This window comes from Aptenodytes patagonicus, chromosome 25, assembly GCF_965638725.1.
Source record: "Aptenodytes patagonicus chromosome 25, bAptPat1.pri.cur, whole genome shotgun sequence".
NCBI lineage: Eukaryota > Metazoa > Chordata > Aves > Sphenisciformes > Spheniscidae > Aptenodytes > Aptenodytes patagonicus.
In genome coordinates this window covers 5,814,995-5,936,890 of record NC_134973.1, presented here as the reverse complement: position 1 = coordinate 5,936,890, position 121,896 = coordinate 5,814,995, and the positions used below count along the sequence as shown (strand labels likewise).

At 53.5% G+C, this 121,896-nt stretch overlaps 7 protein-coding genes and 1 non-coding gene across 13 annotated transcripts; 4 read left to right on the top strand and 4 right to left on the bottom strand.

Moving 5' to 3' along the window:
- Positions 1–219: 219 nt before the first annotated feature.
- Positions 220–26,068, bottom strand: LOC143170975 (uncharacterized protein KIAA1958-like). Its single transcript, XM_076359696.1, has 6 exons — positions 25,884–26,068; positions 25,623–25,714; positions 25,425–25,581; positions 14,717–14,816; positions 5,096–6,287; positions 220–1,870 (listed from the first exon to the last, which is right to left on the bottom strand). Exons 1-6 carry the CDS (start codon positions 26,066–26,068, stop codon positions 1,023–1,025), a joined length of 2,574 nt encoding a protein of 857 aa, XP_076215811.1. The 3' UTR covers positions 220–1,022.
- PTBP1 (polypyrimidine tract binding protein 1) lies at positions 26,064–57,583 on the top strand. Of its 3 annotated transcripts, none has more exons than XM_076359649.1 (15): positions 26,064–26,164; positions 30,456–30,486; positions 42,307–42,382; positions 43,361–43,533; positions 44,591–44,737; positions 45,987–46,157; positions 46,946–47,056; positions 47,437–47,611; positions 48,223–48,300; positions 49,619–49,758; positions 52,475–52,508; positions 53,007–53,099; positions 53,474–53,690; positions 53,940–54,017; positions 54,421–57,583. In XM_076359649.1, the coding sequence occupies exons 1-15, from the start codon at positions 26,157–26,159 to the stop codon at positions 54,551–54,553; spliced, it is 1,665 nt and encodes a 554-aa protein (XP_076215764.1). In that variant the 5' UTR covers positions 26,064–26,156; the 3' UTR covers positions 54,554–57,583. The 3 variants fall into 3 exon arrangements, with proteins under 3 accessions (XP_076215764.1, XP_076215763.1, XP_076215765.1); XM_076359648.1 differs by having other exon boundaries at positions 48,223–48,312; XM_076359650.1 differs by lacking the exon at positions 30,456–30,486 and having other exon boundaries at positions 48,223–48,312.
- A 5,633-nt stretch (positions 57,584–63,216) lies between these two features.
- Positions 63,217–67,640, bottom strand: PLPPR3 (phospholipid phosphatase related 3). Its single transcript, XM_076359183.1, has 8 exons — positions 67,608–67,640; positions 66,793–66,912; positions 66,432–66,617; positions 66,089–66,218; positions 65,649–65,844; positions 65,478–65,535; positions 64,939–65,112; positions 63,217–64,827 (listed from the first exon to the last, which is right to left on the bottom strand). Exons 2-8 carry the CDS (start codon positions 66,865–66,867, stop codon positions 63,565–63,567), a joined length of 2,082 nt encoding a protein of 693 aa, XP_076215298.1. The 5' UTR covers positions 66,868–66,912; positions 67,608–67,640; the 3' UTR covers positions 63,217–63,564.
- Positions 67,641–70,233: 2,593 nt separating this feature from the next.
- Positions 70,234–73,037, top strand: LOC143170868 (complement factor D-like). Its single transcript, XM_076359499.1, has 5 exons — positions 70,234–70,374; positions 70,618–70,771; positions 71,081–71,225; positions 71,659–71,916; positions 72,511–73,037. Exons 1-5 carry the CDS (start codon positions 70,308–70,310, stop codon positions 72,682–72,684), a joined length of 798 nt encoding a protein of 265 aa, XP_076215614.1. The 5' UTR covers positions 70,234–70,307; the 3' UTR covers positions 72,685–73,037.
- Positions 73,038–75,140: 2,103 nt separating this feature from the next.
- MED16 (mediator complex subunit 16) lies at positions 75,141–85,937 on the bottom strand. Of its 2 annotated transcripts, none has more exons than XM_076359289.1 (15): positions 85,894–85,937; positions 85,239–85,448; positions 84,722–84,829; positions 84,334–84,503; positions 83,002–83,433; positions 81,989–82,094; positions 81,159–81,314; positions 80,589–80,800; positions 80,114–80,320; positions 79,512–79,722; positions 79,167–79,300; positions 78,572–78,764; positions 78,101–78,317; positions 77,606–77,689; positions 75,141–76,480 (listed from the first exon to the last, which is right to left on the bottom strand). In XM_076359289.1, the coding sequence occupies exons 2-15, from the start codon at positions 85,372–85,374 to the stop codon at positions 76,354–76,356; spliced, it is 2,493 nt and encodes an 830-aa protein (XP_076215404.1). In that variant the 5' UTR covers positions 85,375–85,448; positions 85,894–85,937; the 3' UTR covers positions 75,141–76,353. The 2 variants fall into 2 exon arrangements, with proteins under 2 accessions (XP_076215404.1, XP_076215403.1); XM_076359288.1 differs by lacking the exon at positions 85,894–85,937 and adding an exon at positions 85,548–85,753.
- A 363-nt stretch (positions 85,938–86,300) lies between these two features.
- Positions 86,301–86,407, top strand: LOC143170977 (U6 spliceosomal RNA). Its single transcript, XR_012997119.1, has one exon. It is a non-coding gene; the product is annotated as a U6 spliceosomal RNA (small nuclear RNA).
- Positions 86,408–87,036: 629 nt separating this feature from the next.
- R3HDM4 (R3H domain containing 4) lies at positions 87,037–96,548 on the bottom strand. 3 transcript variants are annotated; one of them, XM_076359518.1, is made up of 8 exons: positions 96,473–96,548; positions 92,783–92,937; positions 92,499–92,617; positions 91,270–91,393; positions 90,679–90,764; positions 89,280–89,365; positions 88,778–88,833; positions 87,818–88,009 (listed from the first exon to the last, which is right to left on the bottom strand). In XM_076359518.1, the coding sequence occupies exons 1-8, from the start codon at positions 96,514–96,516 to the stop codon at positions 87,906–87,908; spliced, it is 774 nt and encodes a 257-aa protein (XP_076215633.1). In that variant the 5' UTR covers positions 96,517–96,548; the 3' UTR covers positions 87,818–87,905. The 3 variants fall into 3 exon arrangements, with proteins under 3 accessions (XP_076215632.1, XP_076215634.1, XP_076215633.1); XM_076359517.1 differs by lacking the exon at positions 88,778–88,833 and having other exon boundaries at positions 87,037–88,009; XM_076359519.1 differs by lacking the exons at positions 88,778–88,833; positions 90,679–90,764; positions 91,270–91,393 and having other exon boundaries at positions 87,037–88,009.
- A 4,144-nt stretch (positions 96,549–100,692) lies between these two features.
- On the top strand, positions 100,693–120,878 carry ARID3A (AT-rich interaction domain 3A). Its single transcript, XM_076359128.1, is given in 9 exon segments — positions 100,693–101,108; positions 101,795–102,119; positions 116,984–117,056; positions 118,134–118,317; positions 118,537–118,784; positions 119,111–119,407; positions 119,496–119,552; positions 119,555–119,572; positions 119,773–120,878. Coding segments are annotated over 9 exon segments (1,845 nt in total). The 3' UTR covers positions 120,000–120,878.
- The last annotated feature ends 1,018 nt before the right edge of the window (positions 120,879–121,896 follow it).

The window sequence follows — 121,896 nt, the reverse complement described above, 5'->3', positions numbered from 1 at the left end:
CCTTGTTAAGAAACCACGAATGTGGGCTCTGTGGGATTTCAAACAGCCCAAATCCTCCTCGGGGTCAGCTCCGTAATGCTGAATAACAACAGGCTCAGAGCAGGAGAAACCTGAGCACGAGAAGTGAACGCGCTGGCCTTCCAGGAAACCACTACCTGCTAGTTTGGGGTTACTGGCTTCATCTTTGCAGAACAGACAAACAGACCAGTCAAACGGGACTGAGTAAAATGTTCTTTTATTGGGTTATGTCAACAATTCAACCCAACAACTTGACTGGACTGTAAGACAATATATTGACTGCATAGTACTTGAACAGCTGGAAAAAAGTTGACTACGTCTACCAAAGTGTATTTATGTAGCTATATTTAGCACTCTGGGGAAAACACTTACCATAAAACCTTTCAACGCTGTCAGCCATTTTAAGCAACTTTTTAAAACACAGTCACAAGTTCTTACATCTACAAATCTTTCACTAAGAAAAATGACATAGACCTTGTTGGAAGCGTTCCTGTGAGATATGGATCAGCAGTTGGCAAACGTGGCATTTCATCATTCTCCTTCCACCCCAGAACTAACTCGTGTTACTTATCTTTTTACGATAGGCTTATACTACAGACTAAATACTGTTCACAAGTGTCAGCTCCCCTAAATATGAGTGCAGCTTAAACTCCTAGCCAAGCTATTCAGCTACTGAGCCCTCTCCATGTTAACATTAGCTATTTTATCATGTCATTAATAATACAGAATAGTAAATTGTTTTGCAAACGTGAAACCTAAGATTCTCCTATTTATTTAACTTACTGAATTATCAATTCCATTAATAGAAAGAACAATAGAAGTTCTTCACTTAACCTGGAAGCTAAGGTGATGCAAATTTGTAGATTACTTATGTTCTAAGGTGAAACTGAGGAGAAGGATGTTCTCCTCAACCTATACTAAATATTGCCACTTAAACCTTTCAAAGGCTACTTTGAAACGTACTCCTATCAAAAAGTGGCACAGCAGAAACTAAACAGGTACCTTTATTTCTTGGACTTCTTTACAGGTCCTTTGACTTGCTGGATAATCACTTTCAAGATCTTTTCCATTTTGGCTTTTGTCAGTGACTTTCTACAGTACCATATTTGGTCCCATATGGAGCACAGAGGCTTGGGAGCTAGATAAAGTGGATCGTAGTCATGAAGCATATCCAGTGGCCTCCTCTTTGCATACTCCTTATAATCTGCGACTGGACAGCTACCTGGATTGTCAGGCTTGGCAAAGAGACGTGGACCCGACTCCCCTGTACGTACCTCTGCACTCAGATCATCCTTCCACTCCAAGTACTCTAGCTCTCCCTCATTCTTTTTTAGCACAAGCTGTCCCCAGTACACATTATGGCTCCGACTATGTGTACTTGCCCCAAACCCCCTAATGATATTTGTGAACATGAGGTGCAAAAAGCCGTGAGGGTGCGTCTTACTTAAAAGTCCCTTCTTACGAAGACTTTCCACATCTTCATCTGTCAGGTTCTCCAAAATATTCCACTCTCCCTCTCTCTCTTTTTGAGATAGGTGCTGATGTTTTAGTTTCAAGGCTTCCTGAGACGCTCTGAATTCCAACCCTTTAACCACACTGTACTCATAGTTGTGATCCTTGAGGTATCTCTCTATGCTGCTCTGAAAGAAGTGCAAAGAACTGGCAGAAAAATCTGTGCCGTTCTGTCTCTTTGCAGAACTGTAGAACGAGGCCAGGTAATTATCGAGGTCTTTGGGTGGCAGCTTATAGATCTCGCGCATTTCAGAAGGGCAATGTAAAACCAGCCAGTCTTTGAAAATTTTTATATCGCCAGCGTTGCGGTTTCTCTTCTTCTCCCACTTCTTCGACACATCTAAAAGATAAGACACAGCTTTGTGGACAGCAAGAACTTACAAGGAGATCAGTGAAATATAAGGAGATGCAGAATAATGTTCACCTTCCTTCTAAAAGTAATTCAGAGATTATGGGACTTTGGTAACTCCCTTCCTTTAAAGCTTTGGTTTAGATCCATGTCCTCAACAAGCCAGCCAGCACCATTTGACAGCGCTAGCCTAGACAGGGAAAGGACTGCCTCCTTTCTTGTTCTTTCTCACCTGGCTGGTGAATCTGCATACTACCATGTAGATAAACTTAAGATATTCTTTCTTTTTGGATTATGTTTAAGTGGGAGAGAATGAGTTCCTAATGAGATTTAATCACTGAATGCCACTGTGGGGTAGAAAGCATTGGTGCAAGTTCTATGGGCCTTCTCAGACAGCAATATAGGACTGGAGACCAGACCTGTCACTGATGGCTTGGCTTGACATTGAACTTCACTCTGGCTGATTTTTGGAGTTGACTCCAAGTGTGCTCGTAGGCCCACACCCGTGGGACCAGCCGTGTAACCAGTGGCTGCAGTCCTGAGCCTGCAGTGCTGGCTATGAAGCCCAAGCAACCCAAAATGGACTGGATGTACTTTCATCAATTTGCAACTACTCTGGTGTGTATTTTATGGTGACTGCAGGGGCCAAACTCTGCTCTGTTAAAATAGATGGGAGTTGGCCTGTACGTGGATCTTGTGATCTGCCTCGGGACTAAGTAGCATCCACTTCATATGTTCAAAGTGTTGTATGATACAGTTTGTATTATGCAAAATACACTTCAAAGCATTCTTCTTTACAAAAATCTCTTCAGGCAGGAGAACTCTCATTGTGAAATAAAAACATTAACTAAAGTTAGGGGTAGACAGTGAGGGAGAACAAAAAGATGAGTAAAAGTGTAATTTTTTTTTTTTTTTAAAGGATTGCCAGGATTCCAGTTGGGTTCTCTCTCAAGTTGCTATGGCAATACCACATCTACCTAGTTTGATGTAGCATGAGAAATTAATTCTTTGGATTGCTGAAAAGCTCCATCTGCTCGCCTGTGACTCTTCCAGGGCTGAAGAGGGGTAGGTTGAAAAGGATTCTAGAGCCAACATCTAGAGATTCCCCTTCTTGCACCAAGTTATTTTATACACGCTTAGCTGTTATCTTAAAATGCTGCGGCTGGACTGAGGTGGATTCTACTGATCCCTGTGCTGCCGTTTTGGTTTTTTTTGCTTGTTTTGTTACTGACTGCTCTATGTGAAGAGATGAATGGCTTCTAAACCAATACATGCAGAGGCCTCACTTGAGCCATAAGCCATTTATCTTGGCAGAAACGGCTACTACACAGACATTCCCAGATGAATTCCCAGTCCCTTCTGATGATATATGTTGCCAATTACAAAAATAGTCAAATAGTGTTCACAAAGAACAACTGTGCCAGTTTGTACGGTTGTGGCTCCATAAGGAACACGAATGTCTGTAACCCTGAGTCTATTCAGGAATACTAATGGTGCTTTAAGTGTCCACCCATTGTGTTACAGACAAACCCCAAAATACTATTTCAGTAATCTCTCTTCTTCTGAAGGACGCTGTCTAGTCCCCTGCGCTGCAGAAACCTGCAGTAGACTGTTGCTCTTTAATGTTACAGCTAGTTGAGATAGATAGGTTATTATTTCAGCAGAGAAATAGGTATAAATGTCTGGTGCAGTGGGACAGGTGTATTTGGGGTGGGAGGGGGGGCAGCGTAGTTACAGCCCTGCCCTCCTGCTAGGGAGGAGTTTTGGAGATGCGGTCAGTCGGGAAGCATCCTGCGTGGCCACAGGGCAGTGCCACAGCAGCTCTGCCAGGCTGGGCACCTGGCGTGCCACGGACAAGGCCACGGGGCTGGACTGTGACTGTGGGAACAGAACAGGTTTTGGGGAATATGAAATGGGATTCTCATACTGAGCATGTGGAAGTGAGACACACACTGTTGGGGGCTGCTTCTCAGTTAGATGGAGCCAAGGCATTAAGCCACTGGATGGAAAACATATACTCTTACTCTTTGAGGCAGATTTTTAAAATATAATTCAATGTTACACCTAGATACTAGCAGATAAAACCACAGAACTGACTAGTCGGCAGTTTACTTGGTATTAATGTGAAATAGCACCTGCAGGCACTCAAATCATTACAGATGCAAATTTTGTGGCTTTACTATAACATCTTTAAAAACCTGGACATTTGCATTCTATGTGAGGTGTTTAATCATTAGGTTAAATAACATATATGTACCTGGCATTAAGGCTCCAGTGTATTATACACACCTATCCTAAAATATGATCATTGTATTAAATGAATTAAATCAATTCCATTGATGGCTTCCCCACTACTTGCAAGAAACTAGCATAGTTTTGATAATGTCCAAACACTGCACATCAGCTGTTCCTTCTTGTGCAGATGGTATCTGTTTTATAGCAGGATTAAAACAGCCGCAAGCTAGGCTTCTAAAATCTTCGTCAAACAGTATATTCTTATGATATGCAAACATTTAAAATGCACTCTCTGCACGGCTTAACCTTGGTACTGAAAGTTCCCTAGTAAGCAGTGTATCTTGCAAGTTAATGTTCGAGCAATTATAACCCTCCCCACTCCAGCAGGATTCCAAGGACAGCGTGTATGAAAATCTTAAAATTCTTAAAAGCACTAAAGCAATTTGTTTAGCTCATGTAATTTAATATGCAGGACTGAAACTTTGCTCCCATTGCAATCTCTGGGATTTTTGCCATTGACTTTGGTGCAGCCAGAGTTTCAGCCACAATTTCTCTGTTTCACTGCTTTAAAAGTTACTTCCTCTTGTTTTCTTCTCTTGATAGCCAAGTTCCCATCTCTGGCTCCAGTTTCTCACAGGGACTCTTTTAAGTACAGCCAACATACTACGTGGTGATAGTAAAATGAAAGACCAAAGTATTCAAACTGGGTAGTTATGGCTGGGCTACAGTCAAGTACACATTTGGGTACCTCAGTGAATGGCATTATCTGTTGAAGTGCTGATTCAAGGGAGGAACCTTTTCCATCCCTTTTAGTAGAAACAGAGTGCCCCAAATCAGAGGCGTTTACTTAGATGCTACAATACAGATTTTGGCAGCTATATGAACTCACCTTCCTTTAAATTAATTTTGGGAAAGTTGATTAGTAGAATGCACCCACACACCCACAAACCCCTCCAGGAATAAAACTCCAGACTCTCTTACTTTTGTTTGAAGATGCAGGTGAATGGTCTGCATTCTTGCTCTCTGGACTCAATGAGGCTGAAAGATGAGGTGCATGCCCAGATCCTGATGGTTCACTCTCCTCAACAGGGTTTTCAGTAATGTTCCCACTTAAGCCTATACCTGGTATGCTATGCTCAGGAGGGCTCAGCTGGAGTTGCTGCTGGACATCTACAGTGGCTTCAAACTCAAAGAATGTGACGGAGGCAGGTGACTCGAGTTGGGCCTTTGCTTCAATGTTGGAGACGGGAACAGATTTTAAATGTTCTTTTGGTATTGCTGATCCAGCGGAATTTCTTGCTCTAGAAGTTTCGGTTATGGACCCTGCAGGATTAAGAGGACCTAACCTCAAGAAGCTTCTGTCCAGGCTCTCTTGATTGCTGACAGGGGACTTTAGAATGCAGGCAAGAGTTAGGGGTGGCTTTCCTATGGGTGCGAAGCCAGATGTTTGGGTGGCTGTCAGCTTGTTAAATGCCATCTGATTGCGATGCATTTGCAAATCTACCTCAGCAGTCACACCTTTAATTGGTGATTCTGACAGAATATTCTGGTTGATTCTGTCTCCTTGGTGGTCTTCATCCGATATACACTGTTCTTCATCAGATATGATTTGTAGATCTTCGTTACTTTCTAGCTTCACCTTATGTCTGTCAGTTTTGACCTCACCACCAGATATTGACAAATGCTGCTCCGCTGCAAAGCATGCTATTTTGCTACTTTTCCGATTTTCTCTGGGTGATGGTTCATTATGTATTATGTAGACTGTGTCGTCTTTCTGCTGAGTGACCCCTGGAGATCTGCTACATGACCCTGTGCTAACAGCATCTGCTTTAGCCCTCTCAAAAGATGGGGTCATCCTGAACCTCTTTTCATCTAAATTAGCTTCCCTTGATGACACCTCAGAAGATACTAACCTCTTTCTCTTTTCTACAGCTTCAGTCTCTTCTCTGCTTCTGACATATAATTTTCCACACTGCCAGTGATACGCATGTCCAACTCCACATATCCACAGAACAGAATTGTCCTTGGTAGGATGACCCATGTTCTGCACAATTTCCAAGGCTGGGATTTGATTGCATATGGTCCCATGAGTGTGTGCCCAGGTCACAAGATTGGAGAGATCCATGCGAAGTGAACTGGCATCACTGCACCTTCCATCACCGACACTCTCATTCTGTAAAAATGTGTTGGAGATAAGTGAAAGCTGATGTGCATAAAATAGCAGTCCTGGGGCCTGTTTCTAGCCCTGTCCCAACAGAGCAATAATTGTAGATCAGTGACTCCTCTCATGATTCTTTTTAAAAAACAATTTGTTCATTCTTTAAAATAAGTAAATGTGTCCACTTTGAAGACCTGGAGGGTAGCTTGTGGGCATGGTCCTGGAATGATGAATTTATTATAGATATAACTTACGCGTACCTATGGGCTCTGAGTCCTGATCAAGTAGCTCAGCTTAAGAAATTATCATACCTCAGCTGAGCCACAGTAGCTGTTCATGTGCATGTTCTAAACCCACAGCATAACAGAGATTAACACTCTCACTGAACCACCCCAGCAGCAACCTTAGCTCAGCTAATGGAAGGGTAACTTGCTGAAGTGTAGTGCTCTGCTTGCAAGCCTGAGTTCTGTGATCCGAGCAAGCTCGTACCCATGGCCAATTCTGTACTCACTTATGGAAAATAATAAGGGAAAGTGTCAGGAATCAGCTCCTCAGTCTCCCGCCTCCCCATGGCCAACAGGGCTCATACTACTTTCGTTTGTCAAAATGGTAGCACTACTTGCATCAAAGGGAAATTGGATATACGAAGAAGTTGTTTGTGGGATGCTTTTCAGAAACTAAAAAATGGACCTTGCATCCACATATCTAAAACTTGTTCTTAAAAAATCTACAATTTTTAATGCCATAATTGATTTTGTTTAGAAACAATTGTCTATGGTATCATTTATGCTATAAAAGAATACTTACCATGCTGCTGTTTTCTATCTCACTGAGCCTTCTCTCAAGTGGAGATCAGTAAGTGACTGTTTGAATATTCTTTCTTTCTCTCAGAACCTAAAATAATCATCATAGGGGTGTGTGTGTGTCTGTGTGTGTGTATATACATATATATTAAAAAAATCTGGCTAGCAGATGCAACTAAATTTTTTCAATGCTCAGTCCAAAATAAATGCTACTGCGGAACATGTGCCTTCATTAAGGTGAGCTCCCATTGAGCTCAAATGAACTATATATAGAAAGCTTGACTTGTGTAAATATTTGCAGGATTAGCCTCTACAGTGTACCAATCAAAATTGAAACAAAATATAAATATTGAAAATAGAATTTTAAAAACCAGACTCTGCAAGATGTTCCTTTCAGCCCTGGCATTTTGAACGCAGGCTGTGGTTAGCAATCTTTACTTCTCCAAATAGTGAACTGCAGAAACAGAAGTACCAGAAATAGTGAAGCTAGTTCAGATTCTGACATTATCTGACTTTTCAAATAGTAAAAAGAAGAGGAAGTTTCCTAACTAAAGAGTTATTTGCATATGTAACTCATATTTACTAGAGACTAAATCTGAAATTCTCCCATCTGTTTTGAAACGTTCTGTGCGGTAGTCTAGAAAGTCATCGTCATTTCTGTGTAACAGGTTAGAGAAGAACAATCAGTCACATAACTTACCGTCAACATACATATTGCAAGAGAGCCAAGAAGCCTTATGATGCTATGTGACTGATACCGCGTGCATTTACAGTTCATAATGGCAGTCTTTGCTCCAGGCATCTTAGTCTATTATTAATTAAAAGCTTTGCATTTAGTGGTGGTAAAAGATGCCAGACTGAAAACACTGGATGCAGGAATCTTGTCTAAACTGGTTCTTTGAGCAACTCTGGCCTAAATGTGACGCGGCTTCCTGGTGAGAACAGGCGCTTGTTGGCTTTGAAGGTGAGCATGCACGTGCAGACAGCCCAGCACACTGTGAGTACATGTCCTCACCGGGTGCGTGAGCTCAAGCCTCTGGGTCTCCTGCTCTGCATGCTCCTATTCTCCGAGCAAGCTGCAGAAGATGGGAGAAGCCCATCCCAGCTGACAGATATAGGGCTGCTCTGTAATCCGTGAATGCGGTGTTTGTCTGCAGGGATTTATTTCACAGTGTGCTAGTCAAACTGAGGGAAAGCCTGTCAGTGCACAGGCAGGAAACTGCCAAACTGCAGAAGCCCTTTTGTGCACCAGCATCTGAGGCAGAGGCTACGCCCAGTGCCTTTAGTGCCCTTCCTCCACTGGCCGTACTTACCAGCTCCGCATGAGGTGGCAGGGCGAGGAGGGACCTGGGTGAGGCTGAGGAGCTTTGCCTGAGGAAGGGATGTAAGAGTGTGACTGGCCGGGCTGCCCAGGGGCGGCTGCCGCCAGCCCCATGTGCAGGGCGAAGCGTGGTGGCTGCTGCAGAGCTTGGCCAGCATCAGTGACATGAGGTGGGGATGTGGAAACCATGCAGTGGAAGGCCCTTACCCTCTCCCTCTCCAGCCTGGCACCAGGATGGGGTCACCTGGGGTTCCCCAAGGCCACTAACCCAAACCCCCTCACTGTCAGCAGGGCTGGTCTGAGGGGGCCTGGGGCACCCAAAGATGCCTGGCTGGCTGTGGGAGGGGGCAGCTGCCTTCGCCCTTCCCATCCTCACCATCCAGCAGCAGGGGCTTCCAGAGCAGGGTTGAGACCAACAAAACCCAGTGATGTGAGACTGCCTCTTGGCCAAGCTCCTGCACTGAGGAGGAGCCCTCTGGAAGGGTGTTTACAGGTGCCCTGCTCTGTCAGTTCCAAACTTGCAGAAACTAAGGGGCAGCAGAGTAACAGGCTGCTGAGCTCCAAGGCTGCAGGTGGCTGGGCACTTACCCACATGCTTAATCTTAAGTGAATGCTTCGATCCACTGGTGCCAAAGCTAAACATGTTTTGCTGGATGCGAAGCCTAAGTGAGTAAGCATGCAAAATCTTTGGGCAAAAGTTTAATTGTTCCAAGCAGGAAGGGGAAGGGAAAAAAAAAAAAGCCATGAAAGTGGTGTGGGCTTCCACGCTGCCCAGCACAAGGGAGCCTGTCTGCTGCCTGAGCGAAGCAGGGGTAATGACTAAAATGACAAATACCTGTATAACAATTAACGAGTGTTTGGTAGTTAGGCAAAGTCAGGAAAGGAAACAAACAAAAGCAAAGCATACAAGAACAGCCCTCTCTAACCTCAGGAGATAGGGCAGGGAACTACATGTCCCTTTCAAAGAGAAAAGCACAGGTCAAATCTCTCGCAGCACATCAGTTATACTTCCCCATGGGGAATGAACAGTAGGCATCGGAACCGCTCCTGTTTGGGGGTGAAACTGCTGCACGGCAGCACAGCTCTGGAAGGCCCTTCTGCACTTATGCTAGTATCAATCCATATGTTCCTTCTTATGGCTTTCTAATAATAGTACAGATAATTTTAGCCTAGAATGCTTTGCTGTTTGCATATGCTAGCTTGTGAAACATGCAGAGCTAGGATTTTCAAAGAATTTTCGAACTGAAATCCGCTGCTTGCTTTAAACAAAAAACAGACCAAAAAAACCTATTTTAAAGCAGCAAATGCATTTTGAGCTCTTGACCTCTGTTAATCTAGGTGTTGTATAGGATCTACTGTCACCGTGATCTCACTCCTAATGAATCAGAAAACAGGGTTGGAAGTCACCTCAAATGGCCATTTCAGCTGTCCTCATTCCTCACAGAAAAATGAGCTCTGCCCAAACTTCTCCTGAGAGGTGTTCGTCTAACCTGTCTTCAAACCTTCCAAGGACAGAGAATTCACAGCCTATTCCTGGGCCTCGCTGTGCCTCAAAGCTGAATGTAAACTTAGGGGAGAACTGTTTTTCCCCTTCTGAAGTCAAAGAGAGTTTTATCTTCAAGTTCAGCCTGTGTAATTCCTCCCTAACGGGCTGAGCTGCTTGGACAAACTAAACTTTCATGCCAATAAGTTGGTGCTTACAGTTAGTGTGGGAAAAGGTAATAGAAACGGAAGCTCTGCATGGTCATAAGGCCATGAAATTACTGACTTGGCAGATGAACATCTTGATTTCTATCACAGGCATCTTTAAATGGAATGCTTTTATCTCTCCTTATCTCCAAGCACATGTTTTCCTTTTCCTGATCTCTTTGAGAGGAAAAAAAAAAAGCCTTTTTTCTCTTGATATTTAGTTCCAAATAAAGGCTCTGGTAACCAACTAAGGATACTTCTTCAGCCCACTCCTGCTCTCATATTTACATCAGTTGAGAGCACCTCCAAAGAAACTGTCAAGCAGAATGAGTCTGAATTTACAGTTACAACTGAGTGGGGGGGAAAAAAATGAAATATGTATTTACCCACAAAGGCTGAACTGACATATTTTTCATCTCTTCAATTAATAAAAATCCATCTTGACCATTGCCACAATTTTTACCTGCTTCCAACAAAACCAGGATCCCTGTGGGGGAGGGTTCTGGGGTTGGGGTTTGGGGGCTGAGTTTTGTTTTGAAACCTTGTGTCTGGTTCTGTATCTGCATGGCTGTGAGTGATGCAGCATTTTAATTATCTTCCCAGTAGAGGCTCCCATCTGATAATGGACACTGTGTATGCAGGACCCACACCTTTGTGCAGAAAAACAGGACATTCCAAAGCTGTACGGTAAATGTTTTCTTTTAATTTTTTTAACCCATAGGGAGTTAGTGCACTAATATAACCTATAGTTAAGTGAATTCATGGTCATTAGAGGGGGAAAAAAGTTTAAAAAAAAAAATCTGCAAGATTTTGCTTTTTCATGAGTCTGATCTACACAGTAAGCTTTTAAGATGTCAGCACAGCATATGCTTATTTTACCTCTGTATTCAAGAAAACGTGGCCAAGTAATTTCAAAGAAGTCTACAGCATTTCAGTGGAGCTCTTAAAACTCAAGGCTGACTGAAAGCATTGAAATGCTTATTCCCTTTTAAGACTTTCTGTGTCTAGTTTCAGCCCTTGGGGGGGGGAAACCATACTCAGCACTTCCTGAAAGTGATTCTCTTGTAAGGTCTGTTGAACACAGGTACCTGGAATCACCTGAGAATGTAAACATCTGAATCTTACTCTTTTTACATTTCAGTGGACTCTGTGCAGCATTATGGTATGCTGAGGTTCTCTGAAACCCTCTGTGACATACACAGGCTTATGCAAGCAGGATAACTAAATAAAGAAACTAATTGTATAGGCACTGAAAGCCCTTTAACCACTTTGTTCCTGTCCCTCCACCCTGTAGTAGTCCTAGCTATGTTTCTCTTAAGTCTTATAATGTCTATTTCACAGATTAGAAACCTGAGGCACACACAAAGCAAGTAAATATGAGTGCTTTGGCTTTTCAGCTCCAGATAAGACAGTGCAGGAAACGGGAACAATCCTGGTAGGAAAACAACAGGATACAGAACACCAGTTCTTAAACTTGACACCCGCCCCCTTCCCCCGGCATGGATTGTGTGCTCCTGCTCACTTGAGAAACACTTACTGGAGGTGGAGGGACATGGGACAGCTGTAAAATACACATATGGGAGGGGGCATATTGCCAGAGAGCTGCCAGAAATGGAGTGAAGGACACTGACGGGGGGATGTGATGTCTGGGGCAGGAATGGGATGAAGCTGTACTTAAACACATCTGGTTGCAAGACGGGAGTTGAGAGGAGAGCAGAAGTAGCTCATGGCTGCCAAAAATCATTGAGCTTGTCCCACCACTTCTTAGCAAGGGCCTTTGGGTGGATTAATCATTTCCCAGCACATCGTTTTTCCTGTTCTCTGCAATGTTTGTTTCTCTCCTCCCCCTCCCCTGTACAAGAGCCTTCTCAGCACCTCTTCAGCTCTTTTCCTCTTCACCATGTCCTTCCACCAGTACCTCTTGCCCTACTTCCAGAAATACAATTCTCAAGGTATATTCTGTACTTGCTACAGGGTGGCCTTCCTCCATTTTGAGAGATGCTCCCAGAAAATAATATCCAGTATATCTGATGGAGGGCAGGGTCTAATTGCATGTACCAGCTCTGAGCGAGAGAAGAAAGACTGCTGTTAAATATTAGCCTACAGCACCACATTCTTTAAACAAGAGCGGTTTTTGTTCAAAGAATCGGACACAATTTTTTTCATGAGGCCTAATTATCTCTCCTCTTGAGGGGTCTGCATTACAGAGCTGCTGTCCTTGTAATGTAACTGTGAGCTCTAAATCAAGTCTTCTTAAAAGAGCTAATAAAAGCCACAGCCAGCTGGCAAAGGATCACCTGGTCCAACAAACAGTAATCAACCACTAAAAACAGCTGTAGTAAAGGAAAAAATTAATTTAAAACCATGAACTTCTATAAATAGGTCCTAATATTTTATTTCCCCAGGAAGAAGTGGGAAAGCTGAAATTAGTGAAGGGCAAATCTGTTACTTGGGCAGGAAATGCTATGTCAATAATAGTGTTAGTTACCCTGTTAACGCTGCCATTTGTGAGCAGCGTCACACTTAGGGTTAGTGCTGTCAGGGGAGAGTGGGCCATTATTTTCCGTAACAATTTATATGCAGGCTGGTTTACTTTTTCCTTGGATTTTTTATTTTCAGTCCTGCACTATAGATGAGTATATAATTGTATCAGCATAGAACTGACTGTGGCAACTTGCTTTGTTCCCCAGCAGCCATTTGTACTAAAATGATCTTCTTTCACTTAATAAATGGAAGATGATGTCTGTTGGCAAGAAGGCACTTGTAGGAGTGTTTGCTACTCTTTTAATTGCTTCTCTTGCTATTTGTGGTATTTTTCATAAAGCACAAGCTTTGCCAAACGTGGGATAACATCATCATCTCCTACTATAAAAATCACTTTTAATCCTCACAGTTTCGTGGAGTTTGACTGCAACAGGCTCAAAAAGAAGACGGGAATGATGTAAAACTTGGATTCTTTTCTGTTTCTTTTCTCTACAACCTGGCCCTGGGGATGGATCTGGCTGCCTCTGGCAGCCGGAGCCAGCTGCCCGCCGCTCGGTCCCCGGCAGAGGGTGCTCGGCCACCGGCCACGCGTGGCCGCCCCGCCTGGGCCCCCGCAGCCGGCAGCCCTTGCCGTGGGCCGGGGATGGCCGACAGCAGTGTTCGCTTGCCGTTCCCACCTCTGCTTTCCTTGCCGGGCCCACACCAAAGCCCTGCCCCTGACCCAGGCTCCGATGCTGAATACATACTGCTATTACTGCAGGGGTCAAGGTCCTCTTACATTTGTATTTAGGGTGAAGGCACTATCCCAATGCACTTCCTTATTCCTGCCAAAGAACCTTTGCACCTGGAGCTCCAGAGAAAGAAAACAGCAAAAATGTCGTGCAAAACTCTCAACATAGATTTACTGACCTCTCAATGTGCCAACTTTATAGGAAACTCGCTATCTTACTGCTAAAAATACAGCACAAAAATGCTGACCGGTAATGTTGCCTTAGCCAAGTACAGAAACTTCTCCATTTGCAGTCCTTGGAGCAGGGATAAGGGTGTTACTGTATCTTTGGTTCTTTCAATGTCTGTTCTGTTGATGGAATTCTTTTTATATCAAACGGCAAAAATCAACATCCCGTTTGGGAGTTTGCTAAGGGGAAGTTGCAGATCTTATTTGTTTAATTTTATTGTCGAAGTGTTTATTGCAGTTTTATGTATTTCTGAGCAGCCTTTTGAAGTTTAACTAGAGTCATAGTGTGGCGCACACCATTTTTTTTCTACTATCTGCTAAACTGAAATGAAATAACCAGTGCTGTAAGCTGGAGGACACGTCACCCAAAGTTTCAAAGACTGAACTGTGAGTTGGGGCCTAGCATCCATTCCTCTTTGTTTGATCTAAGCCAAAACACTCTTTCCTTCTGTTCTGCATCACACATTACCTATCCGCGAACCAGAGGTAATGTGTTACTTCATAACACGCTCTGGATGAAGTGTGGTAGAAATTTGTTATTAAATAGTATTTGTGGTGAATCTGTGACTTGTAATTAGACGTAATTGTTCACAATGAGACGTAGTAACCTACTTTTTTACGATACAGAACAATTTTAACGACTGACACCTCAACTCATTCCCAGGCTGGAGGATTTCACCTTTTTAGAAGCACTTTAAATCCGTGGTGACTCAGTCTGGGGGTGTATGTGGAAGTCAGTTTCGCTAGCAACAGGCAAAGAGCTAGCTCTCATTTTTACATCTCAAGTGTTTATGAAGGTTTGCTGAGGATGTGCTGGGAAAAGGCTCCTGGAGGTAGAAGACATAACTTCGATGGTAAACAAAGAGGAGGGAAAGTTCCCTCTGTGTGGGATTACTTTTTACAATCTCCGCTGGGGTCTCTCAGGTAGATGCCCACAGCTGGCACAGGGAAAGCACAGGAAAACCCAGGGTGCGGTGCCCGTGTAAAGGAAAGGCGCTTGTCTCTCACAAAACACATCTTACAAAGCAGTACCCAAGCTTTCTGGCCACAGGCAAATTCATTAGTTCATGATATCTGGCCACGCTGATAAGATATTTGGGAGCCTTGCAGGCTTCCTACCTGTGGAGCCTGTGTTCCTATTCAATTTTCTACTACTGTCCTTGTTTTGAAGTGCTGCCCTCTCCCTTACCTCCTCCAAGGTCACGCAAAATGCTTCAGGAAGCCTCCCATGGAGCACAGCAGTCTGTAGAAGGACAAGAATCTCACTGGCACCTAGAGGACAGGAAAGCCTAGGAAATAAGGGAGAGAGAAGGCATTAGTTATTTAGAAAAGTGATCTTAAAGCAACCTGAAGATCCCTTGTGTGGGATGGAAGCAATAAGCAAAAGGCTCTGCCCTGAGTGCTGAGTCTGCACTCCATTTTATAGGTTCTGAACGGCATGCTTGAGGCAGGAGCTGGGATCGGCAGTATCTGGAGAGGCACCAGTAAGAGGCAGTGGCTCCCCGTTTCTGTCTCCCACTTTGAGTGCTGCATTCAGCAGGAGCTGAGAGCCTCGTAGATGAAAAATACCACAGATGGATGGCATCTTGCCTCTTGGGAGAGGCAGCAAAACCCAGCATTGGCACACCTAGCTGCTACTTTGGAAAAGAAAAATACACTCTGGCATAGTATCCACAAGAGGTTGCCAACCCTTGTCCTACAGCAGTGATAACAAGCAAGAGCAAACAATTAAGCCCACTCTACAGATTCAAGCAAAACTTGAGCCAACAGTGGGTTTGGATCTAGAGTTCTCTGCTGAAATTGCCCTGAGTGCACAAAAGGCACTTCTGAAAATACACTTTGGAAACTTTGTCCAAGCCTGCACCACAAACCCAGCTGTCTCTTACTGGATCTTCTAGCAGACACTCTCAGATGACTAAGGCATCAGTGAATGCTTCTTAGAAAATCACCTAGGCTGCTGGCTCCCTGAAGCCTAAACGGGTACCTCAAAATAGCTATCTGTGCCTGGCCAAGCTCTCTGGAACACAGGCCTGGCTATTAGAGGACTGGGTCACTGCCACAGCCATGATGCTCTGTTTACATAAAATCCTTTTTGTTCCTTTGGTGACCACATGTGTACTTAAGTCCTCACGACAAAACTTAGGAGGGAAGAATCTTGCTAGCTGACTTCTAGTTGTTGCAGAAGTAACTGGTCAACTCGCAGTATGAAATTAAGTCTTTTCTCAATAAATGAAGTATCATTTATATTTTTGTAAGCCCTGACCTTAAAGCAAGAAAATTTGGCTGAAGGTGCCCGTCTGAATTAAACTTAGCTCTGTAAGACTGTTTCAGTTCATGAAAATCATCCTGTTGGCTTTAGGTGCTTGCAGTACATGAACAGCAGGGAGTCAGTCAGCGACAGATCTCCAGCACTTAAGATGTGCCACTGGTTCTCTCCTTTCTAACTAGCCCAATCATTAGGAGTGTCTTTTGTACAATGTTGATGATGTGCTTTTAACAAGAACACGTATGAATTAAATGGCGTTTAGAAAACGCACGGTGTGCGTGCAGACCAGGTAGCTGCACATAAAATTGACAGTTCTGCAAACAAGGAGCCTTTTGTGCCTCTGTGTTTTGGCTACCCATTAAGGCCCTGTGGCTGACGGGGCTGACATAAAGCACCCCTTGCACAGTGCTCTCTGTCATCACCCTCTGCATTTGCTGCCCCAGTATCTGAGCATCTTACCAAATTAAATATTAAACGTTCTAAAGGATATTGTTTCTTTTGTTCCTTTGGCAACTGAGATCTTGAGTGCTCTCAATTCTCCCTGACTTCCCATTTTGCAGGTTCATGTCTCAATGTTCTTTTAATGCTTAATTTAATACTCTGGAGTTCTTACTACACACTCATGTCTGTTACACAGAAAATTTGGTGTACAGTCTACTAGACAAGGAGATAGCTATTTAACGAGCAGCCATCTCTCATCAGCATCCAGACCCTAACCTACAAAGATGAAAAGTGCTGTGGGGAAGAGGTGGACGGGCTGTGCAGCGGTGGCTGGCTGGACAAGAAGCCGTGTTTATTCTTAGCACCAAGGGTCACACCAAACCCTGCCACTGATCACAGTGACAGCTCCTTACATTAGCCGCGGGGAGCGCTCACTTTCAGAGACCTGCTGTAACTATATAAATAATATTTAAAAGTGGTCGGTCTCTGTATTAAAACACCAGTTCTAGGATACTGGATGTAGGTCACTGTTTCTTTTCATACACTTCCAACTAGTTTGATCAAATAAGAGCAACTCCGTTTTTAAGCCTGAAATCAGAATGTGAGATTTCTTAACATTTTCACCATCTGAAACACAAGCAAGTCTTCATGCCACAAAAGCAAAAACCCCTTAGCTTCGGGAGCAAGGCTTCCCTGCACTGTTTCCATTGCGTAACATCCTTCACGAACATATGGGCCAGCAAACAGAAGACGTCCGCTGCATAGTTACAGCACTGACAAACCAATTGAACCTCAGCAGCTGCCACTGGGGAGATTTCATTCATTCCCAGTATTGCCTTTTAAACTTAAGTGGCACTGGAACAAACACATCTTTGATCCAAGTAGGAAATCATTTGGAGCTTTGTGTTTAATAGAGCTGAAGCCCTGGGAAAATGATGTCTTTATTAGCCTGTATGACAATGCGGGCCTCATGGCAGGCACACAGCGGTTTGACATGACAGTCCTCTTACTTTCTCAGATGTATTTGGACATATTTGTTCTTGAATCAATGTAGAAACAAGGACTTCAATTCAGCTGCGCTGCTGAAGCGCCTATAAACGGCATGCATGACATCAAAAAGTATTCAGGAAGGGGAAGAGGGAGCACAATTTTGCCAGTTCCAAAGTAGAGCTGGTATGTCTCTGTATTTCTGTCCTTGTGCTACTTCATGCCCTTTTTGGGGTCACTTGTTTCTCCCTCATCTCCAGGGGAATTACTGCACTAATCAGGGTGTTGCATACTCAAATACAGAGGAATATACATGGCCAATACTGTGCTATATACACTTATGTACTTAGGTATGCCTCTGTGTGTGCATATACCTTTAGATAATAGGACACCTCTTCAAATGTTGCTGAAATTTCTACCAGTACATTCGCTGATATAATTTAATGAAAAATACTAAAAAGCCATGTGAAGAATCTGGTAAGGATATATTTTGGTGTGTTCCAGGCATGCATATTATAACCTGCAAGATTAGAATAAATCGTGCTCTGACTGGAAGCCTAGTGAGGAGGAGGTAGTGGTATGTTGCCAGCTGCATGTTCAATGTGAGGTTTTTCTCTCCTGCTATATATTAGTTGTGATGCTACTGTATGAGCTAATCAGTGCAAGGCCTAATTATAATTATGCTCCTCTTCCTGAATAGAGCAATGTCTATTTAGACCCGAGTACATACCCGGGCATGTTATGGGGATATTCTTAAAGGACACCAGCCCTTTGCTGTGCATCACGGTAAAGAAGAAAAAGATTGACACCTTATACTGAGGCAAAGGTAAATATATCTTCGCAAACTTTGCAACAGTAAGCTTACTAAGACAGCAGTAAGATCTATAAAATATTCAGTAACGATTCATGGAAAGTAGTCACTAAAAATTCCTAATTCATTCACTTGCAGTAGTTCATTGACTTTGGTTTGGCAATATAGTTAAAGAAGCTGTCTGTGTTTTCTTCCTAAAAAGATAGTGTTGGGACTATATTCTAAAATATTGTCTTGCTGTTATTTTTTTAAAAAACTATTCCCCTGGATCCTTCAGAAACTACTTAAATGCTTCATTTCTTAGAAGGTTGCTTTAGAAATGCAAGCAAGAGAGTTCCCAACAAAACCACTTTATCTTATTCGCTGGTGGAGGTAATCGTAAATACTATAAATCTAAATATTACTCTTAGCTACAAACAATTATATCAACTGAGAAATGAAAGCTGGCTCACACACAGCAAAATCCGACATGCTTACAGTAAGACAGCAAGCAGCTTGCAGATATACACATCTAATGGAGAATTTCTAGATGCTCTGCATGTGTATCCCTATCTCTTTTAGGGCCCCTTTTTTCATTTAAATGAACTGTGCTCAGACTATGAAATTCCCCTGTCTGGAGTCATCTAGCGTCTGTGTAATATCCATTTAAATGGCAGATGCAATGGAAGACAACCTGACGACAGAGGACATAGGTGATGAGCTAGCATTTCAGTGAACAATACCTCAGCCTGACAGGTGAGTGATGGAGAAGCTTCAGAAATAATGCATGAGCTTCAGGCTCCCTGTCCACGTTAGTCTGTTACAGTGCTGCTCACCTGGTAGCTGCCATTTCATTTACCATTGATCTCTCTTACAATGTCAGCTGCGCTGCTGGAAGAACTAGTATAACACAGCAGCCTGATAATGGACTTGGGAAAACCAGGTTACTGGTGTGCTTTTGAGAGAAACAGGCTTTCCGGTTCTGTGAGTTACGCAGAGCCCTCAAGGTTGCAGCATGAGTGAGACCTCTTTGAAAACCTGCTTGCTGAGCCATCAAGACCCCCTACGTGGTTTATTAGGAAACTGGCACCATCATTAGAGGGTAATAAAATAAAATCATTGTAAGGAAATGAAAAAGCATTCCAGTCCATTTCTGAGCAGATTTGTAGCATAGGAAAGCAACTGAACTGCACTAATCTTTCATTGCAAAAAATGCCCCTGAATAAAGAAAAAAGAAATGTAGAACTGCAGCTACAGAAGAGAACAGAAATTATGTTTATCTCCCTGTCCTAGGATAGCACGGGGAGATGTGCTTGTAAGGATGGTTGTTTGTATAAATAAATGTTCATTCTTGGCAGTGGAATGCAAACTATGCTGAAGGGCTGGAAACAGACCACTTTGTAAAGCTGAGGCCAGAGTAAGGGAAAGATGAAGCGAGGTTGTGGGGAGGAAATTCACATTCATTTTTAGCAACTTGGAGAGTTTCTCAAGCATGTTTGACATTTTTAATTATGCTGATGCAGAGCCTATTCCAAGGACAAAAGAAGTCAGGATTACAGGATAAACAATTAGGAAATTTCATACCAGCCGGCTAGGGGTAGTGTTGCCTGTGGGTCTGGAGACTTTGCTGAAACAGAGAATCATCTTTCATACTTTCTAGACAGATGGAATTTGAATGTCTTGCAAAATCTTCACCTAGGTCAGGAGACTCAGGTCGTGGTCTTACAAACTTTTATCAAAGGCGTGCTTTTTGATAGCCCACATTAGACAGGAAAGAGATTAGTCTGAACTGCTGCTATTTGTCCAGGCTTTCCTGCAAGGTTTCCTGAGAGGGTAGGAAACAATCTTGCTCTGTTTCTATCAATTGTCTCAGAATCTGTAACTTTACAATGGAAAATAAAACTGAAATTTCTTGTGGAGAATAAGATCAGCTCTATGGTATCAAATCACAGAGTCATGGCCTGTTTGTCCGTTTTCCATGCTCAGAACATCCTGCATCGTGACCGCAGCATCTCACTTTACGTGTGAACCGGTGGTAAAGAGCTTAACATGCTTGCTCGCCCACCTTCCTTTCTGAAGAATTTGCACAAAAATGTACCTACATTTTAGTTTCTGTGTCAAGGGTGATAGGTATATGGCATTGGAATGGCAAGAGTTTCCCATTTGTTGTTGAGCAGAAATGTTTCAGAAACATCATACGGGAGTGGTTTCTAGTGCACACCTGCTCTATTTGCCTCAGACACCCTGCCTCGTGTGCCCATACAGGGGCTGCTACTGGCACTCCTAAGATGAGTATAGTTGAATAGGAACCTGCATTCTCTTTGAGATAATGGAAAGTCACAGAGGAGGTATCCAGCTTTTAGGCATGAATAAATCATTAAGGGTATGAATCATTCAGTGATCATCCCTACAACATGTGCTACATTCAGACTCAAGAGGCAGTATCCCTATTGTGTGGATTTTCTTCCAAAATATTACAGATGTATGACAGGCTAATGAATCTAAATATTCAAATGAAATGATGGGAAATAAGATTAAAAGAATAATTTTAAAAATAGCAGGAGTTGTGATACCTCAAGCTGGCATTACAATGGCCAGACACTCTTTTAACTTGGTGGCGTTGTTGAAGCAAGCTGTCCACAACAGTTAGAATCATGATGTGAAGTATGAATAAATAGTGGCTCGGGAAATTGGAAACACAGGTTGGAGGAAAGAGCTGGAATTATGGGCACAGAATCAATACAGAAACTGATTCAGTCTTCTAGTAACCTGTGTCTAACACAAAAAACCAATATGGGCATTACCTGGGTTTCTCAAATGCCAATATGCAATCTTGGTACCACTTATTAGATAATGCAAATTTTCTGGGCTTAGATATGTGTGGTAAGATCAGTACCTTTGCCCTATGGTGCTTTTTTTAACATTCCATTTATCATGAGCTGAAGTGGGTTGAATTAAGAGAAGAATTGGGTTGCAATGACTGCAAGGATGGCACTGTTAAATCTGTATCGCTGTAATTATTTTAATTCCACACCCCAAAATCACAGAACCTATGGCCCAGGTAAGCAGGGGCAAGCCACGATGCCTAAGCAACCCAATGCTGACAGTTTATTATCTTAGAAGGCTGCAGTGAAGAGTTGCAGTTCTGGTGTAAGTTGCTGGCGGTATAATCAAACCATAGATTAATCCACACCACTCCAACACAGAGTGGAAGAAAAAAAAAAGTCCTGTGTTGAATAGCCAGGAAATGGCTGGTTCATCCTTCACAGGAAATGAGTCACCCAAAAGCATCCACGAGGAGCAGCGAAGACAGGGAAGCTCTGAAATAACATGGACTGATAACAGAAAAACGCATGCAGATAAGTCTCTCATTTTGTCACAGATTAGAAAGAGGGAAAGAAACGTAAAATGTGAGCTCTTGTGATTATACTTGAAATTTTAAGTTGATATAACTACTCGCAGCACAAAAAAATACCTGTAGATATAGTCTGGCAGTCCTGTTAAAAGGTGAAATCAGAATGTGCAATGGCAACGCTAATAAAAGTTCCAAGTGCAGATATACTTGCCTGCAAAGTGCTTTTCAACTTTGTCACTGGAAGGGAGGCCTCAAATTGCTGTGGTGGCACAGCTGTCAAAAATCCAGCTTAGGGAACTTGTAAGTTGGTTAGAAACATTTACTTCTATTTAATACTGAAAGTATATTAAGCTCAATTCCAAACCAATTTATTTATCAATTACCGATTGGTACACTTTTTGATAATACTTCATGCTGCCAAACTCTTAGGATCATCATAGTATCAAAAATACTCCCCTTGCTAACGATATATACTGCTTGTAAAACCACAAATCTGCAGTTAAGAAATGAACTTTCCGCAAGCACTGTAACTAACTTAGCCAGCTCTCCAGCAATCCTCCGTGTACCCACACCTCTTCCTCCAGTAACCCCAGCTTTCTGCCTGTGTGGCTTATGACTTCCACCTATGATACTTCTGGTCCCTCTCCTTTCCCTTCCCTTAGGTATGAGCTGAGTGAGAAGATACCGGTGCTCTCAGTGGTTTTGAGCCATGTGTGAACTGGCTGGCTGATCAGAAGCCATACGTGTCTTTTTGTTGGACTGATAAATGCAGCAGTGAGTTTGCTCCTTCTCTGCTAGCTCTAGACTAACCATTTCCAGAGCTGTGATGTGGCATCATGAATGATGCACAAAAGAATGTTCTGGCATCCTAAGATGTTGCTAAAGCTGCAAATACTCTTTTAAACAAAACAGCCATGTTAATTGAAAGGGGTTTAAAATAAATGAAAGCAACAAAAAGAAACAAAAGTATTTGAAACAGCCCCTGCCCCCCCAAGTTTCATTGGGACTATATTAGTAGCGAAGTTATATATGAAAGAGTTTCCTGGCTTAGGACCTTGCAGGGTACTGTGAATAATGGGGGAGGAGGGGAACTTGCAGGAAAACAACTGTCATTAAAAACAGTATCTAGGATATACCATTATGCACAGTAGTTTGGGTTCCTGAACAGAGACCATATTTTAGGAGGGTTCTTATTTTCAAGTCACTGATAGAAACGTTGAGTGGAAGAGGAAGGAGAAGGGGAAAAAAACTGCTAGTTTGCAAAGGAACATAGTTACGGAGAGAAGTGTCCTGTGAACGAGGTACAGGCTTCAGAGCTATTTTAAAAATACAAAAGAAAAAAGGCAGGAAAAGGGTCTTTTTTGTTTCAGAGGGTTTTTCTTCCCTGCCTGGTAAATTAAATTCAAAGAGATAACATAGGCAGGAAGGGCTTAAAAAGAGAAAAACCTGGGTGTGTCCCGCCAAGGCCTTTCTAGCAAGTGAGTAACCAGAGCCTGGGGGAGGGTGGGACCATTTTGCTGGATTGTACAAAAGAAGCTGATTCATATTTTTTCCCTTCTCCGTCCTCTTTTTTTTTCACATGGCCATTTTCATGTGGGTTTCTTTTTCAAAACAAACAAAAAGATATACAGAGGCAGGTCTTTCTCCCAGCTGTTTTTTTTTTTTATAAAGTATTATTTTGTTCTTAAATACATTTTCCTGTTTGGCCCAGAGAAAGACTGTGCATTACCTAATAGTAAGTATCGTTAGTCAGTTTGCTACCATAGTATCCAAAAAGACGCTGTCTAAAAAAATCTGTTAATGTTACAGGAAAATGTCTGATAAAATGTTGCATAATCATCATTTCTGCTAGGACTGTGGAAAATCCGAGTGAGCTTGCACGAACCTTAAAAGAGTCTTTTAAGTTAGACCACAATTGCACAGGAGAGGTCTTTGAAAAGTAGTAATTCTTTGATGACATCCACCTGTGTTTGCTTTTCCAAAGATACCTGAAAAGCAGCTGGGATATCTGCACATGCAATAAACTAATGTCAAAAGCCACTAGAAAATCATATAATGTTCTTACGAGTGATCAGTATCTAGCATTAATGATTTTTTCCAGTGTCTTTGCATCATGTTCAGGGTACCCTTCTTTAGGGTACACTTCTTTACAAGTGGACAGAAATATCCCATATCAAAAAAAAAAAGGAGTGATTCTGTCTCCATACCATCCTCTACTATGGAGGGATTTCTTACTTACAGTATATAAAAGAGATTATTCTGAAGGGAAGATGAAGTGAAACACCTCCACGGGAAATACAGCTTAAAACAGGCATAGTTCAAGAAAGTGCATTGTGGCTTGTGAGATGGGAGTTAAATTCCTGCTCTGCTTTGATCAAATCACTTTATCTCTCTGGCTCTCAGCTCAGCAACTCTAAAGTGGATCACATAATCACATCATTTTCCCATTCTTTGCCTCATCTAAGTTGTAAATCTCTTATCTGTGGCAGAAGCTGAGCCTTTCATATGTAGTACCTAGTAAAATAACTTCAGTTTCAGATGAGGCCTGTAGTCGCCTGTAGCAATAGGTAAGAACATACTTCTTCTCCATTTTAAACTTCACTGCTGGAACAAGGGCCAAATGGCTGAGGAGCCCAATAAACCAAAGATACGGAAATTAGAGTTACAGCTCTTGGTTAAGATCCAAGCTCAATGGAAGCTCTTGCGTTTCACAAATGGTGACAAGAGTGAGGCATTAAGTTGATGTCTGGTCCTGGCCACCAAAATATCTGAGCGTTGCCCTTCTCTCTGAGAAAAGGCGGCATCTGGCCATAGGAACCAAGACAGTAATACATGTTTGGGAGAAAATAATAGACGGTTTCACTTTTTTTCCCCCCCATATTCATGTGTCTAGTGTACACTTCAGAAAGAAATGAGAGTATAAAATGCATGTCTGTACCTGCCAAAGTTACGTGACGTTAAGCAGAAACACTGCCTAAGGATAAGACTCCGAATTTCATTTGCAGTATTTTTTAAAAATCTTTTTCTGAACCTTCACGTATGTACCACTGACACGGCTGTGTTACAGCTCAGGTGCTTCCATCAGTGGCACTGATCTATATTAGTGTTTTACTGTTTACCACTGACAATAGAGGCGGATTGGCAGAATCGTACAAATGTTTTCACAAAAATGTCAAAAGTGGGTGTGCTGGTGAGGTACGAAGGATCCCTTCTACAGTAAGACCAGTATTATGTTGCCTAGAAACTCTCAAAACAGGGTTGCAGCTAATGAAGCCAAGATCAATGTGAACTGGACATTTGATATTTGATTCAGTGCTACACAAGGGACTTGTAGCAAGGTCTGGGACAATTAATTCTTGTGCTGCAGTCAACAGATAGGGTTATGACAAGTGAGGCAAAGAAAATGAGTAATTGCTAGTAGAATTCCCAGTGAGCAAATATTGTCTATATTTAAACAGAGACACGTAGCATTTTATCTGTGGAAGCAAACTGCTTTACAGAATGATGTTAATGGAGAGGAACCAGCAATGTCCTGGTGGATGGGAGGAAGATCCTCAGACCTGCTCGGCCTCCATCAGGATCCCAGTCCTCGAGTGCCTGTTGCTGCACAGGAACAAAGTAAATGCACTGGCACCGTCTACAGCAGGAACTAGACAGACACGTGCTTCTCCCTTATTTTTTTTAGGGGCCTTCATCTTGTGGCACATGAACAAGCTCGACAATCATTTTTAAGGGACTACAGAAAATATCTAACACAAGTAAGTCTGTTGTAGTAGGCTTAAATTTACTATAGATGGCCCAGCACCTGAAAAGGAAATCTTCTAGACGCTTGAAAATCCCCAAAGATAGGAAATCTGTGGATTTTACCTGAATCTCTGCAGAAGTAAGACCTACAGGCAATGACACACATTAAGACTGAAACAAGCTTATCTAATTAACCACTGAGGTCCACCTGACTGGAAGAAGAGCTGTTTTGGTCAGCAAACGGTGTCAGGACTGTACCTTAGGAAAAATATTATCCTGATGCCTGAGCAGAGCAGGTAGGTGTTATGTCTTACCTCACAAGTTCTCTCTCTCTCTCTCTCTCTCTCTCTTTCTGGGTAATCTTTATCCTCAAGACATTAACTGCAATTAAACAGACTTTATCCTGTATCTTAAATAAAACTTCTAAGTGCTGTCTAGCGCCATTAAAAGTCCCCAGACTGGCAGTGCTAAATAATTAACCTAATTTCGGCGAGGAGCCCGCTTTCCCGTACTCGAGATGGCAACGGACGGGAGCGCGCGGCTTCTCTGCCCATAGCCAACATGGCGGCGGCGATTGGGCCGCTCCCGCAGGCCCCGGCCCGCGCTGCGGATGACAACACAATGTGCACGTTGGAGCCCTTGCCCGTATTCAAGATGGCGCCCAACGCAGTTATCCCATGCCCTGCCCCCAATCAAGATGGTGGATCCGTGTGGCATTTCGGCATCCTTCCCGCTCTCAAGATGGCTCCTCCCAGCCGTCTCCCTTCGCCTACCGAATCGCGCCGCGCACCGGCGCTTTGCTCCGCCCCTCATCCCGCCTGCAGCCAATAGGCTTCGCGAGGGGCGCCAGGGCGCCAACCCTCGGAGGCGGGCGATCCCCGCCCCTGCTATCAAGATGACATCTCTGATAGCCAATGGGGCGTTGGCGCGGGTGAGGCGGGCCGGGCGGCGCCGCCATTTTGTGAGTCTATAACACGGAGCGGTTGGGTTCGTTCCTGCTATTCCGGCGCCTCCACTCCGTTCCCGACGGGTCTCCTCCGTGTGCAATGGACGGGTGAGTCCCCGCCGGCCCGGGCCGCGGCACGGGCGGCACCGTGCCGGGGGCCGGGGAGCACCGTTGCCGGACCCTTCCCGGGGTGCGGAGGAGGGGGAGAAGGCGGCCGAGGTTCGGGACCCGCGCCGGGGGCTGGGGCGTTACCTGAGGGGGGGCGCCGAGGGTGCGGCCGGGCCGCCCGGCGGAGGCGAGGCGGGAAGGGGAGGGGGCGGTCGCCGGCGCTGCGGGAGGGGGTCTCCTGCGCGGGCCGTCCCCCCCCCCCCGGAGCCGCTCGCCGCGGGGGAGGGAGCGGGCCCGGGGGCGGGGGCCGCCGCCCCGACGCGGCGCCTCGTGCGGACCGTCCGCCGCGCGCGCTCCCGACGCCGCCCTCCCTCCCGCCTCGTGCTCGCGCCCGCTGGGGGGAGCCGCTCTGTGCCGGGGGGGGGGGTCCCGCCCGGGGGAGGCCGCCCCGTTCCCGCCGGGGCTGGGCGGGGGGGGGGGCCGAGGGGCCCGGCCGGCTGCGAGCGCCGCGTGGGCGTGCGGCTGCGGGGGGGGAGCCGAGCACGGCGCGCCTCCGTGGCGGCCCGGCCCTGCGGGGGAGGGGGGCGCGGGGTGCCGGGAGCGGGCGCACCTGGCGGGGGGGGGGGGGGGCGCGCACCCGGGGCTGGCAGCTGATTCACGGCGGGGCCTTGCTCCTATTGTCTGGCGCTTTCGCAAGCCGGGGGGGGGGTTTTCTCGCTGGATTTTCTTTTGTGAGCCGTTTTTCCATCAGCACAAGTTTTGCATCAGTTTCCAAGGAGCTGTAACGCTTTCGGGCGCGCCAGGAGGCTCGCTAGAAGTAAGGTGTTCCACTGCAGTGTTACCTGAGATCCGTAGGTAAAGCTGCAGCGGTAGAGCAGAGCTGTTCTCGTGCTCCCTCCTCTTTCTATTGTCCAGACCCGAACTCCTTCGAGATAAAACTTTCCTCCGTGACTGTTTGACTCGTGTAGTTTTTTCTAGAGCGCAACTCTTTTATCTTGGGTAGCATTGATTTCTCTTTAATCACCACCTCATCCGGTGTCTCGCTTCAGAAGTGTTTGCTTTATAACTGCTTTATCAAGGCAACTCTGTCAGAAATGAGGTCTCCATATTTCTCGTCTTGTATGGCCTATTTTTTTAGTGATCTGATTTTTGTTTCTTCTAGAGCAGAGTAGTTAAAATACTTCTAAAGGCCTCCGATTAAGCAGTTTGTTTTCTCAGAGCCTTAAGTACGGGAAGCCCAAATTAGTGCCTCCTCGCTTCTTGCCTCAGAACACTAGTCTGGTGAGAATTAGGCGTAGTCACATGTCTGTTTTTTTTTTTACACTCTGAAAAGGTGGTGTCTCAGTGTTGTTTTCATGTTAAAAAAAAAAATCGTGTCTTATTAATTTTTACAGTCCAGGGTACAGTTCAGGTTGCTCTGCTTGTTTTAACAAGTTGCTCATCATGTTGAATGATATGAAAAAAAAATCTTCAGCATGTGAGATCATATATTCTAATGGCAAAAATCAGTTTGTTATCAGCTGTCTTCACCGTAGTTACTAGGAAAGCTGGTTTACTTATAGTTGTTATTTTACTGTAGAAATTTCAGTATAACATATGAGTCTCAATTACCCATTGTCTTCTGAAGATCTTGGTGCATGTTCTGTTTACCCTGTGAAAGCTGTCTCCTGTTGAAACTTTGAAAGCTGCTTCTGAAAATGGTTTTACATTTTTGCCTAGCTGGCAGTGAGTGGCCTCTCTGGCTGCAGACTACTTCTGTCTGCTTCTTGCACCTAAAATGATAGGTAGCTGTGCTTTTCAAATGATCCCATTTGATTAAGTTGCTTTGTTAAAGTATGCAAAGAGTTCATATGGGAAATGCTGCTTTGGAAAATGACCTAGAGGTTTTACTGGTGCTGCTTAATTTTTCCCCTTATTGCGTAGGAATTATCCCATTCCATGTAAAAAGTAATTTTTATGAAAGGCTTTATTGCCTGTTCTTTTGGAAATGAGAAGAGTTTTGATCCCCTACTTAAGGTTGACATAGGACAAGAGAATGAAGCTTAAGACATGATAATGTATTGAAGGGGTGTGTGTGTGAAGTGGAAGTGTATTGCGCATTTCTTGAATAAAAATTCTTTAATACTGTTGGTGCTTGTTTCATGTGGTATTTGTTATGAAATGAGTTACAATATTCCAGGAATCGATAATTCTTAGCAAATAAAAGGCTCTTCCTGTTGGATAATTTTAAATACTATCCCCTGTTAAGGCTACTTTGTGTAAAACATTTCCTGTGTGTGAGGCCCACAGGAGGAACAGGAAGTAAGAGAAATTGCTCTGGGGTAAGTTTGAAAGTTTTGGAAACTTGGGAGATTCCCTGTTAGGAGATTCCCTGTTACTATGCTTTGCTGGAAATATTTTTTAAGGTTATGAAAGTCGCTGGGTTAATGTATGTATTTTAGCTGAAGAAATGTGTGCTCATATTTAGTAATTCTAATAGAATGATTATGATTCTTTAAACTGATATGTGCAGATGGGTTTAATTAGTTCATTACTGCTGGCCCTCAAAGTGCAGCAAAACCCATCTGTCTTCGTTGGTGACCAGACACCAGGGGATTGCAAAGCCTGGCATTCTCATACAGAGTGTTCTTTAAGTAGTTCAGTTGAAAAAAAAAAAGAAACTATCGCGTGGCTTCCTGGCAGCAGCCATTGGATCAGGCTGTAACTCCAGCTGTAAATTGCTGGGTTATGATGACATGGCAGGTTGGTTTTGAAGAGGAAGTATGAGGAGCTGAGCTGGCTTATACTTGTGTTACGGCTTATTTGTGGAGCTGGTAAAACATGAATGACTTAATAAGATCGAGCAGTATTTAATTCCCTGAAAAGTTATGAATTGTTGCAGGAGGGTAGGGAAGGAAGAACTAGTAAATGCAAGTTCTCTAGCATTAAATCATTTTGTAGAATTGTTCTTGAGTACTTCAGATTTCGTATTGCTGTTTTAAGAATGACTGCCCTGCCTTCTGCTTCTCTGCCATGTTTCCTTAAAGTTGCTGCAGGTCTGTTAGCCAGCCACTTTTGGATCCTTTACACTGAAATCATGGTCAGCTATTTGAAAGATAGAGTTGAAGCAGGCAGTGCTGCATATATGTCAGTCTAAAATGGTAGTTTCTGCTCTGTTTTATGTTGCTGCTTTACAGTGGTTTGGCATTCATTAAAAAAAAAAAATACTCTTCAGTGCAAGGGTATAACTGAAATCCTTAGACTGTCTTGAGCATTCTCACAAAAGAGAGTAACATGTAGGTACTGTAATACTCCGGAAGATTACCCAGGTACAATAAGCCAAGCCGTAGACAAGTCATTCTGATTCCATCAATGAAAGAAGTTGCTCTAAGTAGATGTATGTTGTGATAGACAATGTTCACTGCTGACAAGAGCTAGCACGAGTTGCTTGAGGTACAGCTAACACTATTTTTCATGCTAGTTAATCAGGAAGTCTCATTTTAGGAGGTTTAAGCATATATTGTAGAGTTTAATAACTGTTTTTTCGTTCAGATCAGTGTTAGGGAAAACTACTATTTGTTTTCCCAAGTAGAAAAGAATTGATAGAGAAATCTTGTGTGCAGGCATACCCCAATCTGGGAGCTGCCTGGACCTCTTCACTGCTCTTTCTAATTGCGCTCTGTTAGTCTGGCACTGGTCTGGCTCCAGCGGTGTTAGCGTGGCTGGAGGGCTGCTTTAAGCCTGGCACAGACTCTTAGCTTGGCTGAGAGAACAGCCCAAACTCGGTGTGGTGTGTGCTGTCTGTCTGTAGTGCTGCTGGAGCTCTAGCATTAGTAGTCTTCACTATTGACTCGATAATTTCACTAGAGATAGCATCTTTACAGCCTAGCAGAGGCTCCTTTGTATATAAGGTTGTTAAGAATTGCAGAAGTGAATATTGGTGATGGAGTTGACTCTTGACACTCTTGCTCTTGTTTTAGTCGGAGGTGGTGTTCTAATCGCATTGCTTTCCTGTGAAGAATGCTAGGCTGTATTAACTGTGGGTTTTTGGTCTTAGTCCCCCGTGGTACCCTTGCAAAAGGAGCAAGCTCCACTATAGGAAGTGGAAGAGCTGCAGTTTTCTAGCACTGCTGGGTCTTGGGTCTCCACCATCACCATCTAATAATTTTTCTTTGTATAAACTGTCCTTGGCTCACTTGCAAAGACAACTGTGCACTTTGACTTGCTTTTTTTCTTACTACTGTAAACTATGCTGGATATTTGTGGCAAACCTATCTAACTTTTTTAATCCTTTTCTTTCTTTTTTCTACAGCATTGTCCAAGATATAACAGTTGGTACAAAGGTAGGCACTTCTCACTTTTTCTCTCTTTTTACACTGCTCAGCATCTGACCTAGTTTTAGCCTCACCAAATGTAGATCTTTGGCTTTAAAGGGTTATTCCTGGTACCATGTAAATTGGTTTTAACCAGAAGATAATTTAGTTTCATGTGCATTTAAAACTTTTATTATGGCTCAGCATTTAGCTCTTGGCATTTGGACATTGATTATCAACTGTCAGAACTTTATTGCATTTAGAAACAGCCCTTTCCCCTACTAAAATGTCAAGCCATGCTTGTATTTGTGTGCTAGACAATGCTTCTCAATGGAGAAATTGGTCCTTTTTCTTTTGAGAACTTTATTTCCTTTGTTTATGTGAATTCCTGTTCAGTTATATGTCAAAAATCCTCTGCCACAAAAAATTGAGTGTTTAGCTGTTGATTTTTCTCTTGCAAGTACAGTAAATATGACCTTTACCCTTCTAGTCTCAGGTTTTGAAAGTGCAGACTTAGCCCTGAAACTCAAAGTGCTGACAGGAGCCTCCTTATCTGCTGCGCGTGGTAATAGGCTGTTGTGTTCACAGGATAAAAGCTCATTCCTGTGAAACGTTAAACTGGAATGTGCAGGATAGACTGGCACTCCTTCATGTATTAAAGGTTTTTCATTTTACTTTGTGAACATTGTAGCTAATGCTCTGGGATCAGGATTACAGTAAGTTCAGCCCTGCGAGTTCTTTTTATTAGATAGTATGTGTGTGAATGTTGGCCCTCAAAGTTGTAATCTGACAGCTTTTTTTAATGGCCCGAATTGTGTGTTGTTAGTCTTCATTATTAACTAAGAAAGAGTTGCGTGTGGCAACTTGAATAGGCTGGTGAAGTGATGCAGTGTGTGACAGGGCTAATTTGAAGTAGAGCTGAGCTTGTGTAGTGTGAGCTCTGTTAGGTCTACAGAAGTGAAGTAGGAGCATTAGAGAGAATTTGCTCCTAGACAGCAAATAGATTTTGTATTGAAAGTACAAAATTAGATGTGACTGCTGTTAAGCGTAGGCATGTTTGTTAGTGCTTTAGGGTTTCTGAGAAGCATTACACATGTGAAGGGGCTCTAATGGCTGTAGGGGAAACGTTATTCTAACTCTTCCTCGTATGAGAATCTGAAATTTGAATTAATCATAGTGCCATGATAGTGTCTGGTTCTGTTCGAGAACGCTATCTGCTGCAAGGAGTTGAGTTTGCCATCAGAGGAGGAGGAAAGGCTTAGGCCTGGACAACAGCCATTGTAAAAGGTGGACTAAGTCATCCCTTGACCACTGTAGAGCAGTTTGATAATCTTCTAGTAACAACATCTTCTGGTAAACTGATTAATCTAGGTAGAAGTGCCCTCAGTTGGTTTTATAATGTGTAATTTGCAGCTTTAGGTTTCTGCAGCTTTAAGAAGTGGTTTTACATAACTAAACTTGACCAGGACACTTCTGAAACTGTAATTGTAGTCCTCAGTGAATCTTGAAAAGCTTCAGTATGTGGTATTGTCTGCCTCATCACTCATCTGTGGGGGCGATTTCGGTCCCTAGTGCAGTACAGTCAGATGTCTAAAACGAGGACTGGGAGAGATCCCATCCAAGTGCTTTCACTCCTAGCACAGGACAGAACTGTAACCACGATTATGCCAGTTGCACAGTGGGGTGGGGAGTGGTGAGAAAAAAGTGTGCATCAAAAATGAGGTTTCTTGTCAAGTCAGACAAGGCAGGTTTTGAGAAAGTTGAATCAAAATCTAAAAAGCGGCAGAAGCAAAAAGGAAAGTTGAATCATCTTGATAAAGGTAAGTTTTAAAATTATTTTTGACATAGCCATGTTATCTGATTATGTTTAAATAAGACACTGAATATGCCAGTGTAGATCATGTAGAAGTACATTCTTTAATGTTATGGTGTAACATGTTATGCATGTCATGGATTTGCTTAGGTAAGTTAGAATCCTGTTTGTGCACAGCTAGGAACAAAGTGAAGGCTTCTCTTATGCCTGCATCCTCTATGTGGCTGTGTGCAGGTCACTATGTCCAGACAGTTTCCCCGTACTCTTCTTCTGTACTACTAAAGATCCTCTGACCGCAGGACTGTTGCACAGAGAGAGGTACAGGCATCTCTGTTTGAAAAAGCTGTGTAATCAATTCATTTATCAGTTGCTGCTTAAAAATACTTATCTCTGTGGTAAGCATAAAACCTCATTGGCTGCGGCTCTTCTGAAATTTTTCTGTTTTGCTTTTGTGTCACTTCCACTTCAGTCTGCCATCCTTTGGTTTGCCAATAAGTAGTTTGAAGGGACTGCAGAAGATTTCTGTAATATCACAGAAGCATTTCAGTGTTGTCTTTGAAATAACTATGATTGTAGAGCTCTGTTCATCCATCAGCATTTGTTTGATCCCTGGGGCATCACTGAAATCACTTCAAGGGCTAACTGATTTCCCCCCTTCAGAAGCACATGTTCTTTAACTGCTTGATAACTTAAAATAATGCTGTGGAACTGTAGTTTTCTGATCTACTGACTTTATAAAACATTCATAGAAATGCGATTCAGGTGGAGATAGAACTACTTTGTTAGTGTCTGTTCTGAAAGCTGTGCCCACAAGAGAGCTTGCTGGCTGAGCTAAATTAGAGCTGGAAAACTTGTTCTTAATCTGAGATGTAAACTTACTCCTTCTTGCCATGTATGTACAAAGAAGGTGGGAATGGTACTCCATCCAGTTTGTTAAGGTATTAGAAGATTACAGTCCCCAAAAACTGTCAGCTCTTGTCATACTTTAGGCAGTATGTTACTGAGACACCAGTAGACCTTTTCAATGTTCTGTTATTGACTGGAATGTCCCAAAGTTGGAGAATTCTCAGACAAGTAGGAAAAGTGCCTTTAACTTAAAACACTGCTGAGCAAATTGTCAAGGATAACTTAGTGGCCTCTTGGTTGTCTTCCTGCTGTAAGTGTTCCTGGTTGCTAAGTCTCACTTTGAAATTGAGGACTTTGTGAAAGTATGTATCAGTTTGCTCTACTTTATTGTTTTAAAAGGCAGGGTGCTGGCACCTTTTTTTAGGATTTTATCACATCCTTAATTTACATATTAAGGGTACTCACACCCACTTCTATTAATTGTTCTGAAGTCTTTGTTATATTTAGGTTCTGTAACTTAAGAAGTCCCCAGATGTTCTCATGGCTTACTACTTGAGCACTCTACTGCCTGATGGTCTTGTTTTTAATCAGGATGGTAGTTGCAGTAGCCATTCCTGGGCTTCACATTTAGCCTAGTCTGCAGGCTCTTCAGTTTAAAGTGTGTGAATTTGTTTAGGAAGCTCATTACAATTCTGGTACGGGGCTCTTGATGCACAGCCTTCTGGAATGTCCTGCAGATTAGAAACACATGATTTAAGACTTATTTCTTCCCATAACTTCATTGCTGTCTGAAAAGGAAGGAAGTATGGCCTTAAGATGGAGGCACTGTATTTGAACTCTAAGATACTGGGTCTGACCCTGCAGTTGCCTCTTCTAAGTAATTTGATCAAGGTCACTCTGTATCTCCTTTCCCTTTAATTTGCCTAGATATTACTCTCTCTTCAGGCTGTAATGGTCTCTGAGCAGGACTGACTTACTAGAAAGAGTATTAACTATGATATGTCATTATTCTTTAAGTAAAGTTGCATTTCAGTGATTGAAAAAGTCTCAGAATAGTTTAGGTGCTGAATAATCTTGTAGTTTCTTGGTTAAGTTGGTCTCTTTTTGAAAGATGATCCTTCCAGGGGAAAAAAGTACACTTCTGTGTCATTTGAGAAGTTAATTTTTGAAATAGGGTTTGCTAGAGTGTGATACAGACTGACTGCATAGAAGTGATTTGTGATCAAGCCAGGATCTTTGCCATGGGAACAGTAATTATGGCTTCAGGCAGCAAGCCAAGAATGTTGTGAGGAAATTCCAGTCCCCTCCTATGGCTTTAGTCGGAGGCTGCAACAAGCTGGCTCTTGTGGCCTCTGTAACAGGCATGATCACACATGTAAGCCACATGTTGGTAGCAAGGTACATAGATGTCTTTTGGCAAGCATTGTGTCAGCTGGATTTGGTAAATAGCTCGATCTAATCTGTGTTAGTGTTGCACACAGGTTTTATGCACCTGTGTCTTCAATTTATAGATAACTGTCCTTTGCAGAACAATTGGCAAGACCTCTGGTTGGATTATGAAAGCTGCTTAAATCTGTATTAAGTTTAACAGGAATTTAAGCTATTGGGTGAAGCACAGATGCTAAGCAAGATTGCTACCGCAGCCTTATCAGCTATTAGGTCTGTTTAAAGCAGTTTTTCCATCAGATCTAAACCAATTTTTTTATGTGGAACCGAGCTCAAATTACTTGCACTTGGAAGGTAAACAAGCTGTGATTCCTGTTGTAGATGAAATTGTGTGAGACTTTATAGAAAATGATCAGTTAATGAAATGGTTGTAGAAAATATTCTATTTTAACCTCAGGCCTACTTTGCCCTCAATCTGTGATTTAAAAAAATTTAACACGCATGAATTCATTCAACTTTATCTTTTTAATCCCACAAGTGTAGGGATAGACTCTGGTCTCTGAGTCACTGATATCTGTTTCAAGTATTGTCAAACTAGAAAATGTAGATGTGCTGGTGCCACATTTGTTGTCATCTCACACTAGCAAGAAGAGTAAGTATTATTTAATTTCAAATTCTGCGTGATTCTGGTATAGTTGTCTTTCAAGCTTCATATGAAAACTTGTTGAATACTGTGCTTAGTTCAGCAAGTGTGTTTTGGTAATCCCAGTGTAATGGTTGCTCAGTGTTTGCCAAAGCAGACTGTAGTTATTACACAACTGCAATTTAGATGAGTTTGAATTAGCATGGAGCTCCTTCTAAACCTGCATGTCCAATTTGCCATTTTACAGATTTGGGCCTAAAATATTCTTTCATAGGTTCCATTTTCCCAAAGTGACTCATTCAGCAGTATTTCTTTCTGATAGTATCTGTATTAAGCTTTACCAAGGACCTGTCTGCTCCACTGCAATGATTTAAAAAGCTCAAGGTTGACTACTAGTTAAGTTACAACTTGGGAACAGTATATCATAAAGCTTGGGTGTGTGCTACCCTACAAAGCCAGAATGACTGCATTACTGCAGTACTTGGAGTTTAGGAATTTTGGGCTATTTAAAATGGCCACACCTTTTATTTGCTCAAAGGGCAGGTTTGTTTCACAGGGTGTCTCCATAGTAGCAAAGACTGAGAAAGAAAGTCAGGGAGGGGCTGATGAGGTGAGTGGGTTGAGGATCCGGCTTGGCTCTAAAGCTAGTGTGTGCTTGAGCTCATAATGCATCTTATTGCAAAATCTCGTCAGGTTGTGTGAGCAATTGCTTTAATGTAATGCTTAAGTTTCTAGTGTCTTTTAGGAACCCCAAAATCTATCTGTATACTATAGAAATAGTAGCAGCTATTGTGGCAGTATGCATGGGAAGAAACTAATTTTCCAATGCACTAAATTCTTTGCAATGCTCTGACCAACTAACCTAGTTTCAAAGATGCTGAAAGTGTGTGTGTACCCAGTATGCTACTGTGAATCTTAGTGGGAAGTTTACTGTGCTGGCTCTTTTGTAAAGGTATTAGACTAAATCTTGTCCAGACAAGAGTGAGGTTATAACAATTTAAAAAGCATTAAGTGGTAGGTGACAGGTGTTTGCTGGCCCCAGCTGAACAGAGCATAGTTTAAAAAAAAGTATGTACTCTAAGCCTGCCAGATAGGCTAATGCCTCCACCACGGGTTCATTATTTCAATGTAATATGCTGACTACTGGGTTGGATTTAATTTGATAAATCATATAGGGGTGCAGTGAGCAATTTGAACTAAAATGATTTCTCCCCCCCACCTCTTGCTATTGGTTCTGGTTGGCTTGTAAATAGTGTGTCTTAAACAGGGCACAGCAGAGGGGTGAGTGACACTGAGCTTGTAGCTGCTGCTTACAGACCGGTGGGACAGCAGTATCATGCTTTGCTTAGCAGCCATCTCAGAGGCTGCAGTCTTCAGGATCTTGAAGTTATTTTGTGTTGATCTTAACTTTACTAGGGCTGAAGGAGGATGCAGTTGTATTGTGTGTTCTTCACAATGTTTTCACAAAAAAGTTGACTCACTTTCTGTTTGTGACCCAAATTGGAATGTTTTTCACACTGCTCTACCTTTAGATGACTAAAGAGTGTTGGAGGCGGGGGGGAAGAGGGGCATATGGGGGTAACATAAGGGAGCCTTGCTGGAATTGAGTCTTCTGTGGAAGACAAGGAAAACTGGCATCCTTCTTCCTAGTAGTTTAAATTTAGTTCCATTCCCAGCTCTTGAATCTCTCAGCAAAAAATGTTGGAATACAACATGAGTGTGAATGATGATGTCATCAGACTGGATTTCTCTTATTAGTTTCTTCACAAAGTGATCTGAGCTGTGAACTGAAGTATCAAAGTACACTCTTCCATTCCTCTGAGATTGAACTCATACAGATCTCTTGAAGGATACTTCAGAGGTGCTCAATTCTTTCTGTGCTCCAATAATTTTTTTGCTTCTTTCATCAGAGCAAAGAGTTTTTGTGAGCTTCTCAGTGATTTGTGTGTCTTTTTGTGTGTAAAATATTACAGTGGTCTTTTACTGGGTCCAAAATTTTTTTACAAACGTAGGGAAAGTGAAGTAGAAGAATGATGCTTGCATGCTCTGGCCAGGCAGAGTTACAAGACTTCCAACAGAGGGTTTTTTAATCTGAACTTAAGAAAAGCAGACCAAGGACTTCTAACAGTACAGATTTTTCTTGGTTTATTTTCAGATTTTCCAGGTGCAGCTGTGTTACCTGCTTTGCTTATTGTAAGTGCATGTTAGCTGATGGCCTGTATGCCTCCTAAATCTATCTTTTCCCTCACAAGAAGGAGGGATACTGCTATCCTTAGTCTGTTTAAAAACTGTTAGAGCAGTGTAAGGTGCTCCATGTCCAAAGGTAGAGAATGCTGCTGCTGCGTAGAATTTCCTCAGCAAGCCAGGGAAATAAATAGTTTTTCATAGATCTTAGACTTGGCTAGCCTGTAGCTTGCTGGCCTTCCTAGTCACTGTCCTTTTCCTTCCCATATGCCCTGTCTTTTTGCCACTGCTTTAATTTTGCTTTCTGCCTGTAACTTGTTGATTTCTGAAAGTTGATTAATATCACCTGTTTGTCTTGAAATTAATATTTTTATGGTTGTTTGTATTTGTTTCTAGCCTTTTGCACAGGCAGAATGCAGTTGATTTATTGTAATCCATGTAAAATAAGTGACTGGATCTTAAGCAGATAAAGGATTATGTAGGGCAGCTGAGAATTTCTGTAGTACTACTAGATGTGCTGGTAGAAGCTGAGACAATCTCTGGCTTCATTCCAAACTATGGTAAAGTTCAGGTAAAATCCTGGTGAAAATGAGACAATTTATAGTTTTCATATGAATTAGAATTTGCTTTTTAAGCTGTGAAAGCCTAGACTAATTCAAAATTCTTAGAAGTTATTTGTTAGAACTTTAAAGCAAAAAAAGGCTTGGAGTTTGGGGGGTGGTCAAAAAGATAACTTGGAAAAAATATGAAATATTAGAATTCTATCTTGTGGCAGACTCTCTAATTCAGAAAAGGGAACTAAAGTATTGATAGCAAGACTACAAGGAGCATGGGTGTGTTATTAAATTAATGCAGCTTGAGCAGTAGACCTTTTGTAGCCACGAGTGTGGCAGACAAGAGGGGACTGCTGTCATAGAAATGCTCCCAGGCAGTGTTTCACCTGGTAGTAGTATGCGTGCTGACTGGTGATTTTGGTGGTAAAGCAGCCTTACCCTGGTCTAGTGTGCTGGTTTTGGGCCCCCCCCCCCCCCATCCCACCGGGGGGAGTGAGTGAGTGGCTGTGTGGTGCTTAGTTGCCGGCTGGGGTTAAACCATGACATCTAGGTAAGATCTGTCAGTGTAACTTCAAAAGTGGTATTTGTTTTCTGTAAACAGGAAGAGGAGATTTGTTAGTTCAAATGAAGAATTTTATGTAGAGCAGTGTTGCTGCTAGCACACTGTTGCTTCTGTTAATCTTGTCATAAAAATACCAGCTGCAAAAGAGTTAGCTAAACAGAAATGTCAATATAAATTAATGCCTCTTGTGAGCAGGGATGTGAACTTCAGAATCTGAAGAACTGTGTCTTGAACGAAGCACTGCACAGCTGGGCCTCCCTGTGGTGGTTGGAGAATAAAAAAGGTAGAAAAGTAGTGTTGTGGGTTGATACTGGTGAGCAGCCGAGCACCCACGCAGCTGTTTGTTCACCTCCTCCTCCCCTTCCCTGGGTTTGCATAGTTTTAAACTTAAAACAATATAATACTTCAGAATCAATAGTTTTTGTACTGGCTTTTCTAATATCATTCAAAATACCCAATGGATATGTTGTTGGTGAGAAACTCTTTTAAACCTTTTAAAACAACCAGGCTTGCTTTGGTTCCTATGACTCTACTGAATTAGGATACTTGTTATGGAGCATTTGAATTTATAACATGGTTTTAAACCTTATTCATAGCTTCTAACAAGTACAGAAAGAAAAGACATTAGAGTCTAGAAAGACATTATGGCAATCACTGCAAGTGTAAAGACAGGGGATTGATACGGGCTCCTGCTGAAGTTCCCAATACCAAGTGCAGATTAATAGTGCTTGATTTTCAATTTGCCTCAGGTTAGGTCATTCCAAAAAGCAACTGTCAATAGAGATTTCTTCTGGTTATTAGAGATCAGCTCCAACAGTAACAGAGGAAGAACAAGCACTGATGAAAAGTCGTAGTCGATATAACTTCCTTCTGTTGTGGGAAGCTTGCCAGCACTGGTCTGTACCCGTGTGAGGATGGCAGCACCGTGTAACTCCTTGGTGCGTTGGGTATGCTCCTCTTAGGTTTGCACTTTAAAAGCCTTTCTTTTAAAGGGAGTCTGTGTGGAATAATTTTGGTATAACTGCACGGTACTATGTATGTACTGTCTGTAAACTTCCTTGTGTAGAGAAAATACCATGGAATAATTGTAGTTTTCCAACTGCTGCAGTCTTCCCTCTTCATTTGCATGTACTTCCAGCTGGGAAGCTTACAAATTGACTGCTGCTTCTTTTGGTGTTGAACAATCATCCCCCTCTGCCTCCTGGCTCTGGTCACAGCAGGCAGTGTAGACAGTCTCCAAGATAAGAGGGGAGTGGATTTGAAATTGTGCTTTCATTAAAGAAACATCGACATGTGGAAACCAGCAGCAATGAGCATTCCTTGTCAAAGTGCCCTGCAAGTAAATTTGCAAATACGTGAGAAAATGTTTATTTTAAATAAGCCATTAGGAAAGTTAAATTCAGGGAATTTAAATTCTTTCCATAATAGTATAAATGTTTGTTTTTCCAGTTTATAGTTTCCTAGTGTTGCCTCCATGAGAGCCAAGTATGTGGCTTGTTCTCCTGGTGTTTCCATGATGGATTGCAAGGGCTGCTGCCTGAGTATGCTTGCACAGATCCATTGATTCATACTGGGAGTGCTGGAGTTCTGTATGTTCAGAAATTTACAGGTTGCTATTTAAGAACAGTTTTTTACAAGTTCAAGGCCCATTAGGGCCTGATGCGAGGGGTTTCATGAGGGCAGTAAACACTTGTCTGCATTGGTAGGGCTTTTGTTTGCTGGTGGGTGGTTCTTGTAAATAGCTGCCAGTTGTATCCTGGGCCACGGAAAGTAAAGCTGTACCTGCAGTGGTTGCAGCGTTTCAGACACAAGAGTGTTTTTACAGTAAACTCGTGGGGTTTTTTTAGCCTTGGAATTATGCATTAGAGTCATCAAAAGGATGGGATCACAGTCTAATAGCCTCCCAGACTAGCTTGCCTCTCACTGTACTCAGGAATCCAAGTGCTAATTAGAACAGCTGTTAAAAGGCCTATTCCTAATTACTACACCCTGTTAGAAGAAGGAGACCTTGCTCAGTGCCCATAGCCTTTGTGGAACCTGGTCAGTGCTTGCAGGTGACCAGCAGCAGCACATGAACCGCAGTTTTGGAACCTGGCCTAATTTCTCGTATTCAGGACATCAAAGTCCTTGAGCCTGTCTTTGAAGAGCTAGCAGTGAGTAGTCAAACAAGAAATTCAAGATTTGAGGGGGGGGAAACAAAACCTGTGTCTGTAATTCAGTGTTCTGGGGCTTCTGGTATGACCTACTTTTCCAACCTGTTTGCTGGGGAAGTTGAGTGGAGAGCTTTTGTTGTTGTGCAGATACTGTTACTGCAGGTGCCACCAGATATAGGGCATGGTGGAAGATAGAGTTTCTGGTGGCCACAGTGTGAAGCAGGGTTTGTTTCCATTGAGATGGGTGGGAGTTGGCCAAGGCAGGGACGAGCTCTGTTCTTTTTTTCTGTTGATGAAAGCCTTTTAGTGTGGCATTTCTGTGTAAGAGTAATGTAGAAAATTATGAGAAAATGCTTTTATATGTTAAATTTATATTACCATGTTTGCTCACAGTTTACAATGGGATTTGAAGTCTTCTATATAACTTGTTTGAAATTAAGCCATACTGATTTTAAGCTGTGTTATGTATATAAGTATAGATTGTGCTAAGAAGTAATTTGTAGTCTTGTCTGCTTTTGTCTTAGTAGTGTTTTTCATACCTCTTACTTGGGTTAGACTAGACTTGGTCAGTTGAGGTAATTTGGGTGACTTTACAGGGAATGCTGTAATGAATTGAAACACATAATTGCGTACAGTAATCTGTTCCATAGATCTGTAGCTTTATTTGCAGGGAATGGAGTTGAAATGCACAGTGCTGTGGTAAGAAAAATCAAAGAATCGAGATGTTGGGATACGCTGTGCTACTCACAGCTTTGTTTTGCAAGTAGCTATGTTGACTTTAAGGTAGAATAGTGTGAAAGGCAATGGAGGATGGGATTACAAAGATTTTGTACCTGTGGTACTTGGGTTTCTCTGCTTCAGAATGTTAGTCTGTCTTTTTAGTTAAATGGATTTACTGAGACTTTATGGTACTGTTGTCCTAGAAGTTGTTGCTGCTGTTCTGGGGATTATGGCTAGAAAACAAACCAGTGATCAGACTATTTTGTGCTAGAATCCAAATTATTATATGTGGACCTATTTCTGCTGTAAAATTTGAAAAGTAGCTTTTTGCTAGTAGCTTTACTTTCCTGATCTGCCCTTTCTTGGGGTAGGGAGGGGAAGAGATCCTTTTCTTTCAGGTCTCAGTTTCTCCAAGTTGCATCTTCTGCTTGTAACTGGAAACACATCTTTTGGTTCATAATTGCCAAGTCATACACTAACGGTTTTGGCCAGCTTCTGATAACTTGTCTTTTGCTTAAGACTTCCTTATTCCTGGTAACCCACAGTAAAATAATCTGTCCTCTTAATGACTGCCAGGAGGCCTATCTGTTTTGCTCTTCCTGATCAACTGCAGTGGTGTTCTAGCTTAACCTAAAAGAATGAAAATCTTGTCTGAGTAGTCAGAAATCTGTTTTGTTAGATACAATAGGAGAATGTGAATATCAATGCACAACGCTGCATTTAGTGGCCTCAGACAATTCAGCAATGCTTCAGATTGCTAATGCGTGGCTGAAAAGAGATATTGGATAGTGACACTCAATTACTAAATTGGATCTTATTTATATTTAATTTATGATGGAGGTGAGGTTCACTGCCCACTGTCAGTATATTTTCACTTACACTTCTGTTCAGCTTCTCTACACCTTAATCTCAGTCATTCTGCTTTAGGAGTACCTGAATAGAATTTAGTAAAAATGCTGTCAGTTTACCTTTTGTCTTTTCTTTTCCAGCGGGGATCTGACGAGCTTTTCTCTACTTGTGTTACTAACGGACCCTTTATCATGAGCAGCAACTCTTCTTCTGCAGGTAATATTCCCTATAAAAAAGAATAGCAATTGATAAGTATTGCAAATACTATAAGGATGTCTGTTTTTTCCCCACTTAATCTTAATTATAAAATCTCTTCATTTTTAGTACTTATTAGGCCTTTTGTAGGACAGTGCTGAATAATAATAAACTTCTGCCCTATACCCATAAAAGGTTAGCAGACTGAATAAAATTGTTGCAGGACAGTTGCTAAAATGATTTTACAGAATTAGAACATGCAGGTTTTGCTGTAAACTGTTATACTTAAAGCACAGTTGAATTTCATGTAGGGTTATTTTGGCTGTATGTAGTAGTTTGCTGCTGTTTGGGGGAGTCTTAAACCATCTAGAGGTTAGTATTCGCACCCAAGACAGTATCCTTGGGTGCTCAGTCCAGAATTTCGCCCTCTGTGCTTGTCAGTGCCTTGAATTGTCTTACTTTGAGCTACCGTTGTCTTTTGAGTCCCTTCATGTTCTGCCTGTGGCCTCCCTGCCAGACTGTATCAGCTCATGTCTTTGGTGTTGTGCTGCTGACAGTCTTTACCACGTGTATAATCCATCTGATCTAAAATTACATTTTGGTTCATATTTGTTTTAATATTGCTTGCTTTAAGATGTCCCCTTCAGACTGCTTCATTGCCAAGAATACCAGTCAAAGTGAAAAAGAATAAAGCAGCAATCTAGAATTAGTGGCTCAGACCTACACAAAGTAGAAATGTGGGTGTGTGTGTGCTGTAAACAAGCTGTAAAATGGCCACTGGAGAGTTGATTGCATTGCAGTGGCATTCAGCTATGTCACTCGCATCGTGTAACTTGAAAAATGAGTAAAACCATGTGTCTTCAGACTCTAGTTAAATTAGACTATGGTATTTCTCTGTAATAGAGAGTAATAACTGGATGGGGAGCACAAACTGTGTCAGAAGTGGTGTGTGCGTATTCTTTCAAACTGACTCTAAGCAGAAACTCTTGCTTTTTACAGCTAATGGAAATGACAGCAAAAAATTCAAAGGTGATAGTAGAAGTGCTGGGGTCCCATCCCGAGTAATCCACGTCCGTAAACTCCCCAGTGACGTCACGGAGGCAGAGGTCATTTCTTTGGGCTTACCTTTTGGCAAGGTCACCAATCTTCTAATGTTGAAAGGAAAAAATCAGGTATTGTCTGCATAATTGAAAGCAGGGTTTATGTCAAAGACTTGATGAGTTTGTAATCAGTAAACCAGATCCAAGTTGTTTAAACAACTGTCATGTATGTAAGTTATTGACTCCTAATACTATTATTGCGTACTATTATTTTACTTTTCCATGATTATCCCATGAGCTGTAGAAAATACTATTTTCAGACTGTACAAGGAGCTAAGTCCATAATTATAGGTTGTCATTTATAATTAGCATTATGCCTGGTTTTTAAATTACAGACCAGGTAAATTATTTGGACAGCAGTGACATGAGTTGGCCTTTTTCACTCAAGCCAGCTTGACAGTTGAGTAACCACCAGTGTAACTTCGCATATTAAGGACACCTTTACAGATACAATAAATTAGCTGGGTAAAGCTAAAACACTCTTGGGTAATGCAGAAGGTGTGCACTAATTTGGTAACTAAAATTCTTACAAATTAAGGAGTAAAAAAGCAAGCCAACTTTAATCATTGCTTAAAATACTGTGTCTTTAATCTTAATTATGAAAATGTGCCTCTGATATATTGCATGGTGTGATTATATGTAAGTATTTAATGTAATGACTTGCTACAATCCCTTACGTTTTTGTTTTGAAGTAGAGGAGACCATAAAGGTATGGAACAGTGAGTGGGCTTACTGCTCTGTAGAGAAGTATGGAAAGTTGCTTAATATGATTGTGTTAAGAGTCTGGATTATTGCTGTATTCTTGTGTTCTTGCAGACACTTCTGTCACTGCCAGTTTCCTAAATATATGTAGGATGGAGATCTTAGGATGAGACTGAAACATTACATACATCAAGTCAGTCTGGACAGTGAAGATCCTCATTTGTTCTATGTACAGTTGGTTCTTAAACAATTCTGTGTACAAAAACTTGCATGTAAATGCAGTTGTAAAAATCAAATACAGTTACAGTTCAACTGGAAATTCCTCCTAAGGTTATCAATCGCATAATGCTGTTGTCAAGTGTTAATGCTGTCTCCTAGCGTGAGCCGCTTTGATAATATGTCAATGTTGGATTTGACTTCTGCGCAGGCTTTCATAGAAATGAATACGGAGGAGGCAGCCAACACCATGGTAAACTACTACACCACAGTCACTCCAGTCCTTCGAAGCCAGCCCATCTATATTCAGTTCTCCAACCACAAGGAGCTTAAGACAGACAACTCTCCAAATCAAGCGGTTAGTTTTTGTTCTTTACATTGTCATGCTGGTGGGAGGGACAGACAGTTCTCTGCCGCTGTTTTGATTTGTGCTGCTGGTGTAGGCCTGGGAGGGTTTTGAGATTTGGTTTGACTATCAAAATGCTAAACGGAGCATACTAGCTTCTAGCTTATGGAATAAGGACTCCTATAATAGCTTTTATCCAAAGTCTTCAGCAGACTGTTAAATGAGCTGCTAAAACTGCCTTAATGTCAGGGGAAGAAAATGCATAGTGAATATGAGATCATGAGAAGTGGTGTTTTAGCATTCTTTAGTTAGAAACAGTACCTGAATACCTATCTAAAGACTTGATTAATGTTTAGTGCTTTAGGACGTTTGTTTCTAATATTTGAAAGATTTATATAAAATTAAACTCTGGGGCAAAACCTGTGTCTGCAGTAGAGTACAATGTGTTGCTGGTTAAGTGCTGGCTTTGAGGCAGGCAGCACTTGAACGCAGTGGTTCTTAAGGCTTTGGGCTGTCTTGAGTTTCTGTGCAAGATATGCTCTGCATAGGGTAAAAGTTCCCTTTTTTGGCTCAACTGCTCTTGGCAATCTTTCAGGACAGGAACACTGGAAAGAAGTTCAAGTTACTTGTGCCTCCTTATCAGGGGTGGCTGCTGAGTACATCCAGTTTGCCTCCTCTCACTTTTCAGACTGACTTTCATCAGGATCAGAGCATCTAATGCTGTGCAGATTAAATGCTACTATTCGGTGCATCTAACAAAGCCAGAATCTGATGCACAACAGTGAGCACATCATGATGTTATATGCGTGAGGGGGGACTCTACAGGAAAACTCCAAGTCAGTTTTCACTCCTGGATCCCTATAGCAGATGTGCATTAATCTTTCAGTCTTGTCAGCTTCTGTAGTATTCTGGAGATGGCGTGTCACCCCAGAAGAGCCTAGTTTTTCCTTTTTTCTAAACAATGGAGTAATTTTGCTGCATCAGTAGATGCTGAGCAAGGTTCTAGCAGTAGCATGAGTACTTCATATTTTATTTAGTTTGTATTTTTGCATTGCTTTTATTGATTGGGGTAGTCTGTATTGTCCATGTTTAAAATGTACTAAAGTCATTGTATCCCCAGCCTTAGGAACAGTAAATTGCTTTCTGTTGTTCTGCTAACTGTTGAGTTCTGCTAGTAGTTTGCAGATAGGAAGCTCAGAAAAGCTGAATGTGTATTTTTGCAAGCAGAAGTGTTGGTCTAACAGAATGTTTGGTTCTGCAGCGTGCCCAAGCAGCTCTGCAAGCAGTGAATTCTGTTCAGTCTGGAAACCTAGCGCTGTCAGCCTCTGCTGCAGCAGTAGATGCAGGAATGGCGATGGCTGGCCAGAGCCCTGTCCTGAGGATCATTGTTGAGAATCTCTTCTATCCTGTCACTCTAGATGTTCTGCATCAGGTAAAACATGTTGCTGCAACTTTTGAAGATTGTCCTGGAGGAAGGGGTAGCAACAAATAGTGATTTGTTGTATTTGCAATGTCTTTTCTAACAGCATGTGTTTATCATCTGTGTAATCCAAGTTCTGAACATAGCTGTCAAATTTCTCCTTTCTGGAGACCCTGACACCTACACAAGATTCTTCTATTTTTGGTCCCGGTCTGGCCAGACTTTAATTTCCAGATATTTGATTGCTGGTCCATTTTAATTAGATTAGTCTGGTACAGTCTAAGGGACAAATATTTATGTTTTCAAGACAGATCTTCAAGTTCTGTTTAGGGTTTAGCAGAAGTAGCTGCTACATGTCCCTGTGTGAGGGCAGGGGGAAAACAAATAGTGTCCAGGAGTTCTTCAGGCAGTAGCCTATTTGGAAAGTTCCTGCTGTCTGCTGTGGTTGCTTAACTTAATCTTCATGTTTAAAATGCAAGCTTGACTGCATTTAAGAATCCCTAAAATTCTTGGAAAAGTTCCAGTTTGTGAAGGTGTATGTGAATGTGCCTGTGTTAAGAATTCATTACAAACAAAAATTTTTATTAAGGGGGCAGTTCAGTTACCCTCATGTTTTTCTAGTCTGATGCCATGATGCAAGTTAAACAATGCCCATGGTGTAGTTTAAAACCTTCAATTTTTAAGCTGGAAAGCGAACAAGGTGAAAGGATAACTTTTGTTGTTTCTGCTTCTAATAATGGAGATCAATATGAAATTAACTTACTGGAAATGAGATAAGATATGCAAATATTATCTTGCAGATTTTTTCCAAATTTGGTACAGTCTTGAAAATAATTACATTCACGAAGAACAACCAATTTCAGGCCCTGTTACAATATGCTGACCCAGTGAGTGCTCAGCATGCCAAACTGGTGAGTAATATGCTTGCAGTGCTAAACACCTGAATTATTTTAACTTTTAGGCTTGTTTTTATTAATCTAGGATCAATGTTAGAATCTAGCATTTTGGAGTATTCTGTGGTTATATTAGGGCAATGCTCATGTAACCTAATGGCAGATCACATGTGCCAGCGGGAGGGAATTTCCCCACCAAGAGCGGTATGGCTAACTTGGGTGAATACTGAAGGGGATAAAAAGAAGCAGTGATTTCTCCACATAAAGCAAGGTACCTGCTCCATCTGAAGATACACACTGGTACCTGGGATGATGTAGCACCTTCTCTCTTCAGAGATTTGTTGCTGTGATCTTAGTATAAATGCATCTTGGATGAAGAATGGTTTGTTTCCTTGCAGTCTTTAGACGGACAGAATATCTACAATGCCTGTTGTACGCTGCGCATAGATTTCTCAAAGCTCACGAGTCTCAATGTAAAATACAATAACGATAAGAGCAGAGATTATACACGGCCAGACCTACCTTCTGGGGATAACCAGCCCTCTCTTGATCAGACCATGGCAGCTGCTTTTGGTGAGAATTCTTGGAAGTGGGAGCAGGACAAATGTAACTGATATGTGTGTCAGTTGGGGAAAGGGAGGGGACATAATCCTAGAGTACTTGGTCATACAAAATTTTTGAATACAGTGTGACTAATGAGGAAAATTTGGGAACCACTGAATCAGACTAGTGCAAAATACTAGTAGGAACATATGGATGTGGGTGCATGCTACTGCTTTGAAAGCTCTTCTCCTTTTGAGTGAGGACTATTTAAGGTTTTCCAGCTGTCTGCTTCTAGTGCCATCTGCTGTTTTGCCTACAGTATGGAGTCAGTGATAATTTGGGGTGTTGTAACCTATACTTTGAAAACTATGTTGTGGTTAAACAGTTGCAGGAGCTACTAGCTTGTATTCTGGTCAACGGCTATATTCTAATAGCTGTTTCAGAACAGCAGAGTTAGGAGGAATAGTTTTTGTAACTTGAAGTTCAGTGTTACATTAGAGGCATTTTTGAATTACTGTATGTGTTTTAGGGTTTAGCTTTCAACTAAATGCTTATGTTGAAGGACAGATCGAGACATTCCAGCTAAGTCTAGAGTTTTCTTGCTATTGGGTGTCTTTGTATAATGTGTATATCTTTACCAGGTGCCCCAGGAATAATTTCTGCTTCTCCATATGCGGGAGCTGGCTTTCCTCCTGCCTTTGCAATTCCTCAGGCTGCAGGTACTGTATTTCGTAAGTTGAAATTTTATATAGGTTTTCTATTGCTGAAGCATCTTGATGTTTTAAAGCTAAGTAGTGATTATTTTTGTTGGGGTTAGTCATGTAAATTCTAAATGATGGCATTTAGGCACAGAAGGGAATTGTGGTTCAGTACATAATCTTAACTAGGAATGTGAGTGTGCAACTGTAGCACCTCTGGCTAGGCAATATCCCAGTGGCAAGAGGAAAATAGGAGTAGCAGGATGGGAGAGACAGTAAAGGCAGTATTTAAAATAATTGGGGGAGATAAAACTTTGTATTTTGAATTTCCTCACGTGGTTGCAGAGGTTGGGAACTTAGACATCTGTAAGTGTGGTAAAAAGTAAGGGATCTTTGTCTGTTTTTCCTAAATATTTTGAGTAAAGCTAGTATTTAAACATGAAGCAATTACATACACTTATAGTTGCACTGTGAAGTTTACAGCTCATACTGCAGGTAACAAATTATTGCTACTTACAGAAGTAGCCCAGTGTTTGAGATTAAAGACTTAAGTTTTAGGTGCTAAATAGGCTCATTGGAGTGCTAGACTAAACAATTTTTGCTTTGTTTTTCATAGCATACCAAGCTATGTTGACTTTCTTGTAACTTGATGGAATTTCCTTGCTTATGACAAACAAGCACAGATCAAACTGTTCAACTGTTAATGTTTTGTTAGTATCCTGTCCTGTTGGGGAAATAGACAATGACACTTTGAGAAGTAATTTCATTTAATCAATTACTAGCAATTGTTTCTTGAACTCTAAAGCTCTTCCCTTTGGAGGGCTAATACAGTGAAGGGCCAGATGTTACTGTGAGCAACCTAGAAATGCCTATAAATAAAACTTTAATGTTTCTCCATTCAAGAAGAGATTAGCTGATGGTAGCATACAATATCTGATTGTTATATGCATGGTTAAAGAACAAAGCATTTTTGGCATGCACTGGTTGGAAAGACCCTTACAAATGCACTGTTTGTGATACCTTTCCTGCACCAACAGAGCTGAGGCTTTGTGCTGATTCCGCTTCTTGTGAAACATGCAAAATATTGTAGTCAACAAGATAGCGCTGAGAGGCACCTGTTAAGCACCAGGCACTGCAAGAGCAAATACTATTAGAAATTAAAACATTTCCTGCAGCACCAGAATTGGAGGCTCCTGTTGCTCTTAGAATATATGGTCACTGTGTTTTGAATGGTTACTTGCATGTTACAAAAGGCGTGCTGTTCTCCCTTCTGGTGCAGCAAATACACTAGAGTACATGCTGTTAATTTCTTTACTGGTTAATATTCTTTAATTTCCAGGCCTGTCAGTTCCAAATGTTCATGGAGCACTAGCTCCTTTGGCTATCCCAGCTGCAGCGGCTGCAGCAGGACGGATTGCCATTCCCGGCCTTGCTGGGGCAGGGAACTCCGTTCTGCTGGTTAGCAATCTGAATCCTGAGGTTAGTGGAGTCCTAACTTTACTTTTTTTCTCCTTCCTGTTACCTCTGCTTTCACTTTCTGAACACAGATTGTGCTGAAACTCATTGAAAGTGAAATCCTACTGTATCCTAAAGGAAACGGCAAAACTAGAAAAGCAGATGATGTGCTCTGCCAGCCCTAAAACTCAAAGCAGATCAGTACTCTAGTTGCTGAAGGGAAATGAGAAAGTCCATCTCAAATTAAAATCTTGCTCTTCTTTGGTTCAAAGCCAAGGATGCTGCCTGCCTGCTTGTGTCCCATAAAGACTACAATGCCTGTCCCTTGCTCCCTCTTTTATTTGGAGTCTTCCTGCCATTCCCATGGAATAGTGTCATTTGGGTCACAGAATAGTCATGTCCATTCTTTCTTTTCCTTAGCATGTTCTAGTTTTTAATACATTAATTCAGAACTACAGAGAGAGTTCATTCTGACCTTTGCTCTTTCTGTGTAGTGTCTGGACCCTTGCCAGCTTGACTTTGTACCTGTGCAGTATTTCCTCTGCCATGTGCTTGCACATTTTCCCTTTCCAAGATTCCTGGAAGTTTTTCCTTAGCTAAACCCCTTAACAGCTCACAGTTTACATTTTCAATTCCACTTAACTTAGTGAGTTGAACTATTTGGGTTTCTTTAAAAATACAGCAAGTAATATTTGAACAAAAATCTTCTTTAATGAAAGACGGCATCATGAGAGAATTTGATACGGGTATCTTGGATTTTTCTTCAGTCAGCTTTTGGCTCTTTGTTGGATTGAAAGTGTAGAATCTTCTAGTGTGTGCAGTAGAGTATGATGAGTCTCTGCTGAAAAACACTTTAACTGGTGGGACTGTGCACACAAGTTAATACTACTTCGCAAAGCTATAAAACTTACTAGTGATGTCAGAGTAACCACAAAACCTCTTTTGCATCAAAGGGGAAGCCTGGATGTGATGAATGATCAAAATATTTAACTCTTGATGAGATGAACCAATTGAATCAGTATTTCAGACTACTCTTTATCTGTCATTACTATTTTCTCCAGGGCATGAAATAATGGCAGGGACTGCAATACAACTTTGATTTGGATGAGTTGCTCTTTCTACCTAGGAACTCCTCTGCCATTCCAGGAACTGTCATCTCTGGCTTGGTCCCAATGACTTGCTGTTCAAACAAAAGTCTTAAACATTAAGAGCTGGCATCGTTATTCTCGATCAGTGTGATACTGTCAAGTGTGTGTTTCTTGGGATGATTTTGCATTGTCTGGATGGCAGTGACAGGACAAAGGACTGTGCTGTACCTCTGTTTAATTTTCACGGGTTCACAGCTCTGAGCAGTGTCTGAACAGTGTGCACAGTTCTTGTTTAAGTAGGAGCAAGCAGTTATTTCATGCCTTGTATTTTTTGATGAGCTCTCCACTATCCATCCAGCTTGTCTTTGGGCTAGAGAGACTTTGATACTTGTACTGAAGCTGTGAACTAACAGACCTGAAACTTTTTCCATTGCCTGTATAATCAGTGTTGTAGAAACTTACCTGTGCCACAACCAGTTAGTTAAGAGACAGTATTTCTCTGGAGTGACTACTCTGCAATAGTGTATAAGGTTTTTTTCTGAATTGGAATGATGGAAACTGAAATTACTCCATTTTTTCTTTCCATGATGAGTGGAAGAAGTCTGCGTGTCTCAGCTTGCGTTGACTTTAACTTTGCATGCAGACAAGAGTCTGCATTCAAAGGTTAGTGTTGTCACTGGGAGCAGAGATGCTTTTCCTGCCTTTCTGGCTGAGTAACAGCAGTTTTGGGTTTCCGCATGGTGAGGTCAAGCCATGGAGATGGAAGGGAATAGAATTGTGTTGCAAATGAGGTACCCAGTTCCTTTATAGCAAGCGCTTCTAGCAGACCTTTGAGGTTTTTTGTAGTGGTACAGCTGTTCATCTGGATAATTTCTTGCTTTAAAGGCAGTGATTGGTATCTAAATTGGAGTTTCCTTGTTTTGTTACAGCTAAGTATTGCAATATGGATTGCTTCCCGTAGTCCCTGGTCCTAAAGCAGCAAATATAGCTGTTTTTTTTTTTACTTGATCCATGAAGTCATTTCTTCTAAGAAATTCTTGTAATCAGAGAAAATATTTTTAGTCAAATATTAGGGAATACCATTGAAATTTAATCCAATATTAAAGCCTGTAGAAAGTCACTCTGTTGTGATACTGTCTCTTACTTCTTCGTATATCTTAAGTAAAAATGCCTTTTCTTTATCATTGTGTTCCACTAGGTAAAACCTATTAACTGTTTCTGTAAACAAGTTATTGTATGTAGAATTCTATAAATCTGACTGATGGAACACTACATATTTCCTTATGTATTTACTGACCTATGTTTTTTGCTACTTTTTTCTTTTCTCCCCATCCCTGAATTTTTTTTCTTCCCCTGATCCGGAATTTCTTTGCCAACTGACTGCACGGTACTTCTGCTTCCTGTTGTTGCTTGAAACAAAAAATAAAAACATTCCCCTTCCAAAAAAAAAAAAAAAACCCTGCTCTTCGGAAACCAACCTGCCCTTCAATATTAACCATCTTGAAAACTTCATCATCCATCAACCAATTTCGCCATTTCCTGCGGGGACTCTGCCCTTCCTCGTTGTGGACGATTTGTGCAACCTCGCTCTCCCCTTCGATTCCTTACCTCTTCCCTGTCCCTCCGCTGCCTTGCTCTGCTGTTCTCTAAAGAGAGTTACACCCCAATGCCTCTTTATTCTTTTCGGTATGTTATTATTCACACTTTTTATTACCTTGTTTTTCATTTATTTGAGATTACTTTTTTGATACTTCAAAAATGTACAGTTTGCAGTTTGCCATTTTTTGAATGCATAATTTCATTTTTACATTGTTTACTTAGTTTGCTATTTAATTTAGTTTGCCTTTATTTTATGTTCAGTTTTGCATGGTTTATTGCTTTGCATGTCTTTTATAAGAGTTTTAAATTGTGATAGCATGCTAAATTGTCCAGTCTTCTGGCAGTAAGATTTTTGCTTTTTGCTGAAACCCAGTATCTTTTCTTTAATGTATTGTTCCATTATTATTCTGCTATATAAGAATTTTCCTTAATTAGAGCAGAATAAGTAACCATGGTTGGAATGAGATCAGTTCTGGTTGTGAATGAATGTTTTTGCTGTTGGATTGATTAGCTAATACTAAGTTGAATGAGCCTTCATTTTTTTTCCCCTACCTAAGACTATTCTTGTTTCCTCACTTTTTGAAGGAGTCTATGGTGATGTGCAAAGGGTGAAGATTTTATTTAATAAGAAAGAGAATGCCCTAGTTCAGATGGCTGATGGAAACCAGGCCCAGCTTGGTAAGCAAGCTTAAAAGTATCGGACCGTTAGCATTAAGAGACCTAATGGGTAATGAAAGCTTTAATATCAGTACTTTCTTCTCTTCCAAAAAAGACCCAAAACCTGAATGTGTCCATGCACTTAATTGCTTACCTGCATATGTAGTATGGATTTGGGGCAGCTCTGGAAAAGGTATGGTTCATGCAAGATAATCTAGAGGGAAATAGAATAAACAATACAATAAGGCAGAGTAACAATGCCTGTTGTGCAGTCCCTGGAGGGTGTGGTGGCATCTGCATAGGGAAGAACTAGAATGAAATTCTAGCTTTGATTTAAATGTCTGAACAAAACTGTGAAATACCATTGTAGTCAGTGCTGTCTTTAACCCTTGCAGCCATGAGCCATTTAAATGGTCAGAAGCTTCATGGGAAGCCAATCCGTATAACATTGTCCAAGCATCAGACAGTACAACTTCCCCGCGAGGGACAGGAAGACCAAGGTCTGACTAAGGACTATGGAAATTCTCCTCTACATCGTTTCAAGAAACCAGGCTCCAAAAATTTCCAAAACATCTTTCCCCCTTCTGCCACTCTTCATCTGTCCAATATTCCGTAAGTATCCATGTGGAGAGTTCCTACATGGCTGAGTATAAAAATGTTTGCAAATTTAGTGTGAGAGTAAATATGGTCAGCTTTTGCTGCTAGCAGGACGAAAGCTTGCCCATCTTCCTGTTGTTCCTCATAGCCTTTCCAGTCCAAGAAGCTACTGTTAGAGAATTTAGGAAAGGCTCTGAGGATTGGGTTTTAGAGATTAATTTAGTCTGTCAACGTACGTTTGACTGGAAAAACTATTTGTTTCAGACCTTCAATAACTGAAGAAGATCTTAAGATGTTATTTTCAAGCAACGGTGGGATGGTCAAAGGATTCAAATTCTTCCAGTAAGTGTTTTCTCTTACGGCCTGTCCTTACACTGGGCTTTTCAATATGAGAAGGGTTAGAAGCACTTAGTTCTGATTGAATTCCAACTCAGGCTAAGTGAAAGGTGAGCAGAATCATCACTAATGCAGTATTTGACTCTCTGGAATAAAGAATTCCAGAGTAACCCTGGATTGAGTGCATGGTGAGTATGAGTTGATGAAGAAAACTAAGGTAGCTGAGTGAGAAGTTTGGATATGCATGTTTATCATATAGATATACTCTTCCACATAAAAAGAAAATATACTGCAATTACCTGGGTAGTTAATTTTCTGCTGGCCTTGTTGAGTGCTAGGTAAGAAAGGTTGTGTCAAGTTAGGCAAACTCTGCATACAGTCATACTGAATGTGACTTGTGTCTTGTCAGGAAGGACCGTAAAATGGCTCTGATCCAGATGGGCTCTGTGGAAGAAGCCATTCAATCACTCATTGACCTCCATAATCATGACCTGGGTGAGAATCATCACCTGCGTGTGTCCTTCTCGAAGTCCACCATTTAAAGCTTTGGAAGGCGTGAGACAAAATGGACTTGACTTAAAAACCTCTTGGGTTCAGCCTTGACCTTAAAAGGCTGAACACTAGGGTTTCAACTTCCATCATTCCAGAAAAAAAGCCACTTTAAAAATGCAGCTGAAGTGACCTTAAAAGACCAGAGATTTTATTTTTTTAAAGAGAAAATCAGTTTACCGGTTTTTAAAAAAAAAAAATTAAATCTAATTCATATTGCTAACCTTGCGGTGATGGGTAACAATCTTGACTGTTCAAATAAAAATCACAAGTTAAAGTTTACACTTTGGAACCTGCTCTGGGAAATTCCCCTCCCCTCCTGCTCCTTCTCCCCCAAAAAGCAGATCCTAACAAGTTTATCAGGTTTCACATTGATGCCTTTTTTATTTTCTTTACCCATCCATGCCTTGAAAGACCTAAAACCACTGTGTAAATTCACTTTAGCGCCTTTGAGTCAGGATTTTGCAAAATGCATGGTGTATAGGAGCTCCCAACTCACCCAGCACAAAAATAAGTTGCATTGATCCTACCTTAACTGTGCATCTGCTATCCTGTGCCTTAAACCTTTTACTTCTTTGGGGAAAACATCTGAACTGTAGGGAGTGGATTGGGAGAGTTGAGGGGAATGAGTGAGCTCTGGCTTACTGGATCAGCTTGTTGTAGTGAAGGACAGGTGAAGCTGGCAAAGTGGATAAAGAAAATATTGGGCTTTGACTCTTCAGGCAGTTGTATCCCACTGTCCATGAAATGTCTCAATCTGCATAGTATCATGTGTCTTCATGCCACTTTCCAATCTGCTTGTGGTTTATCGCCATCTGCAAACCTTCAAGTGGGAGTTACTTAAGATCCTTTGTCCATAACATTCAGACTAAGCAGAAAGGTCTGGGTGGGGAAGCGTTCCCGAGACCAAATTACATTCCATTGTCAATAGCAAGTCAACAGGCTCTGCCCTTCACAAGAGCATTGATCAAGATACAAAATTAACCACTGTTGGACACTTGTGAAGACGAATCATTAAGAGTTTGTCAAAATTGTGTGTGTATATATATATCTAAATACTTGGCTAGGATTTGAAGAATTATTTGATATCCCACATTTAGAAAGGTGTTCACGTGAGTCACCTTCGTGCCCCTAATTTGAGATTAACAAGACCAATGTAGCTCTGCCATCATTCTTATAGCATGTCTTCAGCATTTGAGCTTTTTGTTTTAATTCTTGTATTATACTTTTTGATGCCGTTGCTGTCATCTGTGCCTAGCAATATTTCCAGTTGACCAAATATTCTAATCTCTTTATATGCAAAAGAAATAGTTTAAGTACCTTTTTATAGAATGATAAGATGGTATAAACGTAATCTAAATTTACTCCTTTGGTATTACCCTTGTATACTGTACTTATTTTTTTTTGTAATTGAAACTGTAGGGCAGGAATTTAGTTATCAGGCTGAGGTCATGACTGAGGATGAGTAATGTAATGAAATTGATAAAACATGTTAAGCAAAGCAGATTTTTAAAGCAAAGTGTTTGAGATAACAAGCACAAATAGCTTGTGAATTTAAGTAAAAGGACCCAGGCTAAAGTTTTTACCTTTTTAACCTATAAGCCCAGATTTTTTTAAGTTATAGGAAGGGAATTTATTAAAAGTAGAATGCAGCAGATCGTTTTTTCCCAATGATACAACCATTTATTTTTTTTTCTGGCTTACAACTCTTTCCCGGGCCATTCTGCCTTCTATTTTGTGTAATCCGATGTTGCCTTACATTTCCCTCTAACCTGCAACCTGTTCGGATGCAAAATAACAAGAATCTTGTACTTTTTTTCAGGGTTTTTCTGCAAATTGTGGACCAAAGTTTGTTTTTTAATTGTCTTAGTGTTGCAAGTTATGATTTCCTTGCTTAGTGTGGGAGCTCTTGACTTGCCTAGCACTGAGTGTTTGGAGAAGTCTTAACTTTTCTTAGTTCCTCCCTGAACTCTTGAGGATGTGAATTATGCTGGAGAAGTGTGTGAAGTTTGAGTGAGGGTTCAGCTTGGGTTGCTGGCATGAGATTGGTAATCCTCGTCTGCCTTAGTCTTTGGCTTGTGGCTGAGGAGTGTGAAAGCATCTTCAGTGATGAAAGCGTTGCCCCAGTTGAGCTGAGAAAATGTTCAGCTGACAAGCAGATGCTGGTTTCAGTTACCTCTAAATCTGAGTAAGCCTGTTAATGAAGCCTTGTGATCTGCCTCTCTGGAAAGCTCCATGTTTCCTTGCCAGCATCTTATGTTCAGGAGGGCGAATTCAGGTGTCTTAGTAGTTGTTGTCAGAGTTAATTTGCTCATCTCCCTTCCTCCTGAAGTGAAAAATCTGTTCCTCCTGCAGCCAGGGAGCACTGGCGGTCCGGCTGGTGCTCCCGAGTGTGCCACAGGCAGCACTCCACCTTGTGAGGATCCATGCGCAACCCAAGTGGAACAGCTGTGGTTTAACCTTTAAATGCATTCAATCAACCTCACCCAAGACACTGGGAAGAGGCTTATTGGAATGAAACCTGTCTGGTGGCCTTTAACATTGATTTGGTCAACCCACAGGCTATATATATTTTGCAAAATGCAAGCAAATTAATTGAGGTAACCCCGGAACCCAGGCAATTGTGGGTTTTTCCTTTGGATCCCTGTGTTTGCATGTAAAGAATGTGAGTAACAAAGGGTGTACATATTTATAATTTTTTTATACCTGTTGTAAGACATGAGGGGGCAGCAAAACCCATTTTTTTATGGTGAACAGATGTATTGTATATTTTGATAACAGCTATTACAGGTTCAGTATTGTGGAAGGTGGGGTGGGGAGGGTAAGCATACACAACATCAGAATTCCATTGCCTCTTTCAAAGAATGTTTGTAATGCAAAAAGAAATGAAATTAAAACTATTTTATAACAACCTTTGTACCTTTCTGTAGCTCCATTATTTACTGTTCAGATTGTAGAAAGCAGTTATTGGCCAGTCTGTACTTGTGCTTTCAATAAATTTCTTCTGTATTCTTTGCTTCTGATTTTCCTATCTTTTTATTGTGCCTATTTTGCTTCTGATTTTTCCTTCTAATGTAATTTCAGCTGCCTCATTTTATATAACTTTGACTCTTCACATACCTCTGGCTGGCAGAGTGTTTGTCCCTGTTAGCATCTCTGTGCGGTGAGGGGTGACGAGCCAAGGCTGAGCCTGGAAGGGGTGGCTGTAACATGGGTCCGTTCCAGCTGCTCCTGCTCCAGCCCTTCAGTGCTTGAATGAAGTTCAGAGGTAGGAGGTTGTAGGGCCTTAACTGATGCTCTGCCTTTGTCACACTCCAACACTTTTTTACTTCATGTTCCTAAACTTTCCATATATTCTAGCTAATATCCATGAAATAACCCACTTTCAAGTCAAACACGTAATACTCTCTGTAGTTTTGTGCTTTAGATGTGTCAAAGCTTTCTGGCTAGCTGGATGTAGTGCAGTTTCACATCCAGTGTGAGCGGTGAGATTCCCGTTTCAACTCCTGTAAAGCGGTACGAAGGATTATTTTGGTTCTTGTGGGTTACTCTAATGTGCAAACACTCCAGCTATGTTGGGTGCACCTGGGTGCTGATAAGCTCCCTGAGGAGCAGGGCTTTTCATTACAGAGGTTTGGTTTCTTACCTGTGTGCTCAACTCGGTTAAAATTCCTTTCCAAAAGTAAATGTTCCCTGATGTAGACCTCGGAGCGCACTTGGATACCACGGAGGTAGCCCTGAGGTTTCGGGTATGGCACTCCCAAAGCTTTACTTTGAAGGGAAGCAGTGGGAGCAGGTGCTTACAGGGAAATGACAAAGAATTCTGTGGGGAGTGGGAAAGGTGGCTGGATGGGTCCCTCAGTAGGGAAAGATGGGGTGCGCTCCCCGGAGCCCCTCCTGGGACTCCAAGCGTGCAGCCGAGCCCCTTGGAGGTTGGCAGCCAGCACGCTGTGCTGCTCGCTTCCTGCAGGCTCGGTGTTGAGAGCTGCCGGCCTCGCTGCAGATCTCTCTCAAACAGAAACGAGGGGTGCAGCACTGCAGTCCTGTTCCTCGTCCCAGCGCTGGGAACGCTGGTGCACGTGGGTAGGCACCCATGTTTCCAGGGACAGAAAGAATAAAACGTACTGAGCTGTTGCTTCTGTGGCTCTGCTGTTTTCTGTCCTTTGGCCACATTCCCTTTGTGTTGAGCACATTAGCGTTAAACACAAGCTTATTTCATAGGCATCTGGGTACAGACTTCAGCCTCCAAGGTTACTGAGCGGGGTCCTGCAGGAGCCTCGGGCTGCTGAAAGAGATCACTGTTGTTCTGTGAAAGTGTAATAGGATTTGTAACAGCTGCCTCTTCCCCGGCCTGTCTCGATGCTTGTGTGACAGCAATGCTGAGCTGTATGCATCGCCACCCTGCAGGAATGAGCAAGTTAATTGCTCCCGGTTTCGTTCAGCAAGTTCTCCGGTTACAAGGTGCGTAGCCCGCTCCTGAATGCCGAAGGCTTGGGCATTCAAGCCAGCATCCTGCTGTTCCTGTTTGATTTCCTAGGTAAGGTTGGTGGTCGTTAATGCCAGGAAGGTTGTTGCAACCTGATCTCCCAGAAAGTCATCCTGAGCAGCAGAGCACCACCAGCATCCACGGTATCTCCTGCCCTACCCCAGGCTTGCTCAGGAGCCTGCTGCTGTCCTGAGCCAGGCAACACTTGGTGCTCCAGTGGGTTCATGGAAATGTGGTAGGGCTGTGGGCAGTGACTCCTGCATTTGTTCCTCCTTCCAGTGAAAACCAGGCAGTGTGGCAGGAAAACCAGGCAATGGTGCCCTGCGAAAAGCACGAGGCCTGCAGTGCTGTCCTCTGCCCAGTGAGGCGGGATCCCTCTACCCACCCCTGTCCCTCTTGGACAAGTAATGAATTGCTAATTAGCTGCCTGGTGCAGTAATTATGGCCTCCCAGCTCTTGCTGCAGGCAAAGCAAATATCGATTGTGGGGTGGGCGCATGTGATGGGCTGGGTCGCCATGGAAACGGCAGCAGCTGCCTGGCGGGAGGACAGATCCTGCTGGTGCCTCCGCTGTCCCATCCCTTCCTGTGGTGGAAACCCCCGTGGGGCCCAGCGTGGCTGGGCCAGGCTGGGCGACTCCTGCAGAGGGGACGGGCTGGGTCAGCGTGTTCTCTGAACCCGTTGCATCCTCCTGCAGCCGCCATGCCAACAGGAGGATGCGGGGATGTGGCAGAGCCCGTGTCTGGGTGCTGGAGCAAAAACATCCATGCTCGCTTGCCTGTGTGTGCTCTGGCACTGCAGAGCCAGCTCTTACCTCTGTGTGTAATTAGTGGAGGGAACTTCTCTAAAGATGTCTTTAACAGGAAAATGTTGACTTACGGAAATGTGGATTGTTTTCAGTGGGAGTACACTGGTCTCACCAGCTCTCTGGGTCAAACAGATCTTCCACACAAGCTCCCGCCTGGGAGCAGGAGCAAGGGGGGAGAAGTTCACTGCAGAATAAAACACCTGAGGAAAGGCCAGTCTTTCCGAGCGTCCTCAGCATCTCCAGGTATGGAAAGTGAATTTAGTGAACTTGGCTGGACCCCCAGCCCTGCCAATGCTGCTGCTGCCGCTGATCCTCTGCGGGTGCCCCTGCTCAGGAGCCTGAATGCTCCTGCCCGGGTGTGAGAGGTGCTTCTGCGCCTGCTCGTGCTGCTGGGCCTGAACCAATATTTGCTAAAGCCAGACTTCCCCTGTTGCCAAGTATCTGTTGTGTAGTCAGTGTCTTGCAAAGGGCTTCGGAGAGGGGAGCAGCACTCTGCAAACTCTCTTAATGGTGCGGTATGGAGAGGGAGGAGACAGGACCCCCCTCACCCAGGGCTGCTGTACCCTGGACGCTGAAGCTCTCCAAGTGAAGTTGTGGCTTTTCAAATGAAGATGCTTCGGGACAGTTGTCGAGTGGCCATCTCACTCTAAAGTGTACGGTTTAGGAAAGTGAATCCCTCCTCTTGGTGCCTAATCCTGACCTGTGACCAGCACTGGTGCCTTCCCTTCAGTCTGATGTCGATATTTCACAGGCCGTGAGGGAATCTGTATTTATACATAATACATATATTTATATGTATTATGAGGAGGATGAAGATGCTCCCTCCCACGCCCCATGGGTCCTGAGGCAGCAGCGGCTGCTGGGGGGGCTGCCCCGGGGGGCCGGGGGCTGCGGGAACTGCATGGGGCTGGCAGTTGCTATGGAAACCGCTGGGTCAGAGGCAGCGTGAAGCGGCGTGTGACGCCATCACTCACTGCAATGAGCCGTGAGAGTGGCGGCGGCGGTGTGGGGCTGGGGGGGGATGTAAGCACCCCACATCTCCCCTTCCCCCCCACCAAGGGCTGCCAGAACAAGGTGTCTGTCCCAGCTGGCCTTGGCCGTCACTAATGGCTCTGTTTCATCTTCCTGGGTCACCCGTACCAAGGCTGGACGCAGCAGCCTGCAGCACCATGGCCCTTGTGCTGCTGCTGGACAGCATTGGACCCCCCCTGGCTCATCAACCCGTTAACCGGGCAGGCACAACCCACTGGTGCCCCTGCCGCAGCCCCCCACACCTCGAGCTGCTGCCAGCAATCCTCCTGTAATCCCTGGGTGGCTTTTCCAGCACCGAGTCGGGGTTATGCTGGATAATCCATATGTTTGCAAGGCGGAGGCTTTGGGATATCCACTGTTAATCCAATTGGCAGCGGCAGTTTGGTGCCATCATCACATTGCCCTCTTTCTGAGGGGACAGGGGCTGCCCCTGCCACTGCACCCTTGGCTGGGACGGCTCCGGCGATGGCACCGTGAGGCTCAGTCCCTGTTCTGTGGCAGCTCCTGCGCGCTGTGGAGCAAAACCAGCCTCGACTCCATGGTGCTCTGGAGCTGCCGTAAACCCCTCCAAGCAGCCATGCCTCGGCCCATCCGGCCCTGCCCGCTGGACAAGAGCGGCGTGGTGGCTCTCCTGCTGTGCTCCCTTGTGCTTCGGCTGCTTTTCCACCTCTTCTGCCCAACCCTGCCTGCTCTCCCTGCTGTCCCCATCCCTGCCTGTGGCGCTCCCCCGGGAAGGCTGTGTGTGGTGGGCGGCCGCTCCCCGGGGTGATTTACAAGCCGTGACAAATGGGAGCAGATGCTCCTCTGCGCTGGGGCCGGGTCGTGCGGGGTTTCGCCGCCACCATACAGCGACGGGTCTGGGGGAGGCGGTGGCACGGGAGGATGCCAAATGAGGTCTCTGAGTGTCTGCACCGCTGCTGCCGCCTTCGCTGCCGGTCCCTGCCCTTGGGTTGGCATCCTCCCTGCTGGGGCTCCGCTGGCCGCTGCGCCACTCTTGCAGGAGGACAGGACACCAGCCGGGGGTCGCCCGGCCTCGTGGCTGTGCCATCGCTGGCAGTGACACGCGGGAGACCAGCGCGGTGCTGGATCCCACGTTGCCACAGCAACGTCGGCGGGAAACTGCAGCAGCAGCACTTTCCTGCTGCAGTGGGAGGATGGGGGGGGGTGGGGTGGGGGTCTTGGTGTGCTGGGCTCCTCCATCCCCAGGGCTTTGCAGGACACTTCGCATGGCAGCGTACTCCGGGGCCACGCAGCTCCCTGGGCTGCAGTGGAGTGCCAGGCACAGGTCGCAGCCCCCTCCTCTTCCTGGGGCAGCCCATGGGTGGTCACGCATTGAGCTGTAGTAACAGAATTGCTTGTGCTTGCTTGATGGTTAATGGGGTGGGGAGCCTGGAAGGGCTTTAACCTGGCCCGTGGAAAGGGGAGAAGGACCTTGAGCCCATTTCGGATGGGTGGGGGGCTCCGGCTGGCCACCTCTCCCTTGGGAATGGGAGGTCACACGGTGCATTAGCAGCATCACACCCTCCCTCGGCGTTGGGCTGCTCAGCCACGGCGCAGGCTCAGGGCGCAGGGCCCCCTTGCTCATGCCACTGCCCGAGTCCACAGCGCTGAGCCCTGTCCTTGGCAGCACTGGGGCTCTCCTGGCCATCAGACCACGGCACTCACCTGCCTGGAGTAGCCCCTGCGGACACCAGCGAGCCCCAGACCTGCCCGCCAGCAGCCACGGGACCAGCAGCTCCCCCATCCTGGCGAAGGAGCCCAGCCGGGGAACATCCACGTGTTTATTTGCTTTTCAAACCACAGCACTTCCAGCTGTTGCCCGACAGATGCATTCACAGCCTGGAGAACCCCTCCCCCCCCATCCCCCCAAAACCTCTGTCCCCAGCCCAGGGCTGCTGCTCCCGGGGACAGAGCTTGGCCCTGGCTCCCCCCCGTGCCAGCCCGGGACCTTGCACCCCCACCCCAACGCCCACCCTCTACTTCAGCCCGTGCAGTATTTACAACCTCCACGTGCCCAGGGACCCTGGGCAAACCACCCCCTCCCGGCACTGTCCCCCCCCCCCATCGTCCCCCAACATGGACCAGCAGTGCAGGATGGGGGTCTGCAATGACCCCCTCCCACGCGGCTCTTGCAGGACCCCCCAGCATCCCCAAACCCCTATGTGAGCGGGGACCCGCTGTCCCATGGCAGCGTCCCTGCTCCAGGCCCCCTTGATCCAGGTCCCGTCGTTCCCTCCCCCCCCCCCCCCCCCCCCCCCCCCTTCAGCACCATTTGCTCCCCCCCCTCGCCCCCCCCCCCGTACACTTCCAGAGCCAGAATAAATTAACCCCTCAGAAATGTCAGCACCTGTGTTAGAGAGAAAAAAGAAAGTCAAAAGTGCTTGGAGCCACCCACGCAGGCTGGGGGGGGGGGGAGGCAGAGCCCCCCCAAGCCCCCCCAGATGCCCAGGCAGGAGTGGGGTCCCACGTTGGGGGGGGTCCTGCACATGTCTTGGCTGGCTCAGGGTCTGGCGTGACTGTGCTCTGCCATGTCCTCGTGCCACTTGGTCACCCCGATGCCAAAGACAGCCCTGTCTTGATGCCCCCCCGCCCCCAGCAGAGAGGGTCCCCAGCGTTATGGAGCTCCCCCGAGCCGGGGCAGGGGAGTGGGGGGCCGGACACGGGGAAGGCAATGGGGGCTCAGTCCTTAAACCTTCGGCTGGCTTGCATTTTCTTGTAGTAGTGGTCCACCTCGCTGTCCACCTGCCCGTCCCTCTCGGCCGGCTTCCTCCGCAGCGTGGACTCCCGGCTGGCCGTGCCCACCAGCCCCTCAGGGGGGGCATCTCCCCGCTCCCCGCCGCCCCCCGCCGCCCCCGGGATGGCGGCCAGGCTGCCATAGCGTGGCTCATCCTGCTCCATGTCGCTGACGGAGGAGCCAGGGGAGACGCCGGCGCTCTTGGCCGGGCGGAAGCCATGGAAATCCTTCCCCATCTCGCCCAGTTCGTAGGCGTCCGGCCCCTCCGGCCCCTTCAGCCCCGATTTCCACTCCCAGGGCCCATTGCCGGCGGAGAGGTGGACGACGGGGTGGTGCGGGGCGTGGGCGTCGATGGTGATGATGCTGGAGCTGTCCCGCTCAGAGGGCGAGCGGTACTGGGAGGAGTCAGAGCTGGTGGAGGAGGAGGAAGTCTCCGAGTGCTTGGGGGTGACGGAGACCATGCTTTGCTGCTTGGACATGGCAATGACCTGCATCAGGCGCGGAGGGTTGGCCACCCGCTGCGCTCCCCCCTTCTCCGCCACCATCACCCACTTGGCCCGCACGGCCGCCCCACTGCTGGCTGGGATGCTGGCGCCCGCCTGGCTCTCCTCGGGGATGTGCACCAGCTGCGAGGTGCCCGGCCGGGGCTGGATGAGGACGCGGGGGCCCATTGCCGCCCGCTCGGCCGAGCGTGCTTGCACCGTGGGGTACAGGGAGGGGGGGACATCCTCGCCGGCGTCCCCCGTGCCCCGGCTGTGTGCCGCCTCCTCCGCCAGCATCATGCTCCGGCCCTCCAGTGACTTCTGCTTCCACTCGGTGATGAGCTGCTTGGAGCGGGAGGCATCCACGGGGACATGGATGGTCATGTGGCGCCGTGCAGGGTCGTCCATGGAGGGGGTGTTGACGCGGGGCAGGGTGTTGCTGAAGGTCACCATGTTCTCCTTGCCCATGGGGCTGCGGGGGGCCAGCAAGTCCACGTCCACACTGGCCCGCTTCAGGCTGCCCAGGGAGTTCTTCTCCCGCGGCACTGGCCGTGCCGCCTCCTCCAGCCGCGTCTGTGGGTTCAGCTCATCGGTGCTCACTGACTTGTTCTGGTGGTAGACGGAGTCGTGGCCCCGCTGCGTCAGTGCCCGCAGCGCGTCCTTGGCCGGCGCCGGCGCCGGGACCCTCTCCATCGGGGCACGGAAGTTGCCGACAGCGTGGTAAGCCTGTGTGAGGGGGAGGATGGGGTCAGCCCAGCCCCGGGACCGCGGCCCACACCGAGCATCCTTCCCTCCCGAGCCACTGCAGCTGCCCCGAGGGCAGGGACCAGCACCCACCAGGTAGGCAGCGATGCCGGAGCCAATCAGGAAGCCCACGTAGACGTCGGCGGGGTGGCTGCGGTACTGGGTGATCTGGGTCAGGCCACAGATGCCGGCAGCGATGGCAAAGGCGAAGACCAGGATGGGCTTGAGGAGTTTGGTGCTGTCCGAGATGATGGAATTGAAATACATCTGGCAGTGGCGATGATGGGGCAGGAAGAGGCTGTTAGTCGCGGCTCACAGCACCGGCACCTGCTGCCATCACGGCACCGCAGCCTCCCCTCTCCCCAGCCCCCAGCCATGCAGAGAGCTCTTGGGTGCATGTGGAACTGTAAGTGCCTGAGCGTGCATGGGTGAGAAGCTGTGCACGAGTGTGCACACGGGTGTGCACGCACCCACGCCCCAACATGGGCACACGTGTGTCGGGCAGAGCTTGTTTGTGCACGGGAGGGCGTGTGCCAACAGGAGAGGGATGCTGCTGCCCGGCGGCATGGAGCTCATGCTGCCCCCAAGCCGGCACAGGTAGGGCCGAGAGCCGGGCAGCACCGGGAACTCACCGACACGTAGACGGCAGCGAAAGCCGAGAGCGTCGCGTGCTGGGATGGGAAAGTCTTCCTGCGGGGGAGACAGGGGGATGCAGTTGGGATGGGGCAGGAGACGGGGGGGTGCAGTTGGGATGGGGCAGGAGGGTTGGCATCACGGCGTGGGTCTCTCCCCCCGGCACATACCTGGCAGAGAGGATGGCGTGCTTGTCCGTGCCCGAGCAGATGTCCTGGGTGATGTAGGGGTTGGCGTCGCAGGGGGTGCCCAGCAGCGTGTAGTTGGGCTTGCAGACGGTCAGGAAGAAGGGCGCGTGGTAGCCAGTGGCCAGCTGGATAACGTCCGTCACCAGGGCCGTAGCACAGAGCCCGAACACGTGGACGCCTGGGCATGGCAGGAGCAGTCCGGTGGGTCACCCCCCCTGTCCCACACAGGGCACCCAGGGCCCACCCAGCCCCGGGGCACCCACAGGCGCTGGGACGGGTCCAGTGCGGTGTGTGGGGTCTGGGTGGGGCTGTGCATTCCTGCTATCGCATCCGGGGTGCCCCCATGTCCCCTCCAGCCCCGGGCCCATCAGACCAGCCCCCACGGCGGGCAGGGCTCCTGCCCGGGCTGCGGCACAACGTACCCACAAACCTTACGGTCCGGCGCAGGAAGGAGTTGAAGTTGCAGCCGCCAGCGTTAATGCTGCCCTCGGCACCGGCGCGTCCCTTCAGCCTGGACTGCAGGCAGTACACGATGCCCTCCCCGACCATGATCTGGGGAGGAACTGGCAGCTCAGGGGGTGCTGCCCCATGGGGACTGGGGGGGTCCGGGCTGTCGGCGGTGCCGCCCTGCGGATGCAGGGCACCACCAGGCTCCCTGCACCAGTCCGCTGGTGCTGCTGGCACTGGGACCCCAAGCCCTGGCTCTGCCACTAGGCAGGCTCCATCCTCACCCCCCCCCGCAGCGGGACGAGCCCTGGTACACACCGAGGCGGCAGGTGCGGCGAAAGCCAGGCTGAGCAGCATGAGCAGGGGGATGAGCTCCTCGTTGGTCTCCACGTAGGGCATGGAGAGGGCCCGGTCGTAGCACTGGAAGCCCACCTTGGCCGGCTTGAAGAGGTCCGTCAGCTCCAGGAAGTAGAGCGTCACGATGGAGGAGGCCACGATGGGCAGCTGGGGAGGCAAAAGCATAGAGACCACTGCGCCGCCCAGTACAATGGGCACCGGCATCGTGCAGCCCCACCGGGAAGGGGCAAAGCCCCCGTCCCCTCCATGCCAGGGCAGGACCAGGGCCTGGGGAAAGAGCCCCCGGCTCAGCCCCCCACCCCCCCACACACCCTGCACCCACCTCCACGAAGTAGAAGCAGGGCAGGAGCGTCATGCTGTCCTTGGGAGCCCTGGCCTTCTCCTTGGGGGGGATCATGGTCCTGGGGCAGGAGCTGGGGTCCCGCCGGGCTGTGCCTCCGCCCTGCCGTGGGGCAGCAGCGTTACCCCTGGCTCTCGGCCCTACAGGGGGGGCAGGCAGCCCCCGAGCTCACCCCGCTGCCCCCCTGTGCAGCCGCTCACCGAGGAGAAGCTGCTGGTACCCGGGGGCTGCCCCCGCCGGGATCCCCCCCCAGGCATCACCGCGGGGTGAGCCAGGCCGGGGCAGGGGCTGTCCCTGCTCCCCCGAGGGGACCCTCAGCCCCCCGGGGGGTCCGGCCGAGCCGGGGGCTGCGACAACAGGTGGGGCGGAGGCTCGGCTGTCGCGACAGGCGGCCACTACCTCGACAGGCAGCAAGGCTGCTGTGAAGGGCGTGGAGAGGGGGTGTGCCACCCGCAGAGCCGAGCCGAGGACGGGGGTCCCCGGGCACCCCCCGGCCCCAGCCCCCCGAAACTGACACCGAGCCCCGGCTGCAAAAAGGGGGGGGGGTGAATAACGGGGATGGAGCAACGGGGGGAAATAGCGGGGGGCAATAGTGTGGGGGGGGCAGTAACGGGAAGGTATTAACGGGGGAGTATTAACGGGGGGCAGCAAGGGGGGGCAGCAAGGGGCTCACCCCGCGGCGGGGACCGGAGGGGCGGGCGCTCCCGGCGGTGCCGCAGCCGCGGGCGGGGGTCGGGGCCGGGGGGGGGCGGGGAGCGGCCCTTTGTGCAACCCGCGGCCGCCCGCCCCCCACTCACCTCTGCTGCGGCCGCCCCGGGGCGAAGCGGGGCCGGGGGGGGCGGCGGGGGCGGCGGCCGCGGGGCTCCCCTGGAGCCGGGATGCTCCTGCCTCGGCGGAGCGCGGGGAGCGGCGGCTTCCTCCGCCCCCGCCGCCTCCTCCTCCTCCTCCTCCTCGCCGCTGCCTCCTCCCCGCCCCGCCCCGCCGCTCCCGGCCCCTCCCGGGGCGCTGAGCCCCCGCGGGGCCGGGGATGGGGGTCTGGGGGGGTCGGGGGGCGAGACAAAGGGCCGGGCGTGGCCGGGGGCAGCAAGCAGGACCGCCCCCCCCGCGCCGCTCTGCACCCCCGAAAGCTGCTCTGCACCCCGGGCTCTGCAGCAGGCACCGGGGGAGGGGGCGGGGGGTGTCCCAGGGCCTCACCCCACACCCCCGCCGGGGCTCCCTCCTCCCCCGGCCTCGCCCGGATCAGCCCTTTCCCCCCATGTGCTGAGGGGCAGTGGGGGTCGCACCCCCGCCCCGGGGACCCTCCTGCCCTGCAGAGCCCCCCTCCCTTGCCAAGGTCCCCCACCCCAGGGCTGGGGTGACCCAAGGGCTGCCAAGCCGAGGCTCCCGCATGGGGGTGTGTGACCCCCCTGAACCCACCCCTGCAGAGCTCTGCCAGCCCCTGGCACCCACCTGGGCTCCACTGGACGGGGGCCATGGGGCACCCGCCCTCCCCACGGGCACCACTGCATCCTGGGGGCCTCGGAGGTGACTTGGGGGTGAACCTTTTCCCCGTGCCCGTCGAGGCTGGTGTCAGCACAGGAACATCGGGGACGAAGCCTGAGGTCAACCTCAGCTGGAGCCTCGAGTGTCCCCAAATTCTGGGCTGGCGAAGCAGGTGCAACTCCCTTTGCTCCCCCAGGGACTTCCAGCACCTCTTGGAGGAGGATGAGGCACCCCTGCCCTGTTCTCCCCTGCCTTTGCTGCTCCGTGCTTGCAGTGGATCCCAGTCCCAACTGAGCCCTACCCTGTACCCCACATCCCGAGCACTATGTCCTGCACCCCACACTCGGCCTGCTGCCTCCCCCCCCACTGCCCACCCACTCACGGTCCCATCTGGACCTTGCGCGGCCCCACGCCACGGCACCGGCCACCACGCATTGCCCTTGTTCCATTTTCAGCCCTAAGTGGGCAGAAATCTCCTGGCATATTTAACGTCTAAATCCCGAATCCCTGGAAGCCGTGGTTAAGCCGCTCTCCCTGCGGAAAATCCCCGGTTTGAACCAGGCTTGGCCACCTCCGGAGCTGGCTGCGCCACGATGCTCTCCTCCCGCCCGCATGGTCCGACCCCTTCCCACCATGTGCTGCCCAACACATGGGAAGAGAGCGGGAAGCTGAAGCCGCCCCTGCAGAGGGACCCCCCTCTCCCCCGGGGCACCCCGGCCCCCGTGTCCCAGCACCCTCCTCGCCGGTGTCCCCGTCTGGCCAGGGATGGCTGGGTTCGTTGGTGCTGGGGGTCAGGGGGCCGGCTGGCGCTGGGGAGGGTGTCGGGCTGTCGATGGCTCGCGGCGGTGGGGCGTCTGCGCAGCCGGACAAAGGGAACCCGGCAATTTTGAGCTGTAAAGGCTCGTGGTGCATGAGAAGGAGGAGGAGGAGGAGGAGGAGGAGGAGGAGGAGGAGGAGGAGGAGGAGGAGGCGGAGGGTGGGCTCCAGCCCCTTCCTCGGTTTCCCCAGGAGCCCCGCTCGGTCCCGGCCACGCTGGCGGGAGCACGGCAGAGCCTGCCGTCGTGGCGAGGGCAGCGCGACCCCGGCCCCAAACGGGCGCAGAGCGGTGTCCCGGCCCCGGCCCGGCCGCTGCTCGGTGGCGCTGGGTTTCGCCGCGGGGGAGACCCGGGGCGGGGTGAGGGTCTCGGGGGACGAGCCTGGGCGGGGGCGACGGGCGGCTCCGGAGCTCGGGGACGCGCCGGGACCGGCCGGGAGCCGAGGCGGTGGCTCCGCTTAGTGGCACCGGGGAGTAAGGCAGAGGGGACTGGGGCTGCCACTGCCACCACCATCCCTGCCACCGCCATCACCACCGCCCCTGCTACCGCCACCGCCCCTGCCACTGCCGCTGCCCCCCAGTCCTCACAGGAGCTCCCCTCAGGGCAGGGGTCTCCCCCTGGGAACCCCCACCAGGTGCTGGTGGTCCCAACCCCATTATCCTCGTCCTCACCAGCCCCAAGGGCAAACCCACAGGGGATGCTCAGCTCTGCTCCGTGGCCCTGGGCACCCACAGAGCTGGCACCCAGCACCCACTGCCACGCTCCCACCGACCCTCCCCAGCAGCTGGGTGGGGGTCCCTGGTCCGGGGGAGGTGGGACCAGGCCCAGGCACTGCCGCATGTGCCGGAGCCTTCATGTGCCAAGAGCCAGATTCAGTTTCAGCTTTGAAAACAACAGTGCAGAAATCCCCTGCGGTGGGTGCCAGGTCCGGCAGCTGGGACAGGCTGTTTCCTCCCTCCCGTGCTGTTTGTGCTGGGAACTCTTGACCCCTTTTATAAGTTGAATATTTAAAAACACTCGGCCCACGCTGCGGAAACCCCCCCCCGTTCCCCCTGCACTGCCCCTTCCTGCCCCCCCCGCCGCCCCAAAGCTGGACATAAAAGCAAGCCCCAGCCCCAGCCCCGGCCAAGCAGCATCCGCCCCACAGAACCCACGGACCCCACGGCCAGGGCAGAGGCACCGCCAGGCTCCGCTGCAGCCATGGGGCCGAGTCCTGCTCCGGTCCTCAGCCTCGCTCTGCTACTGCTGCTGGGGGCCGTGGTGAATGGTGAGTATATCCCCCCCTGCACCCCGGGACAGGGACAGACTGGGGCAGCAACATCCCCAGCACAGGGGGTTCCCGCCCAGCTCCCCCGATTCCTGTCTCCGTCTGCAGCCAGGCGCTTCCGTGGCCCACAGGGAGGGGCCCAGGGACCCCCAGAGGGGACTGCCAGGGTGACCCTGCCCCCTGCCCTGCTGGGTGGGCTGGGGCAATGCCCAGCTAACCCGGCCTCTCTCCCACCTGCAACAGGGCAGCCCCGTGGACGGATCCTGGGGGGCTACGAGGCCAAGCCCCACCTGAGGCCATACATGGCCTCGCTGCAGCTGGATGGGCAGCACGTCTGTGGGGGCTTCCTCATCGCCGAGCAGTGGGTGCTGAGCGCTGCCCACTGCACCGAGGAGACGTGAGTGCCGGGGGCGGGGGGGAGGGTGTGTGTGTGTGTGTGTGTGTGTGTGTCAGCACAGGGGCTGCTCTGTGCTGGGGGGTGGCTGCTGGCCTCAGGCCAAATCCTGCTCCATAGCCCCAGCCCCGGCATCGGAGCACCAGGGCTCTGCTCCTGCCTGCAGGCAGAGGCTGCAGGACCCCCGGGACCTCCTGGCACCCCGTGGGGGGGCTCTCTGGCACCCCGTTTCCATGGTCAGGCGTAGCAATATCCCCAGCTCCACGTGCCCTGAAGAGTGGGCAGAGCCCCCACGCCCCACCTCTCTTCCAGGGACGGCAGAGTCTTCCAGGTCCTCCTGGGCGCCCACTCGCTCACAGAGCTGGAGCCCCACAAACGCCTATACCGGGTGCGCACCCAGATCCCCCACCCCGGCAGCAACATCCACAACAACAAGGACGACCTCCTCCTCCTCCAGGTGGGCTTGGGGCCGCCAGGACCCCGGCTGGGACCCTCCTCCCCACCACCCGCCAGGCACTGCCCTGCTCCTGCAAATCCCTCTGCCCCTTGGGACCCCGCGGGGCCACTGACTGCGGCGGGAGGAAACCCTCGAGGCCAGGCTGAGGCTGCTCGGTCCCCCCTGTCCCTCCTTCCCCATCCCATGGGACTGTCCCTGCTTCCCCCACCAAAGACCTTCGGGCTGCATCCGAACGCCTCCGTCTTCCCCATGGTCCTCGTGGCTGCAACTCGGGTCTCCGGCTGCGTCCCAGGGGCTGAGGGCGGAAGGCGAAGCCCTGAGCACAGCCGAGGCTGGGGCAGTCCCGGCGTCGGGGCTGGGCTCGCCCTGCCTCGCTGGGTCCCCGGCTGTAGCCAGCCCCTGCTGACCTGGGTCCCCTCTTGCTTTGTGGCAGCTGGAGGAGAAAGCGGAGCTGAACACGCACGTGCAGGTGCTGCCGTTCCAGCGGGAGGACAGGGACGTGGAGGCTGACACGGTGTGCGAGGTGGCGGGCTGGGGAACCATCAGCCACAGCGGCCGCCAGCCAGACAAGCTCTACCAGGTGGAGCGGCCAGTGATCAGCCGCGACGTCTGCAACCACCGCACCCGCCACGACCACACCATCACCGAGAAGATGATGTGCACCGACTCCCGCAAGAAGGACACCTGCAAGGTACCACTCGCCCTGGCCTCCCGCCCCCTCCTTTCCCAGACATGGAACCACAGCCAGACCCACGGGCTGGGGCTGCTGACCCCCTCGGGGGTCTGGGAGTGGGGTGGGTGGGGGGAGGATACCTGCAGCCTGGAAGAGGCGGGAGTGTGGGGCTGCAGGGCAGGATGGGGCTGTGCCCCCAGGGTGATGGGGGCTCCTTGCCCTGTGCTGGCCGCTGCACAGCAGCTCTCGTGAGCCTAGAGACAAGGATGAGGCCACGGGCATGACCCAATGCACCCCAAGGGTACCCACTGATGGGTCTGCCAGGACGCCAGGGGCCACGCTGAAAGCCCCCCCGCCTGCCCCACCACGTCCTGGCAAAGCCGGGGATCTGGGCTGTCAGCAGAGCAAGGGGAGGAGCAAGGGCTGCCGAGGGAGGACAGGACTGACCCCAACCCACAGCTCCTGCCGGTGAAACCCATGGCTGAGAGCACCCAGGGGCTGAAGTTCTGCCCCCGCAGACCTTTGGGTCAGGCAGGGACCCCCAGCTCCAGGGTCGAGGTGGGAGATGGGGCAGCAAACCCTCAGCAGTGCTGATAAGCCTTGGTCCTGCAGGGAGACTCCGGCGGCCCCCTGGTCTGCAGGGGGGTGGCCGAGGGGGTGGTCACAGCCGGTTCCCGCATCTGTGGCAACTACAAGAAACCCGCCATCTACACCCGCATCGCCCCGTATGCGGCCTGGATCGACAGCGTCATGGCCTCTACGACCGGGGAGGGGGACGCTCGCTGAGCCGTCCCCAGGGACCCGGCTCCACGCCACGGCTTGCTGCTGCCGACACGGCCAGAGCGCCCACGCTGCCGCTCGGGGAAAGCTGCATGGCCGGGTGCCAGGGGCTCCCGCCGCTGCCCTGACCTGCTCCCAGAGCATCCCCCCGTGCCAGGAGGAGGGCTGGGCCGGGGGACCGGCGAGAAACCCGGGGAGGAAGGGGGTCCCCGGCCTCCCCTTGCAAAATGTGGGGCCTGGCCAGGGAAGGGCGAGGGGTCACAGCCCCCCGTGCTGGTGAAAGCCTCAGGCTTTGCTGAACGCACCCGTAACGCTGACCGCGACCTGCTGCAATAAAGCGATGATGATTCCCGCTGGCAGAGCTGGCAGGATCGTGGGGTGTCTGCATGGGAGCCCCCTGCCTGGGGGGGTACAGGCAGCACCAGGAGGAGCTGGACACGAGGTGGGGAGATGCTGAGGCTGAGCCCGTGGGGAGGGTGTGGCCAGGGTCCCCCCGCACTCCCCATCCTCCCCTCCGTGACCACATTTGGAGGGAGCCCCATCCCCTCCTTTGCCTTGGCTGTGTGCTGAGACCCCCCCAAACTCACTGCTGTGAGTGCTCAACCCCAGCTCTGCCCTGGAGCAGGCTCTCCTCGAGGGGCACAGGGACCCCACTTGACCCCCCAGCACCCCTCCTGGCCCCGCTCCTATCCCCATACCCCACAGCCGAGCGCACCCCGAGCCCATCGCCCCCGGCCAGGCACCTGCACCTCAGGGGGAGCAGGGGACACATCCTGCTGCACGGCCGCAGGGCGATAAGGTCTGAAGCTGGGACCTCCCGCAGGATCATCGTGTGACTATTTGTTAAAGCAGAATCTGCAAATTGCTGATAAGGCAGATGGTGGCACCAGCTCCCACAGGGGGGGCAAGGAGGCCGGGCAGGATCCATGCTGGGACCCTCAATCCCTGTCCCAGGGACTCGTGGAAAGGCAGACGGGGCTGGACCGGGAGACGCTCGTGCTCGGCTCTTGGCCTGCACTTGTTTTCAAGAGGGGCAGGGGTGAGGCAGAACCCGTCCTCCTGCTGCAGCCCGGCCTGCAAGAGACTCCTTCCAGCCCCAGGAGCAGCTGGCACCGCCGCTGCCCTGGCCAGGCCCTGGCAGGACCCTGGTCCTCGTCCTGCGTCCCCCATCGCGGCAGGGCCAGCGCGGGACCTTGGCGCAGAGGAGCCCCTTGCCCTCCCGCAGACGGGGCTCCCCCAGTCCTTAGAGGGAGCAGGGCCAGGGCGAAGGCACAAAGGATCAGGGCGGGGCAGCAGCATCGCAGCAGGGAATTGCAAAACCCTTCCAGCATCCCCAACCTGGGAGCAGGGCAGAGTCGGACAAGGAGCGATGGACAGACGGCGGGAGGGTGGGGTCCAGTGCAGGGTGAGGTACAGGCAGAAGGCCCTCGTATCGGGGATGAAGGAGGAGAAAGCGGTTCTGGACTTTAAAACCCACCTTCCGTCCCTTGCTGCGCACGCAGCCGCGCCGGAGCTCATCCACCGGCGGAGCTCAGCCAGTGCCTCGGGGAGCTGCTCCCAGCTGCAGGGCTCCATCTCGGGCGGGAGGCAAAGCAGGGAAGCGAGCATCCGTCCTCCCGCAGAGCGGCCGCTCGGTCCCACCTCCGTGCAAACAGCAAGCAGCAGCAATCAAACATTGAATAACCCCAAACCTGTTCTCTGAGAAAAAGGAGATTAACGAGGGCCCAGGTTGATTACAGTTTTACTTACAGGGGAAAAGAGCCTTAACAAGAAGTTGTAGTTTCCTAATTAGCCATTTGATTTTCCTTAATTACCAGCAGAATAGTGAGGCAGAGACCAGCTCCATACAGCAAAACATTAAGCAGAGCTGAGAGACAAGCTCTTTGCCATCAGCTCAATTCTTCACTAATAAATGAAAATGCAGTTCCAGAGGGAAAGGAATATATAAAAATTGCCTTTTTCTCTCCCTTAAATGGTCTCTGGGGACACCCAGAAGTTGTCTGGCTGGGCAGGAATTTGGCCAAGCCACAGATCAGCTCCAAGCACCTCCACCGCGCTTTGTCAAAGCACACAGATGTTTAGGTCCGATTCTCTAAAGGTGCTGAGCACCCTCAGCCTGGTTTGATCTCCGCAGAAGCACGGGGCAGGTCTTCCTCGGCAGCTCCCTCACGAGCAGGCAGCTGCCTGCTCCAGCCCAGTTCCGAGTGGCCACACGCCACCGAGCACCCAGGCTCCTGCGGGCAGGTCCCTCCCCACCGGGGCTGCCGACAGCCGCGCACCCGGGCAAACCCGGAGCAACAGCTCCGAGGAGCTTCCGCCGTCTGGAAGTCCCGAAGCCGTGCTGCGCAGTAAGCCAGCTACACCCCGACTCGCTGGGAGGGCGGGAGGCTTGAGGGCTTTCCTCATGCAATTAAAAGCCCACCCTAAGAACCGAAGGACCTTAGAGAGCAGAGCAAGCACACACCAATAGCCCGGGTCATCCATCTAAAGATGCATCAGCCAGGGCTACTACATTCAGCAGATGCAACGTTAGCACCGTTAGTTTGCAATTTCTAGCAAGTAAGAGTGCCCAGTGAAGCGGTAGCTGAGCACCGTCAAATGAGGGCAAAAGGCCGATGCGATTTACGTCTGACCTTGGGAGCGGTAGAGCTGAACACCAGGAACGCTCTTCCTCAAACACGCTGAAGTGTCCGGCTTTGTCTGAAGCTGGAGACTTGCAAGAATCCTAATGACTCAATGTTTTCTCCTCTTGTGTCCATAATAACCACACAGAAGCTTGAAAACATTCATTTCCCTTTCCAATTTTGCAAGTGATGGCAGCTCCTTTCCTAGTAGACATGCAATTAACAGGGCTTTCCTGCTTCTGTTCGTGCATCAACTGTCCTGGCCCTGCGCTGTACAACCAGAGTCACACAAAAGACCGCTGAAGTTTTGAAAACAAACCAAACGTTCTGTACAAAATTAAGGGAACTTTTATTTACAAAAGAGCTGCTGGTTCGGTGAGAGCCAGAGGGGTTTGCTCCAGGCAGCAACACTCTCGTGTTCCTGCTCCTCCGGAGGGGGCAGAAATTGCTCCGTTAAAACACAGATAGGTACGACGGTGAAGTCTCCCATCAGAGGGGCAAGTTTACTCAAAGGGTGGAGAAGTGCAGGGAAACAGGGAGTAACCAGCCCACGCTGCACTTCCCAGGCAGCCTGTAGCAAAGGATGAACATAAGGTACCAGGTATTTGCTCCCCTTTCACTGGGGACTGTGTCTGTTCACCCCCAGCCACCACCCACCGCCACTCTCTGCCCAGGCAAGGGCTTACGCCAGGGCCCAGCCACTCTGCCTGCTCAGCCCAGAGACACAGCCGCGGCAGGGCTCTCTCCTCCCAGGCACTTGGCCTCAGCTGACATTGACAGGGAAACCTCTGGCGTTCCCTTCTAGCTCTTCCCTGTAGAAGAGGAAGAGCTCGCTCCCCTCTTTTTTACGGCAGAAAGATCAATGCAAGAAAAGCAGCAGCGCTGCTGGTCAGCCGCGTGGCACCGTCTCACGGGCAGCATCAGGACGATGCTTCTGGAGAGCTCAGAAGAGCTGCCGTTCCTTTGTCCCAAACACCTCCAAGGAAGGAAGCTCCGAGCGGCTCTTCTGCTTGGCGCCCGCTGTTCCCTCTGTGCCCCGCCGAAGGCGCGCTCAGGAATAGCTGAGGGGCATCCTCCTCCACAGCCCCCCACACAAGCAGTTTTTGATCCAGCGCTGCTCCCACTGTTTCACCGCAGTGACTTTGTTTGGCGATTTCAGCATCGTAACACAGCCACACCTGGAAAGAAACAAGAGAGGTGCAGCCAGGCCCGGGAGACACAGAAGCCCAGGAAAAAAGCCAGCACTGCCGGGGCGTTTGTTCGGATCGCGCAGGGAGCAAGGAATCAGAGGAGGAAACCCGCTTTTGTCATTTGCAGGTGATGTTTGTGAGCACCAAAAACCAGCTGAAACCATGCGAGCAATTATCTTAAATGAAGAGAGGTTATCTTGGAACAGAAGGCTGTCTTCAAGACAACAGCCCCCAGCTGCTATTTATACATAAAACAGCAGTCATCTTGTAAAAATGATCTGCTATAGAGACTTTCTATTAAAACCAATAATTAAAGCTAATTCAATCGCATGATTAGAGGGATGTTTGCTCCCTGCACCATTATTTTGAAATCCAGGCTCTTTTGTGAGGGTGGATGAAGAGGACAGCACAAAAGGACTTAAAATGCAAGCCTAGTTTGAAAGATGACCCAAAAATGGCACCGTGGATACTGTGATTATTTCCTCTCACCAGCTCCTCTCCAAGAACACAGGTAGTTTTATTTAAAGACCAGACGTGCAAGGCAAACTGGGGATCTCTCATCTCTAATAAGACTCCTACAGGCCAAATTCTGGTCTCCGTTTACCTGTGCGGCCTGACTGCTCTCAGATTTTTCTGTTAAAGCAGTATCATATTTATTCCATGACGCACAATTCAGCCCTTAGATGAAATCTCGTTCAGTCACTGGCAATGACGCATGTAGTTAATTCTCACAGAGCTGGGGTTACTTTGCACTGGGCAAACTACTAAGATTTTTAATCTAACGGCCACGCTGCAACGATACGGCAGCAGCTATCTCGAGTCAGGGACGCTGCTCCTCAACAAGCATTTTAAGGACCTCGGTCTTCCAGGTTAGGGATGCCTTAAGCACAACCACAGCTGCTTTCTTCCAGTGGAAGGGGTAGTGCCATACACCAAAAGCCCTACTATAGAAGCAGCATTTCCTCCTGCAGACACAATTAACATAAAGTGTTACTGGGATACCAGCTAGGATGGTAAACAGAGACTAAAAGAGCTTTCGAATGACAAAAAGAACAGTTCAAGTTTCTGCCAAGGCCTCCTCTGCACTGAAGGGATTACGCTTGCATCGCTTACCTGGTACACGACTTGCATTCCTCTGTTGGGTACGCTCCTAAATGAAGCCGCCTCAGGTGATCAATTTTGGGCTGTCCAGGCGCCCTGGGTAGGAAGAAGAATGGGAACTTTTCTAGAATATCACTTTCTAAAAGCCGTTTCCAGGACAGCGAGCTGCATTTCAGTGGCCAACATGACACAGGCTTTGACTACCTAGTCCACCGAGTACCATGGGATTCAAGGCCATGCTGACATGATAATGACATAATCACAAACCAGCGTTTTTTCCCCCTCCATTTGCCATCTCTTTTCAATACTTTAAATTCCCAGCCCACTGCAAGTTAAGACACGAATTCAAGCAGAGAGGATAAACTGCTCTTGGGTCACACCAGCAAGTGGACGAGCCAAAAAACACAGGCGGCCCAAACCCACTGACCTCTCAGAGCTGCAAAGAGATCCCAGGCCCCCCGACACCCTCTTCTCACCACACCACCTATTCGTTTCAGGTCTCTGTACCTGACAAAGGCATCAAACTGGGAAGAGACAGTGTGACCAACGAGCCCAGGAGCTTTCCCAAACTGCAGCCGGACAAGCTGTTTGTTCTGCAGCTTGCTGATAATGCCATCGTTGATGGGCAACCAATCGATATTGGGAATGAGCAACTGGCTGGGCAGGAGGCAGCATTCGTCTATCAGGGTATCATCTGGCTCCGTTATGTGATTTTCCTCACGACCTGCGTGGAAAATGAAGCAGAGAGAGAGAACCAGCGTGATCTTTAAAATTTCTCATTTAGAGATCGAGAGAACTGCGTGCAGTTTCCTCCTCCATCCGCCAACACAGCAGAGAAAACAATAAACTTGGCAGCTGTACTTGCCCTTTCTAAACACTGCAGACCCACTCAGAAACTACTTCCCGCAATTATTCCCTTCACGCACAATCCGCATTAAGGAAGGATTCTTTTGTTCAGGGAAACTGGCAAACACTTACAGCACAGCCAGAGTTTAGTTAGGAGCCTGAAGAGGAGGGACATGCTGTCCTGGGTGTCGGAGGTTGCTGTGTAGACGGGGAGGCAGCTTGGCTTCAACAGTCCCCAAATACGGATCACCACCATCAGCTCCCTGAACATGCCCAAGGACGCTCCGTCTCGCAGAAAGCTGTGTCCCGGCCGCACAGGGGAGCCCTGCAGAGGGGAAAAACAGCTGAGATCGGGACTTACATGCAGCCTGCCGGAACCACTGCTCCGTTTTCAGACAAATCCAGTTTCAAGCAGTACACAGTCTGCGGAACTCGCTGCCAGAGGATGCCGTGGAGGTCAGAGGCATACAGAGGTTCACCAAAAGTTTAAACAAGGCATGCAGCTGAGCCCGCTTCTCTGAATGCAGCTGGCAGTTGCTACACCACCCATGCCCAGATGGGCACAGAAAGGACCATTTTGTATTTCTGCTGTTTCTTACGCTCTTCTCCCAAGTGCCTGTTTTGACAGAACACTGGGGTTGTGTGTGACTTGGCTAAAGCTACCCAAACACTGCTCACAGGTTTTTTTTGCTCCTCTCGATCTGTTCTCAGGACCCCAAGCTCTCACCTGGTTAGGAAGGCTGGCCAGCAGATAGAGCACAAAATCTCCCACCCACTGGATGAGCTGCTGCAGGGACTGCAACGTGGTCATCTCCAGGACAAATTCTTCCGTCTTCAAGTTAATCATCACCTTGTCAATGTCTGAAACAGAAGCAAGACATCTCTGGGCTCAGGAAGAAGACAGATCCAAACTTCACCGCCTGTCCCTGCGGTGCCAAGAGAGGTCACCCTCCTCTTCCTCAAACCCAGGGAGTTACTATGAGACCGTGACACTTTATATCGAACCTAAAAGGGGAACGATCTGATACAAAACAGTCAGAACGCAGCGCCTGATGTCACGAGCAATCACTACCTATATCTGTGATCTTGGAGCAGATCTCGGTGAGTCTGTCCCCGGGACTCTTGTCCGGGGTGTTCAGGAAGTGCGGGCGTAGCAGTGATTTCAAGGTGCAGCTAATGGCGATCAGGAAGAGCTTCGCATGGTAGTCACACACACGGGCTATCGTGCTGGAGGAGAGCTTGCAGAGAGATGCCTTCATGGCAACAATGCGCGTGGAGAGGACCTGATTGACAGAGACACCAGGAACAATACAGAAGTAAAGGCAGAATTAGAATAAACTCATTAAAGCAAGCTGCTTTATTCTCTACTCTCCGTTTCTGCTACAAGAATGACATGAATAGTGAATACTGTTCTGTGCATGTACAAACAGTGCTACTGTTCCCAGAATCTCTGCCAAAAATAGACTTTACCATCTCACCAGAAGTTTCCAACAGGTAGAGACCCATTAAAGTTAGTGAAAATGAACGCTGCTTAAATGGAGGTTCTCCACACCTCGAATACTGCTCGAATAGAGTATTCAGAGACAGCACAGCCAAGTAGTTAGAGCCATCTGTCCTCTGAGCACTGGCAATTACCGCTCCCTCCTCCCAGTCACTGAGACCCCTCCCGCTGACCTGCTGCAAGGCCGCGTTCTGGCGCATATACTCTTCATGCAGCTTCTCCACCAGGTTCTGGACCATGTTGGGCTGGACGTGGAGCAGGATGTCCCACCAGTCGTAGCCAGTCACCATGCAATACTCCAACAGGAACAGCAAGTGACGGAGGGACATGTTCATGTCCAGCACATGGCCCATGGAGGGGGAGATGCGGAGCATGCTCAGCTGAAGGGAAGAGGCAAAGGAAAATCCCTATCAAGAACTGGACTGAAAACACTCCACAAAGCTACCACATGGACGACTGCAGCTCATCCCTGACCCAAAGATACAATTCCTGCAGTAACGGGATACATCCCTTCTTGTTTAACATGGAACATACAGCTGGAAGTAACATTCCCAGAACTTTTCTGAATGATCCATCGCCACTTAGAGAGATGAAGAGAGAGCCTGGATGAGAAGAACTAACACACCCACCCATAGCAGAGCACAATACCTTCCCATGACTATCAATGCCAGCCAAGGCCAGAGATGTCCAGGAGAGCTGCATGGCTTTGAAGTGAACCAGGGGACCAGCAGTTCGCTGCCTTTTGATAGTCTGCTCGTCCACCGGGCGCTGGGAGGAAGAGCCATAGAAGACAGCCATCATTTGCAAGGACAGGCGATGAACAATGTGGACGCTGCCATCGTGAAAAGCCAAAGCCAGACCTGGGGAGAGAAGACAACCGAGCCTGAGCAAGCAATTCCTCTGGGTATAACCCAGACCTTGCCCAGAGAAGCAGCCGCCAGCGAAAGCCCATGTGGCAACAAGACAGCACCCAAAAGGCTGTGGGCTCACAGGCACATTCGTATCTTGAGGCCACGTCAGCATTTCAGAGATATACGCCTCTTCCCGTGGAAATAAAATGGGACGGCTAGGAAGATACCATGTCTTTGAAAGTTTTCCTATCAGCATTTCATATGGTTTGTTCCACATTCCCACTTCAGCTACAGTTCAGAAGGTGAAGAAGGTAAAGTTTCAGGCAGAAGCTACGTACTTAGGAGAAAGACAATAGAAACTCCTTACCCAATCCAGGGAAGAATTTGGTGTCGTTCGCCACCTTCAGATCAGTATTGGTCAGGGAGATTGGCAACTTCGGCAGAGCCACAGCTGAAACCCGATCCAAGTCATTGGTGGCAGAAAGAATCCGCCATTTCAGTATCATGGGTTGCTTGTCTCCAACTTTGAAAAGTAAGTGAATAAGTGAGATATCTCTCCCCAAAGAGATCAGAAAACGCCGCCCCCGCCCCCCCACTCCCCAACTACACGGGATTACAGATCAAGCACTGACTATTTGTTCATTCTACCAGACCAGTATAGTTCCCTCATGTTTCCCTATTTTTTTTTCTGATCTCAGTAATTGTACAAACAGTAACTTGTTTTGCTAAATCTCTTTTGATGGAAGGCTCTGCTGGTAGTGATTAAAAAAATCCTTATGTACAATAATCCTTTATATTTTACTGGAACAAACTGCATAGATTTGATTTTGTTATATCTGAAATCAGGTGGAAAAAACACGCAGACTGGATAGCTTGATTAAACTAGCTTTGCTGCACAATTTTTTTCCTTTAGAAGGCTCAGCTCACTCAGATCTCAGCAGGAAGAGTGGTTGCACAGCATAACACAGAAAATGTCTTTTATTGAGTGAAAGTAACAATTAAACCACTTCCTGGAAACCAGCAATTTGTTGCCTAAGATGCAAACAGATGGAATAGAGCATGTGACTGAGAACGCCTGAAAAATAAATACAGGATTCTGGATAATCCCATATATGCGATAATGGATTTGAGAACCTGTCCTGCATTTTCACTGAGACCATGCTCCTATTTTTAAGAGTATCCGGTGCAGAAACTCACCTACAGGGGAGATTTGCTGAAAGATATTATTGACTGGCAAGCCCTCTTTCCGCAGAGACCAGCACTCCACGATGCTGCTGTTTTGGTTGGAAGCACAAAGCAACACCTGCAAAACAGAACCCCCTACTGCAACCACACGCACAAACTTTACAACAGGGAAAGACACTATCCCGTCGCGTTTTCCGCCCCTCCCTCTCCCCTCTATTTTGAGGCTCCTTCTCCCAATTAGTTTATACTCCACCAGCGAACAGCAGAGGATTGTATCAGCAACACGCAACAGTGAAGTCCCTAGTTCCAGATAGAAGGAAAAAGAGGCAGAACTCTGCCATGTGTTATCACAGCCTGTGCTTCTCCACATCACAAACGATCTCATTTCTCGCAAGCCTGTGACCTGCTGATGTCACTCGCATGCACTGTAAATTACATGTAAAGGAAAGGGCAGGAACCGAACTGACTTTGCAGCCAGAGCAGACACTGTGTTCTCCAACAAGGCACTCCGTCCTAAGCAGAGCAGAGAGGTTAGGCTTCATTGAATCACTTAGCTTTCCAGAATCGTATTATCAATGCCCTGGCAAATAGAGTTAAGCTACTAAATTAAGTCACGCAGATCAAGAGCTCTAAGTGTTCTGGAGAGAGGCTGAGACCTAGAGATGAAAGACTTCACATCCCAGAACCTCCCGGACAGCCCGGCAGAGCTCCCCTAACAACCAGTGCCAGATCCGGAAAATAAACAAAGCAAAGCATAATCAGGGTAACGAAGGACGGGGCTTTCCAGGCTGCTTTTCCATGAACTGGAGGGCTCAGCCATCACACCCCCAGACCTTTTAAGTGCAGCCTGCTTGACAGCGAAGCTGAACTAGCAGCACTTCCAGAAACAGCAACTAGAAACGCAAAGAGCATTGCAGGACACGATCGTTCACCTCCAGAGCCACGTGGGGAAGCCAAAGGTGGAGCAAACAGCTATTTCCTTGCCATTCATTTAACTCCTACTTGCTTTAAAGGCAGATGCTCACCTGCTCTGACATGTCCCGAGCAAGGAATTTCAGGTGAGTGATTGCTGGGTATTTGTCTTTGCGGGCAGGGTCCGTGGTGCAGCGCATGAAGAGGGAAGGCAGGATTTCGGTGTCTATTTTGCATTTCTCGTTCACCACGCTGACGCAGACTTTGTAGAACTGGACCGGGGAGGTGCTGCTGCCATCCGACGTGGCCACCACGATGTTCCCCCCACCAGTGAAGGCAACATCTGCCAAGGCAACGCGACAGCGGAGGCGGCACAGGCTCTCTGTGGACGTCAGCACCTGCCCGTTGGGCTTGAGGAGAGAGACCGTCACCAGCCCACTGATGGTCACAGCAATCCAGCCCTCCATGGGCTTCCCGCCAAACAGCGTCAGCGACGGAGAGAACTTGACCCTGGAAAACTTCTCACCAAAGTTCGATGCTCCAGACTGCGAACAAAGGTCCACAACACAAAGGCATTTGCACCCGATACCCGCAGCGCGCTGACGACTGCGGAGCTCTCCTCATTAAGTCACTGCAGCGCGGTCTGCAGAGCTGAACAGAGTCAGATGAGGGCACCGAGCTCACACACCCAATTCTGCTACATGACCCTGGAGAGGCCCCTTTGCCCCCATGCCAGAGCAGTTCCAGCTGTGCAGGCGGCAGCAGGAACGCACCAGCCCATCAGCAAAGCTCTCGGAGCGCCCCAGACACAGAGCTCCGACCCCACTTACGTAGACCGAACCTGGAAGACTGACACCCCCCTCTCCCTTTCTGTGGCCAAATCCAGCTCCGACACCAACCCACCGCACAACCCTTTACGTCCCTGTGCCTCGGGTTCTCCAGTACTAAAGAGAGGGAAAGGCTTCTCTCTGTGGGACACCCTGAGTTAATGTTTAAGAAAATGTAAGTAGGTAACTTCTACTTGGCAGACTTGCTCTTTTTGAGTCTGACAGAATTAGACACGTTTCTAAACAAGCAGCTTATCTCCGTGCACATATGGCTCCCATTCCCGAATCCCTGGATCAAACCTCAGGACCTCAAACGCATTTCTTCTGAATTACTACTGGTAGGCAAAGAAATGCTTTTATCTCCATTTTACAGCCAAGGAAATTGAAGCACCAGACTAAGGAAGACATGTTTAAAGCGCCAAGAGAAACGAGGCATCCAATCCCCGTTGAAATTCAGCAGGAACTAGGGATCTGACTTTTCTTTTTGACTGGAAAAATTCCCCTATTCGACTTGCCCAAGGCCACAGAGGAAGCCCAGAGCAGAGAGAAACACAGACAGGGGTTTCCACGACCCGAGCCAGCCTTCCTGACCGGATCCCCTGCAGAGCTGGGACAAACCTTTTCCACGTGCAGAGCCAGCTTCACGCCATTGTGCAGCCAGGACAGGGCCACAACCGGGTCCCCTTCCACCATACTGCCCACGGTGTTCTCCCAGCTGTTGGCCAAGTGATCGGTCATGCTCCAGCACTTGATGTGGCCGTCCGCGTCTGCCGAGAGCAGCCTGGAGCCTACCACAATGGCGCCTTGTAAGAACCAGGGGGTACAGCCAAAAAAATCAACCGAGAAATCAAACCACCCCAGTGCAGTTCGAATGGAGACAGCCAATTCATGGCTGCGAAGCGACGGACACGCTCCCCCTCCACGACAAATCTTATACCATCGTTTTAGGAAATGCACGCACGTCAATGGCGGGACGCAGGGATAACGAGAAGGGGTCCAAGCTCACCTGACTGGTCCCACTCCAAACAAGTGATGACTTCAGCATGGCCAGAGTTAACGGAATAGACGTCCCACGGATGCTCAGTGTCGATGATATGGACCATATGGGTGAGATCTACACGAAGAGAGAAGTGAACCACTGTCCCTCGCTACCAGCTACCCAGCTGGCGTTTCTAAACCCACAGAGCCTCAGCTGATGCAGGGGAAGACGTAATTTTTTTTTCCATCGAGCAATTTTGGGAAGGATAACAACCGCGCTTGGCAACTCAGGTGAGGTACCAGATACCAACGTAGAGCTTGCCCTGGTTTAGCAGAGTGAGAACTATCCCCAGCGAACAAAACACCCATTAAATCTAAGGAATGGAAAGAAAAGAAAGAGCGTGAGTTTCTTGCGTTGATTAGCGCAGGTGACAGATTTTAGGGTCAAAGCAGAGCAGAGGCCACCCGGCCCAGTGCTTCCTGATGGCAGGACTTGCCTAAACGCGCCGTGAGATGTTACCCATCCTTCCACAAGCACGCCGTACCTTTTTCCTCCTCATTTTTGAGGTCTGTGGTGAAAGCGATGAGGTTCCGGCAGGACCACGCGCACACTAAGGGGATGGAAGGACAGTGGTTGCTTTTCGGCTTTTTCTCCCACTCGCAGACATACGCCAAGTCCATCGTGCCGCTGGCAGAGCCCCGGGGCTCCACCGGCCCTGGGACCCCGCAGAGAGGGGAGAGGCGCTCACTCCTCCCTGGAAGCAAGAAACAGCCAATTCCACAAGGCACCGGCCGCAGGCAGAGGCCCGGTTACACCGGCTCCCCCAGCGAGATCCACCCAGGCCCCGCCGCACCTCATCCCCCGGCACCCGGGCGGGGAAAGGGCATCAGCCCCCAGCTCCCGAGGGGCAAGCGGGGACCCCAGCCCCAGGGGTGCGGGGGGGGCGCAGCCCCCCAGAACACAGGTGGGGACAAGCCCCGGCGCCCCCGGCGGCGGGGGCGGGAGCGCGGCCTGCCCCTCACGGCGGGGAGAAGCGGGGAAGCCGGGCCTGCCGCAGGGGTGAGGCGAGGGAAGCCGCCGGGGAGGCCCCGCCGGCCTGCGGGGGGAGCGGAGGGGGGGGGGGGGACGGACACGGACACGACGCCCGGCCCCTCGCGGGCGCGTGCGCGGTACGCCGGGGCGGGAGCGGCCCCACTCACCGGCCCGCGCCGCCTCCCGCCGCGCACGAGGACCCCGCCCCGCTCCCGCGGGCTGCCCGCCGTGCGCCTGCGCTGCGCTGCGCCCCGCCCCGCGCGCTCAGGCACCGCTGCGGACACCCCGGGCCGGAGGCCCTCAGCGCTGGGGGGGGGAGCCAGCCAGCGGCTCTAATTTGCATGGACGCCTACCCAGAACCCACCGGGGCAGACGGCAGGAAATATAACCTGCGGGTTTGGGAGATTTCGGCGAAGCCGAAGCAGCGAGGTGTTCGAGGGTTGGGGGGGGTCTTCGGGCTGATGGTGGGGGAAGTCACAACGGATTGACCACGGGCGAGAGAGCGCAGTCGCCCTGCCCAGACGATGCCTGCGTTCTGGAACGTTAAATACCGCCGCGGGCGCTAGGGGGTTTCGTGCTCGCTTCGGCAGCACATATACTAAAATTGGAACGATACAGAGAAGATTAGCATGGCCCCTGCGCAAGGATGACACGCAAATTCGTGAAGCGTTCCATATTTTTTGGGACCGGCCCGCACACGCCCTTGTGCTTCCCCCCGCGACCGCCCCCCCCCCCCACGCAGAGACACAGCCAGGGCGCGGCGACACCGTGAAGTTTATTGTTCCCGGACGCCGCCCGCACCCGAGTCACACAAGCAAACGAGGCGCAGGGGTGTGCTGGGGGCTCCCCCCTGCCCCGCGGGGACAGCCCTGGGGGCCCCCCCTGCCCCCCAGGGACAGCCCTGGCCCCCCCCCCCCGGTTAACGGCTGTCGGTGTCTTCACGGCCGGCAGGGAGCCCAGAGCAACCAGCAAAGACCCCCGGCAGGCGGGCAGGGGGTGCTGCCGCAACAGGCAGAGACACAGTCTCAGACGGGGGGGGTCCAACACCTCCGGCGGTCCCCGGTACAGCGCTGGGGACATCAGCATCAGGGGCCAGGCCAGAGCAGGGCCACCCCCCCCCCCCCCCCCGCAGGGCTCCTCAGCTGCGACGAACCCCTGCAAGCAGCCCTTGACACAGGCCAGACGTGTGGGGGACACGGGGAGACCCACAAACTGCCCCACCTGCCCCCACGGCAGCCGTGGGCAAGCAGCAAGAGCACAGGGGCCGGGTCAGCCAGGCTGTGCTCCTCCAGCACACACACACATACATATTAAAAAACACAGGTTATATTACATTTAAAAACAGCCCGTGCCCCCGTGGCGCAGGCAGGTCTGCGTGCCACAGGACGGTGCGCGAGGTAGGAACAGGGCACTGCCAAAACACCAGCGGGGCGAGAGCGCCCGGGAGCTCGGAGCTCCCCACGCCGCACGCTGCCCGAGGGGGCTGGCAGGGGTTGAGCCCCCCCCCAAAAAAAAACACCCCACGGCGGGCACAGAGCTGGGGGTGCTGGACAAAACCCAGGAACGTGACGGCCCCGAGGCTCTTCCGCTCGCTCAGCATTCGCTCAGCAGCTGCGAGGAGCTGTTTCACCACAGAAAAATCTGGACCGAAATCACCCCACGAGCGTCAGTGCCAGAGGTGGGTTTGGCCCAGCCCGATTACTTTTAAAAGCACCTGGGCTATAAATAGACACGCAAACAGTTCCAGGGAGAGCAGCTCCGGCCGGGAAGCAGCGCTGCAACCCGGGGAACAGGGCAAGCACGACAGATAGGCACCTGCTTTGCCCACGCCTCACGCCCGGAGCGTGGCGATATCTGGCAGGGCCACGCCGCCTGCCGCCCCGCAGGCGTGAGTCCCGGCGCCCCGAGGGAAGCACAGCACTGCTCCACGAGCCGGCTGGGCGCAGCCGTGAGCCCCCGGCTCTGCACCATCAAGCATCTGCTCTTGGAGGAGGGGAAGGGACGAGCCCCTCAAGGAGGGTGCGAGGAGGGGGCTGGTCCGCACTGCACCCCGCTCGGGCAAGGGGGGGAGGGCGGGCAGCGGGCCAGACCTGAGGGGACAGCGGGGCTGGGAGAGGCCAGGAGCAGATGAAGGAAGCCTTCGGCGCACCAAGCGAGGGGCAGGGCGACCCTCGGGGTATCAGCTCATCTGCCCCAGGTAGTCTGAGAGCAGGAGCTCGGGGGGCAGGAAGACACGGTGTTTGTTGCTCACTTTCATTTGACGTTTCCCTTCGATGTCCGAACCTGGGGGCAAGAGGGAGCAGTTAGCACGCCACCGTCCCCGCCGTGGGTCCCAAACACGGTCTTCCCAGCCCAGCTACCTCCCCCCTCCTCCCTGCGGCTCGTAGCGGGCACAGGTTCCCCCGTGCTCTGCAAAGAAGGCAACTGTCTCCCCCGTCCCCAGCCCCCTCCACATGTCCCTGCCGGCACCACGGGGCTCCACTTCACATCGTTAGCGCTCTCATGCTGTTTTCCACAAGCAGCTGTTAATGAAACGCTCGGCAGCGAAGACTCCTCCGCGGGGACAGAGCCCGGTGCCTCTCCTCCTCTGCCTTGGCAACAAGCCCTTCCAGGGAAACCCACGGGCAGGGTGCGGGCATGGCCGCTCTCCGCGGGAGGAGGCAGCGGCCGCAGGAGAGGGAGCCCCACAAGCAGCCTCTTGCTTTGGGCCATCCAAACCCAGACGCAAGAGAAGAAATGGGAGCACTGCTGTCAACGAGACACCCCCAGGCAGAGCTGGGCCTGGCCATCACCCTGGCTGCTGGGCTTCAGCCCCCGGCAGCGGCCGATGTTGCACACCCCGCCACTAGTGCTGGCGAAGCGGCGTGACCACAGCCGAGGCTCCCGAGGGAGCTTCGGGGAGCGGAGGCAGGAGAGCAGGGTTATCTGCGAGCCACAGCGCAAGGTGGGGCCGGGAGGAGGAAGGGAGGAAGAGGCTGAGCTGGAGAGGAGAGATAGCGATGAAAAGAAGGGAAAAACAAAACCAAAACCAAACAAACATGAGGCTCTTACTGGCAGAGACAAGGTCCATGTACTGGCAGAGTGCATGGAGCAGGAGTCGCTCGAAGCTGGGGGAGATGGGGGACAGGGTTAGAGCCGACACCTCAGACCAGCATCTCCCGAGCGTTGCCCTGCCCTGGTTCCTCCCACGGATCGGAGACAGGGAGCACAGAGTGCCACAAGCCCCTGTGCAGGCATCCCCCAGCGCATCCCTCCCTTGGGGGCTCCTCAGGGGCCGGGCCAGGCCAGGCGAGTGTCCCCAGCCGGAGACCCGAGCTTGGCCAAGGGGGTCTCCTTCGCTCCCAGAGCCCCTCTGCAGCCCGGGGCAGCTCTGGGGCACCGGGAACCCAGGCGGAGCAGCCTGAGTGCATGGCAGCTGGCTCAGGCCGTGGTGAGCTGGGAACCCCTGCACGCGGGGTGGGTGCGCGTGGCTCAGGACCCCGGCCCCTGCTCCGTGGGGAGCGGTAACACCTGCAGAGCCCGACAAGGGGTGGGGGTGGTGGGGGGGAAATACCTGTTGTCCATCAGCGCTGTGTAGACGGAGTGAGGGGTGACGGAGAAGAAGGCCAGCAGCTCCTCCTCCAGACCCTCCAGCGTCCCCTGCAAGGAAAAGCAGGGGCTGTCAGCGAGGAGAGGGCAGCAGTGGCCGGACCCCGCTCAGACCCTGCGGCGACAGCCAAGAGCAAGGAGCTGGGCGAGGGGAGCCGGCACTCGCTGGGTGTACCCCAAGGTGGGCAAAGCCACCTGCCCCCGTACAGCTCTGCGCCCCTCGCAGCGCCCGCGTATTGCCTGTGAGGAGCTGCTGCCCCAGCCAGGGCCACGGGCACTTTGTGACCACAGCTGCCTTCCCCTGCCACGTCCGCACAGCCCCAGCACGACGGGGCCTCCGACTCCCGAGGAGTTACCGCCAGCAGCTCCCGGGCAAGTCATCTGGATGCGAGATGGCAGGAAGGCACAAGGAAAGGAGACAACTCCCCTCTCCAGCCCCTGCGGCGGGGAAGAATCCGTCCCCTGCCAACTCCATACTTTGTGTGCCAAGGGCTGGCATCGTCCCTCATGTTCAGAGCAGCGGCAGCCAGGAAAGCCTCGTGCCTCGCGCCTCCTTTTCTCCCAACAGGCAAAGATCAGCTCGATGCAGCTCTCCGGAGCACCGTGACCCCAGAGACAAGCAGCAGAAGCGAGTCTCATTTGAGAACAAATTGAGCAGAAGCCAGCAGGCAGGAGGAGCCGAGGCTGCTTTTAGAGACTCTAATTAGAGCAAGGAAAACAAACAGAGCAGGAAAACAGCACCATTGAGAAGAGGGAGCAGGGAGCCAGGCACCCCCGGGGCCCAGGAGAGCAAGTGTCTGGGCAGGCAGCACGGCGCAGGGGCTGCGCGTGGCAGCTCGGCTCCCTGAGCCAGGCGGCACGAGGCCACACTTGCCTCTCCGTTCAAGGCTTAATTGTCTGCTCAGCGGTTTATGCAGTTTGACCCCTTTCAAAAGGCATTTGAGTTTTTCCAAATAGCCTTGTGTGGACCGTTCCGAAGACCGCAAAGGCTCCACTGCTGCCCCTGTAGGCAAACACGCTGGATTTCCCCTGTCACCTGCTGCTCGTCGAGCAGAGACTGGGAAACAACCACGTAAAAGTGTCCTGTAACTACCAGAAAAATCTGAACTGAGCCAGGAAAACCCATCTGCGCAGGGAGCTGAATGTCTGTTTGCAATCAGCCACGACTGCAGAGGTCATACGAGAATTGGAGCACATTCCCCAGGAGCTCATCTGAAATTCAGCACTTGTCTGGCTCAGCGACCGTGCGCGAGGTCAGGGGACAGCCCTCGGGACACCGCTCCGGGCGAAGTTGCACGTGGGGCGCTGGCAGCCGGAGCCCTGCCTGCCCCAGCCCCGCCACCCCCCAATAGCCCCCGGCTCACCATGGGGATCCGGCCCCGCTTCAGGGTGGAGCGCAGGCGGCGGCTGATGCGCTGGAAGCACTCCTTGGGCGTGTAGGCAGGGTGCTCTGGAGCCGGCGGAGAGAAGACAGAAGGGACTCGGACATGGCTCACATCCCCAGCGCCCGCGGGACGGCTCCGGCCGCAGCCGCCACAGCATCACCTCTCAGAAGGAGCCCAACATCCCCCTAACTGCCCCAGAGGACCCCAGCTGCCCACCGCCTTCGTTCGTGGATCTGCACAAAGTCACCCCCAGACCAGCAACACCCTCCCCAGCAAAGGAGCGTTGGGAGGGTGCTGAGATTTGGGGGCTTGCAATCGGGGGACGGCTGCTGTGCCTGTCGCCCCAGCCATTCCCGACTCCCACGAACCCTCCTGGGTCCACGGGGGGTCTGCTGGGCATAACCCGCCCCCGCTGCAGCACCCGAGGGGTCGTCTCAGCATCCCCTGGCCCCATTATGAGCAGATGGCGCAGGGAGCAGGATGCAGCCCTCAGGGAAAAGCGCCCTTCCCAAAATGCATGCAAGGGAGGAAAGGGAGAGGCTCTCCCCACCCAGCGTCCCCTCCCACCACCTTTCCACTTGTCTTCGTTCTTGACGGGCAGCTTCCTCTTGTGCTTCTTCCTGGCCTCCTCCTCCAGGTAGAGCAGGACTCGCTCTTGCTCTTCTCCTGACCGGTTCATGAAGTCGTTCCAGATCTGACAACACAAGCCGCCGGGCCCCACTGCAGAGGTCGTCAGGGAGCACCCGGCGGTGCACGGCCACCCTCAGAGCCCCACCTGGCACCCTGTGAGCCTCCTCCTCACCCACCGTCCCCAAGGACGGCCCAGGCAGAGAAGGAACAGCAGCTCGGAGAGAGGAACAAATGGGGCTGGGCAGAGCTCCGCAGCTGTGATGCTGCCCCAGCCAGCACAGAGGCAGACCGCGGCGGACACGAGCCGCAGCAATGGCGATCTTTCTCCCTGTCTCTCCAGCTCCTGATCATCCATTAGAGCTTGTAACCACTGCTTTGGGAGGAGATGCAGATTTAACACTTGGAGCTAACATACAAAGGTGTGTTTTTAACAGTTACTGGGAGTCCAAGTGCTGACACAACAGCCCATCTGTGCAATCCAGCCTCAAACCCAGGTCTACATCACGCTTCCTAAAGCCTGGCTTGAATGAGCGAGAGAAGAGCTCTGCGGAGCCAAGAGCGCACACACAGACCGTGCAGGTTGCTCTGCAGCCAAAGCCCTGAGCATCAAACAGGAGAGGAGCCAAGTTTCAAAACGCCCAGTTACAGAGCCGGTATCGCAACACCGGCTGGGCAGCGTGAAGCAACAGAGGGGTTTGGCAAGGGGCCTGTTTCGGAGGAAGTGCTGCAGCTCACCCAGTGTTAGTCGCTCCACAGGTACAACGCTGTACATTGGGACACTCGGCAGTGCTCCGGGCATTGCCGGGGGCAGCAGCAGCCTCCACTAAGCCAGCCTGGCCAGGCTCTGAGCGCGACCCAGCCCTTGCACCGCGCATTTGTGCGGATCCTCCACAAGAGGATCTGCCCAGAGATCCCCCACCCCACGGGCTGCAGGACCAGAGGCACCAGGACCTGATCTCCCCCCAACACACGCGGCGGCAGGCGGGCACGCAGATGCCAGACCCGAGTCTGACACCAGGCAGGAGTTAGGGCACAGCAGCTCAGGCCGGGGAGGCAGAGGGCTCCTCGGGTCAGAGGAACGAGGTACAGACACCACGTACTGCCAAAACTGCACGTGCCATGCCAGGGCCTCCCCAGTGAGCCCCGAGCAGGCGGCTGGTTGCGCCTACCTCCACGTAGGTCTCGTTGTTACAGGCCTCGGTGAAGATGCTCGGGGTGGCGGAGTGGGCGAGCTCTCCCTCGTCACTCCCACATTCATCTCGCTCCAGAAGTGTCATCAGGTAGCGAGCTAGAAGGAAAGAGCAAAGCCCCCGAGAGGGGAGGCAGCGCCCTCAGAGAGGCCCTGCGCCCCCAGCACCCCCCCACTTGCCACGCAGCAGAGGGTTTAGGGGCAGCGGCCACCCACCCTGGGGAAGAGACCCAGCCCGGGAAGAGTCAGCACTCAGATCCTTACTGTTCTCCAGCCTCTGCAGGCTCTTGCGCCCCTTGGCCCTGGGGATGAGGTCCGAGTTGCGGATGGCCTTGTTGATGTAATACTGCTTTCGCTTGGAGGGGGAGAACCTCTTGGACGGGGAATCCTCCAGCGGGGGCAGGCAGTCCTCGATCCTCCTGCAGGGACACACGGCAGAAGGGACTGAGCCCACTCGAGACCCCCAGGGCCTGGGGCGGCTACAGCAGCGCGAGGACAGGGAGCTGCACGGGGAGAGCCCACGACGGGGACAACGGGGGAGGCAGCACATCAGCCATCAGTGTTAGTGCAATAGGCACTGCATCCTCCTCCACGGGGCCCTGTACCCCTCCGGGTCACAGCTAACAGCCTCACGGCACGCTACGCTGCTGAACCACAGCTTGCTCCAAGGATTTGGTCTGTTTAAAGCAGCTGCACGTTAGTAGTTAGACATTCTGGGTAATTAACTCCGCCAGCACACAAGGCGAGATGAAGGGATTCATTCCCGTGGAGGCAGAGGCACGTCTCAGCCGGCCCCCGCGGGCAGCCGGGGCTGGGGAGGGACCCCAGCGTGCCCCTGCAGCCAGACACCCACGGCACCTCGTGTTTGCCATCACCCAGCCAGAGCATGCCACTAGAGCCGCCGGCGCCGTCCTGCCACGCAGCCTCCGCAGCGATCGGCAACGGGCCCTATCATCCGATTATCGAAGGCAGCGGCAACACCCGCCCTGGCCATATAATTACTGGCTGGGCTGGCTCTTCCCTCCAGACCGTTACGCTGCTGCGGCTGCTCCCCCCCCGCCCCCAGAGCCGGGCGCTCCCCTGCCCCAGCAAGGGCTGGTTTCGCTGGTTCTCCTTCCTCCGGGGATGCAGCCGACACGCAGCACCACCAGCTGCCGCGCGGCACGAGCCGGCAGGGCCCGGAGCAGACACCGGCTGCCCCAGCACCACCCAGAGCGGGCAAGAGGCAGCGAGCCTGCCGGCCCCAGCAGCAGCAGCCACCTTCACTGCCATAAAGCTACAGCCTCTGGGAGAAAGACCGCACCGCCCCCGGGTACGCCCAAAGGTGTTTGGCTTCTGTTAGTAACAATTCTACAGTCAGCGTTACTTAGACACATGCACAATTTAGGAATGGCCGTAACTTAGATGATTTTGTGTGAAAATTAGACGTAGCGATGAGCGAGAAGCTCACTGGGCATTTAACACAACCGCTTTGGTTTCAAAGTTCACTGAAACTCTGCCAAAGACAGGAAGTTTCACTATCTTTTCACTTGTTCTTTGCCCACTTGCTAAGGTCTCTGCATCGCAGCTTCCCCTCCGGTTTGTGTGGGTTTCCTTTAGCGCAGCAGAAGGTGGGCGAGAAAACCAACACCACCAAAACAAAACCCCCCCCCCCATGACCGTACGGGCAGGGCTGGAAGGGGAGCTGCACCACTGCAGCGAGGAGCAGCAAGGCTGACCGCTGTCCTCCCCCGCCACGGCAGCACCACGGTCTCGCCCCTTCCGTGGGGCCGTGGCCCCACCAGGCACGGCTGTCCCCACTGCGTCCCCTCCTTTCCAGCGTCCTGGGGCTTGGGGGAGACGTGGCACAGCAATCAGGCGCTGGCACAGCCATCCTCAGCAGCCGGGGCAGAGCGGGCTGTGCCGCCCGATTACAGCCTGCCAGCCCGGGAAGGCAGCCAGCTGCTTACCCATGCCAAAGCCTTGATTTTCTCCCCCCCCCCCTTCCCCCAGTCAGGGGCAGTGATGGGGCCTCTGCTGCTTTGCGTGGGGGGTGGGGGGGAAACCACCTCTACCCCTTCCAGCTGGAGAGAAAACAGCAGCAGGGGTGGCCTCGGAAGAAATAAAAGCCATGCATGCATCCCCAGCGATGACTAACAGACAGGCGGGGAGCTGTAACCCAAGCTGCAAAGAGAGAGCGACCAGCACTCACAGATCAAGTTTTGATACAAAGGTGGTTAGGGGAGAAAAAAAAAAAAAAAAAAAATAGAGGGAGTCACCTTACCGCCGGCCCCAGTTCAGAGGTTTGAGTACACAGAGCTCGGCAGCTGTGAGCCTGGCACTACCAGGAGCCGTCACGGCTCACCGGCGCGGCCCCGGAATGGCTGCGCCACAGAAAAAGCCTTTCAAAGCGAAGGAGTCCAAGGCAACGTGCAGTAAATATTTACCCTGTTTTCATAGACAGGGGAGCCCTAACTCAGGGCAGCGGGACAACGGAGAGGGCTCATCCCCCAGCCGCTGCTGAAGGGGGGAAAGAAGATGTTCAAAACAGCTGTGCAAGCGTCACCAGGGTGGGACCCCCCGGCCCAGCTCTCCCCTGCCCCACACTGAGGCTTGGGCCTCGGGACAGGCGCAGCCCCAGCTCCTCGGCAGCAGAACGGGTTGCTGAGCCACACGCGCCTCTTGCTCCCCAAAGCCTCCAGGGCCCTTTGCGGCGGCGCCGAGGCTGCCCAGCGCGCGCTCGCAGGCCTGGCACCCCACCTCAGCACCCTGCGCTGCCACGTCCGCCGTTCGGCGCTGCTGCCTCCGCCCTCCAGCGCTCGGCAGAGCTGCGGGATTCATTTCCAACCCGGGAGACTCACAGGTGACAGTGACCTTAGGCCCGCGCCAGCAGAGCCGGGCTTTACAGCGTCGGGCGCCCAGCCAGGAGCGAGCAGCCGGTCTCGGATGAGCTCCGCTTTCAGTCCCTTATCGGTAACTTCAGCGTCGGGATCCCTTCCCGTGCAAGCCACAGCCAGGCTGCCAGGGCCGCTGCCACCCCGAGGGAGCAGGGTCCCAGCAGAGCTCGTTCCCCGGGGATCGGAGCAAACACCGGCCCCACGGAGGCGAGCTCCACAGCTCTAGGGCCACCGCACATAAAGTTCAGCGGCTTCTCCTCCGCTTCTCATTTCCAGGCAAGAAACAAGAAGCCCCTTGTTCCCTGCCGGGGGATTTTTAACCGGTTCCTGTTATTTATCGTTTAGCAAGCGGGACACGGCGCCGACGCTCAAAGCAAAGCCACCGCTGCCAGACGGCACCTCGCCTCGGTGAAGAGAAAGCCCAGCCGGGCAGAGCCGCCCCGCAGGCTCCCCGGCTCCCGTGGCAGGGCGCTCGGCAGCCCAGTCCCGGGCCCTCCGCTACCCCAGGCAGGGCCAGCGGCCCCCAGCCCAGCCGGGGCTCCCTCGCGGTGGGAGCAGCCCCGGCCCGCAGGCTGAGGGGGACGCCCACCGGGACCGGGTCTCCCGAGGGACCGAGGCCCGGCTCCCCCGCGGCACATCGCCTCTCCGCTGCCGGCGTCCCCAGGGAGCACCCGTGACCTTCGCGGGGTAAACGCTAATTAGCCCATTATCCTAATCACGGTCTCCTGCCGCTGACGCGGCCGCCGCCGGGTCCGGGCGCTTTCCTGCTCCAGGTCGATGGGGCACAAGCTCTCCCGGGGCAGCGCAGCCGCCCCCTCCCGCCGCTCCCCCCGGCCCCGCTGCGGCGCCTTCAGGGGTCCCCTCCGGAGAAGCGGAGCCTCCCCCCCCCCCAGGCGAGAAGCCCGCCGACAAGCGCTGCCCGGAGGCCGCGGGGGGAACCGGCGGGCGCCGGGGGCGGGAGGGGAGGCAGGGACGGAGCCGAGGCCGCAGCCGGGCCCACGGGCAGCCCCCCGCGGCGGGGCCTGACGGGCCCACGGCCGCCCCACCGGCCCGCCCGGCCCCGGGGCCCCGCACTCACGGGTAGGGCTCCTCAGGGCCCGCGCCGCCCCGCAGCACCACCATGGCCCGCTCGGCCCGGCCCGGCCCGGCACTGGCGGCGGCACCGGGGGCCTCCGCCTCCCCGCAGGAAGTGGCGTCAGGGGGGCGGGGCCGCAGGGAGCACCGCCCCGGGGCGCCGCGGTGGGCGGGGGGTGTGTGTGCAGTGGGTGCGGGGATGAGGGGGGCGGGGGGGGCGAAGCCCTAGAACCGGGGCTCCGCGGCTGCCGGGGCCGTGGCCCCTTTAAATCCCCCCGCGCCGCCTCCGCCGCCGCCGGGCTCTTAAAGGGGCCGCGCCCTGCGCGGCGGCGCTCCCCCGCCCGGCCGCGGGGCGGCGCTGCGGCTGCGCTCCCGGCCGGGACCGCGGCCCCGCCGCGCGCGACATTTGCATGCGGCGGCGGCGACGGGCCAATGGGGAAGCGGGGCGGGGCGCGGCCGGCGCGGCGGGCCAATGGCGGCGCGGGGCGGGGCGGAGCGGGGCGGGGCGGGCGCGGCGAGCCAATGGGGAGAAGGGGCGGGGCGGGGCCGGGCCCTGCCGCCCGCCCGCGGGGAGAGCAGCCGCCGTGCGGGCACCGAGCGCGCCCCGGCCCCGCCGCAGCCCGAGCCCCGGGCGGCCGCGGCTGCTATGTGGCTTCGCGGCGCACGGCCTCCACCGGGTAAGCGGGGACGCGCCGCCACACCGGTCTCGCGGCCGGGACCGGGACCGGGACCTCCCCCCCTCCCCTCCCCCCCCCGCCCCCGGTACCGGGGGTCTCGGTCTCCACTCGCGCTCGGGGGCTGGGCGGGACCGGAACCGGGGCCGGGGCCGGGTGTCGGCCGCGTCCCGTGGGCGGGCTGGGACCCCCGCGACCGGTTGCTGGGCGGGACCGGGGCGCCCCCTCCCCCCGCGGCTCGTTACCGGCCGCTTCCCCCGCGCGGGGCCGGGGCTCCCCCCCCTCCCGCGGCCGCTCCCGGCCCGGCCGGCACGCCCCCGCGCCCGCCCGGGCCCTCCGTCCCCTGCGGGCGTTACTGGCCCCGCCGGTTAGAGCCCCCCGCGCCCCGCCCCGCCCGGCGGCCCCCAGCGGGGAGACGGGACGGTGCCGCCGCCGCCCTGTGCCCCCGGCCGGGGCTGCTCCGGGCCCGCGGCCTCCCGGGGCTCCGGCCGGAGGAGGGGGCCGGGGCCGGGCTCCGCGCTGGGCTGGGTGGGAGCTGCTGGCCCAGCCCGGCCTCGTCCCTCCGTGCTAGGGGCGGCCGTTCCCCCCCGGTTCGCGGGGCCGGCCCCCCCCCCCCCCCCCGGGACCCCTGCCTCCGTCCCCGGGTTCAGCCCGGGGGCTGCCGGCGAGGTGCAGCCGGTGCCACGTGCCGCCGGCAGTGGGGACCGGGGCCGGGCTCTGCCCCGGGGACGAGCCCCCCCCTGCCCGCCCCGGGGGTCCCTCCCGTGGCCCCCCCAGCCCTGTCCGTCCCCGGGAACGGGCACCAGCCGGGCCCGGGCTCCCCGTCCTCCTCTTCCTCCTCACTTCCATCTCCGTGCTGCCCTCGGAGCCCCCTCCCAGGCGGTGGTGTGAGCCCAGCCGGGGGTCTGGGGGCAGCGGGCGGGGGCATCCAGCCGCGGCCGGGCCCGGCGTTGGCGGCACAAAGGCCCCGTCCGTCACACCCCCGCCCGCTGCTGCGTATTTTTAGCCCGGCGTAGCCGCTGTCGCTCTCGAGCACCTGCCCCGCAGGACGCGGGTGCCGCCACAACCGCCCGAAATCCCCCGCGCGCCGCACGGCGGGGAGGCACCGAGCCCCCGCGGCCCCGCGCAGCCGGGAGGGACAAAGGGGCACGGCTCAAGGTCACCGTGGCCGCCGGGCCGGGGCCCCTCTGCGAAGGGACAGTCCCCTGGCTCTGGCTTCGCTGCGCTGGCAGGCTCCGGCTGAGCTTGGGCTTTGCTTTCCCGCAGGGACAGGGCAGCGTGGCCCCGGCACGGCCACGGCCCAAGGTGCTTGAGGAGGCAGCTCCGCTCCCAGCTCTCGGCAGCACTGGTGCTGGCACTGAGTAATTCGGTGACTCGTGGCAAGACGGAGCCACAGCGGAGCAGGGCCGGAGGAGCACGTGCCTGGGACGAGTCTCGCTCCGGTTTTGCTCGTGGCTCTTGCAGTCGCAGGGCATGGAGTTCAGACGTGGCGCAGGACGGCTGCGCAGCGAGGAGCGTGGCCGCAGCCGGCAAGCGGCCGCTGCTCCGGGGCAGCCCCGTGCGGGCAGCCCTGCCTGTGCAGAGAGGGGAGGGTCCCTGCCCTAATGCCTCCCCTCCACGCAGGCAAGATGGAGATGGCTGGGGTAGATGAGGGGAAACTGAGGCACGGGCAGAGGCTGGGCAGTGCCTGAGCGACCGACCAGCTCCTGCTGCCCTGGTGCTGGCTCCCCTTGGAGGCGGCAGCGGCGGCTGAGGCGCAGCCGGCAGCCCCAGGCCAGCCGCGGCAGCAGCGCGTTCGCTAGCGAGAGCCGAGCCGAGCGCAGCAGGGCTGTGAGCGGATGCGGCCGCCACCGCAGCGAGGCGCGGGGGAAGCGGCTCCGACCCGGCCACCCAATCGGCAGCGGCACCGGCCCGCGCTGGAAATGGGTTCCCCTTTCCAGAATTTGCGGGATCACACCGTAGCTGCGGGCTCCCACGTGCCGCCAACTGTCCTGCCCCCACGGCGGGGGGCTGCCCACGTCCCCAGCGGGCCTTGGACCCGGCCCCGAGTCGGTCCCTCCGAGGGTCCCGGGGTGCGTGTGCTCCACCGGCCCCCGGGACAGCAGAAACGGTGTGATTGCCTGGCTGAGTGGCCTGTATGTGGCACTACCGCGGCGGCAGCGCGGCGAGCTCCTTCCCTGCCTTCGGCGCAGGCGAGGTCATGGCAAAGTTGTTGCCGGCGGAGCCCTGTCCGTCCGGGGGCTGGGGCCAGCTGCTGGTTGCCCTGGGATGAGGGGGGCTCAGTGCTGCAGGGGGGGCTCCAGGGCGGGGTGCCGGGGCGGTGGGGGTGTCGTGGGGCCCGGCCATAACGTGCCGGTGGGGTGAAGCAGAGTTGAGCTGCTTGCAGCCCCACGTTGCCCCGGAGGACCCACAGCCCCTGGGGAAGGGGAGGAGTGCGGGGGCGGCCGGCAGCAGCCTGTTTGCCGAGGTTTCGAGGAGCGAGGCTCTGCCTGCCCATCCCATGGGAAGCTTCCCTGGAGCCCTGGGGACACAAGGATCCCCCCTGTGCTTCGGGAACCCTGCTGGGCGAGGGGCCCCTCTGCTGCGCCGTGCAGACCCTGGTGCCACTCGTGTCCCGGTGCTGGCCTGGCAGCTGCCTGCTCCTGCCGTCACGGTGGCCGAGCTCTCTTGCTCCCCTCGCTCTCGTGCAGCGTGTCGTGTCCCCGGGTGCCCGGGTGGGGACGTGCCCTGTCCCCCATGGGGGACGCATCAGATGGCTCTCCCAGCGCCCTCCCAGGTCTGTTATCTGCGGGCGCTGGTATCCTGGTATCCGCTGCCTGCAGGGCCAGGCAGGGCTATCGGGTCCAACAGGCCCCTTCCCCCTCCAGCAGCAGGGCTCGGCCTCCCTATCTCATTAGCTTGAGATTAATGAGGCTCCTGCTCTGTCTTTAACTCCTTCCTGCTCGCCAGCTCCTGCCGGCAGCTCTGCTGACCCTCTTCTCCGCTTCTCCTGGCAGGTTTGCGCCGACGCCTGCCGGAAGCCGAGCCGGCCGAGGACTAAGAGACGCCTGGCCCCGAGCAGGGGGACGCCACGTTGACCCCAAGGCTGCCACCCCCCGGAAAGTGCCCGGTCGGCGAGGGAGGGGGCGATGCGCCGGGCTGCCACCGCTGCCTGTTGAGCCTGCGGAGGTTTTGGTGCCTGCCTGGGGCACGCTCGGACGACGGTGGCAGCACCCTGATCCTGACGAGCGACCCTGTACCCGCGGATCCCGCCGGAGCCCTTGAGCGAAGGAGACGTTGGGCAAGGCTGAGGGGGGTCGGGGGGCGCGTGCTTCTGCCCTGACCCGGCAGCGATTCCTGCCCTGACAGCCTGACGGTGCTGCGGACCCTCCGCTGCCCTCGCCCCCCCTGGGCCCCGGCTTCCCCCTCCCCCGGTGCTGCCCAGCCTTGGCCTCCAGCCCCACTGGAGCGCTGCAGCCTGCCGGGCGCTGCCCCCCGCGCCTCCCGGGCATTGCCACCCGGGTGTATCGCCCCCCGCCCCCCCGGGGACCCACCGCCCGCCGGCAGAGCCATGAAGCTGCAGGCGGTGATGGAGAACCTGCAGCGGCAGCAGCGTGCGCGGCTGCAGCAGGCACTGGAAGCGCGGCAGCAGGAGCAGCAGCAGCGCTCCACGCCGCCTCCCACGCAGCCCCCGCCGGCCCCGGGGCAGACCCCTGCCAACACCCCAGCCCGGGGCCGGGGCCAGGATCCAGCCCCGGCACCCTCGGAGGAAGGAGCAGAGCCCGAGAGCGCGCACATCCAGCGGGCGCAGATGGCCGCCTTGGCCGCCATGCGGGCAGCGGCCGCTGGCCTCAGCCACTCGTCCAGCCCAGGGCTGTCGGATGAGAGCCAGGCCTCCGAGGAGGAAGAGGAAGAGCACGGCGAGGAAGAGGAGGAGGATGGCGGGTACCAGCAGGAGATGGGCTCCGAGGAGGACGAGGAGGATCTGTGAGTATACGCTAGCACAGACCAGCAGCTCTTACGGCTTCAGGGAAGGGGCAGGGACGTGGTCTGGCCCCAGTGGGTTTTGGCACGGCCGGCTGGGGACGCAGGCTTCCTTTTGGGGCAGGGGAGCGATGGTGGAGGCTGCCGGGGGGCTGCCTGTGCTGTGTCGGGCGGCTGGGTTCGTGCAGCTCGGGGTGGGGAGGTGGATTGGCACTGTCGGGATGTCCTGGAGCAGGAGGCGCCGAGAACAGCAGCTCGGCTCGGCAGCCGTGATTCCTCGTACCGGGCTGGCGTGGGGCGACATTTCATCTCTGCCCAGGGAGCCACGTGGGGCCGTGACAGAGGATCCCGGTCTGGCTTTAAATTATGCAGGGACCTCGTGGCCACCTCCTCCCAGCCCGCGTTCTCTCCAGGGCAGGGAACAGGCTGGGAGCCATCTGGCAGAGCCCCGCTCGCCGCCGGAGCTGCTGTCTTGGGATGCCAGTGGCCAGTGGTGCCCCATGGGGCTGCCACCCGCCGACAGGGGTGCGCCGGGGCTTCGCTGGGTTCCCCGTGTGCCAGGCGGGTGGTCCCAGCCCCACGGCTGTGGGGTGCTTGTGAGGCGGGCAGGCAGGGGAGAGGAATCGGCTTTGGGGACCCAGCCCCCTGCCTAGCGTGGGACCAAATCTCTCCTCTGCCCCCTGCTCTAGGAAAGGCAAGTGGGATGAAGATGACTTTGAAGAGGACCTGGGTGAAGAGGAGGAGGAAGAGGAAGACGAGGAGGAGGAGGAGGAAGAGGAAGACTACGAGGAGGAGGAAGACATGGGAGAGGAAGGGCTCAGCTCAGCAGAGGCGGTGCGGGCGGGTGCAGGATCCCTGCTGCTCCGCAAGCCCCCGGCGCCCCAGCACTACCGGGGCGAGCCGCAGCGACTGCCGGGCGGGCAGGAGCGTCTCCCCTCCGGACTGGGCCATGCGCAGCCCCCGCCGCCGGCGCCTGACCACGGCGACTGGACCTACGAGGAACAGTTCAAGCAAGTAGGTGCCTGCCGAGACGCGCGTGCCCCCCCCCCCGTGCCCGTCCCTCCCCTGCTCCTCGGATCTGCCGCGCATCCCTGCGTCCTCGAGAGCCGTGGTGAGACGCCTCTGGCAGTGCCACCTCCGGCAGCATTCTTCTCGGATCAAGCTGCCGTCATTGCCGCTAAGAAAGCGTGGGATTTCTCCGGGGTTTTAGTGCTTGGGCTCAGCCTCGTCCCCTCCCCTGTCACTTTGGTCGGTGGCTCTGGTGGGATCCTGTGTCCCATTTGGCACCGTGGCCTGGCCCCGGTGTGGACGGGCGGTGTGATGGGGTTTGCTGCAGGGACCTGGGAGGATTCTTGCTGAAAATGATGGAAAAAACCACCCCAAACTTGCAAATCTGAAGGGACTCTTGGTTTTCCTCTTCTCCACCCTCCCCAAGCCGTTTTCGGTGGGGACCTGGCTTACTCCCCATCACCATCACCGCAGAGGTGATGCCTGGTGGGACGGCTCCGGCCTCGCGGATGCCTGGGGGCAGAGCTGCCCCCCTGCTGCCACCAAAATGCCATTGAAGAGTGAAACTGGGCAGAAAGCACCCTGGCTGCCCCCTGCGCCGCCTTCCCCGTGCCGGCTGAGCCGGGCTGGAAGGAGGCAGGGACGCTCCCGCTCTCTCCCAGCGCTGGAGCTCGCTGCGCCCCGCTTTCGGCTAATAGAAGGAAATGTGCTGCAAGCTGGGGCTCCCTGGGGGCTGCCCGGTGCCTTTGATGTGTGTGTTTAAATACATCTGAGTTTAGGGGTGGGGGAAGGGACGGGAGCCAACAGCAGCAGATGGGACCCAGATGGAGCGGCCGGGGCACGGTGGCCTTTTGGGAGGGATGCGACGGCCCCTGCCCCTTCCCCTTCGGAAGGGGCATCCCTCCCAAAAGGGGGAAGGGGCTGCTGGGATCTGCCGGCACATCTGGATGCGGGCAGCCTCACGACAGGGCTGGTGAAGGAAGCACAAGTGAACACGGAGCGTGTGGCCGCCCTCCCCGGCGTGCTCATGCCGGGCTGCGGGGAAGAAGGGATGCTTCTGCCCCGCACGTCCCTCGTGCCGCTGCACCCACGCCGCCTCTTCTTCTTGCGGTTTCTCTGTTTTGTGCTTCCTGCCGTCAGGGAGCAAGGGGCTGGGGACGTGATCTCGTATCTGTGAAAAGGCTTTTTCGATACCGCAGCCGTGATCTTCCTGTTTGTCACTGGCTTGGTGCTGTACCGGACCCGTGCGCCAGCTCTGGGGGCCCGGCAATTGCTCCCAGCCCTTGGGATCCAACGGGGAAATCTGGGGCTGGGTGGCTGGCAGTGTCTGCAGGACCCGTGCCGTGCTGTGCTGCCGCAGTGGTCCATAGATGTGCCGTGGACCATGCCATAGTCTCCACCGAGTCCCCCGCCGCAGCGCTTGGGGACACCAGCCCGAGTCCCCAAGCGTGTCCTCTGCCCCCTCCACATCTCTTCCCCCTAAGCTGTGCCGGCAAAAGGGGCTGAGCCGCCCCTCTCCCTCCCTTTCTCTTCCCAGCGGAAAGCTTCCCGGGGTCGGTGGGGAGAGCCCGGCACGGCGGTTAATCGTGGAAGCAGCCGGAGGGGGGAGGAAAGCGGCTGCCACCGCTGCGCTGTGGGCGGAGGAGAGGAGGCGAAGCGCCCGGCTGGGAGAGGCTTTCCCCGGCACGTCAGCCCGCCAGCGCGCCGGTGCTTGGATCGCGGCCGCTGGACCCGGGCCAGGGGGTTGCTCTGCGCGGCGCTGGCCGGGAGCTCCTCCTGGCCGCCCTCCAGCGCGTGCCGCCGAGCTCTCCAGCTCCAGCCCCAGCCCAGCTGGCGCGGCCGGGCCGGCAAGGCCTGGGAAGGAGCAGCAGGAATGTAAACAGTGAGTGCCGGCGTGGGGCGGCCGCCGTGGCCCTGGCGCTGCTTGGCAGGCGATGCTTTACCCCTTCCCTGCCCCTGCTCCCACTGCTGACACCCCTTCACCAGCGTAGGGTTGTGTTAGGGGAAACCCCGGCAGCGCCAGGGTGCTGGTGCACCACAGCCGGATCCCTCTGCGCGGGAGAGCCGGCGGGGACACGGTGCCAGAAACGTGGTGTGTCGGTGCTGGGCCTTCCCACCGCAGTGGGGAAACGCGGCTCAAGGAGGGGGCTATTTCGGGGTTCCTCTTTTTTTGCTAACGAGCCTCTCGGTGCTGGGAGCACCTCTGCTCTCCCACAAGCTTGCAGGGAGCGCGCAGCCTCCTGTGCGCATCGGCTGAGTCGGGCCCCTGCAGCACCTTCTGGGGCCGAGCTGCGGCCGCGTGGGCTCGGTTTGGGGGAGGCGGGTGACTGATTTCTTTCTCCCTGCCTCCGAGCAGGCTCGGGTCCCCCCCAGGCAGCTCAGGGCTGGTGGTCTGGCCATCCCCAGCACCTCCGGGGCTCTCCAGGTCTCCCTGCGGCTGCGGTTTGGGTTCAGCTCCGGATGTGCTGGTGCTGGTGAACGGCCCAGCCTGGCGTCAGCCCCCCGGCCTCCCTGGCCCGGCTCTCTCTGTGCTCGAGGACGCGGTCCTTGCCGGGCGCTGCCGCTGTCCGAGTCCCCGTGCCCATCTCCACGCTGAAGCCCCGGGTGCTCCGTGCCTGCCGAGGGGCTGTCCCTGTCCTCCACCGCAGGGTTTTATTGACCCATCTGGGACAGATTCCTGCAAACTGGGGCTTGGCCGGGTCGAGCCGTGGGGGGCCGGGGGGAGGAGGAGGAGGGGGCCCGGTTCAGGGGAGAGGAAGAGGAGGGCGCAAGGAAGAGTTATGGAGGTTAGGGAGGTTAGGGAGCTGGCGCGTGGCACCTCCCCGTCCCTGGGGACGACTACTGTGCAGGCAGAGGTCAGCTTGGCGGCTGACCCGGGGCGCTGCCCGCGCGGGCAGCAGAACAAAGGAGCCCCCAGCGCGGCAGGGGGCTCAGGGGGCAGCGGCTGCCGAGGGCACGATGGCTCCTTGGGGGGAAAGGGGTATTTTTGGGGTGGGAGGAGGCTCCCTGTGGGGAATGACCGTCATGTCGTCCTCCCACGCTGGCCGGCAGCGAGGGCAGGCTCGCTTTCATTTTGATCTTGCGCCTGTTGTAGCCCCACCAGGGGCGGAGGGGTCCGGTGGGATGTCGGCACGCTGCTAATGTGCCGGGCTGCGTGGCCGGGCCGGGGCCGTCTTTGCTTCTGTTTGGGTTTGGGACTGTCTCTAACCCCACCCCAAAAGGCACGGCAGGTCCCCGGGGGGCCGGGGCAATGTTGGCGTGTCCGGGCTGCCAGCCTGGAGCTGGGCTCAGCCGTGGGGGTTTCAGCTGGCCATGGGAGGCCACGGAGGGCTGTGCCGCGGGGGGCTAGGGGTGAGCCCTGGCACCCGCCCCTCAGGGCACCATGGCCAGGTGCTGGGGCTTGCACCGTGGACATTTGCCGTCACGCCGCCGCTCCGGGGGGCGATGCTTGCGGGGGGAGCTGGGCTTTGCCGAGGCACCGGAGCATGAGCGGTTCAGCCAAGCCCTGCCAAAAATCCGGCACTGCTGCGTGCCGCCACAAACTGCTGCGTAATGCCTGGCCGGCGAGCTGCTGCCGTCGGCGTGGGGCTGCTGGGGAAAAACCTGCTTTGATGTCTGCGCCCCAGCCCCGGCGGGTGAGCGGGGGGGGGGGGGCTCTGCTGCTGCCCCGTGGAGAACCCCCCTCCCGACCTTTCTGTTTCGTTACTGCTATTACTGTGCCCTACTAATACCAGGAGCGTGAGCCCTGGGCGCGTCAGCAGCCCACGGGGCCGGCGTTTCCTGCCTCTGCCCCTTTTGGAGTTTCCTGCGCTGCCTGCGACAGGCAGCGGCTGCCCGTGATCCCCCGGGCGCCTGCACCCCGTCACCCCGGCACCGCTTCCCGCGGGAGGGCAGCTGGGGCGGCTGGCGGCGTGGGGAGGGGGCTGACCCCCGGTGCTCCCTCCGCTCCCCCTGGCTGCGGCAGCCACTGGGCTCCCTTTGGGGTGCCCCCTTTTGGGGTGCCCCAGGCTGATGTTTAACCCCCTGTCTCTGCTCCCGTTCGCGAGAAGCATCAGAGGTTTTAAGAAGCCGACGTGGTGCTGGGGGGAGGCTGTGCCGGCAGTGGTTTGCTGGTGCTTTGGGGGGGGCAGGAGGTTTCTTAAGCTGTCCCAAATGGGGACATCTGAACCGCACCGGTGGCACGTGGGGGCGAAAACCTCAGCCCTTATCTTGTGCCGAGCAGCGCTCCCCTGAGATACGGCGTTTCAAAGTGCAACGGTTAGGGAAAAAAAAAAAGTAAACTGAAAGCAACTCTGCAACCTCGGCAGGCGGCACGCTGGGCGCAGCGGGGGCAAAACCGGACCCCCCGCCCTGCCCACTCCCAGGCTGGGGGACCTGCCGGGATGCACACGTGGCAGGGCCGCGGCAGCTCCCGGAAAGATGAAGCTGGGATTTTCCTAGGGGAACCGTGGGAGGGGCTGAGGAAAAGCCCGTTCCTCCTCCGGAGCCCTGGGGCTCAGAGCCCCGTGCAGAAACCCCAGGCTCCGGTTAAGGCGTGAGGGATCCCCTCTGCCCCCATGGGCGGCAGAGCCCCTGGTGCGTGGCCCTGAACCCCTTTCTCCCATGGATTATTTTTATTTCAAAAGCCCAAAGCTTGCCGGGGGAGTGGGGCCTGGAGCGGGGGCCCTGCGGCCTCTTAACGAGGGCAGGAGGGTCCATTTACTTTCTTTAAAATATTGATTAGAGCTTTATTGCATTAGCCAGCTGAGCGGATGAGCCGCCCCCAGGGAGGGTGAGGGGGCCCCTGCGCAGGGAAAGGGGCACCCGAGCGTCGTCACCCGTCCGGGGGCTGCCGTCCCCCCACCCCAAAGGTGGTTTTGCTCCAGCCGGTGCTGTGGCGTGGCAGGGGCACAGATAAAGGGGAGCACCCTGGGGCCCCCGGCTGGGCGCTTCTGCGCCGGGAGGAGGCGATTGCGGCGCCTGGCCGCGCTGGCGACAGATAACGGGGGCGAGGAGGAGACCGGAGTGGGATGGGGCGCCGGGGGCCAGGGTTCGGTCACAGGTGGACCCGTGCTGGGAGAACGGCAGCGTCCTCCCCTGCGACCCTGGTGCAGCCATCGCCTGTCTCGCCCCGTGCCACTGTCCTGCTCCCTGAAGGGTGTTCCTGGCCAGGGATCCAGCCCGGTAATCGGCTCACAGTGCTCAGGGAGCATTCCCGGAGCTGTAATCCCACCGGATCCCCGGCCGGGGGTCAGGGACTTCTCCTCAGCGAGAGCGGCTTACCCACCGAGTGCCTCCCCCAGCCTGACGCCTGGGTGGCCGCGCAGCCGGCTCAGCCCAAGGGTGCCGGTCCCAGTGTCCAGAGACTGTGTGAGGCCGTTTGTCCCAACAAGTCCCGGGATAATTAACAAGGTGGGGGACGGGGGATGTGTCCCTCCTGCCTCGGGTGTCCGGCCAGCGCCTTCGCCCCGCGGATTTTGTTTGCTCCCGGGTGGACCGTCCCCCCGGGCGTCCCTTGGCTCAGGAGCTGGGCTGGCTCCCCCCAGCCTGGGCATCGCTGCTGGCATCCCCCCGAGAGCCCCGGCCCCCTGGGCTGATGCAAGGGCTGCAGAGGAGGCAGTTGCCTCTCAGCTCCGGCACAGCTGAACTAACAGGAATGAGGGTTTATTTAAAAGAAGGAGGAAAAAAAAAAAAAAAAAAAGAGCAGAGACGAGAGCAGGTCCTTTGTCAGCAAAGCAAACAGCCGCCCGGCAGCGGAGCGGTTGGGCAAGGGCACCGCATTGCTCCATCACCCTATTTCTGGCCCAAACCGCAGGAGAAATGGCAGCCGGTCCTGGGGCCCGGCCGGACGTGCTGCAATCGGGGGCCAGGGCGAGGGGCGGGTGGCAGTTCAGGGACGGGGGGATCCCCCCGCTCTCCCTTGGGCACGTCCCTGACAGGGCACCTGCCTGCACTGCCCGCTCTGCCTGCGTGGCCGCTTGCCGGATTCTGAGCCTGCCGGGACAGCCGGGTCAGGGCACAGCTCCCAGCTCGGCTCCTGACCCGCTCCCTGACCCTTCCAATCGGTCACTTAATCTGCCTGTGCCTGGGTCCCCGCTCCGGACAGAGCTGGCGATAATCCGCCCTGCGCCGGGGCTGCTCGGGGCTGGGGCTCTGCTCCCCGGGCAGGGGCAAGGGCGCGCCAGTCCCCGCTCCCCACACGTACTGTGGGGAGGGGGCGGCCCTGTCACTGGTGACAGTGGTCCTTCGGGAAAGGGCTTCCTTGTGTCCCCCCCCAAGCACCCCTCTGCCCGCAGCCACCGTGGAGACCCCTGCTCAGGCAGCAGCGCCTGCTTTCAGAGACTCAAACACCTGCGATGTGCCGCTGCGTGCTGCCGCCCGCTCCGGTGCTGTGGTGGGACGGGGTCGGGCAGCAGCTTTGCCGGAGCCAACATCACTCTGGTGCTGCGTCAGTGCCATGGCAAAGGAGCCGTGGCAGTGTCCCCCGCTGCACCCCTCCTCTCCGAGGGTCACCGGCAGCGCAAGGAAACAGCGAGGTTTCGGCACTGCCGGAGCAGCTCTGCGGTGATGGTTCCCAGGGCTGACGGCCCACAGCTGGCTGCCTGTCAAAACCATCTGCGGCTGCTGGACCTCTTCCAGCTCCCGCAGGCAAGGCCAGGGCATGCGGGGCTGGCGGGACACCCCACAGACACCCCCCCCCCGGACCCCCACCGTGGTGGGGACCGCTGGCGGGGTCGGCGGAGCAGCCGTCCCGCGGGCAGATGGAGGTGCAGGACCTTGCATTTCAGGAACAGATTTGCAATTAGACAAATCCCCGGCCGGGCGGTGGAAGCCCCGGGTGACTCATCTGCTCTGGCTTACAGCGATCCCCTTTATAAGGCGATCATTTACATATGGTGGAATTTAAACCCCGGCTCGCCTGCAAGGGCCAACGAAGCTGCCGCTTCTGCCTGTGCAGCTGCCCCCGCACCGGGGTCGGGTCCTTGCCTGGGGGTCTCGACCTGCCAGCCCTGTTGGGTGTCACCCCGGGGAGGGCTGGGGGCATACGGGGAGGGGCAGCCCGAGGTGGGGGCTCGCCAGGTGCCCGAAGGGTTTGCACCACTCTTCCATTGGGAAAAGCTTTGCTGCTCTGGCCATGGTTTCCCTGGGTCCGTGCCGCATGGCTCCGGCTCGGCTGCCCACCCGGGGTCCGCCCGGCCAGCGGCGGGGAGCCGCGCCAGCAGTGTGTGAGCCGGGCCCTGGGTGTTGCTGCCTGGGACGAGCTTTCTCAACACTGCCTGACTTCACTGAATTAATATTTGCACAAGGTCCGGTGCGATAACGAGCATGTGTCAAGGGCATGCACCGGCACGCACGCGGCAAGGGCTGGGAGAGCCGCCACTGCCGGGCTGACTCCCATCCGCCCGCCCTGGCTGGCAGCTCTCAGCTTGGCGGGGGGCAGCAGCTCCCCCGTTCCCCCGCTGCTCGGCAGTGACCTCTTGGCAGCCCGTGCCACGCGTCGGCGTTCAGACACTGAACCGGTTTTTGTTTTAGCCGGAGCCCGGCAAGCTGCCGCCCAGCAGGTCCCTCTGAAACCATCGTTTGAAATGCAGTTGCAGCAGGATTCGCTTCCTCCTCTGCGGGAAGGGGAAAAACAGCAACCGCGCAGCCGTCCTGGAGCCAGCACTGGTCTGGGCCTGGCAGCACGCTGCACCGGGATGGCTCTGGTGCGTGGACGTGGATCCACGCGGAGTGTCCCGGCGGCTGCCAGCTGGCCGGGCAGGAGCGGCCCCGCAGCGTGGCGGGGAGGGAGGCTGACGGCTCGCGGACAATGGGGGGTCAGGGAGGTTAAACGGCGACTAATTCGCCCATTCAATGTCCCCCTCTGCGGCGTGGTGACACCCGCCGTGTCAGTGCTGACACCGGCCCGTGTCTCCCTGGGTCACCCGTACGGCTGCTCCTGCCAGCCTGGCCGGGGAGGCGGCGGGGCCGGGCACAGGGGCTGCATGGGACCCCCATGCTGCCGGGGGGCTCGGTTTGGGACGGGACACTGCCTGCGGTGCTGTGGGCTCCTGCTCGTCCCTGTCCGCTGCCCTGCGTCTGGTGGGGTGACTCCCACGGGACCATGGCCAGGATGCGGCTGCAGCATCACTCGGGGGGTTTGCAGGTGCTGGTGGAATCTCAGGTGGTCTCCAGACCCCCAGCCCTTTGGGGCAATGGCTGGAGATTGGGACTGGGCTTGTCCCTGTGCCACAGGAGTGCCGATGGATCTGCCGCCTACCTGGTCCCGCAGCTCCCAGCCCGAGGAGGGGGCACCAGCGGGGAGAGGCACCTGCGGTGGGGCAGCATCCCGGGCTGGGCGGTGCCGACCTGCGGAGGGGACAATGCTGGGAACCGGCGGGAACAATAGTGCCGACGGGAAGTGCGGCGGTGAGGGCCCAGCGCTCCCCGGCCCCCTCGCCGGCTCCCCCTGCAGAAACGGACCCCTGCCCCGGGCGGCCCCGGCCACGCTCAGGTGGCAGGAATCCCGCCGGGCCGGTCAGTGGACTCGGCTGCCGGCGGCAGGAGCCGGCCCCGTCCTGTCCTGTGCGGGCAAGGCTCCCGGCAGCACTGTCCTGCTCCTGGCCGGCCTCGGAGCTGGTGAGCGAGGTGGTGGGGGGCTGCCCCTGGGGATTTTGGGGAGGGGGTGCATGCCCCTGCCCCCTGGCAGCCCCTTCCCGAGAGGAGGGCGTGCTTTGAGGGGGCTCGCAGGCGATTAGGATGGGGACGGCAAGAGGTGACCGGTCCCTAGGCCGAGCATTTTATCTGCGGCAGGATCTGTGCCGAGGCTGGAATCTCCCTTTGCCGGGAGGGATTGGCCCCAGCAAACCCGATACCCGCGCCCCGGCGGGGGCCGTGCCGGTGCTGTCCCCCGCTTACCGTGATAGCCCTGCCTGGGGAAGGGGGCTGCGCAGACCCCAGCGCGGAGAAGGGGCTGCACGGCCTCGGGCACCCCCAGCCCTGACTCAGCCACCATCTTACGGGAAACCGCCTCAGCAGCGTCACCCGAAACACTTCATTTTGGGGCTTGTCACCAACCCTTCAACTCCAGTTTTTACAAATTGCTTTCTTTTTCTGAATAAGTGCCCCCCCCCCCCCCCCGCAGGTCCTGGCTTCGGCATGCTGGGAGCCAGGGGGCTGCGTGCGCCGGCCAGGAGCAGGACGGGAAACACCACCCGCGTGTTTATTCTTCGTTAAATAACTCGTTAGCGTGCGCAGTCTCTCCCCCTCCCGGCGTCGCCCCTTGGCTGTCAGCGGGACAAAGGGACGCGTCCCCGGGGGCCGCTCGGAGGAAGGAAAGAAGAAAAGAAAGAGAGAGAGAAGGAGCCCCCCACCCCCCGTCACGCCGCCCGGGTTGAAATCAATCAGAGAGGACGTTTGCCCTGCTACCTGCCATGGGCTCCTCACCGGGGTGGGCTCTCCCCTGCGGCTGCCTTTGTTGTATTTTTTCCCTAAATACAGAAATTCAGGACTTTACAGCCCCTGCGAGGCGGTCAGCCCCGCTGGAGGGGTCACCAGCCCCCCCGTCCCTGCTGCTGTGGCCCTTGGGGGCCTGTCCCCCCCCCCCCCGGCTCACGGCATGCATGTTCCAAACCGGTTTCGAAGAGAAGGGAGGAAAGCCGGGAGTGTCAAGACTTCCTGGCGATGGAAAAGAAACTTGAAAATTATTCCCTGAGGCTTGAAAACCCGGAACCGAGTCGTGGGGGGGGGTTGTTTTTAACTCGGACGCAGGACGCTGGCTCAGGACACTGGGACACAGACTCCTCTGCAGACCCAGCCCCGCACACCCCTGGCTGGGGGGTCCCTGTGACTCCCGGTGGGGCAGGCGTGGGGGCTCCTGCCGATGGGGAGACTTGCCTGGCTCCGACATAAACCCCGGCATTACCGTGGCTGCACTCTCGGAGCCTCGTTAAATGGCGCTTCCCCTCCCTGCTTTAATTGCGCTCCTTGCCCGCAGCTCGGGGGGGGGGGGCTGTTAGCAGGGGAGTGGTGGGCTGGTCGGGAGGGGGGGGTGTTATCTTGGTCCCTCCCGGCGGACCCCCGGCACGCACCGCTCCCGTGCCGAGGGCTCTCTCCTGCATTCCTGGCATTGCCGAGGGGCCGCCTCCCCGCCGGCCCTTTGAAAGCCAACGGGTTGGGATTTTCCCGTAATCTGGTTTGAAACGTTAATCCGGTCATCCACACCAAACGCCGGGCTGGCATCCTGCCGGGGCACTGGGGTGCGGGGTCAGCGCCGCCCACCCGCCCGCTGCCTTCCTAATTCTTCCTCCACTTAATTATATATCTGCTGGCAACGGCCATCTGGCACCTCGTCCTCAGCCGGCCGCAAGGACGGAGGGCTGGAGCTGACGGAGGTTGCACCAGCGGTGAGGCGGGTTGGGCACCACAATGCAGAGCCAGCCGTGCCGGTGGCGCCGGGCATTTGCCCTGTGCTGGGTGAGCACTGGGAGCGCCGGGTGCACGGGGCCGGATCCCCCAGCCCGGGGGGCTCTTGGGGAAGTGGGGGGGCATCTCCTATCCCTCCGACTGGGCTGGGTTCGGCTGTGCTGCGGCATCCCCTGGCACCGCGCTCTCACCGTGGGGACCCGTCAGCGGTGCGGTGTGGCCGGGCAGCCTCCCCACTGTAAGGGGATATTCTCAGGGCAGCTGCATTACAGATTAAGTCGTTTCCACCTCCCTGCGGCCTCCCTAATTACGAAATGTAAATCTATTGAGTCAGCGGCGGCAGGGTGGCCTCTCCCTGTGGCTCACTGCCCGGCGGCCGGCGTTACCTTTGCACCGAGCCTCGCCGCCTCCGCCCGCGCTTCCCCAACGAGGAACCGCGCTTTGTGCCGAGCAGAAGCCATGCCCGAGCACGGCGGGCAGGGCATCGGCACCAGCCAGGGATCGGCACCTGCTGATTTCGGTCCGGTGGTGCCAGCGGCACCTGGTCCGTGCCGAGCCTGGCTGCACACTCAGTTTCACATGCTGCTGAAACGAAAACATGTTTCTGTTCCTCAATTTTTATTTTGAGACCCAATATCTAAGCTTTCCTACGATGCCCGCACTGTCTTTCGGTGTTTGCAGGGTGCATGGCTCCTCTGCCGTGTCCTCGCCAGTGCGGGGGCGCCGCGGGCTGCCAGCGAGGTGTCCCGGCAAACGCGGGATGCTGTCAATGCAAGGAAATCCTGCGAGGGGCTGCTGGAAGTCGCTCGTCTCTGCCCCCTTCCATGTCTCTGCCTGTGCCCGGGGGGACGGGGGTAGCTCGGCGGATGCCGCTTGGTCACGTGGTGCCCACCACGGTGCAGGCAGGGCACGTCCCGGCCACGGCGGGGCACGTCCTTGCCTCGCGGCACTGCTGGCCGAGCTCCCCGGGAAGCTGCCCTCACGCCAGGCGGTTCTGCTGGCATCGGCAGAGCCAGACGAGGGTCCAGGGGGGCTCCTGGGGGTGCAGCTGGGGAAGTGCCTGGCACAGGGGAGCCCTGGCCCATCCGAGCCCCTCTCCCCGCTCCGGGGCGGCGGTAGCCGGTGAGCAGCAGCCAAGCACGGCGGAGCTGTCGAAATCTCACCGGTAACCACAAGTGGCAGCTTGCGAAACATCCTTTGCCCGGCAGCCGCGGCTGGGTGTGCCGGCAGGGCCTCGAGTGCGCCGGGCAGGAACGGGGCTCGCTCTGCTCGCCGGCTCTGGTGACCCCTCCGTGGCTTTGTCCCAGCTCGGAGGGGGGAGAGTGGCCACAGCCGGCGGAGCTCGGCATGGGACCACTGGGGCTGGCGAGTGGTGGAAGGACGGCACATGGGGCAGCCGCCCGTCGGCTGCCGCTAATCCCCACGGCCTGGCCAGCGCACGCTTTCCTCAGCTGATGGTTAATTTTCTTTCATCCTCTTAAACGCGTCCGTTCCCCTCGGGACTGAGCCCAGGGGGGCTTACGGCCGGGGGGGTCGCGGCAGTAAATGAACCAGTGCGTTCGTCCCTTCCCAAACGCAGCCGCAGCTCCCTCCTGCAGCCGGGGGAGAGAGGCTTTATTTAAGAGCTGGCTTTATAAAAATTGAATGAACCGATGTTTTCATAAACGGCTAATCGATTTTTAGAGCTCTGCAGGTTAATAGGTTGCTCGTGACCCCCTCGTGCTGTGCTGGGCGCTGCGCCGGGACAGCTCCGCGTTTGGTGCTGGCCGGTCATGCCCGCGCCCTGCTGCGATTCGGGACCCCAGGCCCTGGGGATGGTGCAGGGGCCGAGGCCAACACCGCTGCCAGCTCTCCCCAGGGACGGGCGAAACCCTGCCAGCGCCGGGGGCACGGCCCCATGCTGCCAGCACTTCTGGGTTTTCACATTTTCCTTTCTCCCGAGCAGGAGGGCGATGGTTTTCCAGTCCTCCCTCCCTTCCGCTGCGCCATGGCACTTCTCCCTCCCCGTGTTTGTATTTAATCCCCTGGCTGGGCTGAGCGCGCCCCGGCCGCCCGGCACACCGCCTGTGTCCGACACGTGGGATCCGTGGCAGCGCTGGTGCTGCCCCGTGGGCTGGGGGTTCCCGTGGTGCTGGGGGTCCCCGCGGTGCTGTGGTGCAGCATCTCTGCCACGGTGCCAGTGCCGGGAGGCTGCAGCCTCTGCCCCAGCTCCTGCTGCGCAGGCAGGGCTGTCGCCCCGTTAGTGGGGTTAACGGGGCGTGGGGGGTTTAGACTTGGGGTGAACCGTGGGGGACGGCAGGGGTGCCACGGGCAGTGGAGCCGCAGGCTCGAGTGTAGTCCCGTGGGCAGCGGGGGGCTCAGCACCCTGCAGGATCATGCCCCGGCGGCAGGCGCCGGGGAAGCCCTTTCTCTGCGTGCAGCTTTCGGAGCTGCTCGAGGAAACAGGGGAGGCTGGATTGGCGCCGGCCCAACATCCCTCGGCCGATTGGGAGCAGCCTGCGCGGCTCAGCCCGAAAAGACACGGCGGTGCCCGCTGTGCCGCGCCCTGCCCCTGCCCTGCCGGGGACCACCGCTCCGCTCGCTCTGTGCTGTGGTCCCTCTGGGCTCCCCCCGCACACGCACCCCTCTCTGGGGCGGGAGAGGGGCTTTGAGGAGTCTGGGCCGGCGGTGGTGGCTCCTGCCCCTTCCCTGGGGGTTTGCTGGGGGCCGGGCGAGCCTTGCGAGGTTTCCAGGGGAACTGGGGGTTTATGGCTTTCCTGCAGCGCCCTGCCCCTCTTATCGCGCGGCCCCATTGATCCCTTTGATCGGCGCCAGCGGGCGAGTTCAGCCCCACGGGATCCGGATCCTCCCTGGGGGGCGGTGGGAGGAGGGGGCTCGCACCCCTCGCTCACAGCCGGGGCGACGGCCCCTCTGCGGGTCCCGGTGCCGCTGGGGTGCCGTGCCGGGCATGCCCGCGGGACAAGCGGGCGTATCGGTGACCCGGTTAATGTGCTGTTGTGCCGCCACGTGGTTGGTGGCCCCGCGGTGCATGCCTGGTGAGTTACGTGGTAATATTTATAGCCCCCTCCTGGCCGCCACGGCCGCGGCTCCGCTGGCAGTTGTTCAAAGTTGTCATTGAGAAAAGCGGGAGCCGCTCAGCACTGAGGGGCCGGGGGTGGCGGGGCCGGGGCGAGGGCTGCGGCGTCCATCCCCACGGCGTCTGGGCAGCACCTGCCCTGCACCGCCCCTGCTCTGACACCCCTCCGGGGGGGGGGGGGGGGGGGGGGGGAGGATTATCCACCAGCCACCGCCTCCAGGCAGAAACCGTGCTGGGCTTCGGCTGCCAGCACCGGGGAGAGGCAGAGCTGGTGTGGCGTGCTTGCCTGCGTGCTGGGACGCTCAGGCCAGCAGATCCTGCTGCCATAAATCAGGCAGGAATGTGCCGGGCTGTCGGGTGCGGGGTGGGGTCCCGACAAAAGCTGCCCCAGCAGAACCGGGTGCTCGAGGCATGGCTGTGCCAGAAGCCTTGCCCGGGTCTGCCTGCCCCAGCTCAGAAAGACGTGTCCCGGCTGTGTAGCGCGGTGCGGTGTGCTTCATCCTGCCGGGTTTGCTCCGGCAGCCGTGCCTTGAGCAGCGTGGTGGCCTGGGGGGGGAGATGCTCTTGCAGGAGGAGAGGCTGCCAGCCCCACGGCTGCTGCCCAACGGGCACGAAGCCTCGCCGGGGCAGCCCACGCTCAGCGCCAGCCTCACCAGGCAGAGGGGAGCCGGCTCTGCCAGGCGGCACGGCAGCCAGTGGCGTGCCACGGCCGGGAGGGCATCCTGCAGCCAGGTCCAGCTCAGCACCCTCCTCGCCTCGTCACAGCCCTCGTTTGCCAGGGCTGTACCCCCAGGGAGCCCCTTTGAGCACAACACGGCAGGCACGAGCTCGCACCGTGGCACACGAGGTTGTGCAGTGGCACAGGAGCTCACACCATGGCACACAAGCTCGCACAGTGGCACACGAGCTCACCAGCTCCCGGCACTGGCTCCGGCGCTGCAGGTGCAGAGGATGGATCACACCAAAGCGTTGCTCCACTCCGTGCCAAGCACACGGTGGATGCTAAAAATAACCGGGATCGGCGTTCCCGGGAGGAGCCAGGGGCCGATGGCGGCGCTCGCAGCGTGGGAGCCGCTCCGTCCTGCGGGCGAGGCGTGGGGCAGCGCTGCGATTTCGGCACCGGTGTTTCGGGGCCAAGCTCTGAGCGGGGCAGGCAGGGGATGGCACCGCCGTCCCGGGGCTTCTGCCAGGGCATGGGTGCAGTTCAGCCCCCAGCCACAGGGACCCTCAGGATCCCGTGGCCCCGTGCAGGGACCCCCCTGAGCCGAACGGCAAGCTGAACGGCTCAGGCCAGCGGGCACAAGCCCCAGGGATGCTGCTTCGGGAGGGTTGGGGCTCTCCGGGTGGCAGGGGGTGGCGGGGGGCACAGGTAAGGGTTTTTTCTGAGCATTTTTCTCCTCTCATTGCACAGCTGTACGAGCTGGATGGCGACCCCAGGAGGAAGGAGTTCCTGGACGACCTCTTCAGCTTCATGCAGAAGCGAGGTGAGCCCCCCCGCACACCCGCCCCGCTCCCCACCCCCCCCCCCCGCCCTCCTGGGGCCGGGGGCTCATTTCCTCGCCCCTCGTTACAACCCCGAGGTCACAGCTCCGGCCGGGCCACTGGTTAATTTTTAACCTCTTTGCATAGCAGGGTCAAACCTGCTGGGCTGGATCCGGCGCCTGCGGCCCCCCCCCCCCCCCCGCCCGGCCCCGCTCCCCGCACCCATCATATCCGGGACCTGCAGCCCCTGCCCTGCAGGGTCCGGCCCCTCCTGGGCGCGTTGCCCCCGGCTTTGCCTCTCCCTGCTGTCCTTTCCCTGCGTTATTGCAAAGGGTGAAGCCCCCCCCCCCCCGCTGCCTTCTCGCTCTGCCCGGGCTGGCAGGGGGTGGGTGCCGGGGGGTGGAAAAGGCTGAAAGCGAAGCGTTCGCCTGGTCGAGGGTCTGGTTCCTGCGTGGAAAACAGCGCTGGAAATGCTGACGCATCGCTGCCTTCAGCCTTTTGTCAGGCAGGCGTTGGGGGAAGCACGTGTGCGTGCGCGGGGGGGCCGGGGAGCCGCTGGCCTGGCGCTGCCGGAGCTGGCTGCGTCCCGCCGGGGTCCTCCCTGAGCCCCCTCACCCACCGGTGCCAGGAGGGCAGAGACGCCCCCCCCCCGGGAGGGAGGAGGCACTGCAGCCCCTTCCCCGTCGCTGGAGGGATGACCCCCCCCCCCAGTGCATGTGCAGCCCCCGGCTCAGCAGGACCCTCATGGCCGGGACGCGCCGCCGCCGTTATAAATAACTCATGTTGCCGGGTGCTGCCGACCTCAGCCTGAGAAACTGCGCTCGGCCCCGTTTCGGGGGCTGTGGCTGAAAACTGCGAGTTTCTGTTTCCTTTGTGCGTGGGGCCGATGCTCAGCGAGACGGCAGCGAGGGGGGGGTCCCGAGGGGGAAAGAAGGGGACGGTGGAAGGGAAGGGAGGATGAGGAGCCCCCTGGCCCCCGCGCTGCCTCGCAGGGGGTCTCGCCAGCTTCCCTCCCCCTTTGCCTCGGGGGTGAGAAAGCAGCAGCCCAGACCCGCTCTCTCCTCCCCCCCACCCCCCAGGGACCCCCGTCAACCGGATCCCCATCATGGCCAAGCAGGTGCTGGACCTGTACATGCTGTACACGCTGGTGACGGAGAAGGGCGGCCTGGTGGAGGTGATCAACAAGAAGCTGTGGCGGGAGATCACCAAGGGGCTGAACCTGCCCACCTCCATCACCAGCGCTGCCTTCACCCTGCGCACCCAGTGAGCGGCGGGGGCTCGGCACGGTGCGGTGGGCTGGGAAGGGGGGCAATTCCGGCGGAGTCGGTGCTGCCCGCGCTCCCTCTGCCCTGTGCGAGATGCTGGGGGGACCCCGGTCTGGGGATGGCGGAGAGGGAAGGGGTGGCACGGAGGGAGGGGGCGGCACACGGGCAGGGGGTGCCCGGCCGCCACATCACCATCCCCATCCCTTTCCGCCGGCAGGTACATGAAGTACCTGTACCCCTACGAATGTGAGAAGCGAGGGCTGAGCAACCCCAATGAGCTGCAGGCGGCGATCGACAGCAACCGGCGGGAGGGCCGTCGGCAGGGCTTCGGCAGCTCCCTCTTCACCTACTCACCCGGCGGCACCCACGGCCTCCTCTCCTCCCCCAAGCTGCCGGTGCCGGCGCTGGGGCTGGCCTCCGCCACCAACGGCGGGTCCATCGCTCCCGTCCAGAAGATCAAGAAAGGTAATGGCCGCCACGGGGTCCAGGCCGCGGGCTAAGCCCCCTCCCAGCACTGGGGACGCAGCCCCAAAAGGGGCAGAGCTGGGCGCCGCAGGCTGGGGGTGTCACGCTGCCGTCCCCTCCCCGGGCTCTGGGCACCGGGGCTTGTTTCAGAGACCCTGACTCCAGTCACCCAGCTCTGGCCCTTGGAGGTGCCGGGCAGCCCCCAGCGCAGACGCGAGGTGTGGAGGGGCCCCGAGCCGTTGTGCCAGGGCCGGGGACACCCCGGGGTGGTGGCACCCGTCTGTCCCCGTCCCCCGCGTCCCTGACCACCTGCTCTGCCCCTGCAGAGGAGGACTCCCCCATCCCCATCTCCATGCCCAGCCGGCTCCCCGTCTCGCTGGCCGGCCACCCCGTGGTGGCAGCCCAGGCGGCCGCGGTGCAGGTGGCGGCGGCCGCCCAAGCCGTGGCGCTGGAGCAGCTGCGGGAGAAGCTGGAGTCGGGGGAGCCCCCGGAGAAGAAGATGGCGCTGGTGACGGACGAGCAGCAGCGGCTGATGCAGCGGGCGCTGCAGCAGAACCTCCTGGCCATGACGGCCCAGCTGCCCATGAGCATCCGCATCAACAGCCAGGGCACCCGCTCGCCAGGTCAGTGCCGGCCCCGGCCCCCTGCCCCGGCAGAGCCGCCACGGCCCCTGGTCCTGGCGGGGTCCGTAACCCGGCTCTCCCCCAGCAGAGAACCGCCAGGACTCCGCCGCCGGCCTGAGCAGCAACGGCACCAACAGCATCAGCATGTCGGTATCGTCTACACAGGTGAGGGGCTCCCCCCGCCGCCGGCGTGGGCTGGGGGCTGCTTGACCTCTGCCGTCCCCAGCAGCCCCCGCCGCCGCCGTGCACCACCCGGCCTCGCTCCCGCTGGCGTTTGCCCCGTTTTCGGCTGCGGACGCGGTGTGTGCAGGCAGCGTTGGCACAGCCGTGCCGCCCCCCAGCTCAGCCCCCCACTCTCTCCCCAGGTGTGCTGTTCGCCCAGACGCCCGGCCCTTCCTCCTCCTCTTCCTCCTCCTCCTCCTCGCTCCCCTCCTCTGCCTACAGCAAAGGCAACGGCGGCAGCGGCGGCAGCCGGAGCAGCGGCAGTGGTGGCGGCGGTGGGGTGGGGAGCGGCGGCGGCAGCGTCCCCCCCGCGGCCCCAGCCGGGCTGGCCGTGCCCCCCAGCTCTACCTCCAACAATGCTTCGCCTTAACGCCCCGGCCCCTTCCCCCTCGCCAATGCCGGCAGCCACGGCGGGGGGGGGGGGGGCAGAGCTTGCCCCAGCAGCCCTCGCCCGGCAGCGGTCGGGGCGCAGGGAGCCGGGGTCTGGCGGGGTCTGGCCGGGCTCTGTCCTTGTTCTCATGTTGGTTGGGTTTTTCCTTTGCAAGGAGAAAAGCTTTAGCCCGGGGGTTTTGCCGGAGCTGCCGGCTGTCCCACTGTGCCGCGCCGGTCCGGGACCGTTTACCTCACTCACATCACACTTTGCACTGTACATTTATTTTATTTTATTTTTTTTTTTTTTTTAACTCGTGTTACCTCCAGACAGACGCACGGACGCCTGCCGACGCGAGCTTTAGTGAAACCCCTGGCTTCTAAAGGAAAAAAAGACAAAAAAAAAAAAATTGGAAATCGGGAGATATTTTATTCATTTAGATCCTTTTCCCTCCCCTTTATTTTGAGAACTACACTCACTATATGGGATTTTAAGAGGTTGTTGTTTGATTGTTTTGTTGTAAATAGCTTCTATTTTATTCTCTAAAAAGAAAAGAAGATAAAAGAATCGAACTTTAACATGCAAATGATATATATTAGTGTTCATCAGGGAAACGGGAGCTTGGAAACCGCGTAACCTCCTTTCTCCTCTCCTCTCGTTGCTGTCGGCGGCCGGGTCCAGCTCTGCTCCTTCCCCTGGGAACCCCGCGGGCGCCCCGAGACCCCGGGGGTTTGTATGGGGCCGGGGGGCACCGGGGGTCCCATCCCGGCTGGGCTGTGCTGGCAGCGGGCAGAGCTGGCAGCCCCCGGCACGGGCAGCCTGCCTGCACCCCCCCAGCCTCCAGTTTCCCCAGTCTCTACGCAGGGGCTGGGGGTCTGTGCCCGTCTTTGGGGATGCCGGGCAGGGGGGGGGGGGGGGCGGGGGGGCGGGCACGCTGCCCGTCCCGCTGCCCGTCCCGCTGCCCGTCCTGCCTGGCCGGCGCATCCTTGGGAACCCGCTGCTTTTCAGGCTGTGGCTTTATTTTCTCAGCAGAGAAAATGGAGCCGAAAGCCGTTGCCCCCCCCCCCCCACCTCCCCGAACCCCCCAACCCACGCCGGGGAGGGGGTCCGGCGTTAAACCGCGGCGGCGATCCGGGCTTTACCGCGGGGCCGATGTGCTCGGCGAAGGCAGGATGGGGGGGTGTGTGTGTGTGTCCCCCGGCATCCCACCCACCATCCCCACGGTGGGGGGGGGGGGGAAAGCAGGGCTAGGAGCTGGGCTGCACCGGCAAATCTTTATTTTTATTCCCCCCCCCTAATACTACTGTGCAAAGCCAATTTGGGCATATTTTCCTCCAAAAATAAGCAGCTTGGTGAGAGCAGGATCCGGGCGGTCTGTGGGGTGGGGGCAGTTGTCGAGGGGACTGGCATAAAATACCCAATTTTAGCAGCAGGATGCAGGAGCTCGAATCCATGATGGGAATGCTTGGGGGGGGGGGGGGCTGCGGGACGCTCCGGAGGTCCCGAAGGACGCGGGAGCGTCCTTCGGGACCTCCGGAGCGTCCCGCAGCCCCCCCCCCCCCAGGATTTATTTTAAGCATCGTTACCTCTCCAGCCAGCCGGGTTTCAGTTTTTTTGCAATTTTTTAGGCTTTTTTTTTGCCGCCCCCCCCCCCCCCCCTCCCCGAAACATTCACCCACATCTGCGTGAGACACAATCGCGACCCGATACCGAAACAAACACATCCCCTCCCCCCCCCCCCCCCCCCCAAAATTCGGTATCTCGATTCCTCAGGTTTCGACCTCGAGCACAGGGTTTTTTTTCCCCCCTTCCCTGGGTGCCTGGGGGGGAGGTCCCGTGCTGGTGGGACACCCCCCCCCCTTTTTTTCCTTGGGGAAGTGGCAATCTCAGGGGATTT

Excerpts from the sequence above, each read along its gene's own strand:
- PTBP1 (XM_076359648.1), top strand. Across the intron at positions 42,383-43,360 it reads CAGCAACTCTTCTTCTGCAG|CTAATGGAAATGACAGCAAA; the intron begins GTAATATTCCCT and ends TGCTTTTTACAG. Across the intron at positions 54,018-54,420 it reads AAAGGATTCAAATTCTTCCA|GAAGGACCGTAAAATGGCTC; the intron begins GTAAGTGTTTTC and ends GTGTCTTGTCAG.
- R3HDM4 (XM_076359517.1), bottom strand. The coding sequence starts at position 96,516 with ATGGTGGTGCTGCGGGGCGGCGCGGGCCCTGAGGAGCCCTACCC. Across the intron at positions 92,618-92,782 it reads CCTGCAGAGGCTGGAGAACA|CTCGCTACCTGATGACACTT; the intron begins GTAAGGATCTGA and ends CTTTCCTTCTAG. Across the intron at positions 89,366-90,678 it reads AGCGGGGCCGGATCCCCATG|GGGACGCTGGAGGGTCTGGA; the intron begins GTGAGCCGGGGG and ends TTTTCCTTGCAG.
- MED16 (XM_076359289.1), bottom strand. The coding sequence starts at position 85,374 with ATGGACTTGGCGTATGTCTGCGAGTGGGAGAAAAAGCCGAAAAGCAAC. Across the intron at positions 83,434-84,333 it reads TGGCTCTGCACGTGGAAAAG|TCTGGAGCATCGAACTTTGG; the intron begins GTTTGTCCCAGC and ends CTTTGTTCGCAG. Across the intron at positions 82,095-83,001 it reads CTCGGGACATGTCAGAGCAG|GTGTTGCTTTGTGCTTCCAA; the intron begins GTGAGCATCTGC and ends TCTGTTTTGCAG.
- LOC143170868 (XM_076359499.1), top strand. The coding sequence starts at position 70,308 with ATGGGGCCGAGTCCTGCTCCGGTCCTCAGCCTCGCTCTGCTACTGCTG. Across the intron at positions 71,226-71,658 it reads ACGACCTCCTCCTCCTCCAG|CTGGAGGAGAAAGCGGAGCT; the intron begins GTGGGCTTGGGG and ends GCTTTGTGGCAG. Across the intron at positions 71,917-72,510 it reads GCAAGAAGGACACCTGCAAG|GGAGACTCCGGCGGCCCCCT; the intron begins GTACCACTCGCC and ends TTGGTCCTGCAG.
- PLPPR3 (XM_076359183.1), bottom strand. The coding sequence starts at position 66,867 with ATGATCCCCCCCAAGGAGAAGGCCAGGGCTCCCAAGGACAGCATGACG. Across the intron at positions 65,845-66,088 it reads CCGGACCGTAAGGTTTGTGG|GCGTCCACGTGTTCGGGCTC; the intron begins GTACGTTGTGCC and ends TGCCATGCCCAG. Across the intron at positions 64,828-64,938 it reads CCGGCATCGCTGCCTACCTG|GCTTACCACGCTGTCGGCAA; the intron begins GTGGGTGCTGGT and ends CCCCTCACACAG.
- LOC143170975 (XM_076359696.1), bottom strand. The coding sequence starts at position 26,068 with ATGGCGGCGCCGCCCGGCCCGCCTCACCCGCGCCAACGCCCCATTGGC. Across the intron at positions 6,288-14,716 it reads TTTGCGTGACCTTGGAGGAG|AATGAGAGTGTCGGTGATGG; the intron begins GTAAGGGAGAGG and ends ACATTTTTACAG. Across the intron at positions 1,871-5,095 it reads ACCTGCATCTTCAAACAAAA|ATGTGTCGAAGAAGTGGGAG; the intron begins GTAAGAGAGTCT and ends CTTATCTTTTAG.